A 144,179-nucleotide genomic window follows, 5' to 3' on the forward strand; every position below is an offset into this window, starting at 1 on the left:
TATTTTATGACTTACATTTCAAAGAACTAGTTCTTCAAAATTTTTGTTCATGAGAACATTAAAACCTTTTATATAATTAGAAAATATTTAGCAAGCATAATTCCATTCTTTTCTGCTATAATTGTCCATATTTTTACCAATGTTTATGAGAGATATAATTATTATTTATCAGAGCCTGCACTTTGATAATTATGTCTCATAAGCAACCATCTTCTGACTCGGCCCTAGCTGATATAATGCATTTAGATAAACGACTTATTATTGAAAGGATAAACACATTGATGACCGTCTGGCTTTGCTTATTAATACATCAAATAAAGTGGTTTTTGACAACCTAAAAGAAGTAATGTTTCTCTTTGTTTCAAAATTTTTTTGTTTAGCCTCCAATTGGCTGATCTCTGCAGTGAATAGTGAAAACATTTGCTTTGTAAATTTGGCTAAGTGTGAGAGAACACGTCTTGGTGACACACAATTGACTTTCCTAAGGTTGAAGGAAATATGATGTACCTTCAAGCTATGCTACAAAGTATGCTTTATTTTTTAAGAAGAAGAATTTTCTAACTTCTAAAGTCAATCTAGAATTGTGTTGGGTAAGAAAGCACATGAGAAAATGGTAATGATACTACATCAAATTCTAAATAATCTGAGGATGAATTCTGTCCTACTCAAATGAAGCAACCTATTATTTTAAATTTTTGTAAAGAAGAGAATGCGCTCACATGTGCACTGTAGATGAGTCTACTACGTGTGTGTGTGTGTGTGTGTGTGTGTGTGTGTATGAGAGAGAAAGAGAGAGAGAGAGAGAGAGAGAGAGAGAGGGAGAGGGAGGAAGGGAGGGAGGGAGGGAGAGAGAGAGAGAGAGAGAGAGAGAGAGAGAGAGAGAGAGAGAGAGAAGCGGGGGTGGGGGTTGACATCAGGTATCTCCTCCTTATTTTTAGAGACAGTGCCTCTTATTGAAGCTGGAGCTTTCCAATTCAGCCAGGCTGGCTAGCTAACTAGCTAAAGACTCATCCTGCTTCCTTGGAACTCTGATGACTAGAGCACACCTGGCTTTTACTGGGTGTGGTGATTTGAATAGGATTGGCTCCCATAGATTCCTGTGTTTGATTGCTTGGTCCATGGGAAGTGGCACTATTAGGTAGGCCTAGTTGTGCAGTCTATTGCTGCTGCCTGTGGGTCAAGATACAGAACTTTCAGCTCCTTCTCCAGCATCATGTCTGTCTGCATGATGCTATGCTTTCTGCCTTGATAATAAAGAAATGACCTGCTGAAAGTATAAGTCAGCCCCAATTAAATAAGACACTAGTCAGACTTGGATCCTTATGTTTGTGAGACAAATTAACTGAGTCATCTACCCCTCCAACCAATAGTAGGATCTTTTAATAGAAAAACCAATAACTGAGTATATTCTGTTATTAAAGAAAGATACTAATTGCATTGTTACCAGTGTTTCCTTTCTAAGGCTATAAGATACTGTGTAGAGACTCACTGCATTCCAGTGCTGATGGGTTTTGGTGGTACCTATTTTGTTGTCTTTGCATAAAACTTTATATGGAAAATGTTAGACTTTCAGTTTGCAGATCACTGATATTTCTGTTTACAGTCTACCCAGAAATAGGAATACATAAAGGCATTGGTCGTGGCCTGAATAGTTGTCCCCCACCCCAATATGTCAATGCCTTACCTTAGACCCTGTAAATATTTTAATTAATATAGAAGCAGATTATTGAAAATGCCATAATAAAAGGAGTTTGAGATATGGAAATTATCTTAACATTGCCAAGTGTAGACAACATTATCTCAAGAACCCTTATAAGAAGGAAGCAGAAGGCCCAGAATTGGTGGACACCTAGAGAACTTAAAACTACAAAAAACTAAAACAAGACCCAAAGACAAAGTAAACAGAAAAAACAAAACAACAAAAAATACTGGCGGAACTATTAGTCAATTGACTTAAGCTGCTACCTGCCATAGTACTTTCCCCTCAGGACTATGAAGGGTATGACAGCCCTTTAGAGCCATTTCAGATATCTGATATCTGAGTGTTTGTGGTGCTTTAAAACATGAAGCTTGTGGTAAAGTTATTACAGAAATAAACTGCTTCACACAGTCCTTTGTAGCTGGGAGAATTTATTTTGGAAGGGGAGTCTGATTCAGGTCATGTGATGTGCACACTCATGCTTGCATTTTTCTGGTCCACATACGCAGGTTAGCAGTTTCTGTTTTAATGTTTGTACTGTTCCATAACCTTCGCCGCAGATGATAAAGCAGTGCATGTTTTCAAAGCCAGAAGGGCATGGAGTGATGCCCTACAAGTTAGTAAATACCAAAAATCTTATCCTGGTTAATAAGGCCTGAGGAAACTGTCATTGATAATCAAAGGAACAAGAAAATCAAAATCTTCCTATGACCCTACCAGAACTAAAGAACTTAGGACTACACCATGTAGAGGACCAGACTTGGCTAGATCCAGTTTCTGAGAGAACAGTGTCTGTGAGAGGTGAAAGCAAAGGACTGGAAGTCAAATTGTAGTTCAAAGCTGGAGGCCTATGTTTTGCCCTGGACAGCTCTAGATTTTGGCTCTGTAGTCTGCTGGAGACAGCGTTTTAGATTGACTTTCTCTCTCTCTCTCTCTCTCTCTCTCTCTCTCTCTCTCTCTCTCTCTCTCTCTCTGTGTGTGTGTGTGTGTGTGTGTGTGTGTGCTCGTGTGCGTGTGTGCTCACGCATGCATGTGTGTGCTAGTTTTGCTCTAGACAGATTTTTCTTGGTACTCTAAAAATCTCTGTTTAGGACAGCTAGCTTTTTGCTAGGAAAAACTCTAAAAGCTCTCTGGATAGTGGATGGATCTAACCAAATTCTTGGATCTTCTGATCAAGTCACACATCCTGTTAAAAAAATTCTAAAAGTAATTTTTGGGTTTTCCAATTAATATGAGAACACTAGAAAAAATTCTAAAAGAACTAGCTATTTTCACTCTAAATAATTTTTGGGCTTTCCAACCATGGTCAGAAATATGCTTTCCAGAGACTTTCAGAGAGCTCAGCTTTTGCTAGAGAAAAAAAAATTGAAAGAACTGCCTGTTCACTCTGCTAGCTTATCTCATGTAGACCAAAAACCCACTTTTTTATTTACGTAGCAATTCAGTCATTGACTGCAGGTTCCCTGTATGAATCAGCACTTCATGATCTTAGCACCCTATTAGGAGACAACAAGCACATTTTCTTTTTTTTCTCATTTTTTAATGTGAAAGAATTCAGAGATCTGCCTGCCTCAGTTAAGCAAAGATGATAACCAGCTGGATGGGGTCCTGCCTAACCTTGCTGTGTCCTAGGCTGACCTTGAACTCAGGGATCACCCTGGCTTTGTATCTTTCTGACAAGCTGGCTCATAGTGTAGCTGCCTCTGTTCCTTTAGATCTGTGAAGCTTCTTATATAATTCATATTGCATCTTTGTAGTTTTGCATAGTTGAGAAATTATACATTTTCAAACCCATATTTTTAGAGATCTTTTCCATAGCCTTAATGACTGTCCAGAAGGTCCCATGGTGTACCATTTTGCTGAGGCATTAGCCACACCTCGGAATCCCTGACATGTGCTGTCTTATTATCATGGAGTCATTACTGTTAACAGGGAGGACATTCCTTGAAGGAGGAATGTAAAAATACATACACACACACACACACACACACACACACACACACACACACACACACGTGTGCGCGCACACACACGCACGATTTTAATCACCTTTAAAATCCATAACAGGTTTATTTAGATATTTTAATTCACACATGAAAATGAAGTAGTCCTGAGTTTGTTCCAGAGGACCTGTATGGTGGAAGGAGAGAACTGATTTCCACAAATTGTCTTCTCTCCTCCAAGTGAACTCTAGCAGATGATTGCCCACTGTCTAAATAAATAAACAGATAAATAAATGAGTAGGTAATTTTTCATGATAAAGGAGATAAAATATATATACCACACTTATTTATACAATTCCATTTTAAAATTGAAGCTATAGTGCAATAATTGTTAAAAAAAGTCTAAATGTGATGAAATATAATTTTATGAAATACCATTAAAATAGACAACAGATACTCCATTTTTTTCTTTTAGTGTAAACCATGTAGTATTTCCATAGTAGACTTGTACACCTATCCCGTGTCAGCAATCTCCATCAAAACTAAGTCATCCTACCTGATGTTTACTGAATACAAATATTTCCTGCCCATTGCCCAGTTGCTACTGCTTCTCTTGTGCACTCCGTATAGTGCATTTCACTAAGCCTTCTCGGCTATGAAGAACAGACTGTGAGAATCAGTCAATATTTTGTCATTTCAATATCGCCACATTTGCCCATGAAATCCTACACAGATGGAGATAAAAGCTCTAGGACAAGCAAAGAGGGCCCTTCCCTTTGCCACAGTGTATTGATGAAGTGCTTCACTGAGGGAAGATCTCATTAATTATTTGATTTACAGAAAAAGAGGGCAGAGCGAAGTGAGTGGCTGCCTAATACTATGATGTACCATCTTGAGACTTAAGATCTTTTAATGTATTCATCGGAGTACATCTGAAACGGGAGCAAGCAAGCTGAATGGCTCCATTAATTTAATTGAAGCCAGCTCAGACAAGAGATAAAACATCCCAGCCTGCTTCTTTTCATGAGCCGTGAGTGCTGTAGTAAACAGGCAGAGATCCAAACCCCAAATAGAAATAAAGGTGCACGGGACACTCCAGTGACTTCAAGGCCATGGGATCTGACAGATGCAGAGATGAATTAACCCTGAAGAGGCCTCAAGGTATAGCACCAGGCCAGTACCGAGCACTGCCTAGGCCTCTTTCAGAAACTGAATGACTCCGGGTTACATGTAAGTAATTTAGACTTCCTAAGGCAAAATTCCTTCCTAAGGCAATATATTTGCTTATGTATTTATTTTCTTCCATTTCTTTTCTTTTTCACCTTTTTCTTTTTCCCTTTCTTTTATTTTTACTAAACATCTAAGAAACTGCCTGCTCATGGAAGGCAGAGATGGAACAGAAACACTGCACTGATCTTGGAGCAGATTTAAAGGATGCTCTTCTGTTTCAGGAACCTGTGTTTGGAAATGTAGCAGTCAGAAAATTGTTTTATTCTCAAAGAGCTTGGAGGCACAGGGCACTCAACATCTGTATTTCACTGAGCAGCCTGAGTATGCACAGACATTAATTCAGCCTTTTAATAGATAGGAAAAACAAACAGGCCGGGAGATAGCCAACATGGAGCAAAGACTGTGTGCTACAAAGTTTATTCTCTGAAAAGTGAAGCCATTGATGTGCTTACTGTAAACTAATTCAAGAATCTGTGAAGTCTTTAAATATCCTCAGAGAGAAAACCACCACGCAAGCATCATTGAATATGATCCTAGTGTATATAGATCATCAAAACCGTGGGGGAGTGTTTCCAGGGGACACCCAACATTGAGAGCAGAGTTGATTTGGAGTGCTGATAGTTTTAAATGAATTAAGGAGTTTTTAAAACTACCCCTTTAAGACACTTACGATGCATAATTGGCTTACTTAATTTGCATATATATATATGTATATATATATGCCACTTTGACTAGAGCAGCAAATGAAATAGTATTTGATGTCTAATTTTGTATTATTTCTCAGCAAAATAGTTTAATTGTGTTGCATTGTTGATTAGAATGCATAGTAGTGATCTTTAACTTAATAGCACAGTGATGATTTCTATAGCTATATCTATAAATAGCTGGGGTCAGCTTTCCATGTCAGTTGGAACCATGAGATTAAGTCGGTCAATGTGGCTACTTGAGAAAAATAGTTTTTTTTCCTGTATCAGCCTGGCTTTGAATTTGATCCTCCTGCCTCTGCCTTCTGAATGCAGAGGATGGAGGGGTTGTCTGTATGCCCGGCTTCAGTTTGGTTTTATAAGCTGCAGTAATATAACTTAGTTGTGAGCATTACTACGTTATCTTGTGTTGCGTGAGACAAAAGAATATAGTCATTCTGCAGAAAGTCTCCTCCATCTGTGAAGTATTTAAACAGATGTCATATTATAGTTATTTACAAATGCACACGATGAAAATGGTTCTGCATCATATTTTTGCTGGCACCATATAACCATCGTTATAGTAAGACGAAGGTAAGCATCAACTATGAAGTATTTTTAATTTTTTTAGTCAATGTTTGCTGTACACGTTAAGTGAACTACATTTATTCTTGCTGATTACATAAATGGCCAAGAACCATGCTTTAGACATTTTTATATTACCAATGCCAGTATCATATTATCTTGTTAGGTATTTTATAAAGTGTGTAGAATAACGCAGGCCCTTAACATCAGTCAACCTAAAATGAAAGGGTGACCAAATTGCCTATTTATTTCTGTTTCCTAATTTGTAAATAGAAATTACGTTAATTGTAACATTAATATAATAATATGTTATTATTAATAATTGAGAGTAATGAGCAAAGACTCTCAAACTGCATTTAGTACATACCATTCGTATTTCACAGGTAATTACATATTCTATTAGAAAACCAAGGGTTCTAGGAGCCTACCTGACTAATGCATGCTGTTAATTCATAACACATTTTAATTGAAATGATTTCATTGCTGTTATTGTATGGAACTTTATAGATTTAAATTTGAAGTCGAAACAATTAAAATAACAATTTATGAGGAAGAAAGATGTAAAACAGTAACTTTTTACCTCATTCGTATCTAACTTTTACTTTTCTCTTTGTAATTAAAAATTTTAAAGATATATTTATATTCTGTGTGAATGACTATATGCCACAGGGCTTTGGGTGCCTTCAGAAGTCAGAGAGGTTTTCAGATTCCTGGACCTGGAGTTACAGGCAGATGTGAGCAGTCCCATATGGGCGTGGGTAAAAAAAAAACAAACTCTGCTCTTTTGCATAGCAGCACTTAATGTTAAGACCTGAGTGAGTTGAGAAACTCTTCAAGAAGCGTACAACATTCACAGCTGTACAAATCATCAGTACTTTGAGATGTTATCTTATACCTATCAGAATGGCTAATATCAGGGAAACAAGTGGCAGCTCATCATGACGAGGACGAGAGTCTCTGGGGAACACTTTTCTTTTCTTTTTATTATTAATCGGTTTATTTGTTGACATTTCAGAGTGCAAAGCTGCACGGCCACTATTTAAGGCAGCGTGGCAGTTCATCTGGAGAATGGGAGTCGAATACTCTTTTGTTACCACTGAAATACTTGTTCAACCATGTTCATTGCTGTTTGCTATTCCGAAAAGTAAAAAATCAGAAGCCACCTAGATGTCTCTCATCAGAAGAAGGCGTAAAGAAAACCTGGTGCAATCAGACATTCTCTGGTAAATGAATGGAACTAGAAAATTCATCCTGAGTGATTAAAGACAAAGATGGTGTGTATTCATTTACATGTGCTTATGGTTGTTACATCAGTGATGATCAAGCTGCAATCTGAAGAACTACAGAGGTTAGGTATACAGTAAGGGGAGCAACCAGTATAGAGCAAGGGGGCAGGCCAGTATAGAGTAGGGGGCAGGCCAGTATATAGAGTAGGGGGCAGGCCAGTATATAGAGTAAGGGGTAGGGCAGATAGATCTCATTAGGAAAGGGAAATAGAATAGTTATGAATACATGGGGGAAAGACCTGAAATGGGATGATGAAGAGAGGAGGGGTGAGACAGAAAGACACTTGGGAAGAAATATGGGCAGAGACAGGTAACATTAAGGACTATCTGAGGGATAGCATGCAAACTTAATACAAGCTTCCTAAAATATATACAATTATGAGATCTATTGAAATGGCACTGTTATATAATGGGGAATTAAGGAGTTCCAACTGGCAATCACCACTCGCCACATGAAACTTCTAGTACAGAGAATGGGATAGGTTTAATTGAGTTTTTGGCCAACGGAGTCCCTAGGCAAACCAGGCTGTTGTCAAAACTATAGGCTTCTCTCCACAAAACTGACAGTGACACCCCATTGATGAAAACATTACTTACACAAGTCACTGAACATCCTGAAGTTGAGCTAGTGACTACAGGGAGCCTTCACACCTGCATGCGGGTGACTTTAGCACAAGAAAGCACCCTGCAGGCTACCAAAGAGAAATGTAAACACCAACCCAGCTACAAAACCCTTGGTTCACCAACAGTGCAAGCCACGCCTGTCCAATGGGAGCAGAAAGCTCATGAGAGTAGCCAGGCAGGATCTGACTAGACTTAAGGCCTGCTCCATGAGGCAGAACCTATATTCAACACTGCTGGGTAACAACGAATATAAGATTAGATATCCTAAGGACCTAGGGTAAAATTAAATATGACTGGCCTAAAACAATAACTCTTAACTATTCTCCTACACTCATATTTCAGTACCTTGCTCAGTTACTAACAGAGAAGCTTCCTTCTGCAGCAGAAGGAAACAATCACAGAGATCCATGGAACAATCAGCCCTACAATGAATGTCTCCACAAATGTCTCCCTTCACGTCTCAGAAAAAACTAAGAAAGAAGAGGTGGAAAGAATGAAAGAGACCGAGGAATGGAAGACAGCAATCATCGCTTCTCGGCCTTTTGGCTAAGATCAAGTGTGGAAGACAGCAACCTATGTGACCCTCTAGATGGCCATGAGCAAAACTCAGATGACCTTGCACAGACTGAAGGAGCATGCACAGGGTCTGCATTTGTCTGCACTAAATCCTTTGCATATATATTATGACTTCTACTTTAGTGTTATTACGGAATTGCAAAGGTGTGATTGAGTGAGTCTTTGATTCTTGGGCCTTCTCTCTCTTTCTTCTGATTTTTGTTATTGTTGTTTGTTTGTTTGTTTTGGTTTTAGTCCAGTATGATGTGTTAGTTTTTGCTTTTATTTTGACTACACACACACGCACACACACACACACACACACACACACACACACGCGCGCGCGCGAGTGCGCGCACACGCACACACACACACACACATATATAATTTACATGTTAATATCCCTTGGAAGCCTGCTTTTTTTTTCTAATCAGGGATAGAGGAAGTGAGGAGGAAACAGGAGGAGGAGGAACCATATCAGGATATATTATGTGTGTAAAACATGTTTTAAATACAAGGCAAAGGAGAAAGAACTGAGATATCTCTCTAGCATCTCTTTAATATGCAAAGTGCTACTATTTCATCACATAAAATTTGAATGGAGATTTTATTGGAAGGTAACACACAGTGTTTGCTCTGAAGTTGTGTGAGGCTATTATAACTTTGATATCTACAATGATGCGTTGTCAACACATGCTGTATCTTTCTAAGCTAGCAGACCATAATGAACTCTGATTAGTACATTAAGAGGTGCCTTCAATCCAATTCCTGACTTCCACTAAGTTTTATAATATATTTAACTAAGATATCAACTGAAATTCATCATTAAGACTTTAACAATATATATCCAGGACTCATTTATATGTTTATAGAATACCTGTCTGAAGATACCTAGATATTCAAAGTTCTGAGATGCTGAGTTACTTCTCAGGATTGTATCCTTCAACGATCCTGGCTCTGTATTATAGTTTTCATTCTCTTTTTGAGAATTCCCTGTGTGTGACCCAGAGAAAAAATATACTATACAGGTAAAAGATATTTAAGTGATGATTTTCATGTGTGTATAACAACTAGTATATAAATATGGACAGTCATAGAAACAAATGTCTTTAAATGAGAAACTTTATTTCAATCTACTGTACACAATATCACAATTATCCAAGGAATACAACAACTTAACCGAGAAATGGAGGCTATTTCAATTTTGACATTGTTAATTGTTATTCAATTATTCACTATGAGAAGCCACCGAATAGAAATAACAATAGTACAAACACCAAATAGTAAAAGATATATTTTTAGCAGAAAAAGGTCAATATTAATTTTTAGGATTGTTGGGACTATACCATATCACCAATGCTTAATTAATAGTGTATAAATTATGGAGTATGACTTATTTTAATAATCTAAAATATTTTGTGTGATACACAGTTTCTGTGAGATTCTCAGTGTATAGTATATGACAATGGAAACTGGACTATCTAATAGTGAACCTTGGGTAAATTTATATTGAAACTATGTTTTATGGTGATAATTCTCAGAATTTTTACCGACTTTCTAAAAATGGGAGAAGGGGTTCTTGTTTCACAAACATGTGTGGTAATCAAGATTTCTTCCTTCCAGAGTGTGAGGGTGGTCATTGATTGTCCACACAGAAAAAAATGTTAAGCAATATCTATCATTTTCGATGTGAAGTTAAATAAAAATGGGCAAATGATAACAAAAACAGATGACAATAGGAGACTAAAGTGTTTAAGAATAAATATTTCTGAAAAAACATTTTTTAAAAAATGGTTTATGGACAAAATGTCAAATGTAATTTTTTAACCTTTAATATTATAAATTATTTGCATAAAACAATCAAGAAAATGATCTGTTAGCAGAAAAATCACTCATAAGTTAATTAAAATAGTTATTTATAATGTCATTAATTCTATTCTTTAAATATTTAAGAAACTTTATAATCTCTGGCCAATATTTATGATAATCTTGAATTCCTCATAAAAATTCTGGTAATGAAGAACCAGAATATAAAGATACATCAATATTTTGACATTAGAGTTAATTAGTCATTGTACTGTTTTTTTATTTCAATTATATACTTAACACTTTTATAATTAACTAAAATTAAGATACTATATGTGTATTCAATTGCTATTTTTAAAAAGCAAGATGATACTACTCAAGAAATTTGAACTTATTATTTATACGCAAAAATATGGTATCTGGTAGTAGTTTTGTCTAGGTAAAATGATAAAGCCCATGTAACAACAACTTCCTCAAAGCATTACCTTAAATTATTCTAGGGAAAAAATCATGACTGGCCCAAAGAATTTCTTCCTCATTTTGTAAAGTGCCTTTCAAAGATAAGAGGGAAAAACAAGAATCATGATGTTGAAACGTGAAGGCAAGTGCCTACATGCTGGCAAATTCCCCTCTTAGATGTGTAATAACCCTCTCATTTGGCATTTTAGTTTTTACTTTTCTGTCTTCAATTGTTACTCTATCTTTATATGTTGCACTCTTCTGAAGGCATGGTGGGTGCTCTGAAATACATGAATAGCAGTAATAAGCAAGCTAATAATATAGCATATTTTTCCACAGGTTAAGCTACAAAAATAATATTGATATTAATCAGAAATCAAAGAAATTGGAATTGTAAACCCTTAAGTTTAGGACATGAAGGAATAAAACAAGACTATAGTACTCAGACCATCTTACTTAACAGCTGGATTGTAGAAAATTGCTCAGAGAATGATGGTTGTGTTAATTTTCCCATATAGTCTCTGCTTCAGGCCATGGAGTCAAGCCCTTATATTAGTAGAAGTAATAGATTAACAGAAAATCTTGAGGTTTTTCTTGCTTTTTCTTAAGAGACAAAGACACACAAACAAACACACACACTAAATTCTATAGAACTTGGTTCACAGAATCACTTCTAATTTGTATTGTAGTTTCTGCCTGTGTAAATATATTGAAACCAGATACCAGAATTTGAGAAATTCATGTAGTGCTCTCTCTCTCTCTCTCTCTCTCTCTCTCTCTCTCTCTCTCTCTCTCTCTCTCTCTCTCTGCATCTTAGTGAAGTAAAAGTTCTCTATGAAGCCCCTTTCCCAGACAAGGGTAGAGACAGACCCACTAGAGATGGCTGAGAAGATACCTGCTGAGTGTAGGAAAGCTTCATAGCAAGGCGTAAGTTCAGTAACCAAAGATGCTATTCGAGAAGGGCTGGAAAAGGTTATCATAACCATGAAAATGAAGGTCTTTCCACAAAATTGCCCACATCAATTTCTGTTGTACTTATATGTGACTCACCAATGTAACATGTTTGAGCTTTCTTAGATAATTATGGAGAATGTGTGATAAAAATAAAGTCAGTTTTAGTGAAAGAGGCAGATATTTCAATTCATTGATTAAGGTCTCTAGCATAATACGTTGAAATGTTTTCAGTGATCAGTAATAACTGTGAAGTATTTTGTTAAAGAATTAGAAAAGTCGGGTGAGCTTTCATCTGACTGAGGAGTCATAAGCTTTACTTCCCAGTGTTTATTTTTGTGTACTCTCTTCATGAACTACATGAAATTTGACTGCTTGCTTCCTCAATTTCTCATTTGGTTTACATGATGAGCCCATCACTAAAGTGAATCCATTGTTCTTAGAGACAATGCCCTTGAGTTGCTGAACTACAGATTCCACTAGACATATTTAGTCAAAATTACTTTTTTCTTTTTTCCGGAATGTGGCATTTGTTGGGTGTCTGTGTGTGCTTATGCTTATGTATGTGCACATCTGCATGAGTAATTAAGCTAGGATCATCTAGAAGAAAGTCCCTTTGTGAATAAACTCCTCTATTGTCTTGTTGAGATCCATTTTCTAATATACTCTTGGCCAAAAATCGTCCTGTTCTAGAAACTAGATTTTAACACAAGCAATCCATGATGCCCTGTTCTAGTCACATATGCAGTTACCATGATGATAGATAGGTTCAGAGAGGACTGTTACATGTGCAGCCCACATGTTTCAAGCCTTTCTAACTCTGATTTCTCTTTAATATGATAAGAGGGCAGTTTTAGCATTCTTGTGTTCCATTTTCCTCCTGGTGGGATATTTTTCACCAACACAGATGTGTTTTAAAACTGTATTCTGAATTTACTTGCAAATTTTAAAAATAGTAAACTTTTACCAAAGGAAAGAAGTCTGCATTCAAAGAACTATACATATCAATCAGAGTACTACTGACATGGGCACAGAGCTTTACCACTTTTCTTACTGTCCCTTCAAAATTTAAGGTGATGCATTTCAAATCTCGAAACTTTAAATGAATGAAAAATTGTATTATCTGAGGAAGAACAAAATCAATAGATATGAAACAGATGAAAATTCTTAAACGCTATCATGGCTATCAATATTAATGTGGTATAAAACAAAGTAAGTTGCATTTATTGCATGAAATATTATTACATTTTGTCTCACTGTGTCTTGTTTTTATCAATATAAACATATTTACGTTGCATTTAATAAGTAAAATGAAATATAGTGTTATCATGTATAATTAGAATCTTCTTTGGGAAGACTACTGCTAATAATAACTGTAATGATAGTATTTAAAGGACTATGAAATTTTAATTTTTTATACAGGATATATCTTTAAAGATCAATAAAAGCAAATTGATATATACAATACTAATGAGTTATTTTTGAGTCATGGTTTCACCATTTCGATCAGCAGGGTAATCACACTTGTGATCCCCCTGACCAGATTCATTAATCCCTCCATCCTCAAGCATTAAACAGGTTATGAAGCACTTGCAGACAAACCAAGCTGATTGGTAGAGATTCTAAGAAGCAGCCTGGAAGAAACAGAGCTACCTGGAAGAGACATCTCCTATCTGTTGACTCGCTCCAATTTGTGCAGGACACTCCATGTTTTTAGCTGTCACCCACCCACCTGAGCTGGGGTAGGATTTGGCGGTGCTGCTGTCTTCCTCTTCTGCTCCTGTAAGTAACCTCTCACCCTTAAACCTGCAAACAACACCTGTAAAATATTGGTCTAGCAAGGTGAATTTTGAGGTTATCCTTACTTTCACCTGTCATTATTTCCTTGTCTGCGGTGGATACATGCTTGTTAATTACTCCCCAGAGGTAGTGTCATGCGACAATGCAAAAGACTATTGGGACACAAAGCTCAGAATACTCATGGTACAGCACACAGACCATATGAAGCCTAACAAGAAGGAGCACCAAAGTGTGGATGCAGCTTTATTTGTTACAGCCAGAAAATGGAAACAACCTAGATGCCCCTCAGTGGAAGAATGGGTAAAGAAAATGTGGTACATCTACACCATGGATTATTAGCTATTAAAAACAACGGCACTATGAAATTTTCAGGTAAATAGATGGAATTTGAAAAGTCATCCAGAGTGAGGTAACCCAGACCCAGAAAGATAAATATGGCAGAGGGAGTTGGGTTTTTTTTGTTTGTTTTGTGTTTTTTTTTTTTACATCAGTTGTATGTCAATAATTTAGATTGGTCTGAAAAGGGTAGGTATTACGTTGTGCTTTAAGAACAAAAATGAGCATCCTAAAATATATGGGTAAAACAGTCTTCAAAGAAGGAAGAAATGCAGAAAAGAAGGACAGTAAAGATACTTGGGGAAAGAGTGAGATGAATTCAGAGAACATGGAGCATATGTTCTGTGGATATATGGAGAACGTATGGATCTGTGCAATGCATGACAAGGATACTGTTAGGCTGATAGCCTACACTAGGAACGGATGCAGAGTTCCTGCAGAAACAAGCATTTACACGGAAGCCCAACAGGACGGAAACCAGCTTTCACCTGTCATATTGCCTTAGTATTTGGCTCTGCCTTTATTTGTTTGGCGTTAATTTTTTCCACATACATAGGGTTTCACTAGAAACCCTCTAAATGCCAGTGTTGAGATGGGCAAAGTGGAGATAAATTACAATATAGTAAGTAAAATAGAAAGGTTAATATGGCACACGAGAAATGCATTGTGGGAAAGCAACCTGTAAACCTGTGAAAGCAGACAGTCATAAATTAGGGCCACAGTCTTCGTTACTGTTGTATAAATGATTACATGTCACATTAAGTATAAGGAATAGGCGAAAATTGAGCATATGTACAAATCTATTCTTTACTCTTCCATGAATACATTAATACATGCAAGTTACTAAAAATTTTGGAACAAGTTCATATAAATAACATAACACCTTAGCATTCCACAGATTTTATGAGGTCAATGAGCTACAGTCTTAATTTTTAAGTCTGTTTTCCAAGTACAGTGTCCTAGGAAGTAAACTAAATCCTCCCTTCTTTATAGTTGTTCTCAATGAAGCCATTGATCTGAAGCTAAGACTGATGATGCTAATGCCTTTAGGGCCTCAGATATTTTATTTGATCAAATTCAAACATGTTGAATAACAATGATTTTTAGAAACTTCATTTTTACTTTAATGTAGAAAAGTAAACATAATCATGTGGTGTTTATTATGTGGTGCTCAATGATGCTATAAAAATTTAATAGAAGGAAGAAATTAAGAAATAATCAGGCAAACAACTTGTTATATATGTAGTACTAAAGCAGGTTTAGGAAATGTTTTCAGAAGGCAACACGATAATTTAAATACGATGTTTAAAATATATTTAACAGGTGGAATAATATATCTTCACTTTTGTAGAATGTGATAAAATGGATTATGCATCAAACCTATACAACCATATTTCCATTATAATTTAATCTCATAAAAATGTATTGCTATTTAAAGTACCCAAGGTCTTTTTCTATAAAGCCTTTTTAAATTTCTCTTTGATTATTATTACAATAGGTTGCTCGGAAATCAAAAATTTCTGACACTATAATCAAAACACATCCTTTGATATTATAAAGAAAATACATAAACCTTCAGTATAAAATTAAAGGCTTATGTAACAGTTCTTAGTGGACTTTTCTCTGGTGGAGTGCATGAGGCTCTAGATTAATCCAAGTAACTGCCAAAATAAAGACAAAATGTCTGCAGAGATTTTTTATAAATAAACACACAAGCATGTGCACACACACATGCACACACACACACACACACACACAAATACACACATGAACACACATTTGTTTAGTATTTGTGTGCTGGTGTGCATGCATTGTGGTCCATAAGTTGAAGTAAATTGGTTTCTGTTGACTCTAAGGTTACCTTAGAGGAAAGCACTTTTACATGACTATAATATTTTTCATAATACAAATAAAAATGCTGTGGTATCTTTCCTTTGAACTGAAATCAAATACACATTTCATTTAAATATACAAAACCATATCTATACATAGTCCAGATTTTACCTGTTCTTAATTATAGAGTTGATAGTATGACTTTAAACACTTTTATAAAATTTTTTTTATTTTTATTTTTTTTTATAAATTTTTAAAATTCATCAACAAGGAAATTTGTTTTAGAGGAACAAAATAAATTGTTCTCCTTATGGATTTCCAGAGAAAAACAATTAATAAACATGAAAACAATTAAATAAACCAGAAAACTATGTAACTGGGAGGAATATTTGACTTATTTACTAACTAGTGATTTGATGATATTTATGAAAATTTAGAATATCATGTTTGTGTAAAATATCTTAAGATAGCTTAAACTCATTCATATGATTAATGGGCTGTGGTCTCGCATGCAGTACCCTAGACTAATAGTCTTAATTTTACTAAAATTTCAGCTGAGAAAAAGTTAATTTGAGTCATCCTAGGTTCAAGGACTATGTTCCCTAACCACAATGGTAACACCATAGGAAACAAAATAACAGAAAAATAAAATAGATATTTTTAGCCACTGGGAACAAGGACAAGGAGAAGGCACAAGGACAAAAGGTAAAATACATTAAATATTCAAATTAATTAGTAATAATTGTAAGAAAATAAACATCTATCATTTAAGGTACTTAGTGTATGACCTCTGTTCTTACTGCTGTTGTCAATGTGCTTGTATAACATGCTTATTAATAATAAAAAGTTGGAAATACATTGCATGAAGTGTCTTGCCCCTAAAATCTCATTATTGCAGAGTTACAGACAGGCAAGGCTGAGCTAAGAAATAAGGTCCGGTCTCAAAAATATTAAAAAAATAAATAAAAGGTGTTAACCCAGGGAGATACCTAGGGATAACATCCACTTAGAGAGTATTTAAGATTAGACTGTTGCACAGTATAGCACTAGAAATACAATGCCTAATGTAGAGGGGAAAAATCAGTAAAATAAATACAGAGGCCAAAATTGAGAGACTCTAAAAGTGGTATGGACTCTGGGTAGAAAAATCTCAAGAAATCTATTATTTTTAAACTTTCTAGAACCAATGAATGAATTTGATATATAGCACAATAAGATGAATACAAAATTATATATATAAAATAATATATATAATGTATAATATAATATATAATAATATATAATATAATATATAGAATATATAATAATATATAATATATATATAATCAATAAATCCTAGAAAAAACTCCTATGGAGTGTAGCTGCTGCAATAACTGAAATTCTTGTCTAATAAAAAATTTACAGAAGTAATAAATTAAAAATTTCAAACTTTTTCTATGAGAAGTCAAATTTATCAAATGAAGTGGCATGTATGTACGGTCTGGGAGATGACACAACAAAGACATCAATTCTATTCTTGGAGCAAACCTTAAGAGTTGGTCTAGCCCAATTCAAGGGCTGCTATACAATAACAATAATAAACACTCTGCTTTTGATTAAAAAATCAATTCATAAATCATTACCCTGTAACAAAGGACTTAGATTGCATAGATATGGATCAAAATATCTTTTAAAGTTACAACAAGCGACATAACTGGAAAAGAAGAACAAAAATGTCCATGAGCAGGAGCAAAAAAGAACGAATATACCTTGCATGTATATCCATAACTAGCAAGGACATTCATCACAATAAACCCAAGGTTTTGAAATATAAAATCATGTATGTCACTGTTTAAAAAACAGAAGACATGTCTGAGATCTAGATTACACAAGTTGACCTTAGAATTGAGATGAAAAGCTTACATAATAAAAGTAAAAATGAACGATGAATTTAACTTTATTTTTTAAAAATTTGTAATAATAGGAGAATGCAAACAAGACATTGGTAGAACATATTTACAACTCACATAGGCAGTAAAACTTCAGTCTTTATAGTAATGTTAACCATTACCAAACCATTACATAGGAAAGTGGATACAATATAAAGATATTACATGTTATTAGGACATAGAGATGATTAATGGGCATATAAAATGATGTTAAATATTAATTATTGTCAAATAACGTCATATGTAGTTGTTTTAAAATAAATTATACAATTGTTTCTGTATACATTGTCAAAATGATTAAATCAAACAATTCTGAAAACATCAGACGGCATGCAACTGCCTGTACAGGAACTGCCCAAGATAAAGTTGGCCAAAATCCTAGAATGGGTGAAGAGAAAGGACCATGAAGTTCTGCTCCACCTGCAGCAAGATTAAGATTAGATGACTGGTGGTGGTGAGAAAATCAGTTTTCTCGAGGGATAAGACCCTTAAAGTCTACCCATTGTTCAGCTGATGGCCCTTTATTCATGCCCATGCAACAGAATTAATTCTACTCAAGAAGTTTAAATTAAAAAATCCCCAGAAGTTGAGAGAAGAAAGTGATGGAGAATAGAGAAGTTGGAAGGGAGAAAAAGGAGAATAGACTTGATCAAAATAGTTTACTTGTGTGTATGTATAATATACGTATATTATATGTATATATAGTATAATATATACATTATGTGTCCAATATATTGTGTACATACATGTACATATACATATATTATGTGTGTACTCGTATACTATATGTACACATAGTATACATGTGTATGTATACAATTATCAATTAACACGTTATTGATAAAAATTAGACATTTGTAAAGACTGTGTTCTACATCAAAGGAAGCACACATATATAAGTATGCACACATGCACACACCGTACACACACACACACACACACAACACACACCACAAACATGACATAGAGGGATAGAGAGTGGGTCAGCAGGTAAAAGTCTACTGTCAACTAGGATGAATTGAATTTTAACCTGGGGACCCACATGGTGTGAGGAAACAATTGAGTCTTATAATATGTCCTCTGAATGTCAAGCATGTGCCATGCACATGTGTGCCTACACATGGAGAGAGACAATTACGCCCCACACCTCCACACACCCACACCCACAGAGAAAGAGAGAGAGAGAGAGAGAGAGAGAGAGAGAGAGAGAGAGAGAGATGTTAAATAAATGTAATTGTATTAAAAGTGTGCACCCATGGGTAGGTATACATCTCCAACAAAATTGGAGAAAGAACTATATCCATAATATGACTAATCTGAATTCGTGATGTCCAAAGCACAGAGAAACAAACATTATATTCCTCATATGATAAAACATGTATGGTATATGATGTGTGGTCTGTTGTTTGCTGGCAGCAGCAGTAGAATACCTCCCGAGAAGTCACACTATAAAACAGCAAGCAATGTAGTACTTGTGACTTTTGCTCTTGTAATAAAACACCATGACCAAAGCAACCTATAAAAGAGTTCGTTTGGCTTACAGTGTCAATGGGAGGGTTCATAATAGAATGGCAGTAGAGCAATAGGCAGTTGTAACAGAAAGCTGTGAGAGTCCATCTCCAACCACACACAGAAGGCGGTGGCAGTGGGGGAGCTGGAGGTGAGCTGAGGTTCTAAGGGCTCAAATTCTCTGTCCCTTTGTGAATCAAATTGGTTTATGAAGAAGTATCTCACATTGGTTAGCATCCATTTAAGGTTCTTTTCTCAGATAGTTAATACATCTTCAACAGTCCTTTGAAATTTATTTATGATAGAAAAGGATTCTCATCTGAAAGCATTTCAATTGTTTTGTTTGTTTTTAATAATGTTCAAATATGATATCCAAAATTTTTTGTTGTGTAAATTAAACCTTCAAAACAAAAAAAGGGGGGGTTCAAATTCAGTGCCCATTGATGAACTCCCTCCACCAAGGACACAGCTTCTGTAACCTCCCTGAAAAGAGTGGTACTAGTAGGTCATCAAATGTTTAAATACATAAAGAATAACTTTCACTAAAACTACCATAAATCCTACACATGTACCATGAAAGGCTATAATGCTCAATTGGTTGGACATGTTAAATATATTCCACTTACAAGCTATTCAAACACAGAAGTTTTAATGACATATAACATTTTATGTAAAGGGTAATTTTGTATGTGAAAATGTGAAACATATGCACACATATTTGTTTAAAATATATAACATTTACAGAATGCATTGTGATTCACTGGCTAAATAATTCATAATGTAAATTCTTGTTATTAACCTCCATTCAAGGGATTTATGGAAACATTATATGATAATTTTATTTGTCTTCATAATGTGAAAGGCCATTGAAAGATGATATTATGTAAAATTTGGGAAGTAAGGCTGGGGGCTGCACAATGGATGCCTGTTTGTCATATAAGTAGACCCTGCACATACTGTCCTTGCAGGAAAAACATGCAACTTGAATTTCATACCATTTCTGGGTTAAAATAGTTTACTTGGTGACGAATGTTAGGAAATTAGAGATGCATATGCATGCTACATCTACGCAGTAATAAAAGGAGTATGTACGATCACTCAACTTCTTGCCTGAGCTGAAATAGAAGAAACTTGCTGGCCATACTATAACATTGTACATTCACAAAATTAGGTACAGAATCTTGCTATCTTCAATGTAGATGAACTGAAGGGAAAACAAATCAAGCTTAAGGTAACATCAAATGCTTTGATAAGCAATAATGAGGACAATGCATGAATCAATGATGGGAGATACAGAAAAGGAAGGTGGCTTCACAAAATTCAGGAGATTCTTAAAAGGATTTGTCCAGCACCATGACTAAAATGCTCAATGCTGTGGCTGTTCTCCATCTTTCCTCACCTCTGTCTACAGTGTTTTTTCCATGACAACCGTACACAATTCCTTTTATCCAAAGTCCATCTCCACAAACTTGGTGTTAAGAACAGATGAAAACTGATACATTAATATTTTTGTCATTAATGCATTGTTTCTTGGGTTGCAGTTGGTTAATTTCATTTCCTGAAATGAATTACCCTGCACTGGGTGGGACAGCCTTTTCATGTGCAATGGGCTATGGACTGTCCTAGTCTAACTTTTACAGATGCTGCTGCATAAACTTTAGTAGGTATTAGCATACAGCATAGTTAGTCAATATAACAGAACACTCTGTCTAGCAGTGAAAACTAGGTCCTATGCTTGTTTCTGGACTAAGACCTACATAAATATTTCATATAAAATGTACAGTTACTACATGCATTAACTAAGACAATTTGTAACAGAAAAAAAAAACCAGAGTTCTGGGGGGTGAAACACATTTAGTGCAGAAAATTTTCACTTTTATTGACTTGAAATGTGCACAACTCATTATTACACACGCAAGTTTAAGCAATAAAATGCTAACTTGGAGTTTTTGAAAATATCTTTATGGTATATAAAACATTTTAGAGAATGCTTATAACTAAGTACTTACACATCACTTTACGATTTTATTTCCATGAGGTGTGGGTGTTACTGCTTTATTTGTGAACACTGTGGAGATGAAACATCACATAGTTTCGAGTGAGCTATTGATGACAGACCCTGCCTAGGCTCATGATTTGATATAAAACAATTGTTTTCAAATCCCATACGGAGGGTTGTTTACATTTTAGACAGAAAGAGTGGCTCATTTCAGAAACAGCCTGGCTGTTTTCCCATGTTTTTTTTCTGCTTTACTAGTTTTGATTTGAAGTTTGATTGCAAACTCAGGTCTCCTGTGGCATTCTGTTTACACTCCTCTGACGGGCCTCACTTTTCTTTCTATTAGTGGGCAACACATGGACTTTGTCAAGTTCTGCTACTGCCATGACCCCACTAACCAGAAGGTACTCGTGAGAGGTGAAGAAATGGTGTCCTCTGGGATATATGGCTACCAAAACTCATTAAATCCGAAGTGGGTTTAAATTCATACACATAGATATTTTGTATACTTAATATGAATTAGCGATTATTGGTAATATTAATGGTCTTACATTAACTGGGGGATTTGTGTACTTACATAGGTTAGGATACTGATTTGAATTGCCAATGAACATTGAATTTATGAGAGTACTTATTCAGAAATGAAGAATCTACAACTGGGAACTTTATTACAGAAACTGACTATATTTGCTATAGAATTTTATTTAGCTGTACTGTATGTGAGATTATGTAAAAGTATTTTATTATGAAGCATAATAGTGATTTATTATAATGTTGACTCTGATACCCCCTTTCCTGATTAATCATCATCATCATCATCATCATCATCACTATCATCATCATCAGAATTATGTATATCCAAAGTAATTCCACAAAACATTTGGGGATAGGGCACATATATTTTAACATTTTTTTGACAGAATCTTGCTGTATAGCCCAGAACTGCCTTGAACTTGTTGTCTATGTTTTAGTCTCTCAAGTACTGGATTTACAACTAAGCCATTTTGGTAATAGAAATTTTAAATAAAAATAATATTTTTTTATTCTTAAACATAACCTATTTTCAGAAAAATCATAATAAATAATCACCTTTGAAATACATGGCTTATGCTCTAAGATCAAGAATCAACAAATGGGACCTCATAAAACTGCAAATCTTCTGTAAGGCAAAAGACACTGTCATTAGGACAAAACGGCAACCAACGGATTGGGAAAAATCTTTAATAATCCTACATCTGATAGAGGGCTAATATCCAAAATATACAAAGAACTCAAGAAGTTAGACTCCAGAGAGCCAAATAACCCTATTAAAAATGGGGTACAGAGCTAAACAAAACATTCTGAGCTGAGGATTATCAAATGGCCAAAAAGCACCTAAAGAAATGTTCAACATCCTTAGTCATCAGGGAAATGCAAATCAAAACAACCCTTAGATTCTGCCTCACAGCAGTTAGAATGGCTAAGATCAAAATCTCAGGTAACAGCAGATGCTGGTGAAGATGTGGAGAAAGAGGAACATTCCACATTGTTCCTCTTCATGGGATTGCAAACTGAAACAACCATTCTGGAAATCAGTCTGGAGGTTCCTCAGAAAATTGGACGTTGCACTACCTGAGGACTCACCTATACCTCTCTTGGGCATATACCCAAAAGATGCCCCAACATATAACAAAGACACGTGCTCCACTATGTTCATAGCTGTCTTATTTATTTATTTATTTATTTTTAAAGATTTATTTATTTATTATATTTAAGTACACTGCAGCTGTCTTCAGACACACCAGAAGAGGGCATCAGATCCCATGACAGATGGTCGTGAGCCACCATGTGGTTGCTGGGAATTGAACTCAGGACCTCTAGAAGAGCAGTCAGTGCTCTTAACTGCTGAGCCATCTCTCCAGCCCAGCAGCCTTATTTATAATATCCAGAAGCTGGAAAGTACCATTCAACAGAGTAATGGATACAGAAAATGAGGTATATTTACACAATGGACTACTACTCAGCTATAAAAAGCAATGACTTCATGAGATTCAAAGGCAAATGGATGGAACTAGAAAATAGCATCCTGAGTGAGGTAACCCAATCACAGAAAACCACACTTGGTATGCACTCATTGATAAGTGGATATTAGCCAAAAAAGCTTGAATTACCCAAGATGCAATCCACAGACCACAGGAAGCTCAAGAAGAAGGATGACCAAAATGCGGATGCTCCCACTCCTTCTTAAAAGGGGAAAAAATATCCATAGGAGGGGATATGGAAGCAAAGTTTAGAACAGTGACTCAATGAATGGCCATTCAGAGCCTACCCCACATGTGGCCCATATATATACAGCCACGAAAACTAGATAAGATTGATGAAGCTAAAATATGCATGCTGAAAGGAACCGGATATAGATCTCTCCTGAGAGATACATCCAGATCATGTCCAATATAGAGGTCAATGCTAGAAGCAAATCACTGAACTGAGAACAGGACCCCCTTGGGGGGAATTAGAGGAAAGATTGAAAGAGTTGAAGGAGCCTAAAAACAACAATGACAACCAACCAGAGCTTCCAGGGAATAACCACTACTGAAAGACTATGCATGGTCTGACCCAGGGCTGCAACTGCATATGTAGCACAGAATAGCCTTGTTGGGGCACCAGTGGAAGGGAAAGCCCTTGGTCCTACCAAGTTTGGACCCCCAGTGCAGGGGAATATGGGGGTCAGTAAAGGGGATATGTGGGGGAAATACCCGTATGGGGGAAGGGGAGTGGAGGGGATAAGGGCTTATGGACAGGAAACTGGGAAGGGGAATAACATTTGAAATGTAAGTAAAGAAATATATCTAATAAAAATTTTTTAAAAAAATGCATAGAATCAATGATAATACCGCTATACTCAAAACACACAAGCTGAAAAATTTCTAGAGTGTGGCTCCATAGTATTAACATGAATACAGTAAATACCTAAACTAACTTCGATATACTATAAGGCATACATAACACAGATATTGCAGAATAGAGTTTTCACTGGATAAGTTTCATTGTTTATGGGTCACCTCTTCATTCATTTACTAATGTATTTATTATGAGTATCCTGTGTGTCAGCCCAGGGTTGAACACTGGTGAAGTGTAGGTAGCCACAGCCAATTGATGCCTTAAAATACAGTTACACTGTAGCGATAAATATTAAGAGACTTCAGGCAGTTTCTTTGTACTATTTATTTACATGTCAGTTATAGGACAAGATGTGCCACCCTTAAATCCATACTATAGAAGAAACACAGAATGTGAATCTAGGAAGATAGATCTACAGTTTGCTCATTTACGTAAAATATGATGCAATATTATATTATTTCCTCATTATAACAGATTCAGAAAAGGAACAGATCAAATGGCTCACAGATGAAGGTCCATTCCAAAGGACAAAATAATGACTGTGAACAATATTACTATATGTATTCAGATTGTGTGCACATATTACATAATCATGAATAACTGTATTGTCATCAATTCGCCACATCACATTGAGGCAAACCACTCTGGAAAATGGGCACATGTGCTCGTGTGCCCACAGTAAGCATCCAGTAACTAAATCTTAAAAGGAAATAAATATCTGTATACAAGTAAAAGTATATGTAATAAATTTGTAAAATATACTTATTAAAAGGAAAATTCATATATAATGCATTTTAACTATATTTAAAACACTTAGGATATGGCTTTTTCTGACTTCACTGCACAGTGTATTCTTCCTGTTTCTAGCACAACTCAATTGGATCTAGCTGTGCCCCAGGTGCATCACTTATCACATGCCCAGCAGCTACTCTGCTAGATACTGAAACTCTAGAAGGGTTCTCTAATTTTAGTTTACATTATATGTTATGGTTTACTGTAGTATTTTTTCAAAACCTACTTTTAAAAGGGTTCTTAAATGCTTCAACCTCCCTTATAGCCCACTGATCAAAGGTAGGGGAGGAAGATGGACTGTTTAGAAGGAGTTCTTTGCGGGGATTCCAATCTTCATTGCCAGCAGTCCAGTACACTAGCAAACACCAAACAGGAAACAGCAGCGGCAACTTGATTCAGAAGTAAATCTGAAGCTCTGCTGACTGGCGCGAGTCTGCTGAAACAGCAAAAAGCATCTGGAACACCACCGGTTCTTCGATGTGTTTCTCTCAAAGAAGATCCGTAAAGAAAGCAATCCTGGAGCATCATCTGTGAAGCCCAGCATCAGCAAAGCCCGAGGAGGACCAAGAAGGTGAGGGAATGCCAGAGCAGTGTCCATTGTCTTTGGCTTCTACTTTCCAACGTCAAGTGTCCTCTCAAGTGTTCTCTCTAGCAAAACATCATGCCCTTTCACCAGTCAGCTTCCAGAAAAACACCATGTGTCTGTTTTCAGCAAGACAACTTTCAAGTGTCTGTTTCAGCAAAGTATCCCCCATAAAAGTTTCCAGAAAAACATCATGTTACACAATGGAGTCCCCAACAAAGCGACAAACTTCCACTCTATTTTTTATGTCTTTAAGGGATTTATGTATGTGCAGATGTGTGTGTGTCTTTGTGCTTATATATGTTTCTTGTGGTTTTCCCCCCCTCGGTTCTTTTTATATCCTGTTTGTTTTGTCCTGTTCATGTCTGTTTGCTTTTATTTTATCTTATTTTATTATTATTTTTCTTTCTTATTTTAGATCCTTGCTTTTCTTTTCTACTGGGAGTGTGTAAAAAAGGTATGGATTTGACTAAGTGGGGAGGTAGAAATCTGGGAGGTGTCAAAAGAGGGGAAACCACAGTCAGAATACATTGTATAAAATTTTTTCAATTTAGAAATAAAAAATATCAATTTAAAACATTCTACATTAGGCTTTTTTATTCACAAAAACTTTTTTGTGTTTTTATTGGATATTTTATATATTTACATTTTTTTCTTTTTTTTTTCTTTTTTCTTTTTTTCGGAGCTGGGGACCGAACCCAGGGCCTTCTGCTTGCTAGGCAAGTGCTCTACCACTGAGCTAAATCCCCAACCCCATGTATTTACATTTTAAATATTACCCCCTTTCCCAGTTCCTCCCTCTTCCATTCCCCCTCCTCCTGCTTCTTGCTAATGCATATTTTGAAGAGAAGCATGAGAAAATGTAGAATGAATGGAACATCAGGTTGTAATTGTGATTTTTATGCCATGATGGTTCTTATGCTTCTCTTTAATTTAAATCCATGAAGTGATTCAGCCTTCTACTTTTATTTACTGCCCAGAATCTCAATTTGCTCTGTGTCCTTACTCTGCCATTGATGTTGATGGCAGCCACACACACATACCAACTATAACCTCAGTCCTAACATTTCAGACAATGTCATGTTTTCCAGTTGAAATATTTTCTTCCTTGGTACCTCCAAGCTGATTTCACTACTCTGGGCTTCCCTTATATTCCCTCCCATCTCCTGTTTGTCTTAGAAAAAGCTACATGTAGTTTACATGAGGTAGAGAAGGAAATGAAGGGTTCCTTTCTTCTTGCTGTCCAAAGTTCTTGCAGTCTAGTAAATTATCACGACAGTAACCCTTGCATCCACTTGCTTGTTCTATGCCTCAGCTTTTGCTGTCATCATACTTTTGATACCTGATATATCTTCTATTTAATCAATTAGTAGGTGAACCTCCTCTCTGTTCACAGTGATTCTACTGATGACTTCACAGCATTTGTCCAATAACTCTTTTGCCTTCTTGAACAGAGCTTCAGACTTAAACCTGCCACACACAGTCACGGAAGGTTTGTGGCACACTTCAGACCCACTTGTATTTGAACTGTCTTCAACTCTTTCTCGCCCATTCATATGCAAGGTACAATCAGAGATCTACTCAACATGCCTCTTTCGTGCAAAGGAAAAGAGTTACAGCATGGTGTTTAAAAACAACATTGTTCGGTAGCACAACTAATTATAAAAGAGTAATTTTTGGGTAGACACAAATTCATTTTTATTCATTTTGATATCGATCGCTTTATTTTATTTTTATCTTAAATGTAAATGAGAGGTAAATGAATCAAGTTTTAAGAAAAAAATATCAATTGGGAGGGGAGAGGAAAAAAAAGAGAGAAAGCAGAAGCAAAGTTTCTCTTTTTGATACATGCTTGTAAAGGTCTCCATAGCTTCAAGTCATTTAGGGCTTTGAGAAGACCCTAACATTTTCCTTAAAATGAAGATATTCTCCCATCTAAATTACCTTTTAGTGCTGGGAGACAAAAATAAATCGATCTTTTGCTATAATAATTTGACGTCTTTGAACTTTTCAAACTGAATCAAATGTCAGATGAGTTGTCCTGACTCAGTGCTATTATTTTAACGCAGGTCACTTTAACGATGCTCTGGCCAATCCCCGTCATTATTTTACCCCTTTGACACAGAAGTTACTTGGTTCTAGTCAGAAAACTATTTACCCTTTGCTGAACGATCATTTCAGACCTCACATTTTCCTTCCTTTAGAATCCACGGTGGAGTTGTTTACCACAAACTTTTACTGGTTCTCACTGTGTTTTTACCTCTCAGAACCCGATAAGCTTCAGAAGAGATTTTCTTGACAGAGAAATATGAGGTGTTTTAAATAAGAACTGCTTTATACAAAAGCTTTGCATAATTTATTACATTTGATTTAATATCACTTATTACATGAAGCAGAAGTAAAACTCAAAAAAATAGTGAAACAAACAAACAAAAAAAACCAAATTGGCTACCAAGGAGCCTGCACGGTTCTGACCGAGGCCCTCTGTGTGAATGCTATGGTTGTGTAGCTTGGTCTTCTTGTGGGACTCCTAACAGTGGGAACAGGAGCTGTCTCTGACTTTATTGCCTCCCTTTGGGAATCTTTCCTCCTATTGTGTTGCCTTTTCTAGCCTAAATAGAAAAGGAAGTATCTAGTCTTATAGCAACTTGCTATGCCATTTCTGGTTGATATCCATAAAGCCGGCTATTTTCTGAAGAGAAATGGAGGATGAATGGATGTGGCATAGTGAAAGGAAAGGCCATGGGGGTACGGGGGGAACTGGAAAGTAAGGAGGAAGAGGAAACTTTGGCCAAGATGCAAAATAAATAAAATTTAAATTTAAAAAGTTCTCTTTGTCTCTCTCTCTTTCTCTATCTCTGTCTCTCTCTGTCTCTGTCTCTCTGTCTCCCTGTCACTCTGTCTCTAAATAGCATTGTAAACAGGTTTTAATCATATGTCATTACCAAACAGCCTAATGATGAGATGGTCTGCCAGGCATAGTATCAGTACTGAATATCATGGCACAGTTGTTCTACCACAGTGAGAACAACAATTACATATGCAGACCCAACATCTGCACATATAAACACTGCTGCCTAATTGCTAGGGTCTACATAAAATATTAAAGCTCAAATGAAATGTTAAGACCTAGGTAAAATGTTAAGGCCTAAATAAATGTTACCTGCCTAGCCTGCCATTTTGTGCTGTTACTAATCAGAAGGAAATGTTCTCTTAAGTGTCTGCTGCTACTAAGAAACTTTCTCAAGTCCAAGTTGAATACATATTCTGTTGTGTACTGTGCCCTTGGAAACCAATCATGACAGAAGTCAGTAGAACTGCTTTGTTTGGTTACCCATAATAAGCTTGTACCCAAAACAACTACCCAGCTGCACTTCCTGCACCTGTGTCTAAGCTTTTATGGTATTTGGTTTTATAAGCTATCCTTGGGATGGATCCCAACCTAAGAGACACCTGCAACAATATAAGAAACTATCTGGAGTAAGGCTTTCATTTTGAATAGGAGTCAAGTTTAGGTTTCCAAGGTCTCCTTGGGAACTGACATCGTACTTGACAGAAAGAGACATTTACTATGTCTATAACTGATATCCTGATTGACAAATTAAGACATGATTGTTAAGCAAGCTAAGTCCCCTGCCACAGTTGAATACCCCAAACAATGGCAGCAGAGTAAGTGTACAACAAAGACGTGTTCCTATCCCTGTATCCTGATTGGTGTGAAAACAACACAGATGTTTGTGAATTTTAGGCTAAAACCATGGAGGAACTTAACTCAGTGTCACAGTTCAGATCTAGATCCTTATTCGTGACCCTGATAGATCAGTCCTAGGGTATATGTTCAATAAACTACCCCTGTCTGACTGAGATCAGTGTTCATGTGGTTTGTGAGGTGAGTCCTGCACTCTAAAAACCAATTACTTTGATATCTGAAGACATCACACGTCAGAGGAAATGTTTTAAAAGTAAGTTTTCAATCTCAACAGCAATGTCCTTAGTGACGAGGAAAGGTGATGAGGTCTCAACCCTATACAAGGAACAACAGGCAACAAAAGAAGGCTGAAAGTCGGTAAGTAACCTTCCCCAGGGACGAGCATACAAAATAGTCACCTGAAAGCACATAAAAACATTAAATAGAATGAGTAGAAAATATTTATGAATACATATGTGTATGTATGTTTATATATAAGAAAAATTAATAAGAAAAAGAGGACAAGAATTTGAAAGCCAGCAATGATGGGTATATGGGAGGGCTGGGATGGATGAAAGAGAGGGGATACATTATGTGATTATATTATAATCTCAAAAATAAAGAAAAGTGCTGCTAATTAAGTTTTTCAAGCAAGTGACATATTTCCTTACAACTCCCAAGTTTATAATTGTTTACTTAGCTGCTGGCAAACATATATAAAACTTAATTCCTCTTTTGAAGTATGTTATCACCTCTCTGGTTCTTAGACAATAATCAGACTAAATGATTCAAGTTACATTATTTTGTATCATATGGAGGCACTTGTTCTCTGACAGTAACTGTTTAAACAGGACTGCACGCTATGCTGTTAAGTTTAGCGGTAATGCCCTCAGGCGTTTAATCCTTGAAAGTAAAATCTTCTGCAAAAGACACATAGTTACCTACTTCCTAGAGTCACTGCCAGCAATTTCTAATCTTTGCATTTCCTGGTACATGTTAGGCTCCCTGGTGAAAGGTCACAATGACAGGGTTTTGTTTTTGTTTTTGTTTTAAATAAAAGTGAATGAAATAGTAATTGCTAATACTTTGTATTATTTTGAAAATACCATATACTTTTGTGTGTTCTTACAAATATTACATTCTTGGCCTATACCACCTAAAAGCTCTATTTTGTCAGAAAGTAGCCAATCTTTACTATACTCTTGACTCATGTGGAAAATTCCTATACCATTTTGACCCCACAGTAACGAACTTATCTTCATTTATAATTTTATGTAAATATTCGAAGCATTCTTCTTGTCTGCCTTCTTTTCCTTTGAAATAATGTCTTAATTTGTTCTTTGAGTATTTCATACAATTCTTTATGATCATATACTTTCCCCAGTCATGACTCCTCCCAGACCCATCCTACCTACACAATTTCGTGTTCTATCACCCTTTAAAAATAAAACAATTTAAAAATTCCCACAGAATCCAATTTGTGCTGGCTAAATATTCAGAAACATGAGGCCTGAACTAGACTGTGCATGATATACCCAGTATCACTCTGTTGGAGAAAACTAATTTTCCTCTTCCAGAAGTTCTTGGTTACAAATAGCTTGTCAGGGATAGAAATTCATGCAAGTTACCCTCCTCTGTATCTCAATTTTTTTCTAGATTGAACTTGTTTATGTCATTTATATGCTATTACGATCTCTGTAATATGAGATTGTTTATATACGTCTGGAAAATATTTCTTTGAAGTAATCCATGGTCTGTGACTTTTAAAATGTTTTTTTCTACAGCATTTGCATATGTCCTTGAACCTCAAGGGTAGAAAAGTCATATAGACAATCCCAATTAGGTCTAAAGGACACCACATTGTCTAATTGTCTGCATGTTGACCAGTTATGGATCTTTGTTTTATTATCTGCTGTAAGAGGGGGCTCTCTGACAAGGGCTGCCTAAATCACTGATCTGTGAGTGCAACACTAAGTCATTAGGGGCCATTTATTTGTTATGTCCATTTAACAGAACAATACTAGTAGATTTTCCCCTAGGAAACTTGACCTATCTAGTTCCTGGTTACTGGCCTCATTGCTAGTGAAAAGTATGGATTCTACCAAATAGAGCCAATTTAAATCCAATCAAAGAGTCGTTGGTTGTTCCTGTGACATATATTATCAGGAAGCTAGTTATTGTACCTTGCTGAATGAGACTGATAACTTCTTTTATAATCTCTGGTCCCAGGGATTGTGCTTTCCAACACTATGAACCCTAGTTAGTAATGGTGAAACAAGCCTTGAGTACTAGCTAGAGTTTTCCAAGTTCTAAGGTATAAGTATGTGGTATCTTAATCAATAGTTGTTACCATCAAGTTTTGGTGAATAGTCAGTAGTAATGAACTGATATTGTGTTTGTGTGTGTGTGTGTGTGTGTGTGTGTGTGTGTGTGTGTGTATGTATGTGTACCAATATTTGTGTGTGTGTGTGTGTGTGTGTGTGTGTGTGTGTGTGTGTGTAGGAGTATCTGTGAGAACCCATTCCTGGTTCTAGGGTTTTTACTTGGTATCTTATTGGAGAACCCTGCTGTTAGGGTCAATGTACCCCAGGGCTAGATGGCTATCTGCATTCAGTGTGCCTGGCCTTGTCTGAAAAAAATGCCCTTGTGCAGAGCTCTCTGCAAAAGCTACATAACTTATCACACGAATTCTTCTCTGGCTTCCTGCCTGCATAATAATTAGGTAGCATACTATGACCAATGCCCTTTCCACCCGGACCCCTCAAATCCCTTATACTTCCTTTTCCTGGGACAATAAAATACAAGTTGTTTTACTGCAGTGGTCTCCAGAATTCCTCCCATCATATGCATAGCTGGCTGACCTCTGCTCACTGCTTTTGCTCCCTTTGTACTCGCAGGCAGGTAGCAAATGACCCCCACCCCGTAGCCAGGAGAAGGGAGACCCACAGATGCATACAGTGTCTATTGAGGTATTGTCTATTTGTTACAGGATGGCTTGCTTAGTGTCAGCTTGACACAAGCTAGTTTTACCTTGGAACCTTAATCAAAAGCTACCATCAAACCAACCTATAGGCTTATCTTTAAGGCTTGTTATTTTGTTTGGTTGATTAATGATGAATGTGATATAGCCCACATACTGTGGGCAGGGTGAACTCTGGAAACACGGTAGTACAAGAAATAAGGTTGATGAAAACATGGAGGCAAGCCAGTAAAGTAGCCCTCTTTCATTCTCTCTACATCATTTCCTGACTCCAGCTTCCTGCTTTGAGTCTCCTGACGCTGGTTTCCCTTCATGGTGGATTATAAAGAGTAAGATAAAAACAACCCATTTCCTTTCCAAGTCACACTTAGCCATGGTCCCTGTCACAGCAAAAGCAAACAAGGTAGGACTTAGGGCAATTCCATTTCCAATGTTGATATTTTATAAAATGGTATATTATAAAACAGAGGCCTATATATTTTTGGAAGCTACTACAGTGTTGAGTGTATATATGGTTTTCTTAAAATGTCTACTGCTAGTTTAACTTTTGGAATCTTGCTTTGATTAAAAGGTCACTTTTTTATAAAAGCCTTTATAAGGCTAAAGTATCATCTTTTGAAAAAAATTGTGTATTCTGGTTATTTGGGCTTCTAAAGATATTAAAACCCTCCCTTAGGGCTATTTTTTGTAATGATATACAATATTGCTATGACATCATCTGTTTAATGGAGTATTAAAACTTACTGCATGTAGTTCACTGTGACTTCTCAGTTATTGACTGATCTTTCTTCACTGTAATTTTGTTGCAGAGCTCTGATGTCCGCAGCATACTCTTCTGTTTCTTTCTCTGCCATGTGAGTGAAGCTATGCAGCACTGGTGACTGGCTTATTTCACTTAACATCATGATATCCAATAGCATCAGCTTCTCACCAATGACAGGATGTCATCATTCTCATGCTTCAATGGCGTTCTTCTGTATAAGCATAACACACTTCCAATTATCAGCTACTGTGAACACTGCTATAAGAAATGTCCCTGTAGATATCTCTTTAAATACTGCTTCAATAAACGTAAGTTTAGTTATTTGTTTGTTACACTGATTTCTATTTCTTTGGACATATACTAAAGAGTAGAATTATTGTGTGACATACCTTTTCTGTTATTTTTTTACCTTTGCTTTTTTTGTGTGTGTGCAACTTAGGTTGGTTTTGTGGTTTGGTGGTGAGCACCTTTAATAACTGAGCCATCTCTGCCTCTAAGAGTGTGTGTGTGTGTGTGTGTGTGTGTGTGTGTGTGTGTGTGAGAGAGAGAGAGAGAGAGAGAGAGAGAGAGAGAGAGAATTTTAATCTCCATACCATTTGTCTTTATGGCTTTTAATTTGCATACTGGCCAAATTATAAACAGAAGATAGTTTTTCCACATTTTCGTCAGTATTTAGCACTTTTTTCTCTTTGTGACAATAGTCATTCTAGCTGACATGGGAGAATAGTCTCTTTGGCTTTGGTTTGTATGTATGAACCCTTGTTGGGTGAAGAACTGACAGTTAATTCTTCTGTTCCTATAAACCATTTCCTCACTGCATTTATTGTTTTCGTGGCTGTTTAAGAGTACTCTACTCTGAACCAATCTGGCTTTTCTTTCTCTCTTTTTTTCTTTTGATTTCAGTGCTTTTGTGACTTTGCTCAAAAAGAAAAATCACAGCTGAGGTGAATGTCACAGAGCACTGCTATACTCAATTAGCTACATGGTTTCTAGATTTTAACGTGAAACTAATGCAGTTTGAACTGACCTTCTATTCTGTCTTAATGGACCACTTGGAGAGAAACAAGACAGCAGTCTTATTTGCAGTACCTGAAAAAGTACCTGGGAATAAATTTAAATAAATATGTGAAGAGCATTATAATGACAGTTAATGAGATACTAGTAAGATGCATCATCAAGTATGAATTTTGCCACCAAGCCTGGCAAGGCAAGTTCTATTCTTGGACATTATGAGGTAGAAGAAAAGAACCGACTCACGAAAGTTGTCCTTTGACCTCCATTCATGTATTACACTCTTATGCCTTATCAACACTCACAACACACAAACATACATATAATAAATGTAATCAAAATTTTACATAAAATTAATGAAACACTGGTGAAAAGTTATCAGTGACACAAATAAAGGAAGAATGCCACAGGCTCATGCATTGTGAATAGTAGTTTTTAAAAGTCCATGCTACTCAAAAGGACTTAGTTTGACATAATACTCATCAAAATAGCGACATCGTGCTTTACTAAAACAGAAAACACAGTCTCATGGTAGTATAAAAGACTTCACAATTCTTGAACAAAGAGGCAAAGCTAGAGACATTAGAATAAATGAAATATATTTATTCAAAATATACTACACGGCTGTAGCTACCCAATCAACATAGCTCTGGGATAAAAATACTACATAAACCAATGAATCAGAATATGGAGTCCAGTTTTAATCTCATTTACCTGAAATCAGAGCTGCTGTGCATACCTCTTATTTATTGCAATGTAACCTTTTCTATGTGTACATTAAATGCTTTTGTTGTTGGGGGGCATGATATTTGGAAATGTTTTCTAACGTTTCTCTAACTTTTCACTATTACATGAGGAAAGATATATGGATTGATAATTCTTCTGAGATTTAAGCATGTGATGGTATATATAAAGATTCATTCCCAAGTCCCTTTCAATACTCCATTAAACCAGAATGAATTTATTGTCTTAGTGGCAGCTCCTTTGTCTGATGTCTGATCTATTCCTTGGCCAACATGCATTCAATAGCTTTTCAATGGGTTTCTTAAGGTTTCATTTTTCTTAATAGTCTCTTAAGGACAATTTATTTTCAAATGCTCCTTGTGGCACTGTCCAAAGTTGTCTTGGATTCCATATTACATCACTTCTTTATCAACCCAACTATGCCCATGTCCTTCCCAGCATATAGCGAAATCCAAGTTCAGTTTGGATGTACACGAAATGTTCATGCAGTGAAATAGATACTTAAGGAGTACATGGCATTAATTTAGTGGCATATTTCTCCTCCAGGAACATAAAAATTAAATGTGATAAGTCTTTTTCATAGAGTAAATCTGGAGTGAAAAGGTAACTCAGGCAGGTGGTCTGTGTACACCCTAAAATGCCTGGGAGCTAGAATCTAATAGATTATCTTTACAAAGCTCCCTTATGACAAAATATGTTCATTCCTCAAAAGTGACCTATTTCAACTTCAGTAAGCCAGCCAGCAACAGATCTTCAGTATTTTACAGTCTTAGAATGATACATTAGCATTTAAGGGTTTTTCCTTTCCAGGTTTCTATGGCAACCCCTGTACCACATACTCATTAGAAAGAAGTTCTGTTTAATTGATCTACTAATGTATTGCTTAATAGTAACTGTTAAGCAGTCTTTTGTTTCCAGGTCATATTTAGGGTTCACATATTTGCATAAAAGCATTTCGTTAGCTGAAACCAATCATTACTAGCAATTTTCTTTCTTTAGTTTAAAATAACTAAACCCTCATTGAGATTTTCTGAATAGCAAATATTTATATCTTGGAGAATAGGCCTTCTGTACGAGCTTGGCTGGCTTTGTTTCTGTGAGCAGCAAGAAAATTACAGAGCTTGAAAATGTTAATCAACGAAGACAAAAAGAAGGTGTCTTTTTCTCCAGTTGAAATGCAAATTTACAGTGACGCTAACTATAGGCCATATCCAATATTTGATGACAAAGTTGTAATGGATAAATATAATTTAGAATGCATAGTAGTTATCCACTGCATAACTTTCACTAATTAGAATTTTCCTATGTTCCCGTCAGCGCAATGGAGACACTTTAGCTGAGCGGTTCCTTGGGCATCTAGCTTATCTGAAGGATCAAGTTTAAGAAGCACTTGTCAAAGGCTTCAAATTAGCCTAGCCGTAAACATTCCTGTGAAGATTCCTTAAGCTCATTGAGAAAATGTGGCACCGTGGTAACATCAAATAGATATTGAACTATACAACCAATGCATTCTGTGCAAGAAAGGTAACTTTTAATATCCCAAGTTGTCCTTTCCATCGATACTGCTATCTCCAGTGTATTAGTAAAGACAAAACACACCTTGAAGAACCTGTAAACTGCTGAGTCTACTCACCTACTATCGCTCATGTACATGCAATATGGCAACAGACTCTATGAAAATAAAAGACAATGTTGCGTGTGGTGGGTGCTGATTTGCATGATGTTTGTGTGAGAATCTGTGGACGTGTGAACCAGTACACTTACAAGTGAGTAGTAAAAATCTTCCTCTACCCAGCAGAGACTTAGTGTACCAGGGTTGGGGGAAGCCCAGGGGCCCCCACCCTCTCAGAGGAGAAGGGGATGGGCTGGGGGAAGGACTATGGCCGGGGTGATCATGAGGCAGGCAATGGGCAGGATGCAAAGTGAATTAAAAGAAATCGTCCTCTACTTCTCTCTACCTTCCTGTCTTGAGATTGTCTGTCCACCCAAGGGTCACAGTTTGGACTAGGCTGCCTGGCGTCTACATTCTCATGATTGCCTAACTATGCCTCAGACATGAATGATATCACAGGCATGCCCTGACTTACGGTTTTGAAAAAGTATTGTAAATATGCTCCCAATTGAAATAGAATCACATTATTTCCCTCCTCCATTTCATCCCCAACCCCTCTCAGCTATTCTCCTCTAAACCTCTCACATGTCTCTTCCACTCTTAAGTTGATAGCATGTGTGTATGTATGTATGTATGTATATATATATATATATATATATATATATAATTTTTGTGTTTGTAAAATACAAGCACAGACAACTTACTGAGTCAGATTTTGATGTTATGTGTATATAGTTTCATGGCTGCTCACCATACACTGGACCATATACCAAACAAAAAAGAGACTCATCCCTGAGCCTGAGACAGGTTAATTCTTCCTCTCCCAGAAGTCATTTAGTTGCCTTTAGTTCTGTGCCTAGAGGTAGGATTCGGTGAAACTTTCCGTGTTCCACATTAGCCACATTAGCATGAGCATTGGTGTTGCCATGGATCGCAGTCTTGTGTAGGCAGCCATTTCTAGGAGAGATTGTTACACGCAGACCTTCTTGTATTCTGGCTTCTCCAGTCTTTCCAACCCTTCTCTAAGACTTCCCCCTAGGAATAGACACAGAGCGATGGCATCACCAGGCTACAATCAATCGATCTCAGTTGTGCTTCTCTATGATGATCTCCATTTGTTGTAAAGAAAGGGTCTTTGATGAGCAGTGCTAGCTATACTTCTCTGTAGATAAAAGTACAAGATTTACAATGTAGTAAGAATTATATCCATTTAGCAGGGTGGCAGCAGTAGATTCTTCTTAAAGGTCACTGACTTCTTTAGCCCTGGGAAGCTGGAGGCTTCCTGTATCGGCATGCTTTCACTCCAATTGAATTTACCTTAAATGTGAGTGTCACTGAATGTACCTTTATGCGTTTCTTTCTATGATAATAATTGTTTTGGTTGACAGAGATTCCAACTGGACCAGATTGTACATTTGCTTCCTTCCCTTAGCACCTTGCGTAGTATTTTCTAGAACCATAAAAGCTGGATGGTAGGAAAGAGGCTTTCAGTTCATATCCAATTCAAATTATCTAAATCTTGTGCCCTGAGTGTGTGGTGTCTAGCTATAAAGGCCTTCAACTTTTGAGAGGTAATCAAAGGGCTATGAACACTACACACACACACATGCACACAAACTTTCAAATGTTTTTTTTTTTTTGAGTAGCCCAAGTGACTCCCAAAATAATATAAGTTTAGTGGTGATTCAAACTCAGATCCTTACACTTATAATGCTAATCAATCCTCTTGCACAGTAAACCATCCCCATCCCCAGATAATATTATATTAATTACATAGAAATATCCGTTTCTATTTTATTAAAGTTTCATTAAGAAACTATTTGTACATGATTAGGATAATTAATTTTTTTTTTTTTGGAGCTGAAGACCGAACCCAGGGCCTTGTGCTTGCTAGGCAAGCGCTCTACCACTGAGCCAAATCCCCAACCCCAGGATAATTAATTTTAAACTGTGTTCCATAGTGAGATTTTTAACTCCAGATTCCACATGTCAGTCTGTCTGGTGTGTACAGAGTCCTATTGGTGTTTGGGTCAATTCTTCCAGGGATATTACCAACTACAGCTCATTTTCCTCACGTCACTTAGAAGAGACTTTCCCTAACAAACAGAATTTCATGAGTCCTTAGTTCTTGTGTTAAGAGTTGATTACATAGGACAAATATAAAAATGAAAGAAAAAGAAGTCCATTTACATGGACATTGAAGATCAATACTCCTAAGATCAATTGTTTGTATTATAATATTAGCAAAATAGAAATTGCCCAAGTTCTTTTAATTAGTAAGACAACAAAAACCATTAATTACATTTTTGGAATAGCATAAACTCTGCACAACACACTTGTTACTTTAGTATATTTTCTGCCATAAATCTTACCATTAGACAAAATTTACTAATGAGTGTTCTATAATACGTAGAGAAGAATTTTCAATACCTCAATTTCCCTCAGTAAAATATAGATGGAGAATCATTACCTCAAATGTCTCAATCAAATGTAGAATGATGATACAGAGGAAGATTGAGAGGTGAATGGACTGTATGTGTACCACTCTTAGTGCACATAACAAAGAATAAGCAAGCAACAGCCTTTAGGTCAGAAAGACCTACTTGAGCATTCTTGAGTAAAAGAGGGGGGCTTACAATCAAGGGGATTTTTGTCATTGGAAGATTAGATACAGAGATGAGAGTGCAACAGATTTTCCATAAGTTGAAGAAATGACAAAAGAAATCATGCACTATTTGGTAGCCATTATTGATAATATTTTCAATGGATTCCCAGAAAAGCTGGTGTGATAAATATTTTGGTATTGATGGCTGAGTTTAGTCACCTACATTTTCAGTGGTAGGTGATGAGGCTAAAGAAGATCTTAACTCTAATAGGTCAGCGTGATTATTTTGAAATCTTTTAAATTGATGTGCAAATGTAATTTATGAATGTTAATGAGAGACTGTTTTGCAATGGATGTTAATTGAAAGTCCATATTCTCTCTGATGTTGGCTGTGGACTTATTGCATATGGCCATTATCACATTGGAATATTTGTATTTTAGGTTCTCCAGGACCTTTATCGTGTAGCAGTGTTGGATTTTGTAACAGGAGATTTCTCTATGCAAATAAGATGATTATATGGTTTATGTATCAGTAACTATTAAATGTGGGAGGATATTTATTCTTGTGTGTATACTGAACAATCTTTGAATATCTGGCTTGATGCCTGCTTGAGCTTCTTTCTCAGATGATTAAAGTACACTCACTTGGATCATCTAGGATGCAGTATTAAGATGTATAATGTAGGGGGTGGGAATTAAAAAAGATGTATAATGTAAAAAATATCTTCAGATATCTGTAATGTGGTGCACTCATTCACCAATGTGGGAGTCAAAGGCAAACATTTTTGGTAGGATCACACTTCTTACCGCAGCATTCAGGTGAATGCTTTTAGGAATTAGTCATAACCTATACCATTAGTACTTATGGAAAAGGTCTAGATCATTGGTTCTCAACCTGTGGGTCAAGACCCCTTCGGGGAGGGTTAAATAATTGTTTCACCAAGTCCACATATCAGCTATCCTGCCTCTCTAATATTTACATTATGATTCATATCAGTTGCAAATTTGAAGCTATAAGGTAGCAATGAAAATAATTTTATGATTCAGTCACCAAAGCATGAGAGACTGTATTAAAGGGTTGTAGATATTAAGAAATTAATAACTGCTAGTTTGTATCATACATTTAAATTTGAAGGACAATTCTTAGCTTAAAATGTTGTACATATAGGAAGGCATACACTCAAAAGGCTATATAAAGTAACTAATACATAGAGAATAAGAAAAATCCAAGAATTGTATACGGAATAACTTCCATACTGAAAAATTTGTAAAAATTTCAGAAAATAATAAAAGCTATGAGTGTTTAGAGGGGGAGCTGAATATTTAGTGTCTAGAAACAAGGTTAAGAATTTGTAAGCATTTATGCTGAAGTAGAAAACACACACTTTGAAAGATGTTTGGTTTAAATTGTTTACAGTGTTAGAAGACAGAAGGGTTCACGTTTGAAGCAATTAGTGATAATTCACAGGACTAATTTAACTGTTTATAGAGAAAACACCCATAGCAATTTGAAATTTTCTATCAAAACAGTATCAAAAATATGTCAACCTACTCTCGTATAAAATGTCAGCTTGATAGAACCTAGAGTCACCTATAGAAGTATCCAATGGGCGTACGTGTGAGGAGTTGTCTAGATTTGGTTAGCCTTTGGATATGTATATGAGGATTTTTCTTGATTAGATGAATGAAGGCGGAAGAACCACACTCTTTCATGGGTTGGGTATTGGACTAAAATAGAAGGGAGAAAAAGAGTGGAAACATCCATCATTGTGATTCCTAAGTCCAGATGTTCTGGGACCAGTTCTTTCGAGCTTCATTAACCTGATTTCCCCAGTATTTTATCATTAAATTAACCACCTAGTAATAACTGAATATTAGTTGTTCTTTCCACTGCTAAAAAAAATGTACATGATGAAAGCAACTTAAAGAAGTGTGAGTTTCATAGCTGTGTGTTCAAAATGTTATCCAAGATAATAAAGCATACACACAGAGAAAATGTGGTACATCTACACAATGGAATACTACTCAGCTATCAAAAACAATGACTTTATGAAATTCATAGGCAAAAGGATGGAACTGGAAAATATCATCCTGAGTGAGCTAACCCAATCACAGAAAGATATACATGGTATGCACTCATTGATAAGCGGATATTAGCCCAAATGCTAGAATTACCCTAGATGCACAGAACACGTGAAACTCAAGAAGAATGACCAAAATGTGATTGCTTCACTCCTTCTTTAAAAGGGGAACAAGGACTCCTGAGGCTGCAGAGCAGAAGAGACCACCAACACTGCTCACCCCTGCCCACATCCCTGGCCCAAGAGGAAACTGTATAAGGCCTCTGGGCTCCCGTGGGGGAGGGCCCAGGAGCGGCAGGACTTCTGCGCCTGAGACACCGCCGGAACCTGAAAGAAACAGACCGGATAAACAGTTCTCTGCACCCAAATCCCGTGGGAGGGAGAGCTAAACCTTCAGAGAGGCAGACAAGCCTGGGAAACCAGAAGAGACTGCTCCCTGCACACACATCTCGGACGCCAGAGGAAAAAACCAAAGACCATCTGGAACCCTGGTGCACTGAAGCTCCCGGAAGGGGCGGCACAGGTCTTCCTGGTTGCTGCCGCTGCAGAGAGTCCGTGGGCAGCACCCCACGAGCGAACCTGAGCCTCGGGACCACAGGTAAGACCAACTTTTCTGCTGCAAGAAAGCTGCCTGGTGAACTCAAGACACAGGCCCACAGGAACAGCTGAAGACCTGTAGAGAGGAAAAACCACACGCCCGAAAGCAGAACACTCTGTCCCCATAACTGACTGAAAGAGAGGAAAACAGGTCTACAGCACTCCTGACACACAGGCTTATAGGACAGTCTAGCCACTGTCAGAAACAGCAGAACAAAGTAACACTAGAGATAATCTGATGGCGAGAGGCAAGCGCAGGAACCCAAGCAACAGAAACCAAGACTGCATGCCATCATCGGAGCCCAATTCTCCCGCCAAAACAAACATGGAATATCCAAACACACCAGAAAAGCAAGATCTAGTTTCAAAATCATATTTGATCATGATGCTGGAGGACTTCAAGAAAGACATGAACACACTTAGGGAAACACAGGAAATCATTAATAAACAAGTAGAGGCCTACAGAGAGGAATGGCAAAAATCCCTGAAAGAATTCCAGGAAAACACAATCAAACAGATGAAGGAATTAAAAATGGAAATAGAAGCAATCAAGAAAGAACACATGGAAACAACCCTGGATATAGAAAACCAAAAGAAGAGACAAGGAGCTGTAGATACAAGCTTCACCAACAGAATACAAGAGATGGAAGAGAGAATCTCAGGAGCAGAAGATTCCATAGAAATCATTGACTCAACTGTCAAAGATAATGTAAAGCGGAAAAAGCTACTGGTCCAAAACATACAGGAAATCCAGGACTCAATGAGAAGATCAAACCTAAGGATAATAGGTATAGAAGAGAGTGAAGACTCCCAGCTCAAAGGACCAGTAAATATCTTCAACAAAATCATAGAAGAAAACTTCCCTAACCTAAAAAAAGAGATACCCATAGGCATACAAGAAGCCTACAGAACTCCAAATAGATTGGACCAGAAAAGAAACACCTCCCGTCACATAATTGTCAAAACACCAAACGCACAAAATAAAGAAAGAATATTAAAAGCAGTAAGGGAAAAAGGTCAAGTAACATATAAAGGGAGACCTATCAGAATCACACCAGACTTCTCGCCAGAAACTATGAAGGCCAGAAGATCCTGGACTGATGTCATACAGACCCTAAGAGAACACAAATGCCAGCCCAGGTTACTGTATCCAGCAAAACTCTCAATTAACATTGATGGAGAAACCAAGATATTCCATGACAAAACCAAATTTACACAATATCTTTCTACAAATCCAGCACTACAAAGGATAATAAATGGTAAAGCCCAACATAAGGAGACAAGCTATACCCTAGAAGAAGCAAGAAACTAATCATCTTGGGAACAAAACAAAGAGAATGAAAGCACACAAACATAACCTCACATCCAAATATGAATATAAAGGGTAACAATAATCACTATTCCTTAATATCTCTCAATATCAATGGCCTCAACTCCCCAATAAAAAGACATAGATTAACAAACTGGATACGCAACGAGGACCCTGCATTCTGCTGCCTACAGGAAACACACCTCAGAGACAAAGACAGACACTACCTCAGAGTGAAAGGCTGGAAAACAACTTTCCAAGCAAATGGTCAGAAGAAGCAAGCTGGAGTAGCCATTCTAATATCAAATAAAATCAATTTCCAACTAAAAGTCATCAAAAAAGATAAGGAAGGACACTTCATATTCATCAAAGGAAAAATCCACCAAGATGAACTCTCAATCCTAAATATCTATGCCCCAAATACAAGGGCACCTACATACGTAAAAGAAACCTTACTAAAGCTCAAAACACACATTGCACCTCACACAATAATAGTGGGAGATTTCAACACCCCACTCTCATCAATGGACAGATCATGGAAACAGAAATTAAACAGTGATGTCGACAGACTAAGAGAAGTCATGAGCCAAAAGGACTTAACGGATATTTATAGAACATTCTATCCTAAAGCAAAAGGATATACCTTCTTCTCAGCTCCTCATGGTACTTTCTCCAAAATTGACCATATAATTGGTCAAAAAACGGGCCTCAACAGGTACAGAAAGATAGAAATAATCCCATGCGTGCTATCGGACCACCACGGCCTAAAACTGGTCTTCAATAACAATAAGGGAAGAATGCCCACATATACGTGGAAATTGAACAATGCTCTACTCAATGATAACCTGGTCAAGGAAGAAATAAAGAAAGAAATTAAAAACTTCTTAGAATTTAATGAAAATGAAGATACAACATACTCAAACTTATGGGACACAATGAAAGCTGTGCTAAGAGGAAAACTCATAGCGCTGAGTGCCTGCAGAAAGAAACAGGAAAGAGCATATGTCAGCAGCTTGACAGCACACCTAAAAGCTCTAGAACAAAAAGAAGCAAATACACCCAGGAGGAGTAGAAGGCAGGAAATAATCAAACTCAGAGCTGAAATCAACCAAGTAGAAACAAAAAGGACCATAGAAAGAATCAACAGGACCAAAAGTTGGTTCTTTGAGAAAATCAACAAGATAGATAAACCCTTAGCCAGACTAACGAGAGGACACAGAGAGTGCGTCCAAATTAACAAAATCAGAAATGAAAAGGGAGACATAACTACAGATTCAGAGGAAATTCAAAAAATCATCAGATCTTACTATAAAAACCTATATTCAACAAAATTTGAAAATCTTCAGGAAATGGACTATTTCCTAGACAGATACCAGGTATCAAAGTTAAATCAGGAACAGATAAACCAGTTAAACAACCCCATAACTCCTAAGGAAATAGAAGCAGTCATTAAAGGTCTCCCAACCAAAAAGAGCCCAGGTCCAGATGGGTTTAGTGCAGAATTCTATCAAACCTTCATAGAAGACCTCATACCAATATTATCCAAACTATTCCACAAAATTGAAACAGATGGAGCCCTACCGAATTCCTTCTACGAATCTACAATTACTCTTATACCTAAACCACACAAAGACACAACAAAGAAAGAGAACTTCAGACCAATTTCCCTTATGAATATCGACGCAAAAATACTCAATAAAATTCTGGCAAACCGAATTCAAGAGCACATCAAAACAATCATCCACCATGATCAAGTAGGCTTCATCCCAGGCATGCAGGGATGGTTTAATATACGGAAAACCATCAACGTGATCCATTATATAAACAAACTGAAAGAACAGAACCACATGATCATTTCATTAGATGCTGAGAAAGCACTTGACAAAATTCAACACCCCTTCATGATAAAAGTCCTGGAAAGAATAGGAATTCAAGGCCCATACCTAAACATAGTAAAAGCCATATACAGCAAACCAGTTGCTAACATTAAACTAAATGGAGAGAAACTTGAAGCAATCCCACTAAAATCAGGGACTAGACAAGGCTGCCCACTCTCTCCCTACTTATTCAATATAGTTCTTGAAGTTCTAGCCAGAGCAATCAGACAACAAAAGGAGATCAAAGGGATACAGATCGGAAAAGAAGAGGTCAAAATATCACTATTTGCAGATGATATGATAGTATATTTAAGTGATCCCAAAAGTTCCACCAGAGAACTACTAAAGCTGATAAACAACTTCAGCAAAGTGGCTGGGTATAAAATTAACTCAAATAAATCAGTTGCCTTCCTCTATACAAAAGAGAAACAAGCCGAGAAAGAAATTAGGGAAACGACACCCTTCATAATAGACCCAAATAATATAAAGTACCTCGGTGTGACTTTAACCAAGCAAGTAAAAGATCTGTACAATAAGAACTTCAAGTCACTGAAGAAAGAAATTGAAGAAGACCTCAGAAGATGGAAAGATCTCCCATGCTCATGGATTGGCAGGATTAATATAGTAAAAATGGCCATTTTACCAAAAGCAATCTACAGATTCAATGCAATCCCCATCAAAATACCAATCCAATTCTTCAAAGAGTTAGACAGAACAATTTGCAAATTCATCTGGAATAACAAAAAACCCAGGATAGCTAAAGCTATCCTCAACAATAAAAGGACTTCAGGGGGAATCACTATCCCTGAACTCAAGCAGTATTACAGAGCAATAGTGATAAAAACTGCATGGTATTGGTACAGAGACAGACAGATAGACCAATGGAATAGAATTGAAGACCCAGAAATGAACCCACACACCTATGGTCACTTGATTTTTGACAAAGGAGCCAAAACCATCCAATGGAAAAAAGATAGCATTTTCAGCAAATGGTGCTGGTTCAACTGGAGGGCAACATGTAGAAGAATGCAGATCGATCCATGCTTATCACCCTGTACAAAGCTTAAGTCGAAGTGGATCAAGGACCTCCACATCAAACCAGACACACTCAAACTAATAGAAGAAAAACTAGGGAAGCATCTGGAACACATGGGCACTGGAAAAAATTTCCTGAACAAAACACCAATGGCTTATGCTCTAAGATCAAGAATTGACAAATGGGATCTCATAAAACTGCAAAGCTTCTGTAAGGCAAAGGACACTGTGGTTAGGACAAAACGGCAACCAACAGATTGGGAAAAGATCTTTACCAACCCTACAACAGATAGAGGCCTTATATCCAAAATATACAAAGAACTCAAGAAGTTAGACCGCAGGGAAACAAATAACCCTATTAAAAAATGGGGTTCAGAGCTAAACAAAGAATTCACAGCTGAGGAATGCCGAATGGCTGAGAAACACCTAAAGAAATGTTCAACATCTTTAGTCATAAGGGAAATGCAAATCAAAACAACCCTGAGATTTCACCTCACACCAGTGCGATTGGCTAAGATCAAAAACTCAGGTGACAGCAGATGCTGGCGAGGTTGTGGAGAAAGAGGAACACTCCTCCATTGTTGGTGGGATTGCAGACTGGTGAAATCAGTCTGGAGGTTCCTCAGAAAATTGGACATTGAACTGCCTGAGGATCCAGCTATACCTCTCTTGGGCATATACCCAAAAGATGCCTAAACATATAAAAGAGACACGTGCTCCACTATGTTCATCGCAGCCTTATTTATAATAGCCAGAAAATGGAAAGAACCCAGATGCCCTTCAACAGAGGAATGGATACAGAAAATGTGGTACATCTACACAATGGAATACTACTCAGCTATCAAAAACAACGAGTTTATGAAATTCGTAGGCAAATGGTTGGAACTGGAAAATATCATCCTGAGTGAACTAACCCAATCACAGAAAGACATACATGGTATGCACTCATTGATAAGTGGCTATTAGCCCAAATGCTTGAATTACCCTAGATCCCTTGAACAAACGAAACTCAAGACGGATGATCAAAATGTGAATGCTTCACTCCTTCTTTAAATGAGGAAAAAGAATACCCTTGGCAGGGAAGGGAGAGGCAAAGATTAAAACAGAGACTGAAGGAACACCCATTCAGAGCCTGTCCCACATTTGGCCCATACATATACAGCCACCCAATTGGACTAGATGGATGAAGCAAAGAAGTGCAGACCGACAGGAGCCGGATGTAGATCGCTCCTGAGAGACACAGCCAGAATACAGCAAATACAGAGGCGAATGCCAGCAGCAAACCACTGAACCGAGAATAGGTCCCCTATTGAAGGAATCAGAGAAAGAACTGGAAGAGCTTAAAGGGGCTCGAGACCCCAAAAGTACAACAATGCCAAGCAACCAGAGCTTCCAGGGACTAAGCCACTACCTAAAGACTATACATGGACTGACCCTGGACTCTGACCCCATAGGTAGCAATGAATATCCTAGTAAGAGCACCAGTGGAAGGGGAAGCCCTGGGTCCTGCTAAGACTGAACCCCCAGTGAACTAGTCTATGGGGGGAGGGCGGCAATGGTGGGAGGGTTGGGAGGGGAACACCCATAAGGAAGGGGAGGGGGGAGGGCGATGTTTGCCCGGAAACCGGGAAAGGGAATAACACTCGAAATGTATATAAGAAATACTCAAGTTAATAAAAAAAAAAATAAAATAAAATAAAATTGCAAATCGGTTAAGAGTAAAAAAAAAAAAAATAAAAGGGGAACAAGAATACCCTTGGGAGGGAAAAGGGAGGCAAAGTTTAGAACAGAGGCAGAAGGAACACCCATTCAGAGCCTGCCCTACATGTGGCCCATACATATACCAAACTAGATAAGATGGATGAAGCAAAGAAGTACAGGCCGACAGGAACCGGATGTAGATCTCTCCTGAGAGACACAGCCAGAATACAGCAAATACAGAGGCGAATGCCAGCAGCAAACCACTGAACTGAGAACAGGACCCCTGTTGAAGGAATCAGAGAAAGAACTGGAAGAGCTTGAAGGGGCTCGAGACCCCATATGAACAACAATGCCAAGCAACCAGAGCTTCCAGGGACTAAGCCACTACCCAAAGACTATACATTGACTGACCCTGGGCTCCAACCTCATAGGTAGCAGTGAATAGCCTACTAAGAGCACTAGTGGAAGGGGAAGACCTTTGTCCTGCCAAGACTGGACCCCCAGTGAACGTGATTGTTGGGGGGAGGATGGGGAGGGTAACACCCATATAGAAGGGAAGGAGGATGTTGGCCCGGAAACCAGGAAAGGGAATAACAATTGAAATGTAAATAAGAAGTACCCACGTTAATAAAGATGGAGAAAAAAAGAATATGGACATTTCATAATATATTAAAAATGTAAAGAAAACAGTAAGTATGATCCATTCCGGTGCAGTGTAAAGTGAAAATGTCTGATTTTGCTTGCCGTAATCTTGTCTTGCCTACAGATGCTGACAATCTAATATTCATCATATTTACCAGTAACTATTCAAATATTAATTTACTTCAAGCATAGTAATAGAAAATTTAGTTTAAAAATGTTTTTTCTGTCAATGAGTTGCCATTACAACTCTTCCTGGTGACACATACATGTATGAAATAAAGGGGTCTTGGTTTTGTTTGTTTTGTTTTGTTATATAAAATCAGTAACCAGAGAAATGAGTGAGAATAACTATCTTTTTCCCTAGGTTATTAAGGAAAAGTGGTTAAAGCTCTACATTACTGTTCAGCAGTGTTTGAGCAAACACTAGAGATTCTAAAGTGATTTTATGGGAGATAATCTTGAGCTAAGTAATTGAGCTGGGTCCTTTTCTACTCATTGCGTATGTTTTACCTACTGGGAAGCAACTACAGAAAATATTAACTGTTCTCTGAAATCTCGGTTATATTTCTAAATATACTTTTAAAAATGTAATATTTAAAAATAATTTAAACAAACTTTAATTGGCCAGAAGTAAGATCTAGGACACATGCATGGTTGCGAAACTTCATCTGGGTAAAGGATGCGTGAAATCCCTGTGTCAAGTCAAGATATTTTCTATTAGGCTGTTGATGTTAATATCATGTGCATCTATATTTATCTGAGTTGCAATATTTTATTTTCATGATAATAATTAAAAATTAAAATCTCTTCTTAACAAATTCCCAGATTGTTATTTTATGTTTCAAATCATATGTCCAATGAGATTTTCTGAGATTTAATCTCAGGTATTAAGCTTACATTTTCTTTCCTCAAAGAATACTTCTATCTATTTTGTATAACATGTGGTTCACTAGTGTCAGAGCATAGTCGAAAAGGATGATGATGACGCATAGTGAACAATGCCTTGGGAACTGTAAGCGAGGCCCCAAGGAACAAAAGCAGAGGACCTTTTACCTCAGGCATATTTTGTTCCCTGGATTGTTCTTGGCTGTGATTTAATGCCTCCCGTGACAAACATTTACATTCGACTTATAAGACACGTTCATTCATGCTTCCCGTGACAAACATTTACATTCGATTTATAAGACACGTTCATTCCTCTTGGATGTCAGTTCGTAGCTGTAGAACCCAATCTGATCAGTGTATATGAATATGGATATAGCTTTCTGCCTTCCTTTTGTGCTTTCCCATTTAAAGTCTATAGCGCATGCCAGGCAGTTTAGTTAAAATTGCTCTGCACTGAGAGAGTTCTGGGAAAGGGCTACTCTGTTAATACTCCGTATGTACTTCATGGCATTTCTCTAACATGCTTTTCTGGTCCTGTGTTTCTAAACTCAAAGACCCTTCCTTGGACTATTGCTTTCTTTGTTACATTCGTGTATAAAAGTACATTGCAACTGAGGTAAGATTGCCCACCCCATTCTTTTAGGTCCTCGGGTCCCAGGTCCAGCAGATAACATAAGCACAGGTAAGCTAAAATGTGGACACACCAGCAGGTTCACATTCTAAACTTTTCACTTGTATTGTCACGATGGATGAGGTATTTAAACCTTTTAAATAGTACGTTTCTTATACTTTCCATTATGGTGAGACAACATAGTGTATTAGGATAGTCTATTATAATCTCATAATTAAATCAGCTATAAAGCATCATTGTCAAACATGTCAATGTCCGTTAGTGGTCAGAATGCATCAAACTGAACAAGGAAATTCCATTCATTGCAGGCTGGAGCTGCATCGGGTAACAATCATTTGAGTTTGTGACAATGCCCCTCGCTCCTTTCCATCTATTGTTTTGATACTCTGTGTCTGCCGAGTTGGCAGATTCCAAGTACACAGCCTAGGCAAACCTGATGATCTCTTACCTTTTGTGTGGTTCCAGTCCTTCAGTGGCACAATACTATCACCACTGTTGTTTTGAAATAGTGACATTTAGCGACTACTCAGAAATCCTTTCCTATGGCTTTTTCCTTTTTGTCACCTCCGTCTCTTTAACTATCCCACTCTCATTGTGAGATAAAAGTGAAATATGCCCAATGGCGAGAGCTAAAAGAAAGGCTTTGCCAAGTGGTTTCTGGGTCCGCTTGCTGGTACTCTTACAGGGTTTGCATAGAGACTCTGTAACCTGACCAACAGAAATCACAATCTAGGTCACAGCTTTGCAGCTGCTGCTGGCATTAAGATATTGATTCTCAACTTGTATGGCCCTTTGATGTCGCCTAGTACATTGATGAAGAGAAAGAAATGCAGTGACAGCTTGTGCCAGAGTACAATACAAGGTGTTTTTCTTTGTGGCAAAGATGTGTGCAAATGGAATTAACTTTGATAGCATTTAGAAAAGACTGTCCTTCCATTCTTTATATTTTTTTTAACTTAATGTTCAAATTATATGAATTGTAAGAATTTTTCCACAGTGTTTTAAAAAAGCTCCCTAGGAGGCATTCTGTTTTTTTCTTTCTTATTTTCTAAAACATTTAACTCAACTGGTATTTTGACTTTTATAAGTATGTTTGGCATTGACCATGACATGCTTATTTGAGGCTGGAGTATTTTTTGGTGAACATCTTCTACAATTAATGATTTTGTTTTCTCCTTTTACTAATGTTTCCAAGGTAAAGTTTACTTCCAGAAAATATATTCATGATGGATCAAGGCAATTTGAGAAGAGGTATTGAAAGCTTGAACAATATGTGAGATGAAACACTTCCCGCTTTGCTGGACATAAATTCCATTGCTGTTGAAACATTTTCGGAGTTCTGAGGTAGTTGGAATAGAAATGAACTCCAAAGACTTAGGGGTTTGAATGCTTGGCCCACAGAGAGTGGCACTGTTAGGAGCTGTGGCCTTGTTGGAGAAAGTGTGCTACTGTGGGGGAAGGCTAGGAGGTCACTGATGTTAAAGGTATTTACAGTTTCCATCTGCTGCCTGTGGATCATGGTGTAGAACACTCAGCTCCTTCTCCAGCAGGATGTCGGCTGCATACATGTAATCAATTGTGTTTCATACCATGATGAGAATACAATAAACCTGTGAAACCATAAGTCAGCCCCAATTAAATGTTTTTGTTTGTTTTATAAGCATTGCCATGGTTATGATATCTCATCACAACAGTAAAATCCTAAGACAGGTTCTTACTTAGTGATGTAATTTTTTGTCACACCTAGTATAAGTTTTACTTCCAAGTAATCACATATAATTTTACATTTAATAGAAAATATTTTGTCTGTAGGACCTGAGAATGTATGTCTGGGTTGCTTTCCATCCATTGTTTACTTCTTATTGTCAGGGTTTACTAAAGGTGCTACTACCCCATGACACAATGTCATTTCTCTTAATGAATTTGCACTTTTATCAAATTAGGTTGTCATGATGTGTACCCTGTTTTGTTTTTGGGGGGGTTTTGCTGTTGTTGTTGTTAACAAAACTATTGTGCTAGTATATTTGCTCTGATTAAATTTAAACACGATAAGTAAGACAAACCTACCCATTTTAATGCTCTTAAAATAACATTGAAGATTGGGAAACTTGTAAGTAATATTGTTCAATTTAAGAATTAATTTCATGTGCATCTCATTCTGAATAAAATTTGCACCCTTTTGAGGGATAATCAATTTATTTACATTAAAGTGTAAAATTTGCAAACTTTGTTCAAAAACCTTCAGACACTTCCACCTTTTCCCAGAATCCCTAAAAAACATCTTTACCCCCTCTTTTTTGTTTTATTTGCGTTTCATGTCATTGAGTGATGTCACATAAGCACTACTTGTATTCCTGTTTCTCACTTGCTACAATTAAAATAATGTCTTATGTTCATTCCCGTCGTTAAACCTGGCAGAATTACTCCCAAATATTGAGTAATTAGTGCATGCTATACATTATTTAAATATATCATCATATATACCAATTTATATCACATACATTTTCAGTGGTCCACCATACAAGAGCTGTATTATATAATCAAAGCACTAACAATGATTCCCTAAAAAGTGACTTTGTTTTATTATTTAATGAGAAAACCTACATATTTGATAATTGAACAAAACAAAAAGTGAGATGTACATGATTATTGACATTATGTAATTCGCCTGGTTTTCTAAACTATAGTTATGCAATCATAAATTGGGGAATTAAGTGAAGAGCAAGATCTAATTCTTACTTCTCATACATTAATATTCTGCAAGAACTTAATGATGCCCTAAGTGTGTACTTGGAAAATATATAGTAAACAGATTGATAGAGAAAATAGATATTTTCTTGAAATCTAATTAGTTGTCTCTCATAAGGCTCTTTTGGGGCTTCTTTGATCTGACAGTATTCATAACACAAATGTGCCGGCTACTCCTGCTTGTCAACTTGACTACATCTGGAATGAACTACAATACAGAGAAGGAGGACACCCCATGATCCAGATCTTGAGACTGGAAGACACAGGCTTCTGACCCAGATCTTGCCACAGAAATCTTCACACTTAGAGGCCATAAAACATTTAAGTACATGTTTTTATCCCAGGAGACTGAGGCAAGAAGATCTCTTGAAGTCAAGGCCACCCTGGGACAAAGCAAGTCCCAGATCCAGGCATAGTGGTACACAACTGTAATCTGGGCCACACCTTCTGCTGGAGGCCTACATAAGGACATTGGAAGAAGGAAGACAAACTCTTCTCTGCCTGCTTGCACTTACTTGCTGCATATCTACTAGAATTCACTTCTTCAGAATTCCAGCTTATACAGCAGCTGAAACAACTAGACCCGTGGAGCTGAGCAACTGTTAGATTTTTGGACTTCCATTCACAACTGCCCATTGTTGGATTAGTTGGTATATGGAGTATAAGTCATTACAATAAATTTCCTTAATGTATATAGACATTCCATAATATCTGTGACTCTAGAGAACCCTGACTAATACAGCAAACCATCACCTTATTCTTTTCATTTTAGTGGGGAATCCTTATGAATGCTGCAGTGACTCTTAATGTGTACACAATTAAAGCTAGGGTATGCAAGTTCATATTACCACCTCATACAGCTCTATAAAAACAAAAATCCAAAAAGATTTATATAAACTACAGAATATCACATATATACATATATATACACACATATATACATATATACACACATATACATATGTATATTTATACATATATACACCATATATACATATGTGTGTGTGTATATATATATATATTTACTCCACCTAATATGTAGGTAGTAAACAGGTATGAAAAGGTGAAAAAAAAGTAATTTATAATCTGGTCAAAATTAGAGACTTCTAATACTCCTCACTGTAAAAATGTGTTTACTGAAAAATTAACAGAAACTAGGAAAATCATAATTTCCTTATAACTGATATATCTTATTAACTGCACAAAATATTTTAAAAGTAGACATTGAATCATTTGAATAAATGTTTTGGCTGATTAATACATTACATAGAAATAAGCTCAGCTTTCTTAAAGATGCTTAATTCATTACCTAGTTATGCATCTTAATGTACAAGAAGTTAATTACATTATTACCATGCTGAGTGTTTATAAGTAAATGAACAACTTATATTTAAAGTTCACTTCAAGTGGGATGAAAATATACATTAAAAGTTCTAGGAAAACATCATGTTAACATATGTATAAAGAATGTGAGTACTTTTAAAATATAACTCAGAATATTGAATAAGCAATAAGCTAATATCTATGCTATTCCCTAGTAAATTTATTATATTATCAATTAATCCATGAGGCATGGGTCCTATTATATCATTCAGATATTATTAACTCAAACTAGTTTAGGATTTGTGGTGTCTCTAAGGTGACAGTTATCAATACTAAGGGGATATTTTGTAGCAAACAAAATCAACAATATATATGCTCTAATGGTTACACAAAGCTTACATAGGGTCAAAACTATATCATAGAAGTGACAAAATTAATAGATAAGATCTTTTGGCAGGGATTGAAGCATGAAGCACTTCCCTGCAGACAGGATTAGGGGCCTCACAGAAGGAGGAAGCAGAGAATTCCTATGCTGCTCTTCAAAGACAGCAGCAACAAGGCACTGTTCTGAAGCCAAGAGAAGTCCTCAGAAAACACTAGAATATCATCTGGACTTACAATTATCACCTTCAGAATTATGACAAATAAACGTAATATTTACAAATTACATAGTCTCCAGTATTCTTCTATAACAGAACAAAGAGATAAAATGCTAACATATTGGAAAATTTAAGACTACTGCCTTCTTTCTACACTCTCTTATATCTCTTGGTTAGGAAGGGACATTATCTATTTATGTATGAAAATATTCATAAAATATTATGTACAATAATAATACATTAACTGAATAGCTTCATTATTTTGATACTTTCCAAATTATGTAGTTAACATTTCTAAAATCATGTCTACTCAGTATATAGCTTGATAAATTCTTTCAAGATCATATAATCACACACATACTTCTTTACACTAATTCAGCAATTAGAACAGGGTCCCAGTGGAGGAGTTAGAGAAAGGACTGAAGGAGCTGAAGGGGTTTGCAACCCCATAAGAACAACCATGCCAACCACCCAGAGCTCCCAGGGACTAAGACTATACATGGACAGACCCATGGATCCAGCTGCATATGTAGCAGAGGATGGCCTTGTTGGGCACTAATGGGAGGAGAATCCATTGGTCCTGCCAAGGATGGTCCCACCAGTGCAGGGGAATGTCAGGGAAGGTTGAAAGGGGGTGGTTGGGGAGGGGGAACAGGCTCATAGAAGAAGGGGTGTGGGATGAGATAGGGGAGCTTATGGATAAGAAAGAGGAAAAGGGAATAACTTTTAAAATGTAAACAAAATATATACAATAAAAAAAGAAAGAAAATATCATCCTGAGTGAGGTAACCCAATTCCAAAAAACAAACCAATAAACAAACAACAACAGAAAAACTCATCAATGGTATGTACTCACTGATAAGTGGATATTAGCACAAAAGCTTGGATTACACAAGATTCAATCCAACAAACCACATGAAGCTGAAGAAGAAAACAACTAAAGTGAGGATGCTTCAGGAACGTCAGGACGGGGTGGGGAAACAAGAAGAGGTGGGTGGTTGGTGGGCAAACATCCTCATAGAAAAAGAGAGAGGGGGTGGGATAGGGGTTTTATGGATGAGAAACCAGAAAAGGGGATAGCATTTGAAATGTAAATTAAAAAATCTATTAAAAAAAGAAGGGAGAACAAAAATATTCATAGGAGGAGATACTGAGATAAAGTTTGGAGTAGATACTGAAGGAATGGCCATTCAGAGACCTGGGGATCCAGCCCATATACATACAGTCACCAAGCCAGTCACTATTGGGGATGCCAAGGATTGCATGCTGACAGGAGCCTTATATAGTTGTCTCCTGAGAGTCTCTGTCAGAGCATGACAAGTACAGAGGTGGACTCTCACAGCCAACCATTGAACTGAGTGGGGTCCCCATTGGAGGAGTTAGAGAAAGGATTTAAGGAGCTGAAGGGGTTTGTAACCCCATAAGAACAATAATACCAACCAACCAGAGCTCCCAGGGACTAAACCACCATCCAAAGGTACACATGGACAGACCCATGGGTCCAGCTGCATATGTAACAGAGGATGGCCTTGTTGGGCACCAATGGAAGGAGAAGCCCTTGGTCCTGCCAAGTCTGCTCCACAACCCCAGTGTAGGAGAATGTCAGGGCCGGGAGGTGGGAAGGGGTTCTTAGGTGGGGCACTCTCATAGAAGGAGAAGGAGGTAGGGGATTTATGGATGGGAAACAGAGAAAGGGAATAACATTTGAAATGTAAATGAAAAATATCCAATAAAAAAAAAGAAAGACTGTCATCGTGCTCTGTGGAAGTCAGTCTTACACTAGCAGCCATCAGATGCAGATGTTGAACTCTCAGCTCTGACTGCACCATGCCTGTCTAGATGGTGTCATGCTCCCACCTTGATGATAATGGGCTACACCTCTGAACCTATAAACCAGGTCCAATTAATTGTTGTCATTTATAAGACTTGGCATTGTCATGGTGTCTGTTCACCACAGTAAAAACTTAAGACAGAAGTGATACCAGGGACTGGGGTGTTGCTGTGATAGGCCTGAGCATGCTTTTGTCTGGAAGAATGTGGATTCGGGGACTTTGAATTTGGAAATCATTGGAATGTTTTAAATGGGGCTTAATGGGCTATCCTAGTAGGAATATAGAAGGCTTTATTACTGAGAGTGATTTGAATTATACAGACCTGGCCCAAGAGGTTTCAGAGGAAAAGAATTTCAAAAGAGACTGTTTTTGTGATATTTTGGTGAAGAATGTGACTACTTTTTGCCCTGTCTGAAGAGTCTGCCTGAGGCTAAAGTGAAGAGACTCGGATGGATTGCACTGACACGGGAAGTGTCAGAAATGTCCATCATAGACTTTGTTCTCTGGTTAAATCTCATGAAGAGCATTTTAAACAAGAATAGCAAGCCGTGAAAGGAAAATATAAAATATATGGTTCTAGTATTAATGGGGTACCATGAAGTGAAATGGAACTGAATCCTGTGTTTAAGAATGTTAAATTGAATTAAGGGAGTAGTGACCTTGGGGCAAGATCCCAACCAACTAAACTTAGGTCCAGGCATGGTGGTATATACTTTTAATCCCAGGAGTCAAAGCTAAACAAATCTCTGAGTTTAAGGCCAGTTTGAAACAAAGCAGGTTCTAGATGAAGAAAAGCTTAAGTCCAGGCATGGTGTAATACTGTAATCCCAGCATTACAGGAGACAGAGTTCTAGAGATCTTTGAGTTCAAGGTCAGTCTACAGACCACATTCCAGAAAAGCCAAGTTTAGTGACAGGGAGTCAGAAAACAGAGGTTACCATGCATAAGGTGGACCGTGTTCCAGCCCTAGAGGCAACAGAACAAGGCAGTGTTGGTCATGTGGCTCTGGCTTTAAAGTGAAAAGAGACTACTGGGACAATTGATGCTGGTTAGCTGGAGCTAATAAATTAGTGGTGACTTAGAAGAGACCAGCATCACTGAGGTAAAATCTTCTGAGAAGTGTTTTCTGAGAGCACAAAGAAGCTGTGTTCCAGAGACAGCCAAGGTTGTACCTCGTGCTGCAGCTGTACTTGGTAATGTGTAAGAGTCACCCAGGTGGTACTGGTTTTGAAGGCATGAAGGGGTCATGAAGAGCAGCTGAGGCTTGGTACTGTGAAAGGCCACGGAAGGCCATTGGTGAAGGTTCAGCCTCAGTTGCAGTTGATGGCCCAGGACTCAAGGGGTCAGGTAAAGGAGTTGAGACTTGTCACCATGAAGAGAGCCTGAGAGACTACTGGTGAAGCCTAGTTGCAGCAGAAGACTCCAGTGTATTGGAGATGCCAGTACCATGAGATGATCACCAAGAACAGCAGCGGCAATAGATCAACCTGAGGTTAGAGTGCTACAGGAGGCAGAGGAGCATTAGCCCAGAAAAACATATGTGGATCCCAGACATTGAAACAAAAAGCTGTAACACTGAAGTCGCCTTGGTATAAGTATAATAAAATTTTGCTTATACTGATAAGATGTAGATGATCATGATGACAATATTAGCTTACACTGCACTTCTGTTTTGATAAAAACCTTGCACTATAAATATTACGAGACTCAGACAGAGACCATTTTTATTTAAAGTAAGGGTTTATATTTATTTAAATTTAAAAGAAAAATTTAATTATTTGCTAATCACATTCTGTTAAAATATTTTCAGTTCTATCCATTTACTTTTTTTTATAAGTCTGTCCAAATGATTTATGTTTCTTCTCCATATTTGTACAATTAATTCTAATGGAATATTTTTGTGGAACTTTAAGTGAATTGCATGGAAATAAAATTTACATGCATTTTAAAGTAATTCTGTGACTCTTATCTTACATAACTAAGTATTTTCTATATGAGATAATAATTTGGTAATGTGAATTTTGGGTTTTTTTAACTGAAAAAGTTTATTCTGGTAGCTAATTGATGTTATGTTACATAATAATGAATCTGGAAATGGGATTAAAATCACAAATTCTCAAACTGTCCCCTTAGTATTTTAAAGCACTTCATTGTTTATGTGAAGACACTTCTTTGCATTAGAGCTGAATTTTTAATGTGTTGGAAAATCTATCAGAGTAGTAAATACCAAAACAGCATGAGCTTATATGTCTCGCCCAAGTACGCTGGGGTGGGGGTGGGGCAGAAAAAGCACATCTGTATCTTATATGACATTAAAATAGGCTCATTTCTTCATTCAAGATTCTTTCTAATATTAAATAAAATGTGAATGTACATTCATTATATGAGTTATCTATCATCACTATAGAATCTTGTCAATATAGCTCACTGAGAAAAGCAAGAGATAAATACATAAAGGCTACGAAAAGACACATATAAAATACACACTAAACACTTCATGCTTTATATTTTGATTTACTGACACTTAAGTATTGATGCTAGTCAAGAACAAATATACACACTTAAAACATCTTTTGAAATTAAAAGCATAATGACAAAGACTAATAAGCAAAAGACAGAAGACATTACTTTTGATCTCTGGGCTAACATTCTATTTAACTTGGTAATTTTCATAAGGGGAACTGAATTAATAGATCAATGATTTCAGCTCTGTTCGGGGTGTACAATTTTGTCTTACATCATCTCTAAAACTTCCAGTGACAACAATTTATTATGTAAATGCATGGCTGTGAGGAGCTTAGGTAGAAATCTACTAAAACAATAAACAGCTATTAGTTTGTATATGTTTGTTAAGTGTTTTAGATTAAACTCCTAGATGGGTACTTGGAAGTTATTCATCACAATATGCTCAGACATCCATCAATCAGTGCTTCAGATGCTTGACTTTCCTGATACCAGAGGAGTTCAGGGAGGTCAGATACACTTATATTCAGAATTTAAGATGAAGACTTATTATTCTTGAAGCATCAGTACATACTTGTACTTTTCCAAATGTATTTTATAATTATAATTTGAGCATTACTTATATACAAGTTCCTAGATTCTGAATACAAACTATAATTTCTCCTTTTCCAATACTATCTTTCTGGAGAGTTTGCTTTCATATTTCAATTCTCTAATCTTGACCACACTTTTCCTATGTGATTCATAGGAAATTGCTCTCCTGAAGCAGTTACTGGTTATATTTAATAAATCTAATTTTATATATATTTTAATTTATCTAACTTTTGTTATTATAAAGTAATATTAATTTCTCATTAACTATTAAAAAATAGATTAAGGGGAATGGGTATAGCTTGGTCAAAGAATCCTTGTTTTAAATGAACAAATTCATGATTCCTAACTTTAGAACTCTAAAAATCAAATAAATAATATTTGATATTTAAATATTAATATTGGGAGTGCATTTTAAGTATAATTTTTCAAATTAAAATGTAATTCTTTTATTTTTACATTTCTTAAATAATAAAAGGCAAACATTTATTTCTAAATTGTGTTATAATTTGTAGGAAAATGCATCAAGTTTGATGACAAGTTTAGCTTCTTACAAATATGTCATATTCAAACACAAACATTCTTTTCACAGTAGACTGAGACTACTACAGAAAATCATAGCTGTTCAAAATGCAAAAAGCAACTGATGATGGGGTGCTACCCTCACTTGACACATCTCAATGAAATACAATCACCTGAGACTCAGAAATCATCAGAGAAGAAGGGGTAGAAAGATCCTAAGAACCAGGAAACCAGACAATCCTCTGCTAGAGTGTATTCTATACATGACAGAGAATCTGCAAATTTTAGCAATATAGATCTGTATGACAACACCAGTAGTTGATGTTTCAACACAAATGAGAAAAATTTCACCTGGCCATGCTCTTATATGGAGAGCTATAGACAATTACTAGATACTGAGAGATGGAGAATGCTTTGCTTTTGGGAACCAGTAATCTGATTCTTATATACATTCAATCATACTACAAAGACTCATCAGATTGTGTGTGTGTGTGTGTGTGTGTGTGTGTGTGTGTGTATGTGTGTGTGCATGCATGTGTGCATACAACTGCCATTACAATAATAATGAAAAAAAGAGTGGAGTAGAAGGAATAGGTGGCAAGGTTTGGTAGGAAGGGATGTGGAAATGAAATAAATTACGTACTCAATTATGAACTTCTCAAAAACGACAAATAAAAATTTAAATTTTTTCATGAACATTAAAATAAAATAAAACTTTTCATATTCCAATAAAAATATGCTAGCATAAACTAATTCGAGAAAACAAATGTTAAACAACTCTACAAGATAAAGAGCATAGCATGTTGCAATTTGTCTCACAAATTAACAGACATATTTCTAACATTTTCAGACTCTGATGTATTATACTTTTCTTTCTAAGAAGCAAACAAAGAACCTAAACAAGAAAGACAGAAGTCTATATACATATACATCCACTTACAGGAAACAGGTTAAAAAGTAAATCTGTTCTTAACACAGGATAGGATGCTATCAACTATTGCTATTACAGAATGCAAAGTAAACCCAATACCATGGATAAGCAAGACAAATTATTAAGAGAGAATGAGAGAAAGAGAGGAAAGGAGAGAGAGGGGAGAGAGAGAGAGAGAGAGAGAGAGAGAGAGAGAGAGAGAGAGAGAGAGAAGGCTTTAGAAGTTGTTTGTTGTTTCAGAACTTTCCAATGACAAAAAATACTAGAAACAGATGTATAGGTAGAAAGGCGACTGGATGGATGGGTGGATGGATGAACAGATGGATAGAATGATATACTGATGGATAGACAGATATATGGATGATTAGGTGAAGATATGGATGGACACACAGTTGGATGGACATATGGATTGATGGATAGATTGATGTACATATGGATGTATGGATGGATGAATGGGTCGATGGATGGACATATGGATGGATAGATGGGTGGATGGATGGACAGATGAATGGATGGATGGGTGCATGGATGGATGGATGTACATATGGATGGATGGGCAGACAAACACATAGACAGACAAATGATAAATAGAGGATATACAGATAGGCTATAGAGAAGTAGTTTGGGTCATGTGGTGACAAAGAATCACAAATACAAAATCTGAAAAGCTAGTATGGAAGGAGTTGAGATGAGGAAGAGGGTGAATGTTACAAAGATACATTAAATATTCTCTAAATATTAATAAATTATTCCGAAATAGAATTAAGTCATAAGAGGTAATATGACTGTTTTTAAAAAATAATTTCCCCTTCAGGTCATAAGAATGTGATGTGTATAATATACCCATTTTGGAATTAAGTCTTCCTCTCAGCACTAATACCAGAAAAAATAAGCTCCAGGTTCTTAATTTATGGTTTATATTTAGAAGGTTTGGTTAGTAATGGGAGTGACGTGACATTATAATTTGGGTACTAAACCACATCTATAATCTGTATCAGTTTTGTGTCCACTGTTAAAATATCTGTTTTCACGAAATGTAAGTTCAACATTAAACATGTATGACAAAGTAATGTTCATAAAATAATGTAAGAAGGAATTAAAAATGTACAATATTTGAAGGAAAATAAAATCTAACAAAAATATGTCCTGTGAGCCATGTGTTTCTGTTCATGCATAAATGTGATATAAAAAGACATGCTTAAAGCATTAGTGGTTTTAAGGGATGAACCAGCACATTAAATTATGATCTTTATTAATTTAGTGACATTTTTAGTCATGGCTTAATTTTCACATTATACAAATTATCAACCATGGTGCTTCATAGCATGTTCTTCATTTAAATACAAATAGTCTTGACTTAGAAAATTTTCTCTAAAATTGACCAACATTTTCATTTAAAATATTTTCACATATAGATAAAAATATTCTTAGTTAAATATGCATGTATTTGTGTAACATTGAAATGCCTGCTTTTATTGTCATGATTCAAACAAAATTCATGTATTGAGTCCTGAAAAAGACAATGTACGTTGAGAAGACTGTATTAGAGATGACAATTTTTCCAAAAGTGCTTACCATTGTGTGTTTACTTGGAATTACTGATGTAAAAATCTTACTGCTAGGTTCTACATCTGAAATAGCTGTTGCACATATAAACACCCAAATGCTGGATTTATCTGCACAAAATGTCGGAACCAGCCAAGTTTCCAACATGGAGTGGAGAGGGATTGTGGGGAAGTATCTTTCATTCACCTGATGTAACTGTCATCTCAGAGTTTTACTACTGAATAAACTGTGCCTTTCTGCTCTTTTTAAAGATAGAATTTTTACTTCATTTAGAATTCAAATTTATATGAATTTCCTGATCCAGAAAACCAAGAAAACTAATTTTTTTACAAATCATTTTTATAGGATATTTTATTTATGTACATTTCAAATGTTATCCCCTTTCCTGGTTTTCTCTTTAGAAACCTCTTTTCCCATCCTCCTCCCCCTGCTTTAATGAAGGTGCTCCCCCACCCACCCAACCCTTCCTGCTTCCCTGCCTTGGCATTCCCCTACACTGGGACATTGAGCCTTCACAGGACCAAGGGCCTCTCTCACCATTGTTGCCAGACAAGACCATCCTCGGGTATATATGCAGCTGGAGTTGTGGGTAGCTCCATTTGGTTGGTGATTTAGTCCCTGGGAGCTCTAGGGAATCTGGTTGGTTGATATTGTTGTTATTCCTATGGAGTTGTAAACTCCTTCAGCTCTTTCAGTCCTTCTCCTAAGTCCTCCATTGGGGTCCCTGTGCTCAGTCCAGTGGTTGGCTGAGAGCACTGCCTCTATATTTGTTAGGCTCTGGCAGAGCCTCCCAGGAGACAGCTATATCAGGCTCCTGTCAGCAAGCACTTTTTGGCATCTGCAGTGTCTTGATTTGGTGTCTATGTGGAATGGATCAGGTGGGGCAGTCTCTGGATGGTCTTTCCTTCAGTCTCTGCTCCAATCTTTTTGAAATTTTTCTGTCTGGTTTAACTCAGCTGTTTGCGGGCAAGGGTGGTCAATGCTCCTCTTCAAGCTGACTGATTCGATCTGACTTCTCTAAGCTTCTCACTGAATTGTTTTGCTTGGCCTCTAACTCTGGTAATCGGTTCTAATCTTCTGATTTCTTCTCATTTTCTGGCTCATTGGTCTTCCCCTGTAACCCGTCTCTGTAAAACTGTCCCTGTAAAACCTTCCTCTAAATGCTATAAACTGAACTGCAAACCTCCACTCCACTGAACTGCCTCTCAATCATTGACTCAAATGAACTGATTGATTAGAATTTGGAGATCTATATGCCTATGTCTCTTGCATACTGGGATTAAACATTTGAATGATCATGCTTGGACCTACACTTTTGTTAACCAGAAACTTGCTCTATACCAGGCTGGCCTTGAACTCAGAGAACTGCTTGCTTCTGTCTTCTGATATTAAAGGGCTGTCTATTCCAGCCAGGCCACACAGACCTAGAAGGTCTTTGGATAGGATCCCTTGCCAAAACAGCCATGTTGCTAGATGAAAATTTCTCTATAGGAAATATATATAGAAGATGTGTCTGGTCTTACTGCAACTTGATAGGCCAAGGCTGGTTGATACTCATGAGAGGCCTCCCATTTACTGAAGAGAAGTGGAAGAGGAGTGGGTGAGGGGGCTTTAAGAGGAGGTGTGGTGCAAAAACCAGGAAGACGGGAGAGGGGAAACCGTGGCTCAGATGTAAAGTTAATAAATAAAATAATGTTTTTAAAAAGGAAGAAACTGGTCACTTTTCTTTGAGATCTGCTTACCCTAAACTATGGCCGATTTCTATTTCCTGTCCTCATCAATTCACCATTTCCTTCACTGAAGAGGTAACCCTAAACTACTATTACACTGTTGGGGCAATGGCAGTATTAGGAGTGACATTGGGGTACCTGTCCATTGATCCTGTCTATAAGACCTCAAATGTGTGTTAAATGTTTTATTTGTACCACTGCCAGATGTAGAGAGGAAAGGAAAACTTTGAGTTCCACTTGGGAATAGATACCAGGGAAAAATCAAAGGCAAGATTTAATATCATTTCAAACCCAAGGCAGAGCCCCAGAAGAGGCAGAGCAGAGCATATGTTTATTTAATGTTTAAATCAATGTCTCTTAGAATCTTTTGATGGGCTCACAAGAGCATCCATCTCCTGGGCTCCTTCTCATGTTTTACTTTTGCCTTTCTATCACATATTGAAGGGAGATGACCCAGGATCTGCTCTCAGACATTTTAGGATCAGCTGGAGTGTTTAGAATCATATTTTGAGCTCCATCTTAGATGAATTCTACAGAAGGAGGGAGGGAAGGACGGAGGGAGGGAGGGAGGGAGGGAGGGAGAGAGAGAGAGAGAGAGAGAGAGAGAGAGAGAGGAAATTTGATCACACATCTTCCTATCCTAAATCCTAAATCATCTGTTGTAGTTCTGAAACATTCCTGAACATTATTAATAATGACTTTCCAAAAATATTTTTAAATTATTCCAGAAATCGCTAAAGTCAGAAGTTTATAACCCATCATGGATAAATAAATAATATTTGTTTGGCTGCTTGTAAATGCATGCTTTTTTTTTGCATGCTTTCAAATTATTTTCTATTTGAAAAGAATAGCATTCATTTCTGCAGCATCAACTCTTTTGCTGCATTTAAAAAATAAAGTAGGCTATTTTCTCTTATGTCACCCAGTGAGTATATACATCTCTTGTCTCCAAGTCCCACTGTAACACAGCCTTAGTCCTTTGCACTGAACTCCAAGTAGTAGTGAGGTGATGAATTTACTAAGGTTCTTACTTCTCTGTTTTTGGAAGATACAGAATATATATTTAAAAGGAGCGTCAAAATGAACTGCTTTCAAAAGTGGGTAGTAAGAAGCAGAGATGGGCTGGTTTAGAGCTTGCCTAGCAAATAGTTAGCGTTTCTAGACAACTAGGAAAATGTAGAATGAGGTGGCAGTAACTGAGTGCAGCTGGTATGAGTGTGTCACACTAAACAAAAACAATGGATACAAGGACAGTAATCAAATTCTACAAGGACAGAAGGGAAGTAACGCATACTACTCTGGACTCAGAGGACTCAACTGTCACCTAGGCTATATCACTCAAGCAATAGCTACAAAGTTACTTCACAAAGGTCACATCACCTTTAAAATGAGATGCCTAAAGTGTATATTCCCAAAATATACCCTTCTTGTCATTTGTACAGGTCAGTCATTTTAAGTTCTCAGTCTCCGTCACATTTACGTTTCTCATAGATTGGTTGACTTCTCTCATTTTTTTTTAATAATAAAAAGTTGTTGAGTATCATGAATGCAAACACATCCTGTTCCCGACCCTTTTTCCTTTCACCCCTAGGTGACCACGGCCTATCTGAACTGATAAACTTAATCTTTGGTATTTAAGCACTGCATACTTACAATGACTAATCCTTATCAATCACTGAAGGTGGTTGTGGTAACTTTGAAACGGTTGTTGATAGTGTAGCTATTTCGTCCAGTTGCAACAAAAGAATGTAGTAAGTGTTTGAAGTGTGGGTACGTGATTATATTATTTGACAATTATACATTTTCCAAGATAAGGTTAAATACCAATCAGAAGGAGTCAACATTAGCTCATGAATGGCGTGATTACCCACAATCAACCAACTTTGAAGCCTTCTGCATGGGCGGGGGAGCAATCAGCTCTGCTTTTCTGTCATTATCAGTAGAGTTGCTTTTGAAATCGCTGCGGTTTGCATAGTTGAAGATAGAGCGGAAATCTTGTTTTCCTACCAACATTTCATTGACTGCTTGTTCTTCACCCATAGTTTCTGACACTTTATCTCCCTAGCAGCTGGACTTTCTACCTGGCCGGTGTCGAGTGGTTTCATTAGAATCTAATTGATTTTGCAATAGAAGGGCTCGATGCTAGCATGTGTCTCATAAATTATACTTGTTTCTTCTCTCCCTTGATGGTGTCAGAGTAAGTAACACTGTGCTTAAATGAAAGCACGTAAAGGTGGCAGAGCCAGTCGCAATACAGTATTCGTTCCTTATCTAAAGAAAAGATAGTTCTTATTTCATTCCTTGCCAAAAGTTACCTTACACAAGTTGATTATTAAAAGAAGTTACGAGAGCTTACGTAATTACCTCCCGAACTCAAACAATGGCTTTTCAAAATGAAAGGCAATATTATATCATGCAACTCAAACAGACATATGAATGATTTTTATGAGTCTTAGCTTAATAAATGTTCCCCCCCACCCCCAGGTGGACCATAAAGTTTGTGTCTAGGAAGCTGACAGTTACCTTTGAATATTCGTTTCTATGTGTGCATGTGTGTATTTAGTTCGCATCCCTGAACTTCAGCACGGCAGTGTTCCAGCCTTTAGACAATATTTTTGGTCCTTTCCTTTATGAAAAAAAAATGTTTTTAAAGTCAAAATTACAACCCAATATATGTAGTCGTTCTTTTTAAAATCAAAATCGAACTCAATATACCTAAAGCCCAATTGTAAGAAAAATAGAGCATGTTTGACTTTCCATAAGAAAACCCCAAGACTTAATGAGCTAAAGAAAGCCCTATGTGAAATCCACTGGTCTACTATTTTGTTGTCCATGGGATTTAATAACCGTGTGGAAAGCATTGTTCAGAAACCTAGAGGGTGGTCCCTTCAGGTGAAATCTGAAAGGTAACAGCAAGGCAAGATGGGGACCTCCTCTCCCTATTCACGTTTAATCTCTTTCTTTCATGAGCACTAAATCACAGCCTTTGAGTTGATTAAATTAAAAATTCAATTAAATACATATTTCTAAGTGTACACACTTGCTTTGAATGGAAAAGCATCTTGTGGAAGACAATCGGTTTTCAGAGGGAATATTCAGGTGTGCATAGCTGTTGCTATTTTCCATAAGTTATTTAGCATGTTTTAAATTGGAAAATTTAATATGCACTCCAGAGATCAAAGGACCAATAGCTAAAAGCTGAATAAGAATGTCTTCGTGCAATTTTCTATCATTCGGTTACTTCGAGGATGAAAGACTATCAAGAATACTGTGGCCAAAGAAAATATCCTTTTATCATTTCTGAGTTCTTTTTTTTTTAACTTACTCCCTGCATTAATCATTCTGTAAAGCCTGGCTCTTTATTTTTAATCCTTTATTTCTAATCGAGCACAAACAGGAAAAGTCATCCCCAAGATTCTTTATCTTTAAGATTGTCCTGTACGTCTAACATTAAGAATGTGGTTGGAACTACCTTTAATTGAGGCAACATGAAATGTAGGCACATATAAGTTTATATCGAATCATATAATATATTAGAAATCATTTGCATGATCCTAAATCTTCCTATTAACATGTTAGATATAGAAAGCTGTTAATATTGTCTAATTTGAAGACTATATGAGGGCTTTATGCTTTACGGATGCAAATTAAACATGTTGATTTCCACAGTAAAATGTAAAATGGAGTTAAGGCAAGTATATCTTAGAATTTAATTATGACATATTTCCTCGGAGCTATATACAACATGTTAAAGATTCGAAAATGAAGGAATACACAAAAAGAATGCTGAAATACAGTCCCCAGTCAGTCATTCCCATAAGGGGAAGAAAACTCTAGATTTCATCATCCCTGTCCTTGATTTAGACTACTGTAAAGTCTAAATCAGACATACTACAGAGTCAGGAGATGTTATCAAATTATATCTGAAACTGGGACAGAAGAACTTTCTCCTGTATTTTAATTCTTGGTGGTTAGAATATCGGTTAGGATTCTTTGGGGTCCGTGAGTACTTATTAATTTTATTTTTGTTGATTAGTATGTGATTTCTATAACATAGTGCCAAAGCAGATCTAAAGGAGAAAGCTTCATGCATTAAACATGTCGAGCCCCTTGCTGACTACAGCATCTTCATGACACTAGATTTAAGTACAGACAGGGGATCAAAGGATGTTTCTGTGTTTATCATACTTCTTAAGATGCTTTGTGAATTCCAGACCAGCTGGGGAAAGGGGTTCTCTCTTGACTCTTAGATGCATTGGTATACATATATTAGGGGTTGATTTTCATGTAGTTTCAGTTACAACATGGGCAAGTCATACAAAGAAGCTGAGACAGAGTCCATATCATCTACAAGTCAACTTTTATTTTTCAGTATTAAGCATTGTAAAAAAAAGGGGGTGGGGAATGATATTTTCACAGTTTCTTAGTTCATACCAAGACAATAAAAATACAGTTTTAATCAAAAATATAGGAAGCGTAGAAAAAGTTTCCAGTCATGGGTCATTTTGTAGAAAGGATGAGAGATTTTGATTAAATGTGGGTTTAAATTATAAAACTGATGACTGATGCAATACAGACTTTCTGCAAACTAGCTACTAAGATATGAATAAAAAAATTCTATATTTTGTTCTAGGAAGGTGGCCCAAGATTTAAGACTGTGCAACTAGGAGTCATTACAACTAAGTTTTTATCCAACTTCCATATAGTTTACCTAGGGTTTACCAATAATATTTGCTGATAAGAACTCACGCAAGGTATTTGTAAGCCTTTCTTATATGTGAGTAATCTTTCTGATGAACAATAAATTCATTATTTGGTGAATACAGTAAATTCATATAAGAAGGAGTTCTTTATATAGATGTATGTTAAGCACCCTGTAAAATTCAGTATGTGTTTGACCATATGAATAAACTATTTGTTGTGTGCATAAGACAATGGACACTGGCTATGGATTTCAAGTCAGAGCCCATTGTTCCTGAACAGTGCAGTGCCTTCGTGTTGCATTCCAGATTTGCGTAATGATCAATTTCAGTCAGTGCTAAACAATTTCATGGATCTTAAAATGCAGTATGGGCTGTTGAATACCATTTCTCCTATTTCTATTGGACAAGGGATTTTTGTGATACCTAAGGAAAGTATTTTAGCAGGGAGTTTCTTTAGAGAAACCCATCCTCATCACACAAATAAAATGTAGCTACTTGTCAGGAAAGAGGGAGACAGTAAGTTAACATTCTCCTTTAGCCTCTTGTCCTTACAAAAAGTATGTCCAGGCTGTTCCTGGATTTTGAAGACCATTGCAAATGGATAATCCCTTCCAGTTTTGACTCGTAAGAAACCAGCACCAATAACAAAATAGCATATTTGGGCAGAAAAAAAATGGCTCAGTGCTTAAGAACACTTACTGCTCTTGTAGAGGACACAGCTTCAATACGCAGCACCCTCACAGCAGCTCACACCTGCCTGTAACTCAGGTCAAGGGATCTGATACTTTCCTTATCACTCTGACATCATCCGTGCTATGTAGAGCCCAGGGACTCACCTAGGCTCACACACATACATGTACATTTTTTAAAATTAATTTTAAATGAGGATATTCTGTAAGAGGTATTTTCAGATCTGGTCTTTTAAAAAACAAAACAAAACAATAACAACCACAAAAACAGGACATGTATACCCTCAGACTCAGGGAAGATCATAGCCCCTTTTTGGCTCAACTGTTCTGTGACACACAAGTAACATTTGTACACGTAGGCACTCTTAGGAAATGCTATACCAAAACCACACTCCACTAAAGTATCCAGCACTCACTCCATCAGCTCAGGGCCTGCTTTTGTTCGACTGATTGCTTATCTTCACAGTTGAGAACATACATAAATTCAACATTGGCTGATATTCAAAATTATTTCTTTTATGAGGAGTTGAATAATTAGATTAAGATAAGATACCTTTCTGTTTCTTCCTTAACTTCCATTGTCCCTTATTGGTTTTTGGTTTGTTTTGTTCTTTCTTATTGAGCTAAGACATCTAAAAGCGCAGGGGATCCTTTACGACGCATTTTTTCTGAATTTCAGTGAGATCTTAAAATGTCAGTTATTTCCTTAAAATAACACCAGTAAAATTGAAAGATCGAATTTCTGAGGGAATTGGTGTGGTTTCTTTCAGGTTTACAGAGAGCTGAATAGGGAGTAGAAAGACCATATACCCACGTTGTGCTCTGTCCAAAGCCCTCCAGTGGTTTTCTCAACATTCCGGTGGAATGTGCAGTACAAAGGACCAATCTCGGGAGCTGGAGAGAGGGCTCACTGGCTGCACTTCCAGAAGAATCGGGTTCAATTCCCAGCACCCACACGGCATTCCAGTTCTAGGGGATCCGATGCCCACACACACACACACACACACACACACACACACACGCACGCACGCACGCACACACACACATATTGGCAAACACCAATGCACATAGAATAAGAATAAATAAATCATTTTTAAAAATGATTAGTCCGTATCAAAACACAAATGCTGATAAGATACAATATATGCAGGAAAATTGCATCGCTGTGTTATTTTTTTCTATGTGTTTGCTTAAGTGTCCGTCTCATACCCATTACCTTTCCTGTCAACCAATGTTGCTTCCCTAAAAGTCCCTTATGTTGAAAGTCCCGTCCCCAGCGCCGAGCACCTGCCGACCATTTTATTTTCTCTGTTGTCTTTCATTTCTAGTGAATCATACAGTAGCTCTTTCAGACTGGCATGTGGTAATTAACACGATGTGTTAAAAGTCCTGCATCTTTGGTAAGTTGATGTTTGTCCATCGTGTGGACAGATCACAGTGTGTTTATCCAATCACGTGGGAGAGGATATATTAGCTGCTTCCGGTTTTCCATGAAGCCATCGCAGTCATTTATGCCGAGGCTTTACTGAATACGCAGATGTCACCACTTTTTAGTATATGGGTGGGAATACAAAACCAGACACCGTGGTAAGATGATGTGTTGTTATGTAACTACCAAACATTTTTAAAAATAGCTGTACTGATATGCATTCCTCTCCTTCTGGCAGTAAATGAGGGTCTCTATACCTTCCAGATCTGAACATATTCTTGATGTTAATGGTTCATATTTTAGACTCACTCATAGGCACACAGTGGTACCTCCTGATTTGTTTTGAATATTCCCAATGACATATGATTTTCTCATGTTTATTGACATCTATTTGTCTTCATTGTCAGTGTATCTGTTCAGAAACCTCAAAAAAATAAACAAAAAATATATTCCATGACATAGAGAAATTGTTAAATTTGGTTCCTTTAAAAATTATTTCCTTCCTTGGTGAAAGATAATTACACTAACATAACTGTAAAAAATAGCAAGAATAAAATATTGCAAATGCTTATCTGAAAAAGAAGTTTTAATTTCTTCAATTTATACAAACACTTTTTATATTATACAATAAAATATTATTAAAAAGTGGGCAAAATACTGAGCAATTAATATTTTAATTAGCAATAATTTCTTCATACTTATAAATTTAAGATTAAATATAGAACTCTATAAAAAGTGATGACCTACTTAGTTCTCTGCAAATTAGTTTCCCTTCTCGAAGGGATTCATTTTGGTCTCAAAAATAAAATGATGGTTTTAAGCAATCAAATTTAATTTATTAAGACTGGAACTACATCAAGAAATGTGATGAGGCTTGAGACCCCATATGAACAACAATGCCAAGCAACCAGAGCTTCCAGGGACTAAGCCACTACCTAAGGACTATACATGGACTGACCCTGGACTCTGACCTCATAGGTAGCAATGAATAGCCTAGTAAGAGCACCAGTGGAAGGGGAAGCCCTTGGTCCTGCCAAGACTGGACACCTAGTGAACGTGATTGTTGGGGGGAGGGTGGTAATGGGGGAGGATGGGGAGGGGAAGCACATATAGAAGGGAAGGGGGAGGGGTTAGGGGGATGTTGGCCCGGAAACCGGGAAGGGGAATAATAATCGAAATGTAAATAAATACTCAAGTTAATAAAGATAAAAAAGAAATGTGATGAGTTTTAATAGTAGATATTGATACCACCAAGGATAAATAAAATAAAAGCCAAAACAATAGTACTAGTCTAAAATGGTGGCTCACACACACTTGGAAACCCAACAGTTGATAGGCTGAATAGGAGAATGAGGAGTCTTAAGTCAGTCTGAGGTGCACAGTTGGAAACCTTCAGAGATTACACAGCAAGACTGGAGAGTGAGGGGAGGAGAAGGGGAGAGAGGGAGAGGGAGAGGGAGAAATCTATTTCTTTATAACTAAATAAGACTCCATTGTATATTAGCCATACCTTCTCTTCATGCATTCATCTGTTGATGGACATCAAGGTTAGTTCAAAACCTTAACCAATGGGCATAGTACAGTATTACACAAATGACACAAATTGACTTAAATTTCTTTGAGTATATATTCACAGGTAGAAAGATGACTCATAAGATGATTCTATTATTTAACACACACACACACACACACACACACACATACACAGAGTCATACACAGAGTCCCACACAGACATACACACACACAGGCACACTCACAGACACTCACAGACAGACAGACAGACAGACACATGCACACAGACACACACACACACACACACACAGACACACACACACACACACACACACACACACACATACACACACAGGGGGGAGGGAGGGAGGGTAGGAGAGAGGTGTATTTTAACTTCCGGGTTTTCCAGGTGATCTATTACAGCTACTGCAGTAGTTTACATCCCAGGCAGCAGTGTACATGTACAATGTACAATGCTTCCTCTTTCCCACATGATTCGCCAGCATTTCTAATTTGTGGTCTATGTGACAGCCATTATGATCTGCTTCAGTTATAATTCCGATGTAGTCTTAATTTGCACTTCTCTGATGATTTAGAATTTTGTATGTTGTTGGTATATTTATTGGGTATTTTTTGTAAATTCTTCTGAGAGCTACCTATTCATTTTATTTGTATATTTTGCAAATTGATAACTTACGCATTCGGCGTTTACATTTTTGAGTTACTTATAGTTTCAAGATATTAAGTCCCCTGTCAAGAACCTGGCTGAAAAACGCTTCTCCGATTCTGCAGCTACATGTTCATTGGGCTGAGCCTAAGCTTTCTCCTGTGCAAATGTTGGAACTTCACTTGGTCATATTGCTCAGTTCTTCTGTTTACTTCCCAAGTTAAAACAGTCCTTCCAGAATGACCTTGGCCATGCCTGGAAATATCCGGCTTTCTCTGATCATTAGAAGTACTTTCAAAATTATATTCCTTAAAGAATGTGACGTAGTTGAGATGCTTTTTATATGGAGTGAAGGAGGACCTACTTCCATTCTCCCACCTGTAAATAATGGCTGTCTCAAAACCATTTACAGAAGAGGCTATCTATTCTCCCATATGGATTTTTTAATACATTTGTCAAAAATTAGAAGGCTTTAAGTATTGCGTGCGTGCGTTCGTGTATGCATGTGTGCGTGCATGTGTGTGTGTGTGTGTTGAATCTTCTACTGCGCTCGTCTATTCATCTGTTTTTAGTGCCAATATCATTCTTTTTTTAGTCTTCATAAGTTTAACCTGGACTTGGGTTTTGGGATTCCAGAATCATTACTCATCATTTTGATTAGGATTGATTTTATCTATTCAGAATCATCTTTGTCTTCAAAGGAACAATCCATTTCAAAAGAATGCTTCAGTCAAGTCGTGAACATGAGATGCTTTGTACATTCATATATATTCTTTAGTTTTTTAAGGGTTTTGAAGTTTTCATTAGAGAAGTTTTGTACCTCCTTGGTTATATTTATTTTTCTGGAATTATTGTAAGCAAGCTACTCATCTTGACTCTTTCTCAGACACTTCCTGTCATGACGAAGCATATTCATAAGCTATCATCTACCCTTCCCCTGAAGCCCAAACAAAACCAAAAGCATAGCCAAAACCAAAACAAAACACTTCCTGCCTTAAGTTGCTTTTCTAAGACAATATTTTGTCCTACAAAATCAGGTCTGAATGGTTCTTATATATTTGGTTGTGAGCCTAGCCTTTAACGTCTGAGCCATCCCTCCAGCCCAGGTTCTTATTTAATCTGTTTAACTCTGACATGCACATTGAGTATACTAAGCCAATATAAATAACAATTATATAACTAAAATGACAAATAGCTTTTCTATTTTACGTGCAAAAGGTTTCTTTACTTCATGCAAATGGTTTATAGGAATTCTCCTCAACATAATGTTTGTCCTGCTAACACTCACTTCATAACATGAATTATGCCAACTGCCATTATCTATGTTTGTTTCCTATTTTTACAATTTAAACATTTTGTATAATTACAGTAACATACAAACACAAATGTAATTAATTAAGCAAAATTCTGTGAAAGGGGTTTTGCAAGTCCAAATAGAGCCCAGTTTTTAAAAAAAAAACAAAAACTCAAACAATGATTATTAATATGGTTCCATGTTTCAGAGGGTCTTGTCGGGGCAGTCCTTTATTTGTATGAAATCTATCATAAATTTTGAATGAAAACCAAGGTACTAAATGTCTTGATGGAATACAAAACTGGAAAAGCTTATCTTCTGTCTTTGGTTGCTTTCCTTTTATCTGGCTTCATGCACTGTTTCTCCTTCACACAGCAACCTAAAGGCAGACAAAGGACATTTTCATTATACTCAGAGAACACAAGTGGCAGATATCAGGACCCCTTGACAGACAGTCCTGCAGTTGGGAACACCCAGAGCCCAGAGCTGTGCAGGTGGAATTACACAAGCTGACAGCATCTACTTTGCTGTGCTAAAAGCTTGAGATACTGCTCTGTGTTATCCTGTAACAAGCCAAAGGCAAAAGGCAAAAGACAAGGTGGGGGGAGGGGATTTCTATCAGAGAGAGTAAGTACTGGCAGGTGAGACTGGACCCATCTTGCATAAAGGACTATCCTAATGAACAAAATTGTTTTTCCTTCTCTATGCGAACCACAGATACAGGACAAAAGGCGTCACAATAGATAAGAGCACAGAAAGACTAGAATCAAACAGTCTGGTGGACGCTAAGTAGCACTTCACTATCTCTTCCCAGAATGTTTATTCAATATCTGGTTTCAGGGAGAAACTCGCTGAGCAGTCACTAAAAAGCTGCTGGAAACTGGTTTGTGATAAATTTTTGCTTGGCAAATTGATGTTAAAAACTTTAACCCAGAACCTCGAATTAAAGGGGTGTTAGCTTTTGAAAATCTTGGCCCATCATGTTCTCAGGTTCCTTGGATGCATCTACGGTGGTCCATCAATATTTTACCTTTAAGTGAACCACGGTTAGTTCGAAGTTGGCAAGGCAGTGTAGGAATTTCCAGTCACTAGCAACAGTGACTGGCGATTGGTAATTGATACATTAATTGTTGATAAATGACAGAAATGTTCTCACATTCCTCCCTTGACTTTGTTTATCAAAACAAATCCACATGCCTATAACCTAAAGTCTAAGCCCTAAGAGATTTTTTCGGTTTATTAAAATAACTGAAAACAAAAACAAAATTGTTATGTTATTGATTCATAGCTGTTCTCATATTCTGGTCAGGAGTGATTTACCTTCTCTGACGAGGCAAGAAGATTGAGATGAACTCTTCAGGAACTATTGGCTTGACTTAGCTTACAACCATGTAGACTGTGTACGGCTGTGCTCAGCTATTTTAAGAGTGAACTAGTCTATGGGGGGAGGGCGGCAATGGGGGGAGGGGTGGGAGGGGAACACCCATAAGGAAGGGGAGGGGGGAGGAGGATGTTTGCCCGGAAACTGGGAAAGGGAATAACACTCGAAATGTATATAAGAAATACTCAAGTTATTAAAAAAAAAAAAAAAGAGTCAGATTTCACCGCTCTTAGGTGCTCTCGCAGAGCAGACAACTGAGCGCTCGTCACAGATCACTGAAACCACAGGTGAGTCTGTGATATGCTTTCAGCTGCACCCCATTTCCAACTCTACGGGTTTTTGGGTTTTTTTTTTTTTTATGCTTGCCACACTTGTTTGCGGGGAGCGAATTGTCACTTTGCATTCAGGGGAAGATGTGGTGTTTCAGGTGTGGTAAGATTGTGAGGATCGTCAGTGGGAGTGGGGGCTCAAAGGAAAGCTTCACCGGACTGACTAGTCCCCTTTCCACATGAGGACATAAGGAGCTTCTCTGGCCCAAGAAAGGAGCCTTCAGTAGACACCAAACTCCTGTCTTCTTGATCACGGACTTTATGTACTCTTAAATCTCTCCTGTTTGAGAGTGCCTCTGACTGGGCTAGTCCAGGTGACTAAGACTATGTGACCTTTAATATGTGCTCTTATAAAGCACATAAAGTTGATATTGCATTATAATTATTGACTTTCTATATTAACTAAAATATATTTCCATATTAAAGCTTCATAAATATCATGTACTTACTCTCTGAGTACCACTGTACTCCTTAAATCTCTTCTCTACCAATAAGTAAAACCTAACTAAAAATACAGTGCACTTCCATATCAAATTCAGAGTAAAAATGTTTTCTTTTGTGAATTAAAGATAAATAAAGATAAACTTATAGTTTAACTGTATCATTTGATTTAATTTCCAAGGAGCAAATCTATTCTGTTGACTTTTATTTGTAATTTTTATTATTAAATTTAGTATTTCATGCCAAACTTCAAAAGGAGTTTTTGGAACTCTTAAGAGAATCTGAGTATTTTTGTAAGGTCTGCACACATTTTCAGGTGAAATGAGCTCTGGGCTTTTAAAGTCAATTAAGAATCCCGGAAGTGCTGCTTTGCTTCCTGACCAAGAGGAAGCCACCAGAGCACAATATTCTAACTCCTCGGAGAGTCATTTTTCCTTAATGGGTTTTACTTGAGAGATCCATTCTGGTTATATAAGATGCGACACAATTAAACACACTCTGTGTGGCTTTGGACGCGTGCACACGTGGATCGCAAACAATGCACGTGGCTTCCTCATATGGCCTGAAAAAGGGAACAAGCGAGGCCCGCACACTGCCAATAGCCACTTCAGTGGAGAAGAGCACAGAGGCTGGATAGGAAAAGAAGAACTTTAACAGAGGAAAATGGCAAGGCTCACGGAAAGGAGGTCGATTGTTTCTTTAAGGTTAGGAGTCATAAGGCTGATGGGCAAGCTGGGAGCTGGAGATGCGATTTGAAAAGAGTCAATTAAGTCCAGAGAGGCAGGGAAGTGGTTCCAGATGGCAGGTAAAACACAGGACCAAAGGAAAGTGGTGGAGTGGAGAGAGGTGAAGAGGGCTCGCGCTGCCTAGAGAAAGACACTAGGGGGACTTCTAAATCTGAATTTAATGACGGAATAAAATAAGCACACACAAAAAAGCAAATGTTCTGAAACAATTTTCAGTAACAATCTAATGCAATTCAGGATCAGAGGTTTAAGTATATTTGCAACTGCTGAGGGTACCAATAGCATCATCTTTAACAGCATCCTCTTCTTCCCTAACATCGCTCCAACACTATCACAACCAAGCCCTATGTAGCAAGGAACAGTGGGCTAATAGTTCATATATAAAACAGTCCAGTGCGTTTTTCCAGTGGTGTTTAATTTTATAATCAATATTATTACTTATCTTAAGAGAAAAGTTACAATTAAGTAATAAGTACTTAACCAAATTACTCACGATAGCAGACAAATTTTCCTCACAAGGTTTAAGAATCCTTTTATAGATCTTAGGTGTGCTGTCAAGCTGCTGACATATGCTCTTACCTGTTTCTTTCTGCAGGCACTCAGCGCTATGAGTTTTCCTCTTAGCACAGCTTTCATTGTGTCCCATAAGTTTGGGTATGTTGTACCTTCATTTTCATTAAATTCTAAAAAGTCTTTAATTTCTTTCTTTATTTCTTCCTTGACCAGGTTATCATTGAGTAGAGCATTGTTCAATTTCCATGTATATGTGGGCATTCTTCCCTTATTGTTATTGAAGGCCACCAGAGCTTCCAGGGACTAAGCCACTACCTAAAGACTATACATGGACTGACCCTGGACACTGACCTCATAGGTAGCAATGAATATCCTAGTAAGAGCACCAGTGGAAGGGGAAGCCCTTGGTCCTGCTAAGACTGAACCCCCAGTGAACTAGATTGTTGGGGGGAGGGCAGCAAGGGGGGAGGATGGGGAGGGGAACACCCATAAAGAAGGGGAGGGGGGAGGGGGACGTTTGCCCAGAAACCAGGAAAGGGAATAACACTCGAAATGTATATAAGAAATACTCAAGTTAATAAAAAAAAGAATCCTTTTATAGGATATCTTTTAGCTCTATCTACTAGTAAGCAACCAATATTGTACCTCTTAGAGATTTCCTTCTCTCCTGCAGTCCAGATGATCACCCTCTTTAGGCAGTAGCTGTCAACTTTAGATAGCATATATCTCTTTGTTCCCACTTCTGGGTAAGGAATCTGTCTCTTTTTGTATGCCAGGATACCAGGGATAGTAAATTTACATTGATTACACATGTGTGCATTGAATATGTATTGTTTTACAGTTAATTGAGAGCATGCTAAGGGTTCGACATTTTACAATGTTATAAGAATGTAATAATTACTGATGCCATTTCTTCTATCTAGATGTATGAGACTATCGAATTTAAAGTGTACCTTCAAGCATGTAAGAAAATTGTTAAATGATAATAGGGTTAACACATAATGTTTCATACTCTTTAGTAATTGAGGCATGAGAAAAATGGTTTCCACGGATCTTGGGAGTGTCAAGTAAATGTAACACATGCAGGGTCAGAACTATGTGGTCCCACACAGATCAGGAAATAGTAGATTTTAACTATAACGTATAACTGTCAAGTTGGGTGTCTCAGAAGAGCATAATTCAGTCCCCTGAAAGGGATTTTCCAGTCTGTGCTATGCCAGTATTCCACATTGAGACATCATCAGAATCACATTCAAGGTGTGCCTCTGGAAGTTAATGTGCTATAACTTGACTAAGAAATCTTTATTGACAAACATTATACAAACTATTGTAACAAGTGTTTCCTTAAGAAATGGTATTTTATAAGAAGATACATTGATACTGTAGCCACAAAAGATGAATCAGTTCCATCTCTTAGTGTTTGTATACATGAATACCAAGTTTTGTTTTACAATAGAATGATCTAGGGGTTGGGGTATTCATTAAAGGGTGTTGCACACTGTTTCAACCATTACCTAACAGAATGGAAGACTCTGAGCTTTGCCCACAACCATATTGGAGATGGTTTCTACTACAGAGTGTAGGTAAGACTTAAGTAGTTAAAGATCTTGGCTAGGCTAAAAACCAAGTTAACTCACCTGCTTCTCACTCCCTTCATAGAATACATTCAATATAAACTGCACTATGATATATCCTATGATAAATCATTTTCACTATCCAAAGCTGTATGTGTGCGTGTGTGTATGTTTATTCCTCATTTCAAAGGATTCTCTAAATTATCTTTTCCAATCTAAATCACAGGTGATGTCAGAAGAATGTTGGAACATACCTATTACATTATTCTGAAATGTGTTATGACTGTAATTAATTGACTTTTGTATTTCATTAAAGCATAATGGATCAGTCCTCCTCGCTATTTCCTCCGACACCTTCATTCTCCCTTCCTTTTATTTAGCTATATTTGTTATATATACACATAAATAAGCAAACACAAAAGTATACCCTATTGAGTTTCTTCAGGGTTGCGCATATATATATATATATATATATATATATATATATATATATATATATATATATATTATATATTCCCCTAGGGCTGACTTCTTGATGTTAAAACCAATAAGGGAGCTCATTTCAGAGAAAGATCTCTTCTCCCTTTCTGGGGAGTTGTTAGTTTCTTGCAGGTTTTCATCTTACGTGGGACTCCCTAACCTCTCTCCCATCTAAACTAAGATGTCAACTAATTCTTGGAATCATTCCAATCCTGTTTAGCCAGTTGTACTATTAAGAGTTGTAGTCTGGTTTCCCTGTCATAACTAGAAGCACAATCGCACAGCAGAGTTCCTGGTCTCCTGACTCTTACAGTCATGTTCTTCATAGTGTTCTTTGAGCCTTGCATGCAGTTGTGGTGTAGATCTGTCACTGTGCTAGAATACCCCACAGTTCTCTGGGTTATGACTATTGCAACCTTCTCTAACAGTCTCTGTCTGCTGTAAAACAGGGGTGTACTGACTGGTTTTGTGTGTCGACTTGACACAAGCTGGAGTTATCACAGAGAAAGGAGCCTCTGTTGAGGAAATGCCTCCATGAGATCCAGCTGTAAGGCATTTTCTCAACCAGTGATCAAGGGGGTAAGGACCCAGCCCATTGTGCATAGTGCTGTCCCTAGGCTGGTGGTCTTGGGTTCCATAAGGGAGCAAGCTGAGCAAGCCAGGGAAAGCAAACCAGTAAGTAACATCCCTTATGGCCTCTGCATCAGCTCCTGCTTCCTGCCTTGTGTAAGTTCCAGTCTTCACTACCTTTGGTGATGAACAACAACGCAAATGTGTAAGCTGAATAAACCCTTTCCTCCCCAATTTGCTTATTGGTCATTATGTTTGTGTAGAAAGAGAAACCTTGACTAAGCCAAGGGTAAATACTATATTTATCTGATATGAAAAAAAAATCCAGGAGGCCTCAACCTTACACAAAACAACTGAGGAATACTGAAAGTGAAAAAAAAGTCTTTCTTAGAGAAGATTGCTTATCTAATGCCAAATGGGTACCCCTAATAACCTACATACAAATATCCTTATACAGACTAAGCAAGCCATATATAGGAATACATATGTCTATGTATATACACATATACAAATACAATGATTAATGAAGAAAGAGGCCATGAATTTGAAAAAGATCAAGGAGGGGTATGTGAGAGAGTTTGCAGGGAGGAAAGAAAGGAATTTTAATTATATTACAATCTCAAAAATATTTAAGCATTTCATTACAGTAATATAATTAATTTAAAATAGATCTTATACACTAGTAACATTCAATACTGTTTGATAACTATTTGTTGATTCAGTATAGGAACTAGTATGTCATCAATAGGCTGAAATCATCCAATGCGCTACCAATCTGAAAAGTTAAATTCACATTATAGGAGAATTTAACTTAACATTTCTGTGTGACTTGTTCGGGCCACATTCTTCACCGCTTTATCCTTGCTACTATCAGGGATTTATATTTTCCTGCCGTGTTATTTTCCTAGTTCAAACATATTGATTTACTTTGTTCCAACTCATAGGGTTTAGTTGACTACGATCGAAGAATAATCGTGTTTTGCTGATATTGGGTAAATTCAGGATTCCCTTTGTCCACCTCCCCTTCCTTTTCTTTCATCCCTTCTCCCACTCTTTCCTCCCCTCTTCCTTCTTCCCTCCCCTCCCCTCTATTCTTTATCTCTTCTTGTCCCTTTCCTTCTCTCTCTTCATTTCTGACAGAGATTGAACCTGGAGTCTTGTGCATAATATACAAGAATTCTATTACATATCTGAATTAAAAATCATGTGTTGTTTTCCTTCATCTCACCTACCATCATTTTTTATTCTAAGAAATATTTTGTCCATTTGTTCCTCATTTCCTGGATAATTAGAACTAAACACTGTCTTCTTCCCTATGCTTTGTGCAGTATTGTATAGTATTGCTGCCACAAGCTCATCATAACTTTATGACTAAGATTCATACGCATTTACTTCATGAAGGATGTAAAAAGTTATTTTTTCCTTTTTGTTTATATTTTCTTTTAGAGCATGAATTATCTTCTTCAAGCTTAAAGTTCTAATCAAGTAAGTAGATGAATTATGCCAATTATTAGTTAGTGGACAAAATCGAGAGACATCGTTGGATCTTTGATTGTATGGCATAATAATAGATCATGTCTGAATGAAATCAGTTGCTCCTCATGTGTAAGTAGTAGTCTTCTTACCTACTAACCTTCAAGAATAGTGGGAACTGACTGAAGCCCAAGTTGACAGCTATTTGCCGTCTTCTGTAAATTGGACCTGAAAGGGGACTGTTGCCTGTGGAAATGTCTAGCCTGAAAACTCAGACAAGGAAGAAATTAACATGTCAACTGATAAAACATTATTATATACATAGCCATTTTTCTGTACTAAAAATGAATTCTTCAGAAATGCTGTGTCTAGTGTAGAAGCAGAATGCAGGATCCATTTTGAAGAAGAACAGAAAAATACAGGATGCATGCAAGATCACAGGATAAAGGAAGGATGTTAGGAAGAATGACAAACTTCCACTGTTACAGAAGTAGACCCATAAGAAAGCAGAAAAGGGACCAATCGGAGTGTGCAGAACAATGGCAGCACTGGTTGACTTGACTCTCATTAATGATTGATTTTTTATAACCATTTTTGCCCTTAGCTTTCTGATATGATTTGATAAGAATTGCTGATGAGGACACATGCATTCTGAGGATTTAAAGTAGATATGGCTGATTTTTATATAAAAATTTAGATTTTTGATTCTTTCAAGATTCGTTAAAGATTATGTTTAAAGAAAAAAAAGTAATAAAATAATTACTCCTTTCTTTGTAACTGGAAATTGCTGCCTAAGAGAACTACCTTGCTTGCTTACTCTTTGTTAATCTGTAACAAGTTGCTTGAGCTATGAATGTACATGGGTTCTTAGGAATAATTTGTTTTCTTTACCTCAACTCTGCAATGCTATTTCTTATAAAGGTATCGGGAAGCATACTGTTCTTTTTCATAATCATTCATTAGAAGAGAACTGGAATATAATCACATTGTAATTTTATACTGCTTGAAAGGTTTTTGATATGTATGCTATGGAAGAAAAAATAAAGTGTGGGTTTTAACAAAAAGTAGAAGGGACTAACATGCTTGTCTGAAGAAAGATGACCACTTAGTTTAGCTAGGGTAAAGCAATCATTGCTGAGATGTTGCTGCCACAATCTCCTCCTCCTCCTCCTCCTCTTCCTCCTCCTCTTCCTCCTCTTCCTCTTCCTCCTCCTCTTCCTCTTCCTCCTCCTCTTCCTCTTCCTCCTCCTCATCCCCTCCCCTCCTCCTCCTCCTCTTCCTCTTCCTCCTCCTCTTCCTCTTCCTCCTCCTCTTCCTCTTCCTCCTCCTCATCCCCTCCCCTCCTCCTCCTCCTCCTCCTCTTCCTCCTCCTCTTCCTCTTCCTCCTCCTCCCCTCCTCCTCCCTCTCCTCTTCCCCTCCTCCTCTTCCTCCTACCCCCTCCTCTTCCTCTCCTCCTCCTCCTCTTCCTCCTCTTCCTCTTCTTTCTCCTCCTCTATATTCTTTTTCTGCTTTTTCATTTGTTTCACTTCTTTGTAACAGTAAGTTAACAATCTGTATTATGTTAAGGTGGAAAAGAGGACTGGATCCTTAATAAAACCATTTACACTTTAATCCTGCAGCATCGTACAGCTATTGCTACAATAGAGGAAGCAAACCATAGCTTTATCTCTCCCCATTGGTCTTTTTGTGTTTCATGATTAAGAGATACCTGTACATGATCAGAAAACAATCATAGCCTTGTAAATGGGTGAACAAACTTAAGTGTATTTTGAATTAGTATTGAGTCATACATTAACGTTTTAAAATAAGGAACTTACTTTCTAACAGATCTGAAATTGTTTCACCAATCTCTTCATGAAGTTACAGCAGGATAATTGCTAGAGTGATAATAAATGATGAGTTGTTATTATGTCCATCCTTATACATCACAGTGTCCAATCTAATCTTATATTAACAATTATTATTCTCTCTGTAACAGAAGAGACTCCTGAAATAATCAAACTGCCAGTAAAGTAATTAGTGTTCCTAAGTATAACTGTGTTGATTTAGAATTTATTACAGTAGTTGTAACTTGACCCAAGGACACATTTTTTCTAGTTAACCCTCAATGACATAAAATGTTAAAATATTTTATTCTTCCCATTGTGAAGAAAAAACTATATATCTTGAGATAAACTATCTCTTAGCTTTTATATTTTTATCCCAGTTAAGTTTCTTTGTAAACCATTTACCAGAAGGCAATGGGTTCATTGAATCTTCTTATTCAACCCACCCATTTGATTTCATTCAGCTGTTTCCTTAGTAGAATCAATAAAATTTGCACTTAACAGTTTATAATTACTGCAACTTTAACTTGATAAGAAAGTGACAACCCAATAAAATAAGGAAAGGTGGAGTAAAATTGTAAATATTATATATTTCACTACACAGTTATAAATGACTCTCCAGTCCTTAAGTGATATTCACATTTCAATTTTAATATTTTTTCATTTGTTTCTTTGATTGTATGTCTTATAGGTACCATGAAGCATTTATACTTATTCATGCTGCTAAGACTTCCTAATCTTGTTACCACAGATATTTTGAACCAAATATGGGTTTCTTCCTGACCACAGTGTCCCAAACTCTACTCACTTGAAGCCTAACAAAAGAAACCTTCACTAGAATTTATAAGGGTCAGTCTCAAAGGTGTGCTGGCTAGCTTCATGCCAACTTGAATCAAACTGTAGACATTTGAGAAGAGGGAAGCTTAACTGGGAAAATGCCCCTGTGAGATTGGGCTGTGGACCAGCCTGTGGAGCAGCCTGAATTGCATTTCCACAATTAGTGCTTGATTGTGGCTGGTGCCATCCCTAGGTTGGTAGTCTTGGGTTCTATAAAAATGCAGGCTGAGCAAGTCAGGAGAAGCAAGCCAGTAAGCAGCACCTCTCCATCACTTCTGCATTGACTTCTGCCTTCAGGATCCTGTCCTGTTTGAATTCTTGTCCTGGCTTCCTTCAGTGATGGCACTGATATGGAAGTGTAAGCCTAAAATTACCTTTCCTCCCCAACATTTTTTTTTGGTCATAGTGTTTTGTTTCAGCAATAGAAACTCTAATTGAGACAGAAGTAGAGAGTGAAATTATTATAAAAGGTATTACTCACTTGCCAATTTCCCAAGATAAAGAGTTCTTAGTATCTGCAGGGTAATGTTTAAACAATCCCAGAATAACAAATGTGCAGTCCTCTATATAAGTGAAATGATGTGCATAATGGAAAGAATATTTGCTAGCTATTCATCTGTCAGATGATTAATATTTAAAATATATAAAGAATTCAAGCAATAAATAAGAATAAGTCAGACAACTCAAGTAATGTATGAGGTATGATATAGATGCTTCTCAAAATAGAAATTACAAATGCCCAACACACACACACACACACACACACACACACACACACACACACACACGCACACACACACACAAAAGTTCATTTCACTAGCTATCCAAAGCATGCAAATAAAAAATACACCGAGATCCTGTCTTACTTCAGTCAGAATGCCAATCATTAAGAAAATAAATAGAATGTCGGGGCAGATATTGGACAGAGGCAATCTTCCATATTGCTGGGTAGAGTATAAATTAGTTTAGTTCCTACAGAAATCAACATGGGGCTTCCTTAGAAACAAACAAACAAAAAAAAAAAAACCAAAACCTCATAGCATATACATTATTCTTAATTTTAAATGCCTGAATGCTAACAGAACAATTTACTCCGTTAGTAAGAATATTGATTTATTTTATGTATCAAATGCTTAGAATGTTCAATATCAGAAAATCGTTGATATAAGAGCTTTTAATCAAATTATCTGTTGCCTTAAATAAACACTTTCTAGAAATTCATTGATGTTTGGCACAACTTTGCATGTAACTATTTTGGATATACTAACTTAGCATATGTTTAAATTGGAATTTGCAGAGCAGGAATGACTTAGTTAGCTTCTTAAAATCTTTTTATTTACTTTTGAGAATTAAAATATAATTGTCATTTCGTCCTTTCTCTTTCCTCTCTTAAATCCTTCCCCTGTGGAACCTTACTATAGGACAAATTCATGACCGCTGGAATCCCTTTTCTTTAAAAAAAAATATTTATTTTATATCACCCTCTCAGCTTCTCCTCTCCTCTCCTCCAAGTCCCTTTTTCTCACCTCACCTCCCACTCTTCCTCCCTTTTAACTCAGGGGATGTCTCCCATGGGTATCAGCCAGCCTTGACATATCAAGTTGCACTAAGGCTAGTTTACATCTTCTATTTAAGCTAGACAAGGCAGCCCAGTTAAGGGAAAGGGATCCAAAAGCCAGCAGTGTTGTCAGAGACAGACCCTTCTCCAGCTGTCGGAGTCCCACACGAGGACCTAGCTACACAGTAGTTACACATCTGCAGAGGGCCTAGCTCAGTTCATGCATGCTCTCTGGTTGGCAGTTGAGTCTCTATCAGTTCTCTCCTAGAGCTCTCATTGTTACTTAGCTCCTTTGAGTCTGTGCATTGTAGTATGCTTACCCTGTACTTTATGGCTAATACCCACTTATAAGTGAGTACATACCATGGTTGTCTTTCTTAGTCTGGGTTACCTCATTCAGGATGTTTTCTAGTTCCATCCACTTGCCTGCAAGGTTTGTGTCACTGTTTTTAATAGTTAAGTAAACTGCACTGTGTAAATGTACCACATTTTCTTAATCCAGTCTTTGGGTGAGGAACATCCAGATTGTTTCCAGTCTCTGACTACTACTAGAAAAGCTGTCACAAACATAGGTAAGAAAGTGTCCTTGTGTTATCGAGGAGCATCTTTTGGGTATATGTCCAAGAGTGGTATAGCTTGGTCCTGAGGCACATCTAGTCCTAGTTTTCAGAGAAACTACCAAGTTAATTTGCAAAATGGCTGTATAAGTTTTCACTGTCATCAACAATGGAGGAATATTCCTCTTGTTCCACATTCTGACAAACATGTTTTATAGATCTATAGGTGTTTTAGATCTGAGCTATTCTGGTAAGTGGAAGATGGACTCTCAGAGCTGTTTTGATTTGCATAACCCTGATGATTAAGTCTCTTGGACATTTCTTTAAATGCTTCTCACCATTAGAGATTCTTCTCTAGAGAATTCTATTCAGATTTGTCCCCATATTTTAATTTGAATTATTTTGTTTGGTAGTATCTAAATATATATATGGTTGGTTAAGAACTTTTCCAAATCTGTAGGTTTCTCTTTTGTCCTTTTTATGGTATCCTTTGCTTTACAAAAGTTCTTCAGTTTTATTATGTCTCATTTATTCATTGTTAATCTTAGAGCCTGAGCTGTTGGTGTTCTGTTGAGGAACTTGTCTCCTGTGCCTGTGCATTCAAGGCTATGCCCCACTTTCTATTCTATGAGATTTAGTATATTCAGTATTACATTGAGGTCTTTGTTTTATTTGTAACTTAAATTTTGTGCAGGGTGTTATGTATGCATCAATTTGCATTTTTCTACATGCAAACATCCAGTTAGATCAGCATACTTATTGAAGATCCTTGCCCTCTTCCCCCTGTATAGTTTTGACTTCTTTATTAAAAGCAATGGTCCCTAGGTATGTGGGTTTACTTCTGGGTCTTCAGTTTGATTCCATTGGACAACTCATCTATTTTTATGTCAATACCATACAGATTTTATTATTGTTGTTATATAATACAACTTGAAATTAGGGATGGTGATACCTCTAGAAGTTCATTGGTAAAAGTTACTTTTATTCACCAGATATAATTACCATCTTGGGGGCTTACTGCTGGATAAACAGAACCTTTATAGTGCTTTCTGAACTCTTGCTAGCTAGGTCAACCCCACTGTTCTGCCCCCAAATTCTCTCCAATCAAACTGAATCAATCCAGCTTCTCTCAGCTTCTGATTGGATTGCTCTGCTTAACTTCATACTAATTTGGACAATATCTTCTAACCTTCTGGCTACTTCTCATTCTGTGGCTCCTTCTGTATTCACCTGTGTCTAGCTTGTTTTCTCTTAAACCACCTCTCTTTCCTGTCTGTTCTCATGAGAGTTGGGCCTAGAAGGTCTTTGGATATTATCAGAGCAGTCCTGTTGCTGGGTTAAATTTCCTCTACATTCTTTTATTGTGCAGTATTGTCTAGCTATTTTTGTTTTTCAATATAAATTTGAGTATTATTCTTTCAAGGCATGTAAATAATTGTGTTGCAGTATTGATGGGAATTCTATTGAACTTTTAGATTGCTCTTGGTAGGATGGGCTCTTTCATTTTTACTATGGTAATTCTACCAGTCCAGGAGCATTGGAAATATTTCCATCTTCTTATATCTTCAATTTCTTTCTTCAAACATGTGAAGTTCTTATAATAAAGGCCTTACACTTGCTTGGTTAGAGTTAAATGAAGATGTTTTATATTATTTGTGGCTATTTTGAAGGGTGTTGTCTCCCAGGTTTTTTTCTCATCCTGTTTATTAGTTACATATAGGAGGGCTACCGAATTTTTTAGTTAATTTTATTTCAGCCTCTTTGCTGGAGGTGTTTATCAGGTGTAAGAGCTCCATGGTAGAATTTCTGGGGACATTTATGCATACTATCATCTGAGAATAGTAATACATTGACTTCTTTTTCAATTTGTTTTTCTTGATCTCCTTAAATTGTTATTGCTCTAGCTAAAATTTCAAATACTACATTGAATAGATATATATAGAGAGGGCAGCCTTGTATACCATCCTACATTTCTGGGATAAGACCTACTTGATTGTGGTATGTTAAGTTTTGATGTGTTCTTAGATTGTTTGCAAGTATTTTATTGAGTACTATTTTCATCAATGTTCATAAGAGGGATGGTATGAAATTCTCATTCTTGATTGAGTCTTAGTGTGGATTAGGTAACAGGTTCACTGTGACCTCATAAAATGTTAATAATGTTGATTCTAATTCTATTTTGTGGAATAATTTGAGAAATTTGTATTAGCTATTTGAAAGTCTAGTAGAATTCTATACTACAACAATCTAGACCTGTAACCCCCCCCCCTTCGTTTGGAAGATTTTAATAACTGCTTCTATTTCCTTGTGGGTTATAGGTTTGTTTCCCTGATCTTCATTTAACTTAGGTAAATGGAATCTATGAGGAAAGTCATCCATTTCACTTAGGTTTTTTTTCCATTTTGTGGCATACAGGCTTTTGAAGTAAGACCAAATAAATATTTGGATTTTGTAGGTGTCTGTTGTTATGTCTCCCTTTTCATTTCTTTATTTTGTTAATTTGGTTCTGCTTTTTAACTAGATTGGCTACAGGATGCTTTGAATTTTGTTAATTTTCTGAAAGAACCAATTCTTTTCTTTGTATTCTTCCCTGTATTTTAATTGATTTCATCTCTAAGTTTGATTATTTCCCAACATCTACTTCTCTTGGCTGCTTTTGCTTCTTTTTGTTCAAGAGTTTCATGAATGCTGGCAAGTTGCTAGTATACAATTTCCCCAAGTTCTTTAAGACACTTAGTGCTATGAACTTTGCTCTTAAGACTTCTTTCATCATGTCAATAAGTTTGGGCATATTGTGCATTCACTTTTGTTGATTTCTAAAATATCTTTAATTTATTTTTTATTTTTTTCCTTGATTCAGTGATCCTTCAGTAGAGAGTTGTACAGTTTCCATGAGTTTGGAGGCTTTCTATTGTTTCTGTTGTTGAAATCCAGCTTTGATCTAGGGTGATCTCATAAGATATAGGACATTAATACAATTTTCTTGTACCTTTCAAGATTTGCTCCATAACAGAGTATATGGTCAATTTTGGAGACAATTTCATCAGGTACTAAGAGAAGGTAAATTCTTTTGTGTTTCTGTAAAATGTTCTGTAAATATCTGTTAGATCCATTTGATTCATAAGATCTGTTAGTTCCACTATTTTCTGTTTAGTTCCTGTCTAAATGACCCATCCTTTTATGAGAGTTGGGTGTTGAAGTTGTCCACTATTAATGTGAGATTTAAGCTTTGGGATAGGAATGTTACTTTAACAAATGTCAGTGCACTTGGATTTGGAGCATAGATATTCAGAATTGAGATGTCTTCTTGGTAAATTTTTTCCTTTTGTGAATATTGGGTGTCCTTTCCCATCTCTTTTAGTTTTGGTTAGAAGTGCACTTTATTAGATGTTAGAATGGCTACTCCAGCTTGCTTCTTGGGTCCATTTCCTTGAAAAAAAATTTTTCCAGCCCTAAATTCTGAGGTAATGTCTATGGTTATTGCTGAGGTCTAGTTCCTATTTGCAGTAGAATGATGAGTCCTACTCTGGTAGTTGGCTTCTGGCAAAAGTTGCCTGGGTTTCTGATGACTAGCAAGTCTTCAGGTCCAGTAGGGAGTGCCCTCTGCATAGCCTCAAGAGTTTTGGGTCCTGCCCTTGCTTGGCTTTAGATTCCTGGTCCCAGAGGGGCCTTGGTGGAAACAAGCAAAGTGGTGGGTTGGGAAATGGAACACAAGAAACAAGTTGCAGTTTATTGCGTTGGGTCTACTTTAAGGCAACTTGGTAGACAAGAGCTTAGGGTGAGATTTTATCTGATTGTCTGTGGTGCCAGCAGGCCTCTGGGAGAGCACAGGGGAGAGGGGACAGTTTACCACTGTTGGGTGTGCTTTAAAGGGAACTTGGCAGACAGATGATGGGGGTAGTATCTTATGTGGTATCCCTGATAGAGAGCCTCTGAAAATGTAGGCAGAGTTGTGGGCCAGAAAATGGAGTGCAGTTTACCATGGTTGGGTATGCTTTAAAATCCTCTTCTTTAATTATTTTCTCTGCACACACACACACACACACACACACACACACACACACACACACACACACACACGTGTGGAAAATACCCAGGTTCAGGAAAACCATGAATTTTAGAGGAGAACCTACCACTTTCATATTATTAAGCCAGCATAATTCCAAACTATATTCTAAATATTTATTCTTATACTCATGGATAATGTAGTTCTCATGCCTCAACAAAGAAATTTCTCATTGTTACAGATGAAGACAATTATAGAAAAAAAAGACAACTGATCAAAATGCAGAGAAGTAACTCTATCTTATATACCTCCACTTGATCATTTTACAATGGGACTCCTACACCCAAGCTCATGCTTAATCATGTTGCTGCTATCCTGGTATCTGAAGGACACATTAAAGAGAGGAACATGTCTACAAAGAATAAGTTCAATAACAGAGCTGTCAATAATTGTCAATTTTCCTTTCTAAATGAGACAGATTTTAAAATGTAAGTATAGTTACCAAAGATTATTCTAGTGTATAAATTGAACAGAAGAGATAGTGTTTGACAGGTACTTTATTTTACAACTGGCAAAATAAAGAACACTACAAAAGAATTCCCAACTTTACAAATTAACTTTACAATGATGCAAGTTGAACTGAAACTTATCTTTCAATAGGTATCCTTGGCCTGGAGAAAATTTGACTTTAATATTCATGTATACCCACAAATAAGGCATGAGGTAATATAAGCATTTTATTGCTGAGGAAACACTCATACTCTCCCTGTGCCTTGGAATTATCTTTAATTGGTTTTGTTGACAAGTACTGGACCACAAACATGCACAATGCCTGGTGTTTGAAACTTGTGACTATGTTAAAACATGAGTTGCAAGAAAATAGTTTTGCATGCTAGATCTATAAGCAACATTAAAAGAAAGGGATAGCAATATTATTTAGTATAAATTGTGCAAAGTATGGGAAACTTCAGAAATGGGTACAAAGAAGTAGTGAAAGTTATATATGTATATTTCCGGTTCTGATATTTGCCAGTAGAAAGTCATGCAGAAGTATCATTGCACAAAGAGCCACATGATCTCATGTAGATAATTCCAGAGAAACACAACAAGGTTTCTTTTCTTTGTTTATTCAAGATTTCTCCCTAATTTCAAGGATAAGAATATTTTGTCCTGTGTGTGTGTGTGTGTTATACCACTACAATTAAGCTTTTAATGACCTATTTCAAAGAAAGAAAGTTTTCTTTATGTTTTGTAAAATCTCCCATACCCTTTTTCTTACAGTTCTGTAATTCTGAAAGTTGCTAATGAAATAACTTAAAAATGGAAACCTTATTTTGGAATCTGAGGTAGGATGACTGTAACCTCAATAGTTCTTTAATTAGGACAAAGACATTAGAAACCTACATCTGAGTGATCTCATGTAAGATGGACTAGACTTATCTTTGTTGTTGAAGTTAACCATGGAAGATGGATAGTATGAACTAAGGAAGGCAGACATTGTCATAAAAAGGAATGGGGCTGGGGATTTAGCTCAGTGGTAGAGCGCTTACCTAGGAAGTGCAAGGCCCTGGGTTCGGTCCCCAGCTCCGAAAAAAAGAACCAAAAAAAAAAAAAAAGGAATAAAGGGATTTTTCCATAGGGTCTTTATAAAAAATAAATTATTACACCATAATAATACCTTCTCAGCTATATGATATGAGACCCTTTTAGATTTTCAAACTACTGAATGACACATCATGTTTATGATATTGCTAGCTAGGAAGTTTCTTGTTATTTTATAACAGAAGGCCCTATAAATTAAAGTGATTGCTTGACACTTTTCATTGATAACCATACATTTAAAAGTGCTTAAACATTCATTGTAAATTTTCAGGCAAAAGAGAAATTCTTCTCTATGTAAATATGCCACTTGTGCTGGCATATTTAAAATTAAGGAATGCTTTGAAAAGTTCTATTCAGGAATAATGTATAGTATTTGTGTCATTTTATGATCAAGATGTACCTGCTTGAATTGTAAAGTGCCTATAAGACTTAAATCTTTACAATGGGTTCTACATGAGAGAAGAATATATGACTAGATGAATATACATTACGTAAGATATAATTATTTGGGTTTGTGATATATTTCATTAAAAAAGGAGAAATAGAACTCATGGAAGATGGGAAAAGACCAAAGAAAGAAAAAGTGATTATATTAATCAGAATTTTTTGGTGATGACATTGATAAATCAGTATTCTCTCCTGAGCATTGTATTGATTCATGCCTTGAGAGAATCTCCAGCTATCATAAGAAGTTAAGCATATGATAAAATTTGCTGCCATCTCTTAAGTATCCATTGTTTGTGTTCATTGTAATGAAGACTGTCAACACCCAGAATATTATTCATTAACTTTTCATCCCCCAAGTTTCAGTGAAGGGTAATTTTTTTCAAGGTGTTGTAGCATGAGCATTTTATGTATCATTTCTCCTAATGGGACCCTGTGAAAAGATTTACCACAAAGGGAAAAAGCAATTCTTGACAAAAGAACTCTGTTCTTTCAAGTTAAAAATCATTGGGGAAATGGAGAGATTTGCCTGAGGAAAATATGTGGGCTTTAGTATTCATTTCTATTTAAGACAGCAAATATCTTTGGGGATTAATCCTAGGCCATTTAGTGTAATAAGGTTGCTTTCTGTATTTTGGGAGTTCTACGTCTTCAATTTTTAAAAGTGGGTTTGTTTTGTTAAGTAAAGCAAAAGAATGCCTCTGGCTTACAAGAGATAACTAGTTATTATATTTATAAAACAGCCAACCCTTTTCACTTTCTTGAGACCATTCTTCCTTGCTCTTCCACTTCTATCACAATCAGAGCCTTGGACACTGTTGGTGAGTCTGTTCTTGTTGAAAGAGTAGGCTGTGGTAATAGGGTTCTATAAATGAGATTTTATCTGTAATACTTTAGGCTTCATAAACAGGTTCTTGTGTCCAGTAGTTTCCTAGGAAACAGCTGCTAACAGATTCTCTTTCTCTTTGCTCCTTTCAATCTATCATGTTCCGACAAGGCACAAAGTTCTGAACTTGATCAAGATCAATTTCTCTGTTTTTTCAATATTTTTTCTCTTCATATATATATACATTTTTAAATATTAAATATATATTCTTAAATATTATATATATACAATTTTGGAATGTCTTTTTATTAACTTTTGTAAATCTTATTCTCTTTTTTACACTATTTTGCTTCAACTTTAAAAATTCCTGATTATTTAAACATTTTATTAAATATATGACATTCACTACTTCATTATATTTTTGTGTTAAAATCTTTTAACTTCATACTTATTTAGACCAGTCTTTTTTTTTTTATTAACTTGAGTATTTCTTATATACATTTCGAATGTTATTCCCTTTCCCGGTTTCCGGGCAAACATACCCCTCCGCCCTCCCCTTCCTTATGGGTGTTCCCCTCCCAACCCTCCCCCCATTGCCATCCTTCCCCCATAGACTAGTTCACTGGGGGTTCAGTCTTAGCAGGACCCAGGGCTTCCCCTTCCACTGGTGCTCTTACTAGGATATTCATTGCTACATATGGGGTCAGAGTCCAGGGTCAGTCCATGTATAGTCTTTAGGTAGTGGCTTAGTCCCTGGAAGCTCTGGTTGCTTGGCATTGTTGTACTTTTGGGGTCTCGAGCCCCTTCAAGCTCTTCCAGTTCTTTCTCTTATTCCTTCAACAGGGGACCTATTCTCAGTTCAGTGGTTTCCTGCTGGCATTCGCCTCTGTATTTGATGTATTCTGGCTGTGTCTCTCAGGAGCGATCTACATCCGGCTCCTGTCGGTCTGCACTTCTTTGCTTCATCCATCTTGTCTAATTGGGTGGCTGTATATGTATGGGCCACATGTGGGGCAGGCTATGAATGGGTGTTCCTTCAGTCTCTGTTTTAATCTTTGCCTCTCCCTTCCCTGCCAAGGGTATTCTTTTTCCTCATTTAAAGAAGGAGTGAAGCATTCACATTTTGATCATCTGTCTTGAGTTTCATTTGTTCTAGGGATCTAGGGTAATTCAAGCATTTGGGCTAATAGCCACTTATCAATGAGTGCATACCATGTATGTCTTTCTGTGATTGGGTTAGCTCACTCAGGAAGATATTTTCCAGTTCCAACCATTTGCCTACGAATTTCATAAACTCGTTGTTTTTGATAGCTGAGTAATATTCCATTGTGTAGATGTACCACATTTTCTGTATCCATTCCTCTGTTGAAGGGCATCTGGGTTCTTTCCATTTTCTGGCTATTATAAATAAGGCTGCGATGAACATAGTGGAGCACGTGTCTCTTTTATATGTTGAGGCATCTTTTGGGTATATGCCCAAGAGAGGTATAGCTGGATCCTCAGGCAGTTCAATGTCCAATTTTCTGAGGAACCTCCAGACTGATTTCCAGAATGGTTTTACCAGTCTGCAATCCCACCAACAATGGAGGAGTGTTCCTCTTTCTCCACATCCTCGCCAGCATCTGCTGTCACCTGAGTTTTTGATCTTAGCCATTCTCACTGGTGTGAGGTGAAATCTCAGGGTTGTTTTGATTTGCATTTCCCTTATGACTAAAGATGTTGAACATTTCTTTAGGTGTTTCTCAGCCATTCGGCATTCCTCAGCTGTGAATTCTTTGTTTAGCTCTGAACCCCATTTTTTAATAGGGTTATTTGTTTCCCTGCGGTCTAACTTCTTGAGTTCTTTGTATATTTTGGATATAAGGCCTCTATCTGTTGTAGGATTGGTAAAGATCTTTTCCCAATCTGTTGGTTGCCGTTTTGTCCTAACCACAGTGTCTTTTGCCTTACAGAAGCTTTGCAGTTTTATGAGATCCCATTTGTCGATTCTTGATCTTAGAGCATAAGCCATTGGTGTTTTGTTCAGGAAATTTTTTCCAGTGCCTATGTGTTCCAGATGCTTCCCTAGTTTTTCTTCTATTAGTTTGAGTGTGTCTGGTTTGATGTGGAGGTCCTTGATCCACTTGGACTTAAGCTTTGTACAGGGTGATAAGCATGGATCGATCTGCATTCTTCTACATGTCGCTCTCCAGTTGAACCAGCACCATTTGCTGAAAATGCTATCTTTTTTCCATTGGATGGTTTTGGCTCCTTTGTCAAAAATCAAGTGACCATAGGTGTGTGGGTTCATTTCTGGGTCTTCAATTCTATTCCATTGGCCTATCTGTCTGTCTCTGTACCAATACCATGCAGTTTTTATCACTATTGCTCTGTAATACTGCTTGAGTTCAGGGATAGTGATTCCCCCTGAAGTCCTTTTATTGTTGAGGATAGCTTTAGCTATCCTGGGTTTTTTGTTATTCCAGATGAATTTGCAAATTGTTCTGTCTAACTCTTTGAAGAATTGGATTGGTATTTTGATGGGGATTGCATTGAATCTGTAGATTGCTTTTGGTAAAATGGCCATTTTTACTATATTAATCCTGCCAATCCATGAGCATGGGAGATCTTTCCATCTTCTGAGGTCTTCTTCAATTTCTTTCCTCAGTGTCTTGAAGTTCTTATTGTACAGATCTTTTACTTGCTTGGTTAAAGTCACACCGAGGTACTTTATATTATTTGGGTCTATTATGAAGGGTGTCGTTTCCCTAATTTCTTTATTGGCTTGTTTCTCTTTCGTATAGAGGAAGGCAACTGATTTATTTGAGTTAATTTTATACCCAGCCACTTTGCTGAAGTTGTTTATCAGCTTTAGTAGTTCTCTGGTGGAACTTTTGGGATCACTTAAATATACTATCATGTCATCTGCAAATAGTGATATTTTGACCTCTTCTTTTCCGATCTGTATCCCCTTGATCTCCTTTTGTTGTCTGATTGCTCTGGCTAGAACTTCAAGAACTATATTGAATAAGTAGGGAGAGAGTGGGCAGCCTTGTCTAGTCCCGGATTTTAGTGGGATTGCATCAAGTTTCTCTCCATTTAGTTTAATGTTAGCAACTGGTTTGCTGTATATGGCTTTTACTATGTTTAGGTATGGGCCTTGAATTCCTATTCTTTCCAGGACTTTTATCATGAAGGGGTGTTGAATTTTGTCAAATGCTTTCTCAGCATCTAATGAAATGATCATGTAGTTCTGTTCTTTCAGTTTGTTTATATAATGGATCACGTTGATGGGTTTCCGTATATTAAACCATCCCTGCATGCCTGGGATGAAGCCTACTTGATCATGGTGGATGATTGTTTTGATGTGCTCTTGAATTCGGTTTGCCAGAATTTTATTGAGTATTTTTGCGTCGATATTCATAAGGGAAATTGGTCTGAAGTTCTCTTTCTTTGTTGTGTCTTTGTGTGGTTTAGGTATAAGAGTAATTGTGGCTTCGTAGAAGGAATTCGGTAGGGCTCTCCATCTGTTTCAATTTTGTGGAATAGTTTGGATAATATTGGTACGAGGTCTTGTATGAAGGTTTGATAGAATTCTGCACTAAACCCGTCTGGACCTGGGCTCTTTTTGGTTAGGAGACCTTTAATGACTGCTTCTATTTCCTTAGGAATTATGGGGTTGTTTAACTGGTTTATCTGTTCCTGATTTAACTTCCATACCTTGTATCTGTCTAGGAAATTGTCCATTTCCTGAAGATTTTCAAATTTTGTTGAATATAGGTTTTTATAGTAAGATCTGATGATTTTTTGAATTTCCTCTGAATCTGTAGTTATGTCTCCCTTTTCATTTCTGATTTTGTTAATTTGGACGCACTCTCTGTGTCCTCTCGTTAGTCTGGCTAAGGGTTTATCTATCTTGTTGATTTTCTCAAAGAACCTACTTTTGGTTCTGTTGATTCTTTCTATGGTCCTTTTTGTTTCTAGTTGGTTGATTTCAGCTCTGAGTTTGATTATTTCCTGCCTTCTACTCCTCCTGGGTGTATTTGCTTCTTTTTGTTCTAGAGCTTTTAGGTGTGCTGTCAAGCTGCTGACATATGCTCTTTCCTGTTTCTTTCTGCAGGCACTCAGCGCTATGAGTTTTCCTCTTAGCACAGCTTTCATGTGTCCCATAAGTTTGGGTATGTTGTATCTTCATTTTCATTAAATTCTAAAAAGTTTTTAATTTCTTTCTTTATTTCTTCCTTGACCAGGTTATCATTGAGTAGAGCATTGTTCAATTTCCACGTATATGTGGGCATTCTTCCCTTACTGTTATTGAAGACCAGTTTTAGGCCGTGGTGGTCCGATAGCACGCATGGGATTATTTCTATCTTTCTGTACCTGTTGAGGCCCGTTTTTTGACCAATTATATGGTCAATTTTGGAGAAAGTACCATGAGGAGCTTAGAAGAAGGTATATCCTTTTGCTTTAGGATAGAATGTTCTATAAATATCCGTTAAGTCCATTTGGCTCATGACTTCTCTTAGTCTGTCGACATCACTGTTTAATTTCTGTTTCCATGATCTGTCCATTGATGAGAATGGGCTGTTGAAATCTCCCACTATTATTGTGTGAGGTGCAATGTGTGTTTTGAGCTTTAGTAAGGTTTCTTTTACGTATGTAGGTGCCCTTGTATTTGGGGCATAGATATTTAGGATTGAGAGTTCATCTTAGTGGAATTTTCCTTTGATGAATATGAAGTGTCCTTCCTTATCTTTTTTGATGACTTTTAGTTGGAAATTGATTTTATTTGATATTAGAATGGCTACTCCAGCTTGCTTCTTCTGACCATTTGCTTGGAAAGTTGTTTTCCAGCCTTTCACTCTGAGGTAGTGTCTGTCTTTGTCTCTGAGGTGTGTTTCCTGTAGGCAGCAGAATGCAGGGTCCTCGTTGCGTATCCAGTTTGTTAATCTATGTCTTTTTATTGGGGAGTTGAGGCCATTGATGTTGAGAGATATTAAGGAATAGTGATTATTGTTTCCCTTTATATTCATATTTGGATGTGAGGTTATGTTTGTGTGCTTTCATTCTCTTTGTTTTGTTGCCAAGACGATTAGTTTCTTGCTTCTTCTAGGGTATAGCTTGCCTCCTTATGTTGGGCTTTACCATTTATTATCCTTTGTAGTGCTGGATTTGTAGAAAGATATTGTGTAAATTTGGTTTTGTCATGGAATATCTTGGTTTCTCCATCAATGTTAATTGAGAGTTTTGCTGGATACAGTAACCTGGGCTGGCATTTGTGTTCTCTTAGGGTCTGTATGACATCAGTCCAGGATCTTCTGGCCTTCATAGTTTCTGGCGAGAAGTCTGGTGTGATTCTGATAGGTCTCCCTTTATATGTTACTTGACCTTTTTCCCTTACTGCTTTTAATATTCTTTCTTTATTTTGTGCGTTTGGTGTTTTGACAATTATGTGACGGGAGGTGTTTCTTTTCTGGTCCAATCTATTTGGAGTTCTGTAGGCTTCTTGTATGTCTATGGGTATCTCTTTTTTTAGGTTAGGGAAGTTTTCTTCTATGATTTTGTTGAAGATATTTACTGGTCCTTTGAGCTGGGAGTCTTCACTCTCTTCTATGCCTATTATCCCTAGGTTTGATCTTCTCATTGAGTCCTGGATTTCCTGTATGTTTTGGACCAGTAGCTTTTTCCGCTTTACATTATCTTTACAGTTGAGTCAATGATTTCTATGGAATCTTCCGCTCCTGAGATTCTCTCTTCCATCTCTTGTATTCTGTTGGTGAAGCTTTTATCTACAGCTCCTTGTCTCTTCTTTTGGTTTTCTATATCCAGGGTTGTTTCCATGTGTTCTTTCTTGATTGCTTCTATTTCCATTTTTAATTCCTTCAACTGTTTGATTGTGTTTTCCTGGAATTCTTTCAGGGATTTTTGTGTCTCCTCTCTATGGGCTTCTACTTGTTTATTTATGTTTTCCTGGAATTCTTTCAGGGATTTTTGCGATTCTTTCAGGCATTTTTGCGATTCCTCTCTGTAGGCTTCTACTTGTTCTCTAAGGGAGTTCTTCATGTCTTTCTTGAAGTCCTCCAGCATCATGATCAAAAATGATTTTGGAACTAGATCTTGCTTTTCTGGTGTGTTTGGATATTCCATGTTTGTTTTGATGGGAGAATTGGGCTCCGATGGTGCCATGTAGTCTTGGTTTCTGTTGCTTGGGTTCCTGCGCTTGCCTCTCGCCATCAGATTATCTCTAGTGTTACTTTGTTCTGCTATTTCTGACAGTGGCTAGACTGTCCTATAAGCCTGTGTGTCAGGAGTGCTGTAGACCTGTTTTCCTCTCTTTCAGTCAGTTATGGGGACAGAGTGTTCTGCTTTCGGGCGTGTAGTTTTTCCTCTCTACAGGTCTTCAGCTGTTTTGTGGGCCTGTGTCTTGAGTTCACCAGGCAGCTTTCTTGCAGCAGAAAATTTGGTCTTACCTGTGGTCCTGAGGCTCAAGTTCGCTCGTGGGGTGCTGCCCACGGGCTCTCTGCAGCGGCAGCAACCAGGAAGACCTGTGCCGCCCCTTCCGGGAGCTTCAGTGCACCAGGGTTCCAGATGGTCTTTGGCTTTTTCCTCTGGCGTCCGAGATGTGTGTGCAGGGAGCAGTCTCTTCTGGTTTCCCAGGCTTGTCTGCCTCTCTGAAGGTTTAGCTCTCCCTCCCACGGGATTTGGGTGCAGAGAACTGTTTATCCGGTCTGTTTCTTTCAGGTTCCAGCGGTGTCTCAGGCAGGGGTCCTGCCGCTCCTGGGCCCTCCCCCACGGGAGCCCAGAGGCCTTATACAGTTTCCTCTTGGGCCAGGGATGTGGGCAGGGGTGAGCAGTGTTGGTGGTTTCTTCAGCTCTGCAGCCTCAGGAGTGCCCACCTGACCAGGCGGTTGGGTCTCTCTCTCACCGGGTCTGGGAGCAGAGAGCTGCTGCGGGCCGGGATCCGCGGGTGTGGGACTTCCGGTAAACACAGAACGTGCCGGGTCCTAGAGAAATTCTGCTTCCGTGTGTCCCAAGCTCACCAGGCAGCTTTCTTGCAGCAGAAAATTTGGTCTTACCTGTGGTCCCGAGGCTCAGGTTCGCTCGTGGGGTGCTGCTCAGGGGCTCTCTGCAGCGGCAGCAACCAGGAAGACCTGTAGACCAGTCTTTTTTTAAAAAACTCTTTCTTATTGATAACCAAATAATGTTATTCTAATACAGCCTTCATTTTTAATGTCATTTTTTATAAAATAAGACAATCCAGAAAAGCCCTCTTTATTCAAATTTTCTTAACTTTTTCTCTATACTATGAATATTTTATTAATTTTTAATTGTAAATATCATACTTTAACATGGATTGGCAGGTTATTATTCATTACCAGACTTCCTGGAATGATGGAAAAGAAATAAGTGGATAAAGAAGAAAAGTAGGAAAGTCTGGGATTAGAAGGTCTTACCCAACTGAGAGTTCATGCAGGCATAGTTACTAAGATGTACAATATCTTACATACAACTTTTTTGTAAGGAAAAATGGGACAGTGACAGAAGAAAGCTATCAGAGGATGTGACAAATGCAGCAGGAAGCTAATCAAGCTATGTTTTAGAAATGGTGTACAGGATATTTCAAGAACATCACAGAGAGAACAAACAGAGGGCATGGAACTGATAGTCACAGCCTCATAGGGTATTGGATTCTCATGATCCAAAGGAGAAAAGAAGAAAATAAAGGAAGAAAGAAACAGAAAAGGAAGGAAGGAAGGAAGGAAGGAAGGAAGGAAGGAAGGAAAGAAAAGAAAAGGAGGGAGGCAGGAAACAAAAAATATAGGAGAAAAGGGAGGGAAGGAAAATGGCTAGAAATTTAGTCAGTGTATGCTAGTAGTCTAGAATAATGTCTTAGTTAAGGTTACTGTTTTTAGGGTGAAACATGATGGTGAAAAGAACTTGTGGAGGAAAGAGTTTACTCAGCTTAAACTTCCATATCACTGTTCATCATTGAAGAATGCTAGGACAGGAAATCAAACAGGATAGGAAGATGGAAGCAGGAATAGATATGGGGGCCATGAAGGGATGTCACTTATTGGCTTGCTCCACATGACTTGCTTAGACTCCTTTTTTATGGTGCCCAGGACTGCCAGCCCAGAGAGGGCACCACTAACAAAATGAGTTGGGGCCTCCCCCATCAAATATGAATTGAGAAAATAATCTACATGCTTGCCCATGGTTCGTTCTTTTGGAGGCATTTTCTCAGTTGAAGTTCCCTCCTCTCAAATGACTTTGGTCGACATAAAGCTATGCAGTTTGGATAATTGGTTTTAGAAATAAGATATGTTTGTTTGGCTGTTATCCATTTTAATACCTTCCTTTATTATTCACGGATGTCTTAATAATAGATAGGAAGGCAAGGCAACTCAGAGTTTAGGTGTGATGGGTTTCACGTGGTGTATCTTTTGAAAAATTATATCTGTGTGTCATTATAGGATAGGTGTCTTGTGTATATGTGTGGAAACATGTGGGCAAGTGGTGAGGTGTCAGTGTCCTATTTTACCACTCATTGTCTTGTCCATCTGAGACAGTCTCTCATGGTACTAGCAAGACTGTCAATCATCATCTCAGCACTCCTGTCTCCACTACTGTTGTTGAGAAGAGCTGATTTTTACAGGAATTCTAGGAATTTTACCTCAGGTCCACATGTTTGTGCACCAGTATTCTCATCCATTGACCCATCTTTCTACCCTGCATGTATTTTGTTTTTCTTTCTTTAAAAAAATGATTTTGATTGAAATACAATGACATCACTTTCCCTCTCTTTTTCCTCTCTTCAGTCGCTCTAGTGACACCCCACTCTCAACTTGATAGATTCTTTTTCTTTGAATTTATGCTTGTTATATGTACACACACACACACACACACACACACACACACACACACACAGTTGAATCTGATATTGTTTGTTTGGTTTTTGCTTATTTGTTTTGTTTTTAAGTGCATACGGTTTCAAAGGTTGCAGCATGCGTGTTGGGTAGCAGCTCTGGTTCCATATCCTCCATTTCCTCCCTCAGGTGTCCAGGAACCACTGCACACCAGGCTAGAAGAAAGCATCAGAGTCTGGAATGGGTAGGGTCTGTAGAATCCTGGTCGGATGGAGAGTGAGTGCCAGGAGGGAGGGTCTTCTCTAAAGATTTAGTGTTCCATCTTTTTTAGAAGATAATCAAACAGCTCTCTTACACAATCTTCAATGAAACATCTGACATACAAGGACATTATGTGAACCTTGAAGAGTGAAAAAGGAGTTTTAAAGATGAACATAAAATCTTTCACAACATAATGCAAATGCCTCATTTGTATTGAGAGGCATTCCAGGAATCCTCAGTACTTGATAGGTGGGTTCTTATCAGGAAGGAAGGAGCTGAACTTGTAGTTTTGCCAAAGACTATGTGGACTTCTTCAGATAGAAGGTGGGAGTTGGGCTTCCCAGAAAGCATCAGAGAAAGCTGGAAAAGGGGAGTCCTCCATTTTGTACAGAGCTCATTGGTGCTACCAGGCCATGGGTAGAGTTCAACCTTAAGTAGCAGGGTTTCCCAACAAAAGATGACTCTTCTTTATTGAGGCCTCATTCTTGGAAGAGGCTAGTTGTTCCTCTCCAATAGTCAATAGTTGTAGGTACTTCTTAATCTAGTGGCAGTGAAGGATCCTAGGGGCTTTCATCAGCCTTACAACCCACTGCCTCAGGTCAAGATTAAGCAAAGTACCAGCTTCTAGCCTCAGGTCAAGGCTAGGCTAAGTTCCATTCTCCACCATAGTTCTCAGGAGGATGAGGAACATTCTTGAAAAACCTTAAAGTGTACTGACTGATAATCATCTGGGCCTCTGGTCCCACAAAGAGTTTGAATGCATGTCATAAGCTTGCTAACCAAAAACTCAGTGGGCAATATGCTTAGCCAGTAAGTTTAAAATATAATCTTGCTGATGTAACCTGTACCCCTAAAAAGTATAAAAACTGCTTGTTGTAGCCATTCAGGGTAACCTTCTAGTCACTCGCCATGAGGGGCTGATTGAGTACTGACCCCAGCACACCAGAAAAATAAATCTCTTGCGTTTGCATCGAAATCTGTTCTCATGTCTTGCTTGAGGGTTCTCCTGGTAGTTAAGACTCACTTCAAGCTTTGCAGTTGGACCCAGTGAAATCTTTCCCCTTTCTCATTAATATGATCCTTTTTTATTGCTATTGTTCCAGACTTGTTTCCAGAGCCATTTCATAGGGAGTCTGTTTCACAGCAGACTTCCTGGTATTCTGGCTTTTATGACCTTTCTGACCTCTCTTCTGTGATGTCCCAGAGCAATACATAAGAAGCTCTGAAATAATTGTATTCATTGAGGCTCAGCTGCCTAGTATCCATTGACCTCTGCATTGAGTCCAAGTGTGGTTTTGATCTTGTTTGTTTATTTTACTTTTTGCAATGGTTTCCATGTGTTGTAAAGAGAAGTTCAATGAAGTTTTGTGGCTACACTTATCTTCAGACATAAAAATAAAATGTAGAACACAGTAAAAATATGACACAAATCCAAAAAAACTAGAGGTAGTAGATTAATTTCTAAGGTCCATGACATTATTAGACTTGAGAACTGAACCAAGTTTGCAGTACTAGACATGAATGTCCTCTCATTGAATGGGCCTGAAGTCCAATTATGTAGCTGCTGGTTGCCACTGATATATGAATGCTTGTAACTTTATACACATTTTTTCTTTCTTTTTAGAATTTGGCCTGGGCTTGATTATACTTTCTTTTGTTGTGTGTCTTATGTGGCAATCTGATTTTTTCTAGATTTGGCCAGGGCAGGAAATGTACAACATGATGCCAGGTAAAACTGATGAGTGAGTTGTTTAAATAACATATGGAAAGATGGTTCCCACGCTTCAGGTCTAGAGTTAGAGCAAGCAAATACTGGGTTAAGAATGAAAGGGGTTCATGGCCACAAGTAAGAAGCTAGGTTTGTGGGTTTTCAGATGGCCACAGGTTGGAGTAAGAACATGGAAGTGGAATAAGGAAATGGAAAAAGGCAGTTTACTACAGAGTTGATATTGAGCTAGGCTTATGAGTATGCAGCCAGAGGGTGGTTGGCATACAGACAGGGAACTGGAAGAAAGACCTTAACCACAAACAGTGGCTCCCATTTGAAGAGTATTTAAATAACTGCTGTTTTGAAGCTAGGCTCGTAGATTTGAAGATGGCAGAGCGTAACAAAATAAGGAGCAAAGAAAGAAGCTAATTAGCTTGGAATAGTGGCTCAGGCACAGATGGTTTGAGGGTCATAGGTATGGATTGAGGCATGTGAATTTATGTTTGGTCTTTTAAAGAAAGAACATTTTGCCAAGGTGAACCTAGTTGAAAAGGGTTGGCTAAGTTGTGTGAACTGTTAAACATTGAAGGAAGACTCTCATGTTCCTGAACTCAGAAAGGTAGTTTATGTGTGATTGTTGTTGGGATCCCAAATACTTCTTATACAGCAGAGTTTCTACCAGACAGAAGGTCCTTTGGGTAAATTGATCTGTAAGGAAAGACAAGCAGTAATTTAAAACCAAAGACACAGATTAAATGTGCAGCACAAGAGTATAGTGTATACTTAGAATTCAGGACACTGTAAGTTCAATGCCAGAAATGAAAAGAAGCAACAGAAGAATCAAAAGAAGAGGAGGAGAAACAGAAGGAGGAGGAGGAGGCAGAGGAAGAAGAAGGAGGAGGAAGAGAGGGGCAGGAAGAGGCAGATTAGGAGGTGTTAGAGGAGTAGCCAGAGGAGGAGAAACAAAATGAGCAAAAATCACAATGTCCAGGGCTGAGTTTGACTTTCAGAAAAACAAACAAACAAAAACCAATAGTATAATTATCTAGAAGACTCCAGGATCAAGGCAGTTGACTAATAAAAGAGAAGGTTTCTAGACGGAAGATAGAGCTGGACTTATAAGAGACAGGTCAGTGTTCCAGAGGCTACCCAAGGGAACTTATTGAACACCTGTGCCATCTATTACTATGTTTAGTTAGCTTCCAGCACAGAAAAAGTAACTATCAAATCCCAACCACCATACTCTACAGTTTAACTTGCTGTCTTGTCTAAGTTTATTCCTGCCTCTATTTTCCTTTTTAGAGTTCTATGATTTAGAGTCTTTTGTCAGAGATGAGATATATTATAGACTCCACTGTGCTTATGTTAAGGAATTAATATTAAATTATATATTTCAAAACTACCAACACATTGACAATGTTCTGGTATTTCTGTTCACTCAATCTAATATCAGAATAGGCATCTATAAGTCTATAGGTATGTCCATTTTTTAAATAATTCTATGCCTAGGAAGTGCCTGCTGACTTTTCTATATAGGTTGTATGGCTGCGGAATTTTGCATGTGGGCAAGTATATTCCTATGTGCGAAATGTGACATAATCATTAATGAGTATATTTTAGCCATGTACTTAAATATTCTTGTAGTGATAATAAAACCTAAACTCAATGTAATTATAAACCTTTTTAAAATTTAAATTAAAAACAATTTTTATAAGAAATAAATCCATTACCTAGAGATCTAAGTTAAGAATAATAATTAAAAAAACCTGGGTTATCGGTATGGATTGAGTTCTATTTAATCTCTGAATTCTTTTGTGGCTAAGAACTGTTGATTCTTGTATGATTAGCCATTATGGAGACAGAGATACAGGATGTCATAGCATAGATTATCAATCAGCTCACTCTGATGGATCATGAACATATTGGAGCTTCAAGGCTCCTCAACAGTACACTAGGTCAACCATTCTGAGAGGATCCAATTGAAAAGTGAACCTTTCTGTGACTCCCAAATAACAGACCCAATCAGCACTGCTGGTTCTATATAACCTGAGCACTTCTCTGTGGAAATGAGCATGGCTTCCTACAATAGAGTGGGCCACTGATCCCAGGTGGAAAGTCCCACACTTATTTTCAGACAGACTGTTGCCTGGTTGTAGTTTTTTTTCAACTAGCAACAGGGAATTTCTGAGCCAATCAAAATGTACTGGAAGCGAAGAGAATTAAAATTTGGGGGCCATGTGTAAAGGCAGAGAAAAAGAATACATTAAAAGTCTACTCCAGAAAAGATCCATTAATTTTTTACTATATAGCTTGTATCTCGAAGGTAATTCTCCTTCAAGGAGAAAATAAGAATAGGGTATTTGAGCTACCTTCATCTATGTTTCAGCATAGTTTGAAGCTTACCTTTGCTAAATGATCCACTTGCATTCGTTCCTCCCTCATTGTTCATCCCTGAGCTGCCAAGCACTTCACTAGCTGACAGAAGTGTGATGCTGAGCAGGTAGGAGCTCTGGCTCTAACAAAAATAAACTGTGCTATTGTATGTGAGAGCTTAGGTGGTTCCTGGGAAAATACCATTCGTTAACTTTACTTTCTTTGACCACTGTGACACTTTTACAATGCCAATGTGTAAGATGAACAGTTGAGAAGAAAAATAAAATCGTTCTAAATTCATGCATTGCTCAAATTGGAATGAACATTACACTAGACTTCTATGTCTACAGTTTCTGACAATCATACCAGTTTACATTTAAAGGCATAAAAGTACATAGTCATGCAGGTACTATTCTTATGTTAAAATATGTACGGTGTATGTACTATACAAATCTTAGTTTGCTATAAATTTTACAAAACTGCACCAAACTTATATTTTATGCATGATTTATATTTCCTTACATAAAGAGGTTTTTCTTAAGAATTGTCCTTGGTTTCAAAGCTTTCAGGGCCTATTTTGACTTCAGTCTTCACTCCAAAATTTTACCTCATGTATATTTTTTTTCTCTTTTTAAATAAGTCTTTTCTATTTAATATTTTAGCAGCAATAATCTTGAAAAGAAATATCTAGAACACTTTACTCTAACATTCTGGTAACCTTTCACCTTCCCCAGGGTATATAATTAATTACTTCTGTTCCAGGAAATGTTTTGCCCAAACTTTATCTTCCAGTTAGCCTTCTGCTCTGAAAGTTGACAAGTTATAAAATGCTTAGCTCAGCATTTTTTTCTGTAGACTCACAGAAACTCAGATTTGGTGTCAAGCTCTCTTGGACTTATTTAATCACTCTGAGTGGAAAGGAAGACAGATTTTGATTAAGATTAGCACCACCAATCAATAAGGACCTTGAACTTCCATAAGTCATAGTGATGCTGATAGGCTCGAAGTCAACCTTTGAACCATTGGCACAAAATGAACATCAGATAACTTGAATAAAGGTTCTTTACCATGGGGCTGTTATTTACAAGCTTGTTTTCTGTTAGATACTCTAGAAAACCAACCTTTGTTATTTTTTCTGTTGTTAACTGTTTTCCTTCCCCATTCAAATATTTTCTCCAGCCTGTGATTTAGAGCTTTTCACTCCCAAATTCCACTAAGGTTATAATTCAGCGAAATCGCGGGAAGAGGAGTCAGTGTGAAGGCTTCCTGCAGTCCACAGTTTCAGACCTCAGTACTGGAGCAATGGTTGAAGTTCAAAAGGCAGGTAAAGCCAAGGTGGGAGCCTTTGCTACTCAGAAATCCTCAAGATCCATTGGATATTAGACTTAAACAAACAAGAAATTACTTTCATTGATTAAATGTAGATTGAATTAGGAGGGAAAAATGGCAGGCGCAGCTAAGGTTGTGTCCTCCACTCATTGTTTAACTCAGCATGACTGATTCAATCTGCTGAGCCCCAAGGAAGGCCAAAGATGTCACCCATAGACTCCACATAATACAAGATCCTCAGAAGAGCAAAATCGAAAAGTTGCACTTTGTGCTCTCACAGCCTGGAGCCAGTGTTCTCATTCTGGTCCTGTGTTAGCAGAACAATGAAGTGCAGCAGGCATGGGGCTGCTCCACATAATAATTACAGGTACCCCACAGGCAAAGCTGTTGTAGCTTTTTAAGACTTGACCGAATGTGTCTTGTAGGCATGGCCTAGCAGATGGGGACTTTTCCCTTTCATCTTTTCCCAAAAGCCACCTAGGTGAAGCATAAAAAGCGTCTTGATAAGGGATATATTTTCTCCTATAGGGGTAGGTCGATTACTATAAGCTGCTCTTCTTGTTCATTCACCTTAAAAATAATTGCCACTCTGTGGTGGAAGAAGTCAAGTACAACCACAGAGTCGGGGACAGACATTAGGCTCCATCCCACTAATTTGCGTCACCTACTGCACTGCCTTATGTATTGATGGTAGGGGGAAAAAATGAAGCAGAAAATTAAGTCTGAAAGGATTTTTTGTCCTGCTGTCACTTTGTACAACATTTAGTTCAGTTGACATGACACTGTGCCTTTTGTTACATAAAACTGTCACACTGTCCCCTTCTAGTTAGCTACAGTCACTGGCCAAATCAATAATATCTGTCAGAACTGTCAAATAATGAAAGGATCCTATGATATGTTGGCTGCATTGAATGGTATTTTTTTAAAACCATCTATTAAAAGGCTATCAAATTAGGTTCAAAAATATATTAGAGATAAAGGAGATAAGATTTGTAAATGCTCTGAAAAATAAGGGCATTGTATGTCATTACTAATTTTACAGGAATCTTGAAGTTGCTCTGATGGTCCGTTTCACAGCGAACTTCAATTCCTACTGAAGGAGCTAAGTCAAAGTCAGTTTTTTATTTGTAGGGGAAAGAGCTGATGGTAGCAAATTCATTTGCCATTGCCCAAGATAGGGTTATTTCATACTTGTCATTAATTGTTTTCCATTGGCAAAAAATCAACTAAGACTTTACACACCATCTGTTACTGAGAAACCAAGGTACAGACACCTATAGCCGGAATCATTAGCTTTAAATGTTCCTTGCTGGTCTCTTAATTGAAATGGAGGAGTTAAAGTATGAAAGGAGCTTGAAGGGGTTTACAACCCCATAGGAAGAACAACAGTATCAACCAACAAGACCTGCCAGAGCTCCCAGGACTAAACCATTAACCAAAGAGTACACATGGAGTGAACCCTGGCTCCAGCCACATGTGTAGCAGAGGATGGTCTTGTAGGACATCAATTGGAGGAGAGGCCCTTGGTGCTCTGAAGGCTCAATGCCCCAGTGTAGGTGAAAGTCAGAGTGGGGAGGTGGGAGGGAGTGGGTGAGCGTGGGTGAGGGGAATAGGGAATGAGAAAGAAGGTGTCTGGTGGGGAAACCTGGAAAGGGTATAACATTTGAATGTAAAGAAAATATCCAATTAAAAAAAGGAATAAAGAAAACCACCATGGAAAACCCAAACTAGAAGTTTTTCCTTGGATATTCAGGGTGAATGGAAGAATTGTATTTCACTGTGGTCCAGCTGTGGTCCACTTAAAGTTCTCTTCGCATTGTTCTACTTTGAGATTGAACATTTCCTGTCTTAATGTCATTGACTTCTAACTAAGCAGTGAGCAAGAGAACAGGTGTTTGATAGTGTCAGTTAGATCATCCACTTTAATAAGCTGTCTGAATGATTTGATTTTCAACATTATCAAGCTTCCATCAACCTCTCTTATAATTCTTTTATTCACCTCTGTTACCATTTATCACAATACTCAGAATGCACTTTTTATGCCAGTTCGGACTTGAAGTACTTAGCTCAGGATACCCGCACAGTTTACTTTGAATTTCCTAAAACTCTTGTCCTGTGGTTTGCTGTTATTCTGCCTCCTGAGAGACCTGTAGACTCCTATTATGCTTCCTCTGTTGAACTGAGATGGGGAATGCATATGTGTGAATTAACAGTTCGGACTTCTTGGAAGAGTTTACCTACATAAGCCTAAATACAGAGTAAGTTTTTAACCTTATATATTTTGGATTGAACACCATGTGTTTGCATGTGAAACATTCTTTTTTCCCTTTCCCTATTCTTTTTTTTTTACTGCATTCTTTTTATTTACATTTCAAATGTTATTCCCTTTCCCAGTTTCCTGGACATAAGGCCTCTATCCATTCTACAACTTGTTCTTTTGTATTGAATGAGTATATTAGATCCCTGCACATAAAGACAAAGTTAGACATCCCAATGATATACTCTTTAGGTGTAGTTTTTCTTTTTCAGTGTCTGAGCTAAATCTGCTAATTCAAATATATGAGTAATAGTTTTAATGAAGAAATACAACATTTATTGCTCCATCAGAAGGATGTGGCTTATTTCCATAGAAATTAAATCTGTAATTTACAGAGAACTCTAGGCACTGAACTATCATTTCTTTTTGGGGGGGGATTTATTTATTTATTTATGTATTTATTTATTTGAGAGAGAGAGACAGAGACAGAGACAGAGACAGAGAGAGAGACAGAGAGAGAACATGCATAAAGTTGATTGGGTAGGGACATTGGTGGGTGGAAAGGAACATGATCAAACTGTAGCATATGAAAAACATTTTAAATAAAAACATTAAGATAAAGATAAGCTCAGGGATAGTAAATCATTACAAGAGAGGTTATATGATGAGGAATTTAAAGTTTGATCTTTCAGTGTATTCCCTCTGTCTTAATCACTTAAATCATGTTTAGTTCTTAGTCCAGGAGCCTCCAAAAATGTAGCATGGAGATCTAAGTGTGAAGTCAGTACCTAAATAAGGTGCAGAAAACCTAGAAAATAGGAACGTTTAGAACTTACTGCAGTCTACTTGAAGCTGAGATCTACAATATTTATGCTAGAGGGATAAGTGCCTTAGAAACACAAATGATCAAAACAACATTAACCATGTGAAAATTCAACACATGAAATATTTTATATACATTCAATTATCAAATTTATAATTTAAAGACATTGACAAACTACACGCTTGGAGAACTTCTTGGTAAATTTTATCAAACATTTGATACAGAAATGATGCCACCAATATAAAAAATGTTTTCTAAAAATCAAAGTGGCAAGGGTCCTTCTGTTTTAGTCAAATTTTTATAACTGAAATTACCTAAAATAAAATAAATTAGAAGTAATTGTCCTTACCCAGATGAAAACATTTAATAACATGTAAACACATGTGTATAGATGCGTGCATGTTTGTGTTACTAACACGTAAATCAAAGAAAAGGAATTTATCCCCATATATTCAAGTGTTCATTAAGCTTTCCATGGCAGGTTAGCAGGAAACAATACAGAGCATACAAACTTAAGCACAGATGTGAGTCTACTTGAAATTAAGGAGGACACGATCCTACCATGGCTCTCACGGCATTCACTGACAGCATCTACAGAGCCTAGGAGCTCCACAACCTCTGTGGTGGGACAAAGTGGCTATGATTAAGCTGGTTAGAATGCAATTAAGTTATATTTGTAGGGAGCACATTTTTCTTTAATTTTTTAATTCCTCCGTGTAAAAGAACAGGAAAATGTTTCTTTTGTATGAACAATCAAGGGAAACTCAAGTGGATAATGACAATTATATTCTGCTGAATATTTTAGAAGATGTCTTCATTGTTTGGAAAAATTCTCTATGACAAACCCCTCATTCTTCACATCATCCTAGAATTATTACATTCACTCTCGTTGCTTGTTCCTTGCCACATGATGCATTTATTAGATACATCTAAGACTTTTACATAAAAAATGCTGGGCTATCAGAAGAGAAAATTCATCCTTTGGGGGCCGCCATTGGCGACATCATACCCTCTGCTTTGAGCTGGGAAACAGTGGAGAAGCACATCATAAAGGACAGGAAGCTTGGGTACTGAGGCTGTGTCCAAGGTTCAGAATCATTTACAAGACTTGATGATACAACACCTTCACAGTTTGCATAGGCCTCATTCCCCAGCACAAGACCTCCAATAATTCTTGTGTGTGTGTGCGTGTGTGTGTGCATGTGTGTGTGTGTGTGTGTGTGTGTGTATTGTATGTGTGTCTCTGTGTGTGTGTTTGGTGTGTGTCTGTGTATGGTATGTGTGTATTTGCTGTGTGTGTGTATGGTGTATGTATGTGTGTGTGTGTGGTATGTGTGTGTGTGGTATGTGTGTATGTGTGTATGGTGTGTGTGTGTATGGTGTGTGTGTGTGGTGTGTGTGTGTATAGTGTGTGTCTGTGTATGATGTGTATATGTGTATGTGCTATGTGTTTATGGCGTGTGTCTGTGTATGATGTGTGTGCTGTTTGTGTGTATTGTGTGTGTCTGTGAATGGTGTGTGTGTGTGCTGTGTGTGAATGGTGTATCTGTGTGTGTGTGTGTGTGTGTGCTGTTTGTGTGTATGGTATGTTTCTGTGTATGATGTGTGTGCTGTTTGTGTGTATGGCGTGTGTCTGTGTATGGTGTGTGTGTGTGTGTGTGTGTGTGTGTGTGTGTGTGTGTGTGTGTGTGTAGTATAGAGTGTTTTTCCTTAAACTGTATCATTTGCTTTTGTTTGTCTTCTGTAGGAATCATCTGTATTTATTTTGGTTTTGAAAGTTCTCTTAGTCCTATCAGAGCATGGAATTAGATTTTCGGGAATTAATAGACGTAGACATCCCGGAGGTGTGTGTTGAAAAGTGTAGTCACTTCAGGTAAAATGTGCCAGGAGTAAAATAAAACCTTTCTATGTGATCAATTGTTAATATACTGTTTTGCATTTCAATTATGGTAATTTACTTCCTATTTCTACCCAAGGTCCAATGTGACCCCTTTGGACACAGTAAGAATCGGATGAAAACTGGGACGAATCTAGGACTTACCCTAACTTAAGTGCTAAGATGGTGGCACACATGGTGCAGAGTTGCAAAAAGGGACTGCAGTACAGCAGGTCTGCCCTCTGTGCTTGCTCCTTCTGCAGTATGAGAACACACAATTCATTCTTTCTCTCTCCCATGGAAATGTTATACAATGAGTCTCACGACAGACACTAAATTCATCTGTCTTTTAATATTGTTTTTCTTTGAATTTTGAAAATTATGGAAAAGACTTGCTCCATATATGATATGTTGTTATAGCACCTCGAGGAGACCAAAGCAGCTTCATGGAAAAGCGATACTATTTTTTATTTTTAATTTTATTCCTCTTCCCCAGGAATATATATATTCTATTTGCTAGTTTATCATTATTTAGACTATAGGCATATTAATACACTGGCAACTTCCCATGATGTAGACACAGGTGAGGGGGGAAGGGAGAGAGAGAGAATGATTGATATTCTTTCAGCCTTATGTGGTTTCTGAGGAGGCAAAATACCAAGTAAGTACAAACGTAGAGTCATAAATTTGTGCTTAACTCTAGTGAACACTGATTTGGCTGAAATAGTGTGTGTTCATCTGGTCACTTACCTGTGATTCTCAATTGTTTGTTGAAAATTCCAGATCCCTTCAGATTTAAAAGTACAGATACCTTTCTTTCCGTTTTTGCCTGAAATATTTATTTTTTTATAGAGACAAAACTTCCAAATCTTACCCATCTGAGTAAATGTGATAGATTCTTCTGACCATTGGATATTTATATCACAAACAATCTTTTATTTTTGACCCTATTAAAATTGTTTAAAGAATTGCATATAGGATGTTTCTTACCAAAAACACGATGCTCTAATTTTGACTGACAGGAAAGAACAAAATAGTGTGACCCATGGAACAACAATAGATCATGAAAATAATCCATGTGGTGTTCTATCAACATGAAAGCTGTCTCTTTCTACTCATTTCAGAATCCACATTCAGAAAGCACAGGGCATTTTCCATAGTAGTATCTTTAATTGAGATATATGCATGACTCTTAGCCGTGACCTTTTACTATCCCTATACTCCTTTCTGGGCATCTCCTTACCTCTTCTACCTGCCAAACCTCTCTGAGGTGATCCTGTCTCATTTCATATGGCAGACTTTCACTAGGCACATGAAATGGGAGCATTCAATGATGTGTCCTTCATCTCTAATTTGATGTTATACCTCTAAACACACACACACACACACACACACACACACACACACACACACACACACCTATAACAGCAAACAATAATTATAAAATCTCTTGCTCTTACCCTAAATCTGAACACAAAATTAAAGGAAATGGAATAAAAAAGAGAAAAAGACCCCGATTTATCAAAAAGTCACACTGCCTTTTTACATATTTATATATTAGTTCCATGAAAGTAAATAATATACCCCTTTTCGAGTACCTACAAATTCAAATACTTATATTAAATGGTAATCAAAACCATAAATAAATTATCAAAAAATAAATTTTGTAGCCCATATTTTCTGCCTACAAAAATATAACACAGAAAATTAATTTTCTGAACCACAAATTGCCTAGTAATTTAAAAACATCAAATAACCCCTGGATCACAGCCAAAAATAAAATGATTACAGACTGTTAAAGTCAGTAACAATGAAACCTCTAAGTTTCTATGTTGCAGCCAAAACTGTATCCATTAAAATGGAAAATTTCTCCCATCTTTGTGGGCATTCCAAATCTCAGTTGGACATCAATTTATTGCAGACTTTTAATCACTTGCTTTCTTCTCTGAGGATATTAATCTTCATATGCATTTTAGAAACATAATTCTAAAAGTTACTTCTTGTGCTCATGAAAAACTGAATTCGGACTTTGCTTGAATTTCCATGGCACTGCTTCTGAGCTGTCCACCTACATTCTTACTCCTAAATCCAGTAAGGTGACAGGTAAAGACAAAGCTTCATTTTCTGAATTTCCTGGAAGCAATCAAATTCTCTCTCCAGCTTTCCTCTCCTCTTTCTTTCTCTCTTCTCTCTCTCTTCTTCCTTTCTCCCTCCTTTCTTTCTTTCCTTCCTTCATCTCTTTCTTTCTCAATAAGGGTCTCTCTTGGAATTTATGTAGAGGAGACTGCTTCTGAATTCTGAGAACTTCCTGCTTTGACTTTTTCAGAGTATAGAGATCAAAGGTCTGTGCCACTATGCCCAGTCAAAGACATATTTCTATAAAAATAAATGAGCAGTCTCTCAAAAATGTCCTACTATTCTTAGACATTCATTCTAAAAAAAAACTAGCTCTTCTTTTTATGGGAATACAACCCCTGGGAGGCCTGGCTGACCACTTTTCCAGGCAGCTCCTGAAATGACCATGAGTTAATGTGTGTCTTGCAGAATACTTTCTTCAAATCCACTTGACCTCTGGAATATTCCCAATCCATCAGAGATTGAACTACCTTTCAGTGATGTGACGCAGAGGTAGTGGACCTAATGGCTCACCTTAAAACCTTCTTTCCATAAGTGAGCGACCTGTTCTCAAGGCCATTTATGAAGTCTGAACTTCCGTGTTGCTGACGGAGTCCTCAGTCACTTCAGCATACATTCTAATGAGACTGTTTCCAGTTCTGGAACCCAGGGTTAGTCATCCTTTCTCCCTTCCCACTGCATAATATAAAGAAAACGTGTGTCTGTGTGTGTGTGTGGTGTGTCTGAATATTAGGGAAATGACTTTACAGAACAGGCTGTAGGAGATGTCAGCGTTACCATTTGCAAAGAGAAAACCTTTTATTTCATTTAGTGTTTCCACTAAAAGTAATTTATTTTGTGTCTATGAAAGAGTTATCAACAATGGTATATCATATACAAATATATGATATATATGATATGTTATGTATACTTTAGTAAAGCATATATAAGAAATATTAAAAATATAAAACTGAAACTTTATAAATAGAGAAGCTTCTATGATAAGAGGCTAGAACTGCCCTTCCCTGTAGGTAAAGCCATAATTAATTAGAATACAGTTCTTAATAATAATTCAGTTTCTTTCTCTCTTTTTTCTTTCTCTCTCCTTTCCTTCCTCACTTTCTTTCTCAGTAAGAGTCTCTCTTGGAACTTCTTATATAGAGGAGATTGCATCTGACCTCAGAGAATCTGTCTTAAAGGTTTCATTGTTACTGACTTATTTTTTAGAAAGCTTTTTAGGAAAACTGCAGTAGTATGCTCTCCTCTAGTTCCAAGATTCACTAGTCAATGGTAGTGGATCATGTTTGCAGAATCAGGCATGAATTCTTTCCTATTAGTCAGGCCTTAAATCCAGTTAGACATCTGCAGGTTATCCTGAGTTTAAGTGTCACTGTCAAAACTATTTTAATTTCTTTAATATCTGTTCACTGTTGTGGTTCCTAGGTGTTGTATCTGGGATGGACTATGGGTTGCTTTTATCCCTTGGCAACATTTATAGCACCTTCAGATATAATGAGGGCTAGTCCTCAGGGAGAAGGTTTTTAGGTCAGTTCAAACGCAATTCCTTCAAGATGTGGAGTTTTCCCTAATAAAGTCTTATCTTCAATTCCTAGAGGCAACCAAAGGCAGGAACAGTAGCCTATATTGTTTTGGAGTGTCTCTTGGAATTCCAACCAGTAACTCAGAAGAAATTTCCTGTGCCCACTGGGGTTTTTCTAGGCAGTCTACATATTTTGGGAAAAGAACTGTTACTCCAAGTGATGTGGCTCCATTCATATTATATGCATGGATATGTGTTCATATGTATACACATAATTATAGGAAAACATAAGCTAACATGGATTTTTTTCCAGTATCTTTAGTTTAATTTTACTTATGCCTCATCAAAGAAGTTTCTTTTTGTCTTATACAGAAGCCATTACAGAAAAGCACAAGTGATCAAAATGTGGAGAGCAACTGATCATGAATACTCACTACCAAATAAAAACCCATGACATACCCCATCTACCTGAAGCTCAGGAAACAATCTGTTCATCACAAAGAATGGGGAAGCAAAATCAGGAGAGCCACAGGATCAGGATGGCTACTCCGTGGTTGTGTTTTCTTTACATGTAAATCTCAATAATTGCTTCCTGAAACAGGACCTGAAAAATGGCACCAGCAGTTGATATACCAGTGTTTGTGGGGAAAGGCTTATGGGTAACTACCTCAAAATAAAATGCTATAGAAAATTAATACATGCAGAGAGATGAGGAATTGGTCTTCTGCAAGTAGGAGCCGCATTACTTGTTCTTCAATCTCAAGCAATCAGCCATGAATGTATGTGCATATTAGCAATACCTACCGAATGTACGTGCATATTAGCAACACCTACCAGACTAATACAGTTGTATTGATAAGTATAAGTACATATGTGACAATAGAAATCATAAGAGGCTATGGATTTGAGGAATGGGGGTATATGGGAGAAGTCAAGGAGAGGAGATGGGGAGCAAAAACATAATCTTTCTTTTGTATATGAAATTTTAAATAAATAAGCAATAAATGTTACATTTTACAATCTATCTTGACTCCTGAATTTTAGGTGCTCTTGTTGTACAAATGCAGTTTTCTGGCTCTCAAACGCTACATAGTACCTGCACTTGAATGAGTTTGAGTTTCTCTAGCCTGTGTGTGTGACTATAGCATCGGAAGCCTGACCAAACCTTACCTGATGCTATTTTATTTGCTTCTACATACCTAAGATAAAATTACAAGTCACTAAAGAGGACCACGTGAAAAAGTCCTAGGTTTCTCTCTGAATTTTCATTTAAATCTTCTGACAAACTCTGTGCCTTTGTAAATCAGTGCCTGTTCTTGTCTAGTTGGATAAATACATCCTGGACCCAAATCAGTGCCTCTTCTAGTCTAGTTGGATGTTACAGACATCCTGGACACAGTAAGTCTTCATTACTTCACACATCCAATGTCATCAAGAATCTGTGGAAAAAAGTGTTTTGTAAATCTGGGCTCAGGGGAAAGAAAATCATTAACATTGCTCTATTAATTCAAAGCGTTTGCATAAAGGTAAGTCTTGTAATCTTCTCAATGCTTGATCTAAAAATAATTAGGATAGAAAAGAACATAAATGGGAAGAGTGGGGCAAATGTGTAAATCTAAATCATGGAATTTATATTAGTGTAAAGTTTATAACACCATTGCATTATTATTTATTACTTTATTAGTTAAATAAATTATTAAGGGTATTTAGGTTCAAGAAACACCATTTACTTATAAATATTTACAATATTTACACACACACACACACACACACACACACACACACACACACACAGAGTTAGTAATAACAGCTATTTCCTCTGGTGGTTCTAATAGGTATGGCTCCCATAGACTTCATGTGTTTGAATGCTTGGCCCATAGGGAGTGATACTATGAGGATACTATGTTTCCTTGTTGGAGTAGGTGTGGCCTTGGAGGAAATGTGTCACTGTGGGCATGGGCTTTGAGACTATGCACAAGATCCTCCTGGTGTGGAACACAGTCTTTTCCTGGGTCATCCTATAGATCAAGATGAGAATTCTCAGCTCCATTTCCAGCACTGTGCCTGTCTGGATTCTGCCATGATTCTCACCATGATGATAAGGGGCTAAACCTCAGAAACTGTAAGTCAGCCCCCAAATAAATGATGCCTTTTTATAAGACTTGCCTTGGTCATGGTGCCTCTTTATAGCAGTGAAACCCTAAGACATTTCCTTAGTCCGGTTTGTCTATACTGTCACTGTTACAGTGCTTGGCAAATTTGTATAAAATGAAAGTAGACTTTTTATTTTTCAAACATATTCTGTTTAGATTTAATTTATGTGAGAGTGTTTCCTTGAATGTATATTTGTGCACAATGTGTGTGTGCAAACTAATCTGAGGGACACAAATAATGGCAAATACAAGCAGCTACACTATAGTTCATAGATTTTTATGATGATAGAGTGGAGGAATAGTTGCAGGAAAAGATTTTGAGTACTTATATACTGAACCATAATACTGAAGAGGACAGAATGAATTCAAAACTAGCTTGAGTCTTGAATATGCTGGATATGAAATATATTTCTATTTAGGTTTTTAGTTTTAAATTAGCTATTAGTAGCTAATTTAAAACTATTTTGTTTTTTATTATTTATTAATTTACTTGGTTGTTTACTTATTTAGTTTTAATATATATGCAGTCCTTTATTTTTGTGGTATGAAAAACCCATGTGTCAAAATCTATCTTTCTAGTTTTTCTGTGTCTATTCCATATTTCTAGTTCCATTAGCCAGTATATACACATGAATAGTATTCTGGAATACTTCTCACTTGTGTCAGACACTTCACAGGTACAAAATGGATTATAGTATCTCCTTACATTGAAACTTCAATCTTCCACCAGCTTTTTCAATTGACCAAGCTTTGTGGTTCACCATGTTAAAAACTTTCACGATCCCGGCCCGCAGCAGCTCTCTGCTCCCAGACCCCGTGAGAGAGAGAGACCCAACCGCCTGGTCAGGTGGGCACTCCTGAGGCTGCAGAGCAGAAGAGACCACCAACACTGCTCACCCCTGCCCACATCCCTGGCCCAAGAGGAAACTGTATAAGGCCTCTGGGCTCCTGTGGGGGAGGGCCCAGGAGGGGCAGGACCCCTGCCTGAGACACCGCCAGAACCTGAAGGAAACAGACCGGATAAACAGTTCTCTGCACCCAAATCCCGTGGGAGGGAGAGCTAAACCTTCAGAGAGGCAGACAAGCCTGGGAAACCAGAAGAGACTGCTCTCTGCACACACATCTCAGACGCCAGAGGAAAAAGCCAAAGACCATCTGGAACCCTGGTGCACTGAGGCTCCCGGAAGGGGTGGCACAGGTCTTCCTGGTTGCTGCCGCTGCAGAGAGCCTGTGGGCAGCACCCCACGAGCGAACTTGAGCCTCGGGACCACAGGTAAGACCAAATTTTCTGCTGCAAGAAAGCTGCCTGGTGAACTCAAGACACAGGCCCACAGGAACAGCTGAAGACCTGTAGAGAGGGAAAACTACACCCCCGAAAGCAGAACACTCTGTCCCCATAACTGACTGAAAGAGAGGAAAACAGGTCTACAGCACTCCTGACACACAGGCTTATAGGACAGTCTAGCCACTGTCAGAAATAGCAGAACAAAGTAACACTAGAGATAATCTGATGGCGAGAGGCAAGCGCAGGAACCCAAGCAACAGAAACCAAGACTACATGGCACCATCGGAGCCCAATTCTCCCATCAAAACAAACATGGAATATCCAAACACACCAGAAAAGCAAGATCTAGTTCCAAAATCATTTTTGATCATGATGCTAGAGGACTTCAAGAAAGACGTGAAGAACTCCCTTAGAGAAACAGTAGAAGCCTACAGAGAGGAATCGCAAAAATGCCTGAAAGAACTCCAGGAAAACATGAATAAACAAGTAGAAGCCCATAGAGAGGAGACACAAAAATCCCTGAAAGAATTCCAGGAAAACACAACCAAACAGTTGAAGGAATTAAAAATGGAAATAGAAGCAATCAAGAAAGAACACATGGATACAACCCTGGATATAGAAAACCAAAAGAAGAGATAAGGAGCTGTAGATACAAGCTTCACCAACAGAATACAAGAGATGGAAGAGAGAATCTCAGGAGCAGAAGATTCCATAGAAATCATTGACTCAACTGTCAAAGATAATGTAAAGCGGAAAAAGCTACTGGTCCAAAACATACAGGAAATCCAGGACTCAATGAGAAGATCAAACCTAAGGATAATAGGTATAGAAGAGAGTGAAGACTCCCAGCTCAAAGGACCAGTAAATATCTTCAACAAAATCATAGAAGAAAACTTCCCTAACCTAAAAAAAGAGATACCCATAGACATACAAGAAGCCTACAGAACTCCAAATAGATTGGACCAGAAAAGAAACACCTCCCGTCACATAATTGTCAAAACACCAAATGCACAAAATAAAGAAAGAATATTAAAAGCAGTAAGGGAAAAAGGTCAAGTAACATATAAAGGCAGACCTATCAGAATCACACCAGACTTCTCGCCAGAAACTATGAAGGCCAGAAGATCCTGGACTGATGTCATACAGACCCTAAGAGAACACAAATGCAAGCCCAGGTTACTGTATCCAGCAAAACTCTCAATTAACATTGATGGAGAAACCAAGATATTCCATGACAAAACCAAATTTACACAATATCTTTCTACAAATCCAGCACTACAAAGGATAATAAATGGTAAAGCCCAACATAAGGAGGCAAGCTATACCCTAGAAGAAGCAAGAAACTAATCATCTTGGCAACAAAACAAAGAGAATGAAAGCACACAAACTTAACCTCACTTCCAAATATGAATATAACGGGAAGCAATAATCACTATTCCTTAATATCTCTCAATATCAATGGCCTCAACTCCCCAATAAAAAGACATAGATTAACAAACTGGATACGCAACGAGGACCCTGCATAAATGAACCCACACACCTATGGTCACTTGATTTTTGACAAAGGAGCCAAAACCATCCAATGGAAAAAAGATAGCATTTTCAGCAAATGGTGCTGGTTCAACTGGAGGGCAACATGTAGAAGAATGCAGATCGATCCATCCTTATCACCCTGTACAAAGCTTAAGTCCAAGTGGATCAAGGACCTCCACATCAAACCAGACACACTCAAACTAATAGAAGAAAAACTAGGGAAGCATCTGGAACACATGGGCACTGGAAAAAATTTCCTGAACAAAACACCAATGGCTTACGCTCTAAGATCAAGAATCAACAAATGGGATCTCATAAAACTGCAAAGCTTCTGTAAGGCAAAGGACACTGTGGTTAGGACAAAACGGCAACCAACAGATTGGGAAAAGATCTTTACCAATCCTACAACAGATAGAGGCCTTATATCCAAAATATACAAAGAACTCAAGAAGTTAGACCGCAGGGAAACAAATAACCCTATTAAAAATGGGGTTCAGAGCTAAACAAAGAATTCACAGCTGAGGAATGCCGAATGGCTGAGAAACACCTAAAGAAATGTTCAACATCTTTAGTCATAAGGGAAATGCAAATCAAAACAACCCTGAGATTTCACCTCACAGCAGTGAGAATGACTAAGATCAAAAACTCAGGTGATAGCAGATGCTGGCGAGGATGTGGAGAAAGAGGAACACTCCTCCATTGTTGGTGGGATTGCAGACTGGTAAAACCATTCTGGAAATCAGTCTGGAGGTTCCTCAGAAAATTGGACATTGAACTGCCTGAGGATCCAGCTATACCTCTCTTGGGCATATACCCAAAAGATTCCTCAACATACAAAAGAGACACTTGCTCCACTATGTTCATCGCAGCCTTATTTATAATAGCCAGAAACTGGAAAGAACCCAGATCCCCTTCAACAGAGGAATGGATACAGAAAATGTGGTACATCTACACAATGGAATATTACTCAGCTATCAAAAACAACGAGTTTATGAAATTCGGAGGCAAATGGTTGGAACTGGAAAATATCATCCTGAGTGAGCTAACCCAATCACAGAAAGACATACATGGTATGCACTCATTGATAAGTGGCTATTAGCCCAAATGCTTGAATTACCCTAGATCCCTAGAACAAACGAAACTCAAGAGGGATGATCAAAATGTGAATGCTTCACTCCTTCTTTAAATGAGGAAAAAGAATACCCTTGGCAGGGAAGGGAGAGGCAAAGATTAAAACAGAGACTAAAAAAACACCCATTCAGAGCCTGCCCCACATGTGGCCCATACATATACAGCCACCCAATTAGACAAGATGGATGAAGCAAAGAAGTGCAGACCGACAGGAGCCGGATGTAGATCGCTCCTGAGAGACACAGCCAGAATACAGCAAATACAGAGGCGAATGCCAGCAGCAAACCACTGAACTGAGAATAGGTCCCCTGTTGAAGGAATCAGAGAAAGAACTGGAAGAGCTTGAAGGTGCTCGAGACCCCAAAAGTACAACAATGTCAAGCAACCAGAGCTTCCAGGGACTAAGCCACTACCTAAAGACTATACATGGACTGACCCTGGACTCTGACCCCATAGGTAGCAATGAATATCCTAGTAAGAGCACCGGTGGAAGGGGAAGCCCTGGGTCCTGCTAAGACTGAACCCCCAGTGAACTAGACTATGGGGGGAGGGCGGCAATGGGGGGAGGGTTGGGAGGGGAACACACATAAGAAAGGGGAGGGGGGAGGGGGATGTTTGTCCGGAAACCGGGAAAGGGAATAACACTTGAAATGTATATAAGAAATACTCAAGTTAATAAAAAACAAAAAACAAAAAACAAAAAACTTTCACATTCATCGTCATCATATGGTTTAATGGCTTTCATCACTCTTCATGTTATCAGGCCATTCTACAATGAGAGAGAGAGAGAGAGAGAGAGAGAGAGAGAGAGAGAGAGAGAGAGAGAGAGAGAGAGAGACAGAGAGACAGAGACAGAGAGACAGAGAGAGAGAGACAGAGAGACAGAGACAGAGACAGAGACAGAGAGAGAGAGTAGGAAAAAGAAAAAGCTTGAGAGTGAAGATGGCTGACAACAGTGTAGGTCCTGAGTTTTCTTCAGCATGATTAATAATGCTCACTGTTATATAGCATAATATAAGATTAGATAATGGAAAAATGTTCTGTGAATGTTTTCTATTATGGGGGTGAGAAGCTTAAAGTAAAACAAAACAAAATACAAGCACTCTAAGAAGATACCTCCTGAAACCTAACAGAAATATCCCTCTGATAAAAGTAGAGTATAAGAAGACAAAAATAAATTTACTTTTACTTAAACATAAACTCTCTGTTTTAAAGGATTATAGCTGCTTTAAAAATGCCCATGTTTGTTAACAGTTTTATGAGTTGGATATGATTTTTATATTCTCTCAGCTCTGTCTTTGAGTACTATCATTTTTGTAAGATAAGTCCAAGACATCATTACATTAACAAGGAGGACATGTAAAATATAAGTTGTTTTCTAGATACCAATAATCACATCTGAATATATTAATAATTCTCCACCTTGAAACAATTCGACTTGTTTTTCTTTCTGTTCATTAATAAAAAATCATGAATTTTTATAGAATTTGTACAGTTATAAAAATAAGTGGATCTTTAATAGGACCTCTACATGTTTTACAAAGATAGGTGATTTGACTAGCTCACTAAGTACGAATAATCTCGATGCACAATCATACTTCATTATTGAACCAGTAATGTACCTACACACAGCTGGACCTCTATGCCTAATCAAACCATGCTTTTCTTTTTGTTGTTTTTTATTCTTTTTTTTTGAGTTCTTTACATACGGATATTAATCCTCTTTCATTCTCCTATTCTGAGGGTTTCCACTTCACCCTGTTGAGTATTACTTTAGCCACACAGAAGCTTTTTAATTTTATAAAATCCCAGTTGTTAATTGTTGGTCTTAATTATTAGACAGATGCAGTGCAATTAGAAAGCCATTTCTGACACATATATGTTTTATTTTGGTAGTATCACTTATTTCTGGTTTCACATTTAGGTCCTTGATCCATTTGAAGTTAGTTTTATTTCAAGGTACTACATACGAGTCCACTTGAATTCTTTTACAGGTGAATATCCATGGTGCTATTTTTCCTTCAGTTTACACTTTCAGCATATTTGTTAAATACTAAATTGATCAAGTTATGTGTAGTCATGTTTGAGTATTCAACTTTATTCCTCTAGCCTACATATATGTTGTTGTGTCAGTACCAAAATGTTTTATAAGTACGACTTTATAATATATTATAAATTCTGGAAGAGTAATTCTTTCATCATTTCCCCCTCAGAATCGTTTTTGCTATCCAGGACCTTTGTGGTCTGATATGAATTTTAAAATCTATGTATCATGATCATTTTCACAAAATTAATTCTAAGAATCCATGAGCGTGGAATGTCTTTCTATGTTACTTTTTGTTTGTTTTTAGTGTCCTTTATCTCTGCTTCAAAGATTTGAAGTTTCTACTGTAGAGATTCTTAACTTCATCAGTTATGTTTATTCCTAGATATTTTCTTTGACGCTATTGTGAAATTGTGAATGGGAATATGTTAATGACTATTTTATGTTTCTGTATAGAAAAGCTATTGACTCATACACATTAATTCAGCATACTGATATGCTTCTGCTTTTGTTTACTGTTTCTAGAAGTTTCCTACTAGAGTTTCTGTGCAATCTTAATATGAAGCATGCTATCAGCAAATAAGGACAGTCTGACATCTTTCGCTATTTTTGTTTTAAATTCTTTATTGCTTTTGTAGCTACTTTAAGTATTGGAAAGAAGTGTGGACAAATGGCAGTGACACATTCCTTTAATCACAGCACTTAAGAGGCAGGCAGATTTCCAATTTTCAGGCCAGCCAGGGATACACAGAGAAATTCTGCCTGAAAAGTGAAAAGTAGAAACAAGAGCAACAACAACAAAGTGTGGATAGTGATGATCCCTGTCTTATTCCTAACTTCGGTGGGATTTGCTAAAAATGTTCTCCACTTAAGATGATTTTGGCTGTGAGTTTTTCATGTTTAACTTTTATTATGTTATATGTACTAGCTCTTGTCTTGCAGTCTCCAAAACTTTCATCATGAAGATGTGTTGCATTTTATTAAAGGATATTTCTTCATCTATTGAAAAATCATGTGAGATCCTTCCGGTCTCCATCTGTGCCCAGAGCTAAGGCTGTCCCACAGCTCTCCAGACTCAAAACATGTCCAGAGAGAGCTGGTCTCCCAAGAGTGCTCTCAGTCCTAAGCCCACAGGTGAGACCCCACTTTTGCTTTACTAACTGTTCAAAGAGAGACCTTACCGGAGTGCGCAGCACACAGGAATTTCAGAGTATCCTGTGGCAGTGTACTTTCTGTTTCCATCTGCACCTAGAGTTAAGGCTGTCCCGCAGGCCTCGAGACCCAAATCTGACTGGAGAACTGGTCTCCCAGGAGTGCCTTCACTCCTAAGTTCATAGGCTCAAAAGCTCACAGAAGGGACAAGTTCCAGTCAGAAACAACAAGATCAAATAATATCAAAGATAACAGGATAGTGATAGACAAGCTTAAGAACTTAAGCAATGAACCCAATACTACATGACATAATCAGAACCCAGTTATCCCACTAGAGAAAATTCTGGACATCCCAACATGCTAGAAAAGCAAGATTTGTATTTAAAATCACATTTCATGATGATGATAGAGGATTTTAAGAAGGACATATATGACTCCCTTAGAGAAATACAAGAGAACACAGATAAGCAAGTAGAAGCCCTTAAAGAGGAAACACAAAAATCCCTTAAAAAATTATAGGAAAACACAACCAAACAGGTGAAGGAATTGAACAAAACCATCAAAAATATAAAAATGGAAAAGAAACAATGAAGAAATCACAAAGAGAAACAACTTTGGAGATAGAAAAAATAGGAATGATATCAGGAGACACAGATGCAAGCATCACCAAGAAAAAAAGAGAATGAAAAGAGAATCTCAGGGGCAGAAGATACCATAGAAAACATTGACACAATCATGATGGAAAATGGAAAATGCAAAAAGCTCCTAACCAAAAAAACCTCCAGGAAATCCAGGACAAAATGAGAGGACCAAATCTAATAATAGATATAGAAGAGAGCAAAGGGCAACAAAATTATAGAAGAAAACTTCCCTTTCCTAAAGAAAGAGATGCCCATAAACATACAAAAACCCTACAGAACTTCAAATAGATTGGAACAGAAAAGAAATTCCTCCTGTAACATAATAGTCAAAACACAAAATGCACAAAATGAAGAAAGAATATTAAAAGCAGTAAGGGAAAACAGTTAAGTAATATTAAAGCAGACCTATCAGTATTACACCAGATTTCTCACCAGAGAATATGAATGATAGAAGTTCCTGGGTAGATATCATACAGACCTGAAGAGAACACAAATGCCAGCCTAGGCTACTATATCCAGCAAAACTCTCAATTAACTTAGATGGAGAAACCAAGATATTTCATGACAACACCAAATTTACACAATATCTTTCCACAAATTCAGCCCTACAAAGGATAATAGGTAGAAAAGTCCAAGAAAAAACCAAAAAAAAACCAAGAAATTAATCTTCTTGCAACAAACCCAAAAGAAGATAGCCACACATACATAATTCCACCTCTAACAACATAAATAACAGGAAGCAACAATCATTGATCCCTAATATCTCGTAACATCAATGGACTCAATTCTCCAATAAAAAGACATAGACTAATAGGACCCAGCATTTTGCTTCATACAGGAAACACACCTCAGTGAAAAATATAGACACTACCTTAGAGTAAAAGACAGGAAAATATTTTGTGAGCAAATGATCCCAAGAAACCAGCTAGACTGGTCATTCTAATATAGAATACAACCAAATTTCAATCAAAAGGTATCAATAAAAATAAGGAAGGACACTTTATACTCATCAAAGGAAAAAACCTACCAAGATGAACTCTCAATTCTGAACATCTATGCTCCAAATGCAAGGGCACCCACATTCATAAAAGAAACTTTATTAAAGCTCAAAGCGTATTGAAGCACACACAATAATCGTGTGGGACTTCAACAACCCACTCTCGTCAATGGACAGATTATGGAAACAGAAAATAAGCAGAGACACAGTGAAACTAACAAAAGTTATGAATCAAATGGATTTAACAGATATCTATAGAAGATTTCATACTAAAACAAAAAAGTATACCTTCTACTCAGCACCTCATGTTTCCTTCTCCAAAATTGGCCCATAATAAGTAATAAAAAGGACTCAACAGATACAAGAAGATTAAGGTAATCCCATGCATCCTATCAGATCACCATAGACTAAGGCTGGTCTTCAATAAAAACAAAATCAAGAGAAATCTCACATACACATGGAAGCTGAACAATGTTCTACTCACTGATAATTTGGTCAAGGAAGAAATTAAGACTTTTTAGAATTTAATGAAAATGAAGGCACAACATACCCAAACTTATGAGACACAATGAAAGCAGTATAAAGAGGAAACCTCATAACTTTGAGTGCTTCCAAAAAGAGCAGAGAGCATACACTAACAGCTTGATGGCACACCTGAAAGCTCTAGAACAAAAAGAAGCAGATATGTACAAGAGGAGTAGATAACAGGAAATAATCAAATTCAGCACTGAAATTCACCAAATAGAAATAAAAAGAACTATACAAAGAATCGACAAAAACAGGAGCTGTTTCTTTGAGAAAATCAATAGGATAGATAAGCACTTAGCCAGTTTAACCAGAGGACACAGAGATAGTATCTAAATTAACAAAATCAGAAATAAAAAGGGAGACATAACAAGAGAAACTGAGGAAATTCAGAAAATTATCAGATCCTATTTCAAAAGTAACAAAACTGGAAAATCTGGAGGAAATGGACAATTTTCTAGACAGATTCCAAATATGAACGTTAAATCAGGATTAGATAAACTGAACAGTCTCATAACATCTAAAGAAATAGAAGCAGTCATTAAATATCATCCAACCAGAGAAGCCCAAGATCAGATGGCTTAGTGTAGAATTCTCTCAGACCTTCAAGGAAGACAAATACCAATACACTTCAAACTATTCCACAAAATAGATACAGAGGGAACATTACACAATCCATTCTTTGAAGCCACAATTACGCTTATACCCAAACCACACAGAGACCCTACAAAGAAAGAGAACTTCAGACCAATTTCTCTCATGAATATCAATGCCAAAATACTCATTAAAATTCTCATAAATCTAATCCAAGAACACACCAAAATGATCATTCGCCATCATCGAGCAGCGATGCAGCTATTGTTCAATATATGGAAATCCATCAATGTAATCCACTATACAAACTAAAAGAAAAAACTACATGATCATCTCATTAGATGGTGAGAAAGCATTTGACAAAATTCAACATCCTTCATGCAAGTTGATGTCATTCTGCCGGTGAAGGCAGACACAAGATAAAAGGAAGCCTGTCACTGGATGAGAAGGAAGGGAGGCAGGAACAAAGTTTTAGAAGGAAAGGGAGAAGCAGAAAGGAGCAGAGAATCAACATGGAGGAAGACATATATGATCCTCACCATGTATCTCTACCTAGATATAGGTTGTTATGAATATTTCTTAAGGGATGGATATTTATAGGTCATTTCATCTTATCTAGTTGGCAGTTTATATCTTTATCAATTGGTTATGAGTTTATTGTGTGGATGTACTGTGGATTGAGAATTTAACATATAAATCTGATTGATCAATTACAGTTTATTGAGTCATGATTTCACCGGGTAGTTGAGAGTTTATACCTTAACTACTAGGGGGCATTGCTGAGAGTGTGGGCAAAATCAATGGCAGGGAGCCGTGATAGGCCAACCCAGGCCGGACATATAGAGCCCTGATTTTACCAGGTAGCTGGAACCCAAGTATTCACGATAGTAGAGAACCGCCAGGAAAGCTACTAACCATATGGCCCTTCTGCACTGGAACTAACTCTAGGGCCCAGTATAGCAAGGTATCATGCTAGGATGCCTCGCAAACTGCCTGGCTCTGACAGTACTTGGGCCAGTGGGGAGCTGCTGAGATAAATGTACCCTGCAGTAACATGTGGCTCAACAGCTGCCAGCACTAGCCTAAGATAAAAGCTTCAGCATATTTTTCAATATTTGCTGCAACACCTTCATTATAAAAGTCTTGGAAAGATCAGGAACTAAAGACCCATACCTAAACATAGTAAAAGCAATATACAGCAAACTAGTAGCCAACATCAAAGTAGATAGAGAGACACTTGAAGCTATAGCACTAAAATCAGGGACTAGACACGGCTGCCCACTCTCTCCCTACTTATTCAGTAAAATACTTGGATTCCTAGCTGGAGCAATTAGAAAAAAAAGTCAAAGGGATAAAACTTGGAAAGGAAGAAGTCAAATATCACTATTTGCTGATGAAATGATAGTATACAAAAGTGATCCCTAAGTCTCCATCAGAGAACTCCTACAGCTGATAAACAACATCAGCAAAGTGGGTAGATATAAAATTAACTCAAACCAATCAGTAACTGTCCTCTACTCAGAGGACAAACAGACTGAGAGAGAATTTAGAGAGACAACACCCTTCACAATAGTCCCAAGTAATAAAAAATACCTTGGTATGACTCTAGCCAAACAATTGAAAGATCAATATGATAGGAACTTCAAGTCTCTGAAGATACCAAAGAATATCTCCGAAGATGGAAAGATCTCCCATGCTCATAGATTGGCAGGATTAATATAATAAAAATGGCCATTTTGCCAAAAGCAATCTACAGATTCAATGCAATCCCCATTAAAATTCCAACTTAATTTTCATAGAGTTAAGAATAGAAATTTGCAAATTCACTTGAAATAACAAATATTCCAAGATAGTGAAAACTATTCACAACAAGGAAGGAATTTCCAGAGGAATCACCATTCCTGACCTCAAGCTGTATTACAGAGCAATAGTGATAAAAACTGTATGGTATTTGTACAGAGACAGGCATATGTATACCCAGAAATGAGCCCACACACATTTTATCACTTGATCTTTGACAAAGGAGCTAAAAATCATTCAGTGGTAAAAGGACAGCCTTTCCAACAAATGGTGCTGGTTCAACTGAGGGTCAGCATGTAAAAGAATGAAAGTTGATCCATTCTTATCTCCTTGTACAAAGCTCAAGTCCAAGTGGATCAAGGACCTCCAGATAAAACCATATATACTGAATCTAATAGAAAAAAAAGTGGGGAAGAGCCTTGAACACGTAGCACAGGGGAAAATTTCCTGAACAAAACACCAATGGCTCATGCTCTAAGATCAAGAATCGACAAATGGGACTTCATAACATTGCAAAGTTTCTGTAAGGCAAAGGACACTGTCCAGGACAAAACGGCAACAAACACATTAGGAAAATATCTTTACCAATCCTACATCTGATAGAGGACTAATACCTAATATATACAAAGAACTCAAAAAGTTAGACTCCAGAGAACCAAATAATTAATTCTATAAAAAATGGAGTACAGAGCTAAACAAAGAATTATCAAATGAGAAATATTGAATGGCAGAGAAGCATCTAAAGAAATGTTCAATATTTTTAGTTTCAGGGAAATGCAAATCAAAACAACCCTGATATTCCACCTCATATCCGTCAGGATGGCTAAGATCAAAAACTTAGGTGACAGCAGATGCTGGCGAGGATGTGGAAAAAGAGGAACACTCCTCCATTGTTGTTGGTATTGTAAACTGGTACAATCACTCTGGAAATCAGTCTGGCAGTTCCTCAGAAAATTGGACATAGTACTACTTGAAGATCAGCTATACCACTACTGGGAATACACCTGAAAGATGTTCCAACATATAACAATGTCGCATACTCCACTACGTTCATAGCTGCCTTATTTGAAATAGCCAGACAGTTGAAAGAACCCAGATGTCCTTCAACAGATGAATAAATACAGAAAATGTGGTGCATCTACACAATGGAGTACTACTCAACTATTAAAACTAATGATTACATGAAATTCATATGCAAATGGATGGAACTAGAAAATATTATCCTGAGTGAGGTAACACAATCACAAGAGAACATATACAGTATGCACTCACTGATAAATGTGTATTAGCCCAAATGTTAGAATAACAAAGATACAATTCACAGACCACCTGAAGTTCAAGAAGAAGGAAAACCAAAATGTGGATGGTCCAGTCCTTCTTAGAAGGGGGAACAAAATACTCACAAGAGGAAATAGAGGGACAAATTGTACAACAGGGACTAAATGAAAGGCTATCTTGAGACGGCCCCACCTGGGGATCCATTCCATATATAGCTACAAAATCCAGTCACTTTTTCTGATTCCAAGAAGTGCTTGGTGACAGGAGCCTGATACAGCCATCTCCTGAGAGGCTCTTGCCAGAGCCTTACCGGTACAGATGAGGGTATTTGCAGTTAACCATTGGACTGAGCACGGGGGCCACAATGAAGGCGTTAGGGAAAGCACTGAATGAGCTGAAGGGGCTTGCAACTCCATAGGAAAAACAACAATACCAACCACCCAGATCCCACAGAGCTCCTGGGGACAAAACCACCAACAAAGAGTACACATGGGGCGACCCATGGCTCGAGACACATATGTATCAGAGGATAGCATTATCTGGCATCTGTTAGAGGAGAAGCCACTTGTCCTGTGAAGGCAAGTTTCCCCAGTATAGGGAAATGCCAGGGTGTTGAGGTGGAAGTGGGTGGGTGGAAGTGGGAGCATCTTCCTAGAAGCAGGGGGAATGGGCGTGGGCGAGGCAGAAACAAGGATAACATTTGAAATGTAAATACATAAAATATCCGATAAAAAAGAAAAAAATCACGTGAATTTTTTTGTTATGTTCATTCATGAGGGTTAGTACATTTATAGACTCGGACATGTTGAACAATGGGATTATTCCACAGATAAAGCCAACGTGGTCATGTTGGTAATTTTTCTTTATGATTTCAAGATATTCCTCATTTTAGTATAAAATTCTGTATATCTAATCTTATGGTGATATCTCTTAACCAGTTTGAGTTTAGTTTTGTGCTGTGTTATATGTGTGTGTGTGTGTGTGTGTGTGTGTGTGTGTGTGTGTATGTGTGTGTGTGTTTCCATATAAAGATAAAAATAATTGTCCTTTCAATTTTTAATAAGAATTCTGTTGGATTTTTGATAGCAATTTCATTGATTCTGTAGATTGATCTTTGTAGGACAGCCATTTTCAACAATTAAACCTATCCACGAATATGGGAGTGCTCTCCATTTTCTGATATTTTCTTCAGTTTATTTCTTGAATGTCTTAATGGTATTTTATCAGAAAAGTCTTTTAGTGATTTGGTAGAATTATTCCAAAATATTTTATTTTTTATTTTATTTAATTGTGAAAGAAATTGAATCCTAAGTCCTTTCTCAGTCTTTTTGCTATTTATATATAGGAAGGCTATTGAATTTGTGTATTAACTATATGCTTATTTATGACCGAAAGTGTTTATCAACTGTAGAATTCTCCTGGTAGAATTTTAATGGTCAATTATGCATATAGTCTTCTGCAAATAAGACACTTTGACGTTCTCCTTTCCTGTTTGTATCTCTTGAACTCCTTCACCTCTTTTATTGTTCTATCTAAGGCCTTACTTAAGTGCTATACTAAATGGTTATGGGAGAGTGGACCATCTTGTCTTGTTTCTGATTTTAGTGAAATTGTTTTGCATTTCCTTGCTTTTAACTTGATGTTGTTATGGGCTCCATTTATACTGTGTATTGTTATTACATAGGTGCATACACCTACGTCACTTGTATCCTTAATCTCTCCAGGACATTTATCATGACAAGGTGTTTAATTTTTGTCAAGTACCGTTTCTATATTTAATGAGATGATCACATGATGATCTTTGTTCTTTTGGGGTGTCTATATGGTAGATTACATTCATTAGTTTATGTAAGTTGAACTGTCTCTGTCTCCCCAGGATGAAGCCTATTTGATCGCAGTGGATGCTGTTTGCTGTGTTCTAATATCCAATACTCAAATAAGTTATTGAGAATTTTTGCATCTGTGTTCATAAGGGAAACTGATTTGTAATTCTTTGTCTGTGTTGGGCCTTTATGTGGTTTAGGCATAGGAAAATTGAGGTTTCATAGAAGGTAATAGACCATCTAGAATTATCAGTCCATTCTAAGAGTACATAGCAGGGATCAGTTATTATTCAATATCTTATTGTCCATGTAGATCATACGCATGTACACACACACAGACACACATGCATCTGAACACTCATGCACATAAATGGATAATTGGAGTCTTCACTCCTCTCTTTTTGAAGTGTTTTATTTATATGATGCTTAAAATAAGAAGATGAAAAATCCATATTTTAAGTCACTATATTTTCTAACTGATTTGAAAATATTTTTAATAAATAATGCACATAAGTTAACAACCATAATCTAAAACATTCAAATGAATCTTTGTGTAATCCCTAAAATGTTCTTCTTGCAAAGGTTTAGCACACAAAGGGTGTGATTTAAAATGCAAATATAAGCACAATAGTAATAGTAACAATCTAGTTTATTCAATATACTTCCTTATATTCCTTGATTTTTTTAATTCACTGTATCTACACAAAAGGATATTTGTAAAAAGAACTACTACTTTTGTAAATTGGAGCATTTGAATGATATTAGGGATATAAAGCATTTTCCTGGAACTGTGCTTTTAAAAAAAAAATGGTTAGTTACCAATGTGGACCAATCAGTTTAGATATGCACCCAGTATTACTAATCAAACTCTAATACAGCTTTGAGCAAAACTCTTTTAGTCCATTCAGTTGTCATCATCGATTTGAACCACTTAAGAACTTGACATTTTAACTTAAACATATCTATACAATAAACATGATTTAAAGTAAGGTTTTGTAAAGTTTTCATTTTTAAAGTCTGCGAAAACTTGCATATGTCTTAGAAAAGGACTGTTCTACTGTAATTGAATAGTCAAATATTCTTTCACTGTCTCTGGTAGAGGTGTAATGTTGAAATCAGCCTTCCTTGATGTTTACATCTATACTTTACTTACTCTCCTTTTAATCTATTTTGATCTCTTTAAAGTATAAGCTAGATATTTCTGCATTCTTGTTGTCTTGTATACTCAACATTGTCTCATAGATCCAATAATATGACAGGGCAGCATCTTATTAACTCTTTAAGACCAAAATAGATACATTGGAGCATTCTAACGGGCATGTTACGGACATTGCAGATACATATGAGAATAAGTGAGAGTAAATACATATTTTACAAACTTAACAAAACATAGATTTAAGAAGAACTGACTTATCTACTATATTTGAAACCAAGAACAAAACATTAGAAAATAACAAACATTGGGTAGATTCAAAGGACGGATGATTTATTATTTTTCATATTCTAATTAGAAAAATCTTTACTCCTGAATAATGATTTTTTAAAAATATTTTTAATTTTGTATTATAAATGTTGCATTTTATATTTCTGTGATTTAAAATCTAACTACTTAAAAATATGTTAACTACTATATCAATTATATTATTGTTAACAGAAATATGCTACTCCTGCTTATAACATAGTTTCTAATCATTCTCATAATATCAATGTTACCATGTAAATAAGGTACCATATATAGAAAGAAGCTGGGTGTACTTTCCACTGAAATTTGTTCTTAAAAATCTAAAATCAAATTCTTTGCTTAAGTCAGTCACTGCTTTTTTTGAATTTCTAATCACTAAGGAACAAGAAACATTGTAATACAATGTTTTCAATATAAGTGTTAACATATAAATATTTATATTTATATTTATTGAATACATAGTTTTTAATAAAAGGAAAACTACTTTTAACGAATTCAATAACACATTGTGCTAATTTTGGCCACAGTGCAATATATTTTCCTGTTTATAAATACAAATTTAAATAATGAAGTAACAGCTCATGGGATAGTTAGTTCAATTGTACTCTATAAATATTTTGAAGAAATAGTTTGACATACTGGAGTAAAGTACATAAACCACTCCGCTGCTTGGGAATAGTTAGCATGTTTCAGATACTAGAAATGACATCGTCTTTGTGTATGGTATGTCTTTAGTACAATTTAGACCACCATTTGTCCTCAAGTAGGTCTATTTAAAGTATAATTGACTGCCCTAGCAATCATTGTGAGTAGCAGCTGTCTGCTGGTAGAAAGGCATATATATAATGAGAAAGAAAGGATCAAGTACATGCAATAGCCTCTCGTTATAAAGAAAATATCTATATGAGGTTTCTTAGCCCAGATTTTATGTTTGAAAGAGACAATGCCTATTAGCCATTTACAATTAGAAACTAAAAAAAAATAAATAAAAGAAGCAAGGCAGAGAAGCACGTATGTATGTATCTGTTTATGAAAAGCAGCTAGGACTCCCTAAATCCAAAACGGGCAAAAAAAAAAAGTTTATTGGTTCTAAAATTGTAGCAGCTTACAACATTTCAGCTCTTTTCATTAGCAACATTAGGTTTTGTGAAAACCTTTCTTGTATCATGCACCTTCTGCAACACACAAAAACACCTTGCTTTGTTTTTCTCCTAAATAGCTCTGTAATTAGATGGATTATTTCATGTGTCTGTGCCTGTGTTTGCTGAGGAGAACAAGCCAGATAAATTAGCACTTAGCCGAATTCACAATAGCACATAATATGCCCTTGTGTTTCATATAAAGCTTTATTTGTCATTCACGGCTGGTTGGCAAAACTGACTTTGCTTTTGAAAATGACAGGTGGTACTCTGGTGAGCTCTCTGTAGCAAAAGAAACAACCTCCTCCAAGACAGTTTCTGTCAATAGCTTCCATGATCTCCTATTCAATCCAGCCTTGTGTTTCTTCAAAGTTCTGTTTCATTTGCATCTCTTAGGTCTGGGCATCACCAAAGATCTTTATTAATTGGGATTCTATACAAACAGAAAGACAGGCCCCTTCCTTCTCCACAGGCCTGATTAAAAGACAGGTGAAGTTCAGAGTATTTCACTAAACCTCAACATTCCATGTCAGGAATCAATAGTCCTCCTTCTTTTTTTAGGGGTTATTAAATTGCAGCTGTAACATTAGCCTTCTTTATCTAATTGATTGTCTTTTCACAGGGCTAAGAAAATCAATAACAGTCAATGGGACTGCCCTGTTTTTACCTAATAGATGTTTTCTCTTAATTGGCTGCCTGGGTGGCTTCACCGAGCCCAGTGTGTTTTCAGAAGTCCACAGTATGTTGCGACCCTTGTAAACTATTTTACCCTGTGCAACAGTTATTGATTTCATAATGAAATCTAGAAAAATCAATGGCAATCAGGAATATAGATCAGGATTCCTAGGTATGTTACCACAAAGGGCAAACTCACTTTGCCACCACTTCAAACTGTGATTCAATTAAATGTATCCTTAAAGCATCACATTTTCCAAAGACTTTGATCAAAGTCACTTGATTGGTTGCCCAGGACTTTGCTTGAAATCTAAGAATCAAAAAGACACATTTTGAAAAAAACCATAGCAATCTTTAATTGGTTACATTAAAATGAGAAAAAAAATAAATCAGGAGTAAATAATGAATTTTCTGGAAAAAAATGACCTATCATAATTAATTATGCACATTATTGAATAGGCTAGAATAATTTCAAGGACATCTTTGTTTAAGTTAAAATATGTATTTTTTTTTACTTCATGTAGTTCTGCAAGCAACATTCCACATTTGCAGGAGATGTTTTCCAACTAATCTGACATCATAGAAAATATATTCAAATGGGTTGAAATGTGGCTTAGGAGTGGGTGGAATGCTCACTGGACGTTGTGCTCCAAGAGTTGTTCGATGGTTTAGAGCCTGTTGTTTTTGCAAAGGACCTTGTTTTGGGTCCAAACACCGATGTGGTAGCTTATAAGTCCCATAACTCCAGTTATAAAGTATCTGAAGAACTCTTTTGACTTCTGCATGCTCCGGGGTTGCGTGTGGTAAACATACAGACATGAAAATAAACAGTCAAATACATGGAATAAACAAATCTCAAACAAATATTAAGGAAGAAAGTTTGATCAGCTTCCATTTCAGAATGTGTTAAGTTTAGTTTTCTTTTAATTTATTTGGAATATATATCTGTATAAATCTCAGGGTTAATGTCAATTCCTCCTTTGTCAGGGTATCAAGTTCTTAAAAACAACTGTTTCCCCTCAAAAACAAAACAAAACAAAACCCCAAAACACAGCAACAACAAATTCCACAGATGAAAGTATATAAATACTACTTATATGATTTAAAATGTGTAATTTTTCTTCTGCTCTTTATAGAAAAAGTAGAAAAGTGACTTTATTTCAATGTTTACTGTCTCAGTTGGTTGATTGTCACTAAGGTCTTCTGTTTCTTATCCATTTTTATACAAAACTAACTTGGGAACCATATTTGTTCAGGTACCAGGAATTTCAGATTGTTGTATCTATGCCTTGAACATGTACATATGACCCAGTTTTACTCCCAAGTCTGGATGACGTTGGCATGTCTGGGCTCTGAAATCCTATTCATCTATTCATACACATTACAACTAGTAAAAGTGAGGAAAAGCCAAGTTGGAGCTGCAATTTGGTAGAGCAATTCTCTTTCCCGGCTCTGACAACGCCCTGTAAATTGTCATTTCTCAAAAGAGAATCAGAGGCTGCGAAAAGGCTGCCTCACACTTTGCAGATTAGCATGCGTGTAGCTGAGTCCTTTTCAGTCATCACCAAATTGACATGCCCTGCTAACGTGTCATGCCATTTAATATGCCTAGCCATGACGGGATGACAGTTGTACAGTCAGTGACAATCAACCCATGTCTGAGGAGCTGTCTCCAGCCCTCAAATCACACTTCATATGGTATATTTCAATTTGACCTCAGCTCTACCGGTTGTTCCCATTATCTGGAAAGTGAATAATTAAATAAATAACACTGAATCAAGCAACATCTCAAGAGTCTGACTTTCACATATACAGAGTATTTTTAAATAATCCAGTATGAAGGAAAGATCAAGCCAAGGTCTTTTATTTCACCCTGCTACAGGAAACTGGGGGTGGAGGGGGGTGTAGAAATTGATGGTGGGGAGAACATTGAAGAAAATGATACCTTCCTTAGACTGAGAGACAAGTGCCACAGAAAGGAGACAAAATGTCAGCCAGATATTGTCAATAACATATGCATGTCTCAGACTATAATACTGGTTTGTCTAGCTTAAATAGTAAATCAGTATAGTTCCCTACTACATAGTGGAGAGGAAATAGCTGTGACAAATTTTGAAAGTTACTTTCTAATTGCCTCTCGTGTCTCCTTGGCAGCCTCAGTTTCTAAAAGAATCAGCCCTGTCATTTGTTCTGGGACTCCTATGCCTGATAAGGTAGACTGAGTCATGTCAAATCTGAACTATAGATCAATATCTTTGCATAGCAACATTTAACCATCAGAAAGTCCAGTGCATGAATGTGAATCATTAATATGGAGAAGAGGTCACAACTACAGAGGTTTACTTTCACACAGTTGAAATTCTCATCCTATCATGAAGGAAAAAAAAAAAAGCAATATGGCTGAATGCTGAAAGCCACAGGGAAGTTTAGTAGAAGTAAATTATAGGGAAACAAGTCACGCCCTTTGAAGGCGTTGTATGCGTGTAATTATTTTGATGATCTTATTTATTGTAGACACAACTGTGCAACCTCCTCTTCTCCTACTCTATTGTTTACATCACTAAATAGAAATTTACAAATGATCAATGTGTTAAGGCTTGGGAGCCTGTACATTGACTTGAATTACCTAAACATTGCACTTTGACGATTATGAATTGGAAAGACAGTAAGAACCAGAGGAAATGGAGGATTAGAAGGAAAGAAGCCTTCCAAAGCACAGCAGGATGGCTGCACATAGGAACTCACAGAGACTGAGGCAGCACGGACAGGGCCTACCCAGGCCTAAACAGATGAGGTTCTAGTGCTGACAGGCCAAGTGGACACCAGCACCAGTACTAAATGAGAAACCATGTAGAGCTGACAGGAGATTTTTAAAAAGGGTAAGTTTTAGTTTTCTCAGTCTCACTGGGGGTACACACTAGGGCAGCCAAATACTCGACAGTAGGCGGCCAACATAAAATGGACTCAGTGGTATTTTTTGGAAGTTCTTGTCTCATAATCTTTTGTCTGAGCATTATATTAATTCATTTTCTGTTTTATTCTTTACAGTTTTTTGCATATAGCTGTATGTATTTATAATGTTTTCTCAAATTGTGTCTAAGGAATTTTGGTAAGCATGTTGTGTGTATCTCAGTGTCCATATCTGTTTCCTGTGCTTTTCTTTGGATATTCTTTTCCTATTAGTTCACCTTGTCTTATTACAGTTTGCTTTCATTTTGCTGTATTCCGCATTATCATTGTATTTCGAGGTCTATGTTTATTCTCATGAGAGAAATACACAGAGGCTGTGGTGCGTGGTGAGTCTGGGAGGATCTTTGAGTACTTGGAGGAGGGCAAATCATAACCAGAATAAATGGTATGAAAAAAATCTATTTTCAATTTTAAAAAGAGAATGTAAATCTCCGAATCAAAGACAAGAGAAAATCCTGTGTGATTATAGAGCATGAGTTGTCTGTCAGAAGGTCTCACTGTAGATTTTCCAGCTCCTTCATCTGCAGATGCAAATTTCAATGAAAGCATTGTATTAGTCTTTCATCTCCAAACTCATCTTGGACTGAAAAAAGGAAAAACACAACACTGTTTGCAGACCGAAATCTGAATGAATTAAACATATGGTATTTATGGAAACATGTTGCTCTATACTCTATGTGTACATAGGTAAGTATATACACAGACATATTTGCATGTTTTTTAACTGTATACAGGACATATAAATGCATCTGTTCTTGTAATGGTTTCCATGACTTTTCATACAGGGCAAATTTCAGTGAAAACTTATTCCCTTACATTTCCACTGATGAGCTCACAGTAAAATCAAAGATGATGATATCGAGTAATTTTTGCAGTGCAGCTACTTCTGTCTCCTTTCAGTCTTTCATGAAAACACCACCGTCATTATTGTTATAACCCAGGGTGATTACAGTTTTAATAATGGCGATGGTAATTTTGTGGCTTATTTCATTTGAAAGGCTGTAGTTATCTCTCTCTTTTTTTTTTTACATGTTTTCCTCACATTTCAATGAACTCAACCAGAGACCCTTTTTTAGATCTCTAAACATGAAGTTTAGAGAGTTGGTAATGTGTCTTGAATGCCTCCATGAGATCGAGAGTCAGTAGTTTGCGCTGTGGTCTAAATAACCAAGCACTGTTTCTTTCTTTAAACTTCTTTCCGTGCAAAAATCGATCACTACCCTCAGATTTTTCGTAGATCTCATGTTTACACTGGAGAAAGGGCACTCAATCTTTGAGGATCACAATTTTACCTCTAGACTTCAATTGCAACCTTGGTTGTCAGGATTGCAAGATCAAAATATTTGTTATGCAAACAACCTTATTTGTGTATATATCAGAAAATTTTTATTATGTTTTTAAGCCGAACATAGGAATTGATGATGCTACTGAAAAACAGATAAACAGACAAACCAAAAACCACTAGTGTCTGTCTGTGTGAGAAGGAGCAGACTCCAGAGTAACCTGGAGTATACAAGACCATGTAAGAAAGGCATGAAAGGACAAAGTCCACAGCTAAGGAGGCCGGGAAGCACTTTTAAATTAGAGAGTATGGTTCCCTTTGCAAAAGCTATGCTAACAGTGAAGTCAGCCATTTCTATGCACTTCCCCTTCTCCCTTTTTTTTTTCAGCCTTCATGCACTGCACTAGATGAAAGCCTCTGTATGAAGAATATAATCATTAGAAAATCATGTTTATTATGTGGAGAACTGAGAGGAACTCTTCAAGAGTGAACAAAAACAAGGGACTTATCTGTGATCTCTGCAGGGGGAAAAAAAGGCTGGATAATTTAGGAACTGAGACAAAATGATGACAATGTCATAGCTAAATTCTAACCTCTGCAGGCTGGATTATCACAGGTTATTGAAAAGCCATGGGCAACAACAGAGTCTGTCTCCAGTTGGAAAGACTTACTGAATACAGGTCTGTCTTTGACAGCATAATGAGCCATAATTGTTACAATACTTGGACTTCACATGAAAATTAGAGTAACCTTATGCGGTATCAATCCTGATGTCGGCATTCATGATTCAAAAGTATTTCTTAGCATTTTTTTTAACCCAAAAGTATTATGAATCATCCGTCTGGCTAATATTTCAAATGAGAACATGTGTGGTCATGGTCTGTATCATGACTGCAGATAACATAATAAAATCATGAAAATAATTCCTGCTCACACATTTATTTATAATCTGCTTATATCACAAAGGGAGCATGATTTCAAAAGAAATTAATAGCTCCATTGGGAAACCAGCTGTGACAAAGACACTCTTTGACACTGTGTTGATGCTGTGTATATGTTGAAAATTGAAGGCACGCCTCCTGGAAGCTGACATTGAGCGATGTAATAGAGTAGTTGAAGATTTAAAAACCCTCCCACATTCTATGAAAAAAAATCATTTCATTTTTAGACACTTTTTTCTACATACCCTTGAGAGTTAGGCTGACATGTAAAAACAGACTTTTTCTTTAAATATGGGGAGGAGGGTAAATGCTACATAGAAATAGACAAGAAAGGCTAATTCCATTTCCAACTGGGAAAGTGATTGCTATCTAGCTGTAAATACCTATAAGGTCCATTCTTCCTTCTTTCTTTAGGGATTAGGGCAGGATAAGGGGAAGTAGAGACAGGAATAGCACAGAGAGTCAGTATGACACTGGGGTAACTTAAATGCCCTGGGTATTTTATTTCTTTTTTTTTCTTAAGGGTAATCATTCTGTTTTAATACTCTCTCCAACTGAAGTTTCTCATTCTGTTACCAGCCTTATTATAATATTCATATAGTATTGTTCTTTTAATATAATTACAATATTAAATGTGTGCGATTTTTATGCTATTTTATGCTATTTGGGAGAACTTCACTGTATTCATGTGTTCACTCACGTGTGTGTGTGTGTGTGTGTGTGTGTGTGTCTATGTATGTTCATGTTCCAAATATTCTTCCACAGAAACTTCAACCTTAGTTTGTAGAACTTTATTATAAAGAATAATATATGATGTGATCATGACTGTTCAATGAATCTGAGAGAACTAATATGAATCTTAATCATATTGCTTGAAGGAGTATGCATTCCAAACGTACTATGGATCAATATTGCTCTCTGTCTGCATGCAACAGCATAGCCCACATACACTGACACGGTCACAACAGTTTCCCTGTTGCTACGCTCTCATTCTTCTTGTATCACACTTGCAAGTCTCAAATTATTTTAAATTGTTCCTTATTTTCAATATTCAGAAACCATCCATCATGAAGGCCGTTTCTGTAATTCCCAACTTCCAGTGCCTTCCTCCTTACTCTTCCTCTATTATTCAGTGATTACTTTATGAGAAATATGATAATGTCCAGTTCCACACATTTTTCTACAAATGGAGTTATTTCACTCATTTTGACAGATAATGAAAGTCTGAATAAAATCCCATTGTGTATGTATATAGGACACATTTATTTGTTGATAGAGTAGTAGACTTACTATCTTAGAAATTGTCAAAAGTTGAGTTTTAATAAGTATGAGTATACAGTTGCCATGATCTCTGCAGTAAGCCTGCTGTATGCACTTCAGGTAGCATGTAAGTGAAGTTAGATTTTTTTCATTCGGGTTTTCCCTAGGTGGTGAACTAATTTCCATTCCCACTGAACATATATCAGCCTGCTTGTTTGTTTGTTTGTTTGTTTGCTGTCTCTTCAACCTTGACAACATTTTTTGATTTTTGTTTTCCTTTTTATAAATTTACACTTTATTATAAAGAACTTGCAAATTAAAAGCATCACACCTTGAAATTAGACCCAAAGCCTGCATATCTCAGTGAATTTTTGTTACAGTTAGAATATCTATCCTGAAGCTGCAGAGCTTCACAACGCATATTATAATACAGGAACTCCTTAGGAACATATTACATATTAGGAGCATATTGCAACATAGGAACCACAGATTAAAAACAGTGAGAAAAAATGAATTCTTTGAATTTAAAGACAAATAGTTTCTGTATATGTAGCAAATATGTATATGTATATGTATAGTTGGTTTGAGAAGGTTATAACAGTTTTGCAAAAGTTCCAGTAAGAAATTGAGTGTATTTTATGTTCCACCTCTTTTAATAGCTGTTCTAAGTGGGTTGAGATGGGAACCCAATGCCGTTGAACCCTAGTCCAACTTTTCAGCACTACTGTTACATTCCAATCTAAAGTACTTATGCTCTTTTGTTCATTTCAATAAATCTTCCGGCTAATCTGTTAAGCACGTTCAATGAATTTGCTTTACTTACTGTTAGTAGTTTTCAGATCTGGCGTTTCCTTTCACATATATGCTTGCTTGTTCACATGTTTACATATACATTTTCACATCACATATTCAGTTTCTTCTCCCACACTGAAGCCACACTTTGCTTTAATTCTTATTCTT

This window comes from Rattus norvegicus, chromosome 2 (genome assembly GCF_021556685.1).
Source record: "Rattus norvegicus strain SHRSP/BbbUtx chromosome 2, alternate assembly SHRSP_T2T, whole genome shotgun sequence".
NCBI lineage: Eukaryota > Metazoa > Chordata > Mammalia > Rodentia > Muridae > Rattus > Rattus norvegicus.